Genomic DNA, 118,618 nt, shown 5'->3' on the forward strand with positions numbered 1-118,618 from the left:
TCCTTTCCCATTCCACTCTTTAGTTGCATTGAATTCAGCGGATATTTCTATTCAACTGTGAACATTCAAACACAAAGCAGTAAATTCAACGACATGAAAACGCCAAACTCTTGATATTTTTTAATTGATGGCCCTAAAGGAATGGATGGAAAGCGTGCGGGATACAAACGTTAGAGGTAAGGGGTGTTATGTCGGGCATATATGACCCTACCAAGCCCCATCCCCCTCTTCACTCTCCAGCAAATATATTGATAATATCTAAAATATAAAACCAATAGCGTCTAACCGATACTAATGAGACACTTGTTAAATTCTGTCTATGGTATACCGCCAACTCGCTTGTTCTTTCAGATTTGCCTTTCCTAGTCGCTCTTAAGAAGTATATAAAAGGACAGGTATGAAAACCGTAAAACCGGTTAAGGGTAATCCACTTTCTCTCAAGTCCCTTACTTATTGTTCGATGCCAGGTCCTTTACCTTGGGGGAATGCTTGACTTTCAAACTTCATGAGAAGCGGGCAAAGTAGGGTGAAATATGACAGTGATGGGACTGGTACGAGAAAAATTAGAATTGCAACCGCAGCACTTGGTCAGTGGTTGATATTCACATAGTGCAACCTTTTTAGTTGTAAAAAAGGGTAATTAGTGGATAGCTGGCGGACTATTTTGTTTAAAGTTGTGGTATCTGAGAGTCTGGTAAATGTAACTTATGAACTTGGTCGAATTTTCTGTAAAAAGAGAAATAAGCCATTGGTATTTACAGCGAACGACTTTGTCATTCCAGTGATTGAACCGACATTTCCGGTTGACATAGTATGCTCAGTCGTGGTTATTTCATCTCACAAAAATTTGCAATAAAAAAATCAAAGATTGGTTAAACAATGAGGCAAGCAATAGAGAACTTTACAAAGCCAGCTTTTACTTCGTGACCATTGGTGCGTGTGTGTTTCCTGTTTGATTTTTTTTCAACAGTAATTTATCTGTGAGCATTTCGGTTCATTCTGGTCTCCACGTAATGCGAAGAGTGTTGCAGAAAACCTCCCCACTCTGTTATTAAGCCAAAGCGGCTCGCTCCACTTTAATCATAAGAATCATAAGTCAGTAAAGAGTGATGCTCTTTGAAAAAAGTCATGATTGATGCGTAGATAAATAGACTGAAGAATTTAATTTTTTTAACTCTTGTCATATGACGCAGAGCATTGCAGTCTTCTTTGCATTATTTTCATTGTACTCTTTAGATGAGACAGTTTGTAATTGCTCAACTTTCATGTGATCCGTGCATCATTTCGCCAAAATAATTGTGCATTGGGCTGGAATAATGACCAATGTTGAATGAGAACACAGGCAATATCGATGTTCGATTAAATAATTCATTTTTTTCATGCACTCTCGTACTCTCGTCGATTGTAAGGAGTTCCTAACCCCTGAAAGAATGAAATTTTCAACTATTCGTAAATTTGAACCACGCTAAAAATTCAGGAAAATGCCAGTCTCTTTCGTAATAGCGGAATAACGGCGCGGAAATGGCGCGAGTCAAACGGAAGTGATGTCTTTACTTCAAGGAGGTTATTGTTAACACGAGGAACGACGCTTGATTATTTTATTCCCACTTCTTCGTTGAAAGAAATCATTTTGGATTGTGCGTGGATGGAATAAATCACATAACATCACTCTGTGAGGTAAAGTAGTTTCGTACTGAAAATCACCTTAAATGGGAATGATTCAGGTTATTCATAATTATCTTCTTTTATCCTCTTAGAAATACCAGCATTGTAAGTAATTTTATAAGTTTAGAGGGAGCCTCAAGATTTCATTTTACCTAGTAGCTACCTGACGGACTTTGACCACCAATATTCAAGTTTCATGTTGATGATCCTGTGTGATCAAATATCGTCTTCTTCTGATCTGAAGCCAAACTTTGCATCTTGCTATCATTAGAAATAGGAAATCAACCTACGAAGCTTTATTTAGAATCGAGTACTAAACAAGATCATATTAGTGTTATCTGTAAAGTAGCTCTTAGCTCGATGAGTAAACGAATTTCTTTTCTCCCTTTTTTTTTTTTTTTTTTTGCCAGAGGACGATATATCTGTAAGCAATTCAAATTGTACATCACCTAATATAATGGTTTCTAAATCATGTGAAACATCTCACGTAATTTTTCTTATGAATTCTTCGTTGAATCTTTAGCTTTGACCATTCATCAGTTATTCTCAATAATGCATTCCCTCCGTTCTAAAACCTGAAGAAATTCGAAACATAAAAATTGTTATTGGTGTTTATATTTCCAGCGAAATGCCTCTCCTTCCTCGATATACTTCGATTTATTATGTAATATTTCTTTGACGATCACCAAGGAAGTAGGAACAGAATACTGAAGCAGTGATATACATGATAAAGACTTCAAAATACACCTCTAATATCAGACAATAAACGGTGAGATTTAAAAGTCACGCCACTTTCAATACGATAGTAAACAATTAGCCGGTGACGTCACGGCCCTACCCACCGCTTGACGTCATCAGCGCGTGACAGGGCATCTATTGAAAATAGCCGATGATAGAATAACCGCTTCCAAAATGGAATAAAATTAACGAAACACAAGAACAATTATGTACATAATAATTTATTTTGGAGTCATCTCCCTTCGTATTTGATGTGTGTGTTGATGTTATTTTTACATATCGTAGCTTTTCAGTTAAGAAGTTATACGTTGTTCCTGGCTATTTAATCTGTCAAATTTCTAGAATTCAAGATTTGCCGGTAAGAAAGTAATTTAAATAATTTAACCACAAATAAAGAGTTATTTACTGCAAAACAACAGGAGGATTATTTATTTATATCCCAATTCAATCAATGGATTACGTTAAAAGCTGAAATTTAATCCTGTATGAAATAATCACAATAGGTAAACGTTTAAGGGCTGTGGTGTAATTTACTGCCATAATCTGGTTAACCTCATGATTTGTCGTAAACAGTTCACAAATCCGTGCGACCTCGCTCCTCAATATGCTCACAGAGGTTAATGCATGGACTCGGAAGCGTCTGTGCGATATTTGTTGTGGCGCTTTGCTTTTCTTGTTAGCTTCCTCTGCGTTCCTTCACAGCCACCTAAACAAAAAGCTTAAGAGTTTGGTACATATTCAGCTTACTCTTGTGAAATTTGACCACTTGGGACTGTTATTACCATGCATTTGATTCACGAATGATTCTTAAATTTCATATGCTATAAATATCTGACTTTAAGGTAATCCTATTATGATTTCAGTCTAAAACGAAAACATGTTGTTTTTACAAAATGAAACGTTTTACTAGTTCACAGGTCATCGCAATGTTAGAAGCTATTTATGGCGTAGTTATCTAAATCTGAGTAGATAAGAAGTTGATCTTGTTGTGACGAAGATATTTTTAGTCTTCAAGCACATGGAATAAGGAATCTTTTTTTTTTTCATTAAAAAAAAAGGGGGAATGGCCTAACGCCAGCAAACAAATAGGTTTTGCCTGAGTAACTATCGGACGGATTCTTGTTTGGAAATTTGATGAATAAAACCATCAGAAAATTGAAAATCAAAACTCCCAAGTTTGAGAGTGATGTATAATGGCGCAAAATTACTAACTCTGTCAATAGTATAGCTGTGCTTTTTGAATTTTGCAATTTTATTGTTTTGAGGATGAATATATCATGACTGCTGGAAGAAGCTACATATTTAGGATACTGACTAGAAGTTTGCGTTGTCGATTTTCCATGCATGTTCGAGTTCTTAAGAGCCATCAGCTTTTCAACAAAGGAACAGTGCAACTTAGCCATGTTTTTCTGTAAAGAAACTCTGTCTTTCATATAGAACAAGTCAATATTTTACACTATTCAGATTGATTTACAACAATAAGGACATAATTTCTTTCTGCACGCATTTGCAGCACTACTCTGAGGAAAACAAAATCAAATTTTATTTATTTGGTCAAATGAACTTTTCAGTATTTTTAAGTTAAAACAAAACCACTGACGCGGGATTAGGAGAGAATGTAACAAGAGAGGGAAAGGAACAAATGAAAAATATAAATCGAGTTTTCATTTCCACTACGCTCCTTAGCAGCTTTAGCAAGTTGTACGAGAAATTTTACTCGCTAACCGCATGAGAATCATTTAGAGCACCCGTTTATCCTTGCAATAACGTCATTGAAGTTAAAATTGAGATTGTACCTAATGTACGATGTTCCACTGAAATATGAAGTTGAATTGTACATTAGCAACAAGCCCATAACAAAATATTTTTGTGAGGTAAATATGGATGACATCATGACTAATTCATTGCGTATATATGCGTGACAGTGTCTACCATTAGACAAACGTACGCAATCCTTGAATACGTAAAATTCATTAACGTCTGAACGCCATCTATGTAACGCATATATCTATAGTCCTTGTAATCCGTTGTTAATTTTACTTTGTTTGCGTTATACGGATATGTTTATCTAAAGAGTTTATCACCACGAAGGGAAATAAGCTATCAACACAAGATGTGGTCAAGATTTATAAAACCTCTGTTTACCGGCCTATTCTAATATTCGGTGTTCTTTCGATTCCTAATAAAATATAGCTGCGTGGGTTGGGAAAAAAACATTTCTTGAGAGCATGAAGAGATCTGGCTTATAGGTTCCTGTCGAAGCCGATCTTTGTGTGTAATTTGGGTTCGAAATGCGTGAGCTAAGAAGTATCACTAAAAATATACTTTTTCCTTGTAGCGATGACCTTATCGTAAAAAATTCAAACATGAGTTGTGAATAATTGTTCAACGATGAAAAACTAAGACAGTGTGTAAAAGAATGAGTTGTATGAGTGACATCAGTAAAGTTTTATGTGACATCCTAGTAGTAATTGTTTTATTAACCTATATAATATTGGAGGAAAAGTAAGCAAGGAAAATCGTACAAAGATAATTATCGCCGGAAAAACCCCAAAATTTTGATCGGCAATGGCGGTTTTCGATGGTGTACATAGAATACGATAAGGTTCATGAATCAGTTTTTACAAATAAACAGGGATAGCCGGCTGACTGATTATTGCCTATAGATTCTACGCAGCTAAATTGTAATATGATGTCAGTTCCTCTTGAAAGAGTTTGCAGCCAAATTAGGATCCACAGAAAATATCTGTGATTGTTAGTGACACCATCACAGTAACAAGTTTTACTCCATAGTTTGATTACGTCAGATAATTGCTGAACTAAAAAGGACAATTGCAACTTGCGTAACTTCCTAAATGAACGTTATTACGTCTTATCCAAAGCTAGCAACCGAACTATATTCTGAACCATCAAACTGTAATATAGTTGAGTTTAATTGAGGGAATGTTTAGCCATTTTTGGAATGAGTTCCCATGGCTATTGATGTGTCGATATTTTAAGCTTTATCTGTGTTGTTACACTGTTCATGAAAATAAAATTATTTTTCTGAACTTATCTACCGAGCTTGCTTACACATAAACAACAGGACTCATCTCTAGTTGTTCACTCTCTGATCCCTGAAATGTTATAACCAACAAGGTATCTTCACGCCCAGAAAAGTTCTAAATAAGTAAAAACTGCAATTCAATCAGTTTTCCTTTTAATTGCGTTTCCAGTTCGTTTATGTCCCTGAGATGTGATTTTAATCCTTAAAATTAGCAGTGCAAAATCAATAATCAAATCATAATAAATGTATGATCTTAAAAATAAACTTTGGAGTTTCTCTCAATAATTAGACTTGGTCATAAGTTTTATTCCACTTAGCTCGTTGGTTGTCAAACTTAGATAAGAAGAAAGTTACTACATATGTAACAATGGACTTCTCGTGTCTCATCAAGGAGGCGATGTGGCCGTCAACACGGCGAGAGAACGATACCATACCCTTCGTTGTTAACCACCTGTACATACTGTGGCAACTGTTTCTAGCTATATAGTTTGTGGCCATTTTGCTCGACTCTAGGCCAGAAAAACAATCAGCAGCCAGCTAAATATTACGTTTGATTTGCACATAAGTTGAGCAAGTTGTTTTTACAGGAAATTGCCCAACATTTATCAAAGATTTGATTGCTTTCCCATGCAAATTTGAATGAAAGTTTATGTAAAAAATCTGTTTAAGCAAAATAATCCTTGAAAGAGTTCTCTCATGTACCGATTTTAAGCTAGTTGTTCTACTTTTTCTGTGTTCTAATCGTCAATTAGGGAACATGAATAGAAAACTTAAGCATGTAAAAACTATGCCCTTTGAATTACTCTTGCAAATCTGTATTTCTATAGTTCAGATAAGATTTACATTTAATCCGTTTAAACATAATGCATAAAAGATGTAAGCTATGATTCTTAAGCTCGTTACAAATCTCAAATTTTCCCTCTGACATGAATTTTAACTCAGGACTGTCCATCTCTATACTTAACAAAATAGTATAAATTTATTTCACCGAAAGATTTCAAAGTTCAACAGTTACTTATCATGTCTTACCACAAAATGATGAACAAAAGCTGTGGCTTTTGGACTACCCTGGTTGTTAAATGTGATCTATGACTATCATTTGTAAAAACAATTTGATAAAGCAAAATTAAACAAATAACTCTTGGTATGAGTAAATGAAGCCCTACAATGACATCTTTATTCCTTTCCCCTAAACTGAATTCTTAGCAACACTAATCAGTTTATATAATTATCTTATCCTTAACCTGTGTTTTGAACAGTGAACCTCACTGTCCGAGAGTTTTTTTCTCAGAGCTAACTTGCATGTATTAAATAAAACCAATCGTCTCTGATTGCATCCCCACATCTATAAACCTTACCTAATACTTTCAAAGTCGAGTAATAATAAGATATTAACTAACAAAATTTCTCTTGAATAACTGAACGCCTGTGATGCCACAAAATGTCATAAAAACATGCAAAATCCTTACCTGATAACTCCGAGATTTATCTGTGAAATGCAAAGCTAAAGCAACTGATGGATGTATACCATCGAGTCTGAACTGGAAAATTCAGTGAAGCAGTGGAAGTGCTAAAAAAAATAGTTTATCATGTGCTTTCCAATCAAATTAAAATAGTTTACGTGGACTTAAGAGGATCCTTGTCTATCATTGTAAGAGGACAACATCATTATAAGCATAGGAAGTATGTAAGACTTATATGATAAGTAAAGCCAGAAATAGGTGCTAAATTACATTGGGAACGTGAGGAGGAAAAGGAAGAGGACCTCCATGTTGATGTGATTACAAGCTGATCATAAAACTGTATAAGTCATTTGAAATGATACCAATGTTATCTTGTTTCCATAGAAGTCAAATGATTTTAAGAGGTGTCGAGGAAGTTTTACGACAAATGTTACTCATGCAATTTATTAACCGAGAAATAAAGTGAATCAATGTTATTCACCTGAAGATAAAGATCAAAGTAAATAATATCACCCGGTAGTGACTTTCACGTGGTACTTGAGGCGCTTTGAGGCGTGCTTGTGTGTCACACAGTTTCGCAATAGCGGAACGAAGATTTGAAAGCAACGGAAATGATCCTGACACAGTTACAAACGTGGCTCGTAATCTGCACGCAAACAACCAACCATCTGTGTACATTTCATTCTCTTGATAAGGATTTTGAACCTTTGTTAAAATTTGTAAATAGTACGTGACTCAAAACGGATGTCTAGAGGAAAGGAATGCTGTTTGCGAAACGATCATTTATTTTAAATGTATTTTGATTCAGTTCTTATGCCGCAAACGATAAAAAAAGCCTCTTACCCGGTCTAATTCAGTGCTCCTTCATAATTCTATTTCTATTTTTCAACACTGGAGCGAGTTCAAAAAACTGAATCAAGCTGCTCTATTTGTCACATGTACAAAGAGCCCTAATTGATAATTTTGACAAACTATTGACACTTCGCCCTTTCCAAATAAGCTTATTTTAAATTTAATTTGTAAGGAGACTCGTCAGATATAGACAGTCATCGGTGTGCCAAGAGAGGACACCTCTTTGAAAAAGATGAGCTATCATCGATTACCGACATTATTCAGATAAAATTTAAGACAAAAGGAACCACCAAAACAATTGCTTACACCCGCTTATTTAACACTGAGTCAGAAATGGCCAAAAAATAGCAATTATTTTTCCTCTTGTCGTCTATTCAACGAAGGGTATCTTTTTTTTATAACTTTTGTACCCTGTTGATTACCGGCAAACTTAATGGATGGTCACTGAAAATACTGCATGCATGCAGTTCTCCTTTATTACATCACCAAAGAATACGGCCCTGACTGTTTCCTTTTTAATAGTGTATCTCGTGATTAAATCTGACAAGTCTTATGTGATTCGACAATTGTGTGGCAAGTAATGTATGCTAAGTACCGTTTGAGTCATGCGAGCCTTTCTGTTTACGTACTGGAATTGTGGTTCGTATAATCCACATTCAGGTTATTAGGACAAGTCATTTTCATCTGAGCTCTTCTCATTTCTTATACGAAAGAATAAAACAAGTGAACTATGGTGTTTATGGACCGTAAAAGACTTGCTCTATTCGATCAAAGTTCGCGGATAACTTGTTCGACAAAAAGTTTAGTTACAATGTTATGACTCAACGTTGATAGTCAGGATAGAGTTTCTAAACTTAATTTCTCCTAATTTTCACATGTTACTGAGCAAGTATAAAATGAGGTTGATGATTTATATTCACCACAATGAATACTTTGAAAAGAGGCACAATAAATTACAAACAACCGTTTAATCTGTTTGCCGTCTCAAAGGTCGGTCAGTGTCATTTAAATGAAATCTTTCCTCGTTTTCATTTTAATATCAATTCTTTAAGGAGAAAATCCTTTTATCAAATCTCTCGAGCGTCAATAAATTATGACAGCAAGATGCTATGGTTGTTTCGTTTTCAATCTCACTTCGTTTAAATCAGTTTCTCTGTTCTTTTGTGACAATAGTGCTTATTGACGCATCATTGCGCGGGCGGATTTCTTTCGTCACTCCACGAACAAGTTATATTCGTTATAAACGGATCGTGTAATTTTGAACGACTAGTAAATATTTAGTTTTAGACTTCCACTCAAGTCACAACTTTTAAGTCTTAAAAAATTTTCTACCAGATTATAGTTCTTGTTGGTTAAAATATCAGATAACCATAACACAGCCACCCTAGCAGCATCTCACACGAAAGTATGTAAATGTTTACGGGAGATGCTGTTACTAAGTGAGACGCTGGTCACACGCCATTAAATTCTCACTTCCTAAACAGTCAAAAATGACCCTTATTCTTAACAAAATTAGGTGATTATGTAGGAAATATTGAGAGCTTTCAGAAAATGCTAGTAATTTTTCCGAAAACATAAACAAAATCTCCAAAACAAATACTTTTGGCTATGTCTGGTGTTTACCCAGCCGTGACATTCATTCTTTCATTTCAATGAACAGTTCTACTGACGTCATCAACAGTCGGAGTAACGTCGGAGCGACTCGTTTGACGACATAAGTGTTTCCGGTAATAATCGTCGATGAAAATAAAACTATATCAGTCTCCCGAGCTTTCAGTCCGAACACATGTCCGAAGCGTTCGTGTGATCAACTAGTACTCAACCAAAGAAGAATCCAAATATGTTCATACAAGTGCCAGACTCAGTGAACAAATCCATTCGAAATGGAATTAAACCCCGGACTGAGATACACTATCCAAGCACTTCTTTAGGAAATCACGATCCTCGAACTGTTTGCACGGACACTGGCATCGTTGGGTCACGGAATACGATCGACGGAGAACTTGAATGTGTGGTTTGTAGAGCAGACCGTGTTATCATGCCCGCGGCTGCGCCAAATTACATAACGTGGAGACCACCACTGCTTCCCTCACACCAAAAGTATAGATGGTCTAGAGATTATCGTGATGATCTACTGTTAACAACATGCAGCGCTCCGCCAAGACAAAGTGATACAGAAAGTACGGCACAGAAAGTTGAAGCAGCACAAGAGGTGGAGATGCCTGCAAGGAGGGGTGAATGCAATGAAGAAGATGAAATTGAGAGTTTAGAATCACCGCGTTCGTTTGCCTCTTCCGGTTCAAACAGCAGTCGAGATGACTTATTGGCGCAGTTCCCTGAGACACAGACCGCAGCAGGAGCACATACACCTGTTACAAAGTCGCGTACACAACAGCAGAACCCCTGGGGAAGGGCCTCCTATTCCGACTTGATCACAATGGCCATCACATCCACAAACAATAACATGATGACTTTGTCAGATATTTACAGTTGGATTGTCAAGAATGTACCATATTTCAACGACAAGGGGACTTATTTATCAGTTCAAGGATGGAAGGTAAGCTAAAAATCAGTCAAGTTGCTATGCCTATCCACTGACGCTTTGATGTATTCATTGGCGCTTCTATTCGCGGTTGCTTCTGCATGTTTAGCTAGTCTTGCAGCTATTGCCCTTTTCATATGTCCTTTGAAATGGAAACCTATTATAATTAAGGCTTCAATTCTGTGAAAATAAATTACCAAATGTACTTAACAAACAGTTTTTTTACAAACATTATAAGACAGAGAGAGATGCAAGAGATCGAGTAGACCACTGGTAGATTATAAAGAGACTTCATATTGTCGATGCCGTTAAAAACTTCGATATCCTCTTCAATTTTACAAAAAGCTTTTGTCTTCGATGTGTTTGCTCCCGAAAGAGCGTACTTTTTCATTCTGTCAGAGTATCATTAAGGTATCATAAAACTCGAAAGAATGCGGCGTTTGTTAAAGTGTGTATAAGAGATGCTATTTAGGGAGTACCTGTATAACATGGTTACTATCATTCAAATCTGAATGAATCTAAAGAAAAAAAATAAAAGTTGGGAACAAAAGTACACTACTGACAGATATGTGGAAGCAAAAGATAGTTCAAAATGTAACACATTTATAACATGGCTAAGACAAATTCAATTTCACGCAACGATTGCTTAGCAAACCGTCGGAGATATGTTCTAGGTTAGTCACTGTCAATTAGGACCTGAGGATACAATATCCCTTGTTTTTCGTGCAAGAGATGTTTTCACATAAATTTCCCAATAAGTGGCGTTTTTTTAACGTTTAGATCAAGACTAAAGCGAATGTCCGCCACCTCTCGATTTAATATCATGCCTATCTTCTATCTATTAAATTTGTTGGCCACGATATGACTCGAATATCTGAAGAAGAGGACCATCCGTGACGGTAAAAAAGCAGTTTTGAACTGAAATCGTAGCAAGGTCAAACAAAAAATAAGTCATCAGTTATTAAAGCATATTATCACCAAGTTATCCTACCCAAGCAGGATAACTTGATGTTTTAAACCTGAAATTTAACCCAGTTTAAACCTCTTGCAAACAGGTTGTGGGTCTCTCGTGGTCTTAGAGTTGGTCCTGCTTGGATATAATGTTTCCGGAAAATTTCCATAAACCTCCCTCAGTGTGTATTTATGTCCCAGCTGAAAGTCTTCCTGTGTTCAGCTGTCTCTCAATACTAAAAAAGGAAACAGATATTTGCTTAAGTAAGCCGACTATTTTCTTTTCAGTTCTTGACACTCTAAATAAAACATGAATTTGCTATCTTTACCAATATGAAGGATTTACAAGTTCAGTACTCGAAAATGTTTAGGAATTACTTTTGTTCAACTGACGCCATTGTTCTATGGTGCTTGGAAACCGCAGATTGTTTCCTGGCAGATTGATTTTCCTCTTTTTTTGTTTCTGGCTGATAAATAGTCTGTTCGCATTGTCAGGAGAAAGGAAGGAAAGGGCTGAAGCTTTTCTAATCTCTAAGAAAGCAAAAACTTTTTTTTCCATCTAAACTAGTACTGATACATTGAGTGCGACATTTTTTAATGGAAGCACATATCGCGGAAAATCGCGAAATATGCTTTTTATGATGGACGATCTGGGAATACGTTTACTGATAATTTAGCCTCTTTGGTTTTCAAAATAGACAAAAGGAATACTGCTGACTCAATGAGAACAGATCAAAGAGGAACTTTTGAACAGCACCCAATCTCACAACGACGAGGCAACAGTTCCTGCCCTTGTTTCGACCTCTTATGATAACTAATGTGTCGCTCATTTCAAATCAATGGAAATTATTCCCTACTATTATTATTCAGACAAATCTTGGGTGCATCTCGACTCGATAAGGGATTTACTTCTTTTAAAACCAAAATCAATTCTCAGCAGTGAACGTGTTGTTATTCATCGTCAGAAGAGTGCTTTCTTTTTCTCGTTTAAGCACATAATCGAAGTGCTTTATTGGTGCTTTACTGAGGTCATTGTGAAATATACTAACCACAATTTCTTTCTTTGCCAACAGAATGCTGTTCGTCACACTTTGTCACTCAGAAAGCGATTCGTTCGTGTTCCAGACCCTAAGCGACCATACAAGTCAATGTGGACAATTTCCAGTGATTATCAAAGAAATCATTTGAAGGAAAAAAGGAGTCAATTGGAAAGGAAGAACCCACTGAAGAACAAAAATGTGAGCCATAAGGAAAGTGATCAAATGGCTCAATCAATGGATTTTGAAACAACCAGTGAATTTAGTGGAAGCTGTGCCTCACCAAATCAGAGCCAAGACGGATTTTAAGTTAGAGTTATAGACGTTTAAAAAAAATTATTCAAAGCTTACTTATAGTACTTACGCGCATGCATTGCATAGTTTTTTCTCTATCATTATGCTATAACAAATGCTTATTTTCATGTACTATAAACAAAAGTAATCAAAAGCGAGTAAAATAATAAGAATATATTTTTTTATAGCCACAATTGTAAAAAGGGAAAAAAATGAAGAAGTTTATCCAAATTTATATTTTATGTATGTGTATAAATATCAAGCAAAATAATTCTGAAGATTACATTATCTGATTCACTTTTATGAAAAATTGAATAAAAAATTTGCCCCAGTCATGATTCATTGCCATTCTTCATTCAGATTATGGAGTATTTTGAAGTGTTGGTCAGATCGGAGAGAGAAGTTCTCTTCATTTGCTCGGGGTATTCTGGTTTAATTATTTGATGTGGGAAGGCACTATTGTATGCCGTATTTGAGTTAACAAATGTCGAAGGAAGATTTCAGGGAAGTGGGGAGTTAATTTTTAGATTGCTCAGTTCATGCGTAAATCAGCCTCAATTAGGGCTCAGTCTCAAAATGTGGGTTTCAGTTGACCTGCAGTAATGGAGAGTGTGTAGGCATGAGTGACCCAAAATGCTCACAGCTTAACACTGACGTGATATGTAAGAGAGAAATAACAAAACCACGAAATACTAAAATATGTAGGACTTTTACACGAACACCTAAAGAGGCATCCTTCATTTGGTAATCTTTAGGAGTCTCGTCCACTCTGGCATTCCTTTTTTCTTTTAGTTTCATTAACTTAATTCTTAATGCAAATTGGCCACCGTAAAGAGATCAAAGCTGACGTTTCGAGTGTTAGCCCTTCGTCAGAGCGAAGGGCCGGAGATGGGCTAACGCTCAAAACGTCAGCTCTGAAAATCTTTAGGGTGGCTTATTTACATTATCAACTCAGTTGATAAAATCAAAATTATCTTGTTATACTCCTTCACCGACGTAGCACCACAGTTTCTATAGTAACTTACCCCCTTATTATTTTTTTTCTGTCGAGAGAAATGCAAAATTTAAATGTGAATGAATGAGCAGCAATCTGTACGACTACCCTAGCTATGCAAGGGTTGCATAACACTATCCACTAGATAAGTCTATATCCGATGGAAAGCGTTATGCAACCCTTGCATAACGCTCCACGTTTTGCTACCACTTATTCGCTGGAAAGCACTATCCACCCTTAACACAACTGGACCATCTGGGGTAAAACGTACATATATTTGTAAATAAGCACTAGTGTCTAGACAGACGTTCCTCTGATCATACAAAATAAATCTATATGACATTTTTAGTACTTTGTGTTTTGAAGCCTTTGGATTTTTTTTCCTTACGCATATACATTTTTTATTTGTTTGCAACTTTAAAATTTCTATCACAACCAGCCAATCTCTCGCCCACAGCGAGACCACAAATAAACCATAACAACGCAAATGTTATGAAAATAACGCGAATACATAAGCTGGCTGACCTATAATCCTTCCTAATGTCAATGTGAACCGTCTAGAGTATTCATGTTGCAAGTGGACGTAAACATGTCAGAAAACATCTATTCACTTGAAGCTTGAAAGAAGCTAATGATACTTTTTAAAATTTTGCAAATCCAAACTAGAATCCATATTAATTAAACTACGCTGTGTTTGCCTTGAAGCGATTCTAGTATCAGGCCGATGAAAACGCGTTTCCTCTTTTTAGATAAGCGTAACAGCAATGCAAGGAATTTAGAGGCAAAAGAATAAAACCTGGTTGCTATTTAGAGCTGAGTAACCATGTTTTTGTGTCGTAGATGACGTCACGTTCGTTTGAAGATAATAATAACCAGTTTTTCTATATACTTCCTAGACTAACAACGTAATGAATTACGTTATTCCGTAAGTTGTTTATAACCTCAGGTTCTATCTTATCTTTGTTATTTCTTTCAGGTTCATTCTTATGGGACAATCTGGAAGACCGAAGATTGGGTGCCGAGGTAGAAATTGTTTTATCAGAAGCGAACACAAAGACCAAACTTCACCCTTTTTGTAAAGGAACAGAAATTCAGCTAGACCGTTTTTTCACACACTAAACAGGCCTAAAGCAGTGAAGTTCGAGAAAAACATTAAACTTCGAGAACCATATGATATCCGAGGACAGGGTTAGTCATTGATATCCATGTTTACTTTTAGAGAGATTTGGAGGCTATGCAAATGATTCGAATATTTCCCCAGGTAAGACTTTCTTTGATAGAAATTTTAACATTCTTTATTCTTCATTGAGTTGAAAAAGAAAATTAAAACAAAAGTTCACTCAAAGCTAAGTGTGTCATAATTTCTTAAACTGAATTACGATCCCTGGCAGTAGACAAGTGAAGTTTTTTCGAGAAAATTCAAACCTTATTGATTTTTAGGGCCTATTGATCAATGGACGTCTAACGTAGGCCGCAGTTTTAGATGATCAATATGCCTCGATTTTAGTAAGGGGTTTTTTAAAAGGGTAAATTAGCATTGTTCAAGTGTTAGAAACAAGACCTCTCAACAACATTCTCCAAAATCAATGTTTACTTGAAACGTTGGGCCAAAATTGGTAATGATTAATGTGCGGTTTTGCCCAGGGGTTAAGCTTTGTTTAAACAAGCGACCTTTGACGTTTTAGTAATATTCAGTTACTCTTTTTTCTTTTCAAAACAAGTCAAAATGCTAAGATCTAATTGGAATGAATCTACCAAGAAAAAAACTAATTTAAATTGAAAAAAAAGCGTGGAAGAAGGGCACGTAGTCAAACCGATAAAGAATGAAAATTGAGGCTCAAGATACAAAAATGAAAACCGAACTTAAAGCTGCCACTAACAATGAAGCAAGTATCTTTTCCTCCATGCTTTCGTTTTCGTTAAGATGGTTGCATGCATAATTCAGCTTTATCTTTCTTTCTTGTCCTCTTAGTCATTGCCGTCAAATATATTACAGTGAGAGGGCTTCAAATTGGAAAAATAGTCTCCTAGGGCTACTTATTAATAATATTTTATTCGTTGCATTAGAAAGCTTATTCAGGATATGCGAATCCAATACATCCTTCCCTCTGTTCCTTGATGAAAAGAGATACTTTCAAGCAACTTATCAAAGTGGAGATTTAATGATATCTTTCCAAGCTGAACATCACAGAACAGCAACAGCAGGTGAAGAGAAATCGCTTCTCTTGCCCAATTTGGTTATCTTTTATATCCCAAGCATCACAAGGCGGCCAAAATTAGTACCACTCTACGAATAAAACTTTTATTGCTCAAAATTCAATTCTACGATCCCAACTTTGAACAGATGCTCCAGGGCGCTCTTAATTTTGAGAACTTCTTTTTCTCAAGACTTCAGTGACTAATGCAGCGATATAAAAATAACTCTTTATGGCCGCCCCAAGCGAGGAAATTTAAAAATAGCTCTTATTATCTCCGTGCTAAAATAACAACATCTATTCCCAGAAAGGCCTGTTTTATTTTTTTAGTTTCAGTCGTAAACTAATCCTTAAGTGGTCATTAAATCGAGTCAAGGTCAAACTGATGGCCATGACTAATCGGTTTATCTTTCGCTCTGACGAAGAAGTAACGCCAGCTTTGGAAACTCTTTACGGTCGCAAATTTACAAGCATCAACTTAGCTGATAAAAAACCAAATTATCTTCTGATACCCCTCTCCGACGCAGCACCACAGTTTTATTTAGAAACATACCCCCTTGAAAGGTTTACCGGTCTATTTTCGGTGGACCAGTGGTATTTAGGAAGGTGTTTAGTTCTCATTTCGTTGCTTTAGAGCCTTTGGAAGCCTGGTGTTTTTCACAAATTTTTATAGATGGCTTTAGAGTTAAAATTTTTGGTTCATTAAAACGATCTTTGTTCTTTAAGTCGCTCAAGTTCGTTCTCTTTGTTGTTTTCTACTGCGGTAGTTTATGTCTGCAATTTGATCACTCGAATGTATTCTCTTAAGTTAGGTTAGGAGGCTGCTAAACTTGTCAATATCTTCTAGTTACGCTACATTACAATGCCGTCGATTTTCAGTGCATATCGGAGATGTTCACAGGCATACAAAGGTGTTTGATATAATTTAACATGTTCACTTATCGTTGGCTTTACAAAGATTTGGTTTCAGTGACGACCTTTTGGCAACTACGTCGATCGAGTAGTTTCGAGTTTCAACATAACTAATTTTATACTTGAGTCCACTTGAAGGGTAAATAAAGTCATCATATAACCTTAGAGTCCAGTGGTATGTAGTCTGTTTTTTATCAAAATCACTGACTCAAGTGTACTTGATAGTAAAAGAACAAAAGGGTTAGGGTTAATTGACTCTCTAGAAAAACTCCTTCACAGTTTATTTTTAACGGTAGACTATGACGCTTTTTCGTAACGGGCTGACCTTGACGCACAAGATTCTATTTATAAGTCAATCGCACAGTTTCCGTAAAACATTTAATTAAGTACCGTATCCTTGCTTGCTTACGTGATCTGTTGTGTTGTTGGGCGAGGTAGGAGGAGGAAGAGGTTAGCACGAACTCCAAGGTTAACCATTGAGTTGTTTTTATGTTTTTGCTCGTTAAGTGGTTTGGTGAAAAGTCAGTTGCAGCAGTTTGGGATGTGTTTTCGATGGTTCAGGGTCGGTTTGTTTGCTACGTGATGTAATGTAAATTGTTTTGTACTGTTAGTTTGATTGATTTCAACGATGTTTCAGTGGGCGATAGGAAGGATGCATGGCCCAACGATTGTTTAGCGGCTTGATTTTCTATTTGGTTGGTTGGCCAATTGTTTGCTTATTCGCTTGACTCGTTCAAATAAGGTGTGCTAGCTGAACTAAGAGATTTTCAGTCCAACAAAGAGAGGCGCAAAACGAACTTCACTAATGAACAGCCTTAATCATTGCGATCAGCAATAATAACGAAACTGGTATATTTGTACTCGTGTTTAATATAACTCATTTTTGAATAAATGAAATGAAATGCATCTATTTATTCATCTCGTGCACACGGCTAAGCCTGAGTCGTAATTAAGAGTGGATCGCTAGAGACTTTTCGTATGACACTGAGGAAGTAAAAAATGAGACTAGCTCGAAAAAGTTTATAACTAGGTTTATCACTTGGAGATTTTCTGCGGTAATTTTTTTTCATAGCAGTTCCCCTGAAAGAATCAGCCACGTTTTTGGTATCATTCAAAGGCAAAAAATACAAGTTATTTCATCTATCATTTTCCATATATCGTATTTAATATTCAAATTATCTTCAGTTATTTATGATTTCTTTATCCAGTATTTTGATATAGGCAAATTCAGTTATTTTAGTCCCTATCTGAGCAAAGTTGTCTCTGTATCGCTGCAGACTTTGTGCAAATGCTCCAGATCACGATAAAAGTCTCCAATCACACTGCATAAAGAGAGTAATTGAAGAATTTCATCATGATAAAACTGAGAGCTGAACAGTCTTCAAATGTCCTTGCCAAGTACTCTTTAGATACCTGAAACGCTAAAAAATAGGACAAAGAATTATCTCAGGGGTTTTATATTTCACTTGTGATCAGTTTAAATTGACCTCGCCCGTACAAAGATCATTTCAATGTTATACGATGTTGACTTCGATTTCCCAAACGGATGATTCATCTTACCCAAGAAAAAGATGCAAAAACAGCCCTTCATAAAGAGCCTATGTCTGATTCAGAACAGACTTCGTAAAAATAAGTAAATTCTCACTGATAAATAATCTTCGTAAGTACTCACTGATAGATAATATCTCCGCAACACCTCTCCAGAAAAGGAACAATGATCGTGTTTTTTCGAAATTATTTTTTATGGCTTCAATTTAAAAATGAATTGACGCTCTTTGAAAAAGAGTGCATGAAAACCTGTCATTCAATATATTTCTATCAAGAATTTAAATTCATATGGGCTTCAAATAATTTTTCTGGGAATTCATTCAGATTTTTCGGGATTTCCTTATAAACATTTAAAAGTTCGCACCCTGTATCAATTCTCATTTTGTTATCCAACTGGACAACCAATGCACTTAGAGATGAATATGTAGAAAGGAATTATTCCTGAAGTATCCCTCAATATAAATTTTTGTATGGTAATATTCAGACCTCGATGGATTATTTTAATTTTTCTCAGAAACCTTTAACATCTGCCTTGTTTAAATTGGTGGAGCATAGAAGACAGTCAACACCCCCGCACTGTGTGTACATACATGAATTTATGATAAGATGTTTTCCGTAAGGCTTAAAAGTTTTGGTTATGTCAATAAAAAGATAAATAAAGAGACAGAGGTAATTCTAATAAGCCACAGAAGAAGAAAAACTGAGAGAAATGTGCGAGAACGAAGCTATCCTTGCCATACACGTACTAGAAGCTAAAGCTGCATGTGTTCTCTTCTTTACCAGGTTTGATAGTGGGTCGACGGCCCTGCTTCTAGACCGTTTGGTTCAAACTGAACTGTGCTTGAACAGACAGGGAGTGAACGATTGTTTTGTGACAGTTAAAGTGAAATTTAATGCAAAGAATATACCGGAAAGCACTGGCCAGTCTAAGCCTAAGCCTTGGGAACGTAGAAGGACTGAATACATGAATGATACCCGATGAGTTTTGTTCGATTCATTTTCAAACACGCTAGAGATGGAGGCAAAAAAAATATATATATACCTGCAGATTTGGTTTTTTGCTATTCGAGCGGTTCAAAATTCTGATGAATACTCTTTTTATGGCCTTCCGATTCAAGAACTAGACAAAAATAAAATTTAGACTCATAAACGCTACCCATGTTCACAATCTATGGGTAAACGTTTTCACATTTTTACAGGCGACAATTCTCCTGCTGGTTAACTTGTCTATGATAATGTTCTACTATTTTTTAACTCCATATGAAGAGAGCTGAACCAAGCCCAAGAAATCTGGCAAAAGTCCTGCAAAGCATTTGCGGTAACAAAGTTGGACTGTTTGCTCTAAATTCTTAGTTACCACTGAGATGAAGGAAACGTACAATTATATATGACCATCTTAACCGTACAATAAAGAATGAGTCGCAATATTATTAAGAAGTAGACCCCTGTAGAAGGAAACGCCATTGAAACAAGTTTCAAGGAATATCAATCAGAAATTATAGATATAAAAATATTTTCCAAATGTAACCTATTTGTTATGACTCAAAAATTTGTGAGCGAACGTAGAACTTCCTACGGCGTATAAGGGTGATTCTGTCTCAAATAGCTTGTTGAACTTTCTGGCGATAAAACCAGCGCTAACGAAGTCATAACTTCATGAATTTGATCCAATGTCTTGGAAATAATTTATATGAACACACTTTGTTCATTTCTCTTGGGGTTAAAAAGTAACTTTCTCATCTCGTGTATTAATTCCTTGTAATCATAAAAGTCATCCACATTAAATTTATAATCGAAATAGAAAACGTAATATTGACTTAGTCTTAGCACCATCGTGAACGACGTTCTTAAATGTTTTCTTTTACTGCCCAGTAAAGCTGTCGACCACAAGATTTTGGGAAGAAAGGCCTATTCTTTATTGAAGTTTCGACCCGGTTTGACATGCTTTAAACGCGTCAAGTTGTGTAGAGTGAAACCCAATTTATCTACCGTAAAGTGGCAGAAAAAAACAGTCTAACGCTGAGGAAACGACTAAAATATATCTATTTCATTTTCGGTAGACCATTTCTCGATTTTTCTCAACTCGAAGCTTTGTGTTAAGTTCACAAAATGAATTATAAAAGAACGCGATGCGTAGAAGAATCAAACACAAATTGAAAAAGCTTTTGTCACAGTTCAACTGAACTGATCTACAGAAAATTTAGCAACCCTTCAATGGTATACTTTCAGTTTTCAGATTTTCTTTTGCTTTTTCTAAATATCTTCTATTTAATGTTGACGAAAGTCTCGCGAGACCTTTAAATTGTCCTTGAACAAATCAGTTTGAGGATGAAAATTGTCAATGTATTGTCGATGTGCTCGGCTCAAGTTTTGTGTGGGTTGGAAAGTATCGATACTTCATTTTCATTTGGTTTTGGCTGTCTCAAAAACATTTGGTCTCTTTTCACTATTGAATAGTGATATTTCTTCTCTATCTAAATCGATGTTTTCCCTTTTAAAACACATCATTTCGTTAAACGTTGAACAAAGCAATGCAATGAAAGCAATTATGTTGTTCTTGAATCTCTCTCTTTCTTGGTGAATAAAACAGTTAGATAACTTCTTAACTGGACTGCTATTATCACAGCTCCAGCTAGATCTTCACTAAATATATATCTTCCTTTTGTAAGATGTATATTTCATTAGTGATAACCCTTGGAGAAGAGTTGTAGTTTGAATACCCCTAACATTCGTTCTTCTATTGAAGAGATCACTGTTTAAGCCATTCACTAGCTTTACCTGTGTTAGAGCATCCTTTCCCGTGGTAATATGGAGAAGTCTTATCCTGTTTATACTCACTTCAGACGCATTTGGCCAACAGTTTCAGCTCCTACTTCCATAACACAACAGCCCTTTCCTTCATCATGAGAAGAGAACAAACAGAATCAACTGGTGGAAAACGGCTTCAGTCGTCTCAGGTAAAATGTGACGATCAAAATTCTGTATCCGATACCTTTATAATAGGAAACGATTTACACATTGATTGTTGAAAATCAAGTTACATTAGTATATCTTGGTAAGCGCTGGTGACCGTCAGTTTTACTGCGTGGAGAGAAAGTTCAATATTGAGAGAAGCTATGACAATCACATACTACGTACAATGGGCTTAGTGCAACCTCGGTTTCAAGACCACGCAGCCTGATGCTTATGTAATTTTTCTTGCTGTTGTCTTTTGGCTCTGTTGTATTTCAGCAGCTTAGTTAACAAACTAGGCAAACTAAGGAATTTGTTTTAGAGTCTTCAGTTGTGACAAAAGAAAATAAAACAATCCTTACCTTACCAACGTTCATCAACAGTACTATGCTTGGTTTTCGGCTTGTGAAACCTGCTTGTCTACCAAAACTGACAAAGCGTTTCTGAGAAAGCGTTTCTAAACTGATTTTTTTCCGTAAGGATCTCTGATACATGTTCAGAAAATTAGCTGTTTTCGTAAAAAGGTTAATGAAATCTCCCATGAAAGGAGAATCACCGGTATAAAGGTTTCTTAAGCGATGTTACTATCTTCGCCGGCGCTGAGTCAACTTACTGTGAAAGCCTTCCGAAGGCCGGTCATAGCCGCCATGTTAGGATCATGTAAAATGCACTTCCCTATTTCCGTAGATAGCTTCCTCTTTAACGAGGACTGCTCTTGAAATAAGATTTGAACTCCGCAGAAAAGCGAGGGAGTTCGTTGAGATATATTTACCGCGTGTCTCCTGATAAAAAAGCAGCTAAGATGCTAATTTTTCGCTTCTTAACAGTAGAGTGCGTGGGAGGTTGCTAGCTAGTCTGATCATTTCTGGCTTTTTATTGGCCAGCGCTTGAAATTAAAATGACTGTGAAGTCGAACTTTATCTTTTAGTATAATTCCACGAATATTCAACTGACCGACACATAACTTAGTTCTGTATTTCCTAGATTTCATATGACTGTTAAAAGTAGCAAATTGGCTGAAGAAAAAATCTGAACGAGTCATCTCTTGCTGAAAAGGCACAATTGCATATATTTATTATTTTATACGATGTGGCCTTTTACTCCAAAACAGAAGAACTTTGCAAGACTGTATCGATAAATCACGTATTCATCGCCGTTGTATTGAAAACAGCAAGTAGAGTAGAAAATGTATCGCTGATGAGTAGGGTATTTCTCCGTTAGCGGCGCATAAAATTCAAATCATTATACACGAAACACCGACAACGCTGAGTGCTATTTTTAGTTTCCAAAAATAACTGTGTTCGATTTTTTTTTGATGATGGAAGAAAATTCTTCTTATTTGACGAAATCCATTTTTGTCTCTGTCGAAACAGCTGCAGTTTAGGGCAAAATTTGTAATAGAGAATTCTCACCGTAGACTCCTTCAATTTTATTACTCGATTTTCATGGGTTTTACCTCCCACGCAAGTCGCTTCAAAATAAAGAAAATGACTATATTATTCATGAGATGTGAGAGGCTCTAAAAATAGATCACAATCTGACTGATATATTTTATTTCAGTACAAGTTAAGCCTGATTAATATTGTACCGCATGCGGCATATGTCGAAAGCAATTCTACTGCCAAAATTTTTACGACACAAAGGCTGCTTTTTCAGTTCATTTTGTCCAGAAATAGCGAGGAATTTTTTCAGTTTTTGTAATCTCTTGGAAACGGTTTAGATTACAATGACGGTGTTTCGACATCCAGATGAAAATTCCCCGGCAATTTCCCGCCATTTTCAAGAGAAATGTCCCATTAAGGAGGAAGTGAACTTAACTTACTCACAGAGTATTGTGCAATTCCGCCAGTACTAAAATAACTTTCAACTAAATCTACTTTTTTTGCAGGGATAAACTTAAGGGATGAATTCTCGGGTTGCTAATGATATTACAGCAAAGAGGTCTTCTTTAAACATTGGTGTCCAATTTAAACCACAAACTTGAAAAGTCAGAGAGAGTGGGAGAAAGATGACAAGATACAATTAATCAGGCTGAAATAGATGAAACACCGTTTTCTACCTCGTACTTGTGTCTCTCCGTAAACGAGAATTCTGTATTTTTTTATGATGTGTTCAAGCCACCTGGTCCAGAGACTGCAAATTTTGTCATCATTAAGGCTAGCCATTTTTTTTGCGGTTTGTTTAAAACGCCGTGAGGTTATGAATGTTATTCGAACATAACAAATTCGACAAAAATAAACGAGTGAAAACTAAAGATGACTGTTTGTAGACCACAGTTAACTATTTGTTTCATAGCCACTCGCTTCGCGTCCTAATTTAAGGTTTCTCAAAGATTTTTTCTTTATTTCCTATTCTCGTCGAGAATATTTCTTCCCTTCTATGGTAACGGTTTAAAAGTCGTGCTACGCATATCACAGACTCGGTAGTCTACAGACGAATAGCGAAGTAATCTTACTCTGTAATGGATAGCGTATCGATATATGCTTGAAATTAAGATAAATTCAATAGTCTCAGTTTCGTAAAGGTTAAATTATGATGACAGACTCTGTCTAACTTATCTCAGTGCTACGAGTACCTTGCGTCAAGCCGTTTTCCCGACACTGAGAGGAAACTTGTACGATTTGGACAAAATTTTTAGTTCTTGAATGGACTAGATAACAACATTCAACGCATTAAGTGAATCACCTGAAAAAATAAAGGTCTGTTTTCTGGGAAACATGAGAAAAAGATGAAGTCGTCTGTTTGCTAGTCCTCTATATGTAGACCGCTTATGTAGACCGCTTATTTGTTCCCGACCACAAGCGAATAGGGAGTCTTGTCTTGTTTCTTGGTGTAACTGAACGATGACTGCTTTATCCTTTCAATTTAAAACTAGAATAGTATGTTATTTATGTGCAGAGCAGCTGAAGAACACTAATTTGAAGTAGTTCGAGGTTTGCATGCACAGATCGTAAAAACGTCGGGAAGTTTTGCAAAGCAGTTTTAGTAGGACTGGACTGATTTATGCCCTTATTGGATTGATAGAGTAATGCCAAGCAGGGAGAAATCTCAGTAAGAATGATTATGATAAAATTCCGTGAGCACATACACTGATATGCTCTGCTGTTTTAAAAACTAAAACGATCGCTTTGCGGTTTTTGTAGGTATTTTAAGGCTCGATAAACGAAAAGTAGAAGACTGAAAAGATGATAATCATAGCCAACGAAATTATCGTTAAAGAAGAGAGAGAATAGACTAATTTTTGAAAAAAGTTGCATTTGCCATCATCGCTTGACAAAGTCCTTTAAAGTCAGCCCATTTTGGTCGGGTCCCCTACCAAGTGAGCTACTCCTTATGCAGCGAATCTTAGTGGGAGAAGTCCTAAACAAACTGTAAACGTCTTCGCAAGAGACAGGACCGGCAAGGAATGAAATTTTGTCGAGACGTCTGAATATAGCGATAAAGGCTCTACTTTGCTTACTCAGGCAATGAACAAAAATGAAAGGTTGTATCATAGTTTAAGGCGAAGTATATTTTTGACAATTAAAATTACCTTAAGGAGCATCGAAAGAAAATGCCTCCTACGGAGCTGCGACTTTATTGCAATGAATGGATAAATGTATTCTTTGGACACGAAAACTGAGAAGCCGAAATAACGGAATGAACGAGTCAACGAGTCAATGAAGGAGCAATTTAGCTCAAAAACGGAATAATAATGCCTTATTCCTGGAAATAGACAAAAGCTTCGAATCTCTAACATTCTAAGCTTATAACCTGTCAGATTGTCGGCTATATTTGTTTTACTTGAGGATTACAGAGATACGCGTGTCCCTTCGGGTAAGCACTGCTTCCACATCTAATCGATTCAACTCCATTGAACCAAGAGCTTGTTCATTGACAAAGCAGTGGCTTTCGAAAATTTATTCTAGAAAATTCGAGGAAAGTCTACCATTTGCAAATTTTGCCAACTTCTGTTTAACACTCGCAATATTAATGCTGAATTTTGCCGCGATGGTTTTTTGTTGATATTTTCAGTCAGATAACGCAAATTATTTACTTGCTCAACACATGTAGATGGAAAATTATGGTCGTGTTGAAGGCCCCGGGAGCAAAAACATTGAATCCTTTTTGCGCGCGTGGTAACTCTTGGTTCTATAATAACTTCTGGTGTGTTTAGTTTATTGTCATTATGTAAAAGAATCGCTTCAGTTTTCTTTTGTTTTTGCAGGTCTGAGCTCTCCAAAGAATTTGCTGAAGGTAATTACGAATTTGGCGGATAAAATGCACTGAAATTACTGAGAAATTCTGACAAGACTATCAAGTTTAGAAGAAAGTGCGACGCTTACCGAAGTTTCGATCAGTATCGAGCCAGCGCTGTAAATGATATTAGATCTGAATGATTAAGCTTGCAGCACCTCTTAAAAATGGTATGATCCGTCGGTGGAACAAAACAGTGCTGCCTAAAGAAACTTTGTGAATTTAAACTCTGGTTCAAGCTGAGTTTGCGATAGCGAGATCTTCTTTCTAAAAAAGAAACTAAATTTTGGTCACCTGCGCACATCATCGAAAGCACTCGCCAAAATGCAATGAATATCTATCTCGATAACTCACATGCAAAGTCTTCGGGGATAACCAATTTCTACTTACTCATGCACAAACCGGCTTGTGTTCAGAGCAGAAAGCTTTTCCCTTACAAAAAAAGCATTTCTTTTTGATAAAACCTTTTTCGTGGAATAGCGTGCACCATCCTCGCGGCTGTAGGACTGTTAAGATGGTTGCAATTGAGCTAAAATGCATACAGTCTAGCAGTGCGTGGGTGTTTAGCTTATTCGGCCTTTTTCTCCTTAGCTGTCATATGTCAACAGAGCTTCTCAAAATACATCTGCAGCAAAGGCAAAGGCGAGAAAAAAAAGCCAATTTTCAAAGCTAAGCGCGGCAGAAGAGAGTATAAATTTACTGGCAAACTGTTTCCCCCGGCCTTTCGTTTTTCAATAAAGCGCGAGATGCTTTTCAGGCACTAAAACAAACCATATTTGTTTCTGTTTACTTGACAAACTTCACTCGTTTTTCTTATCCATTTCAGCCTTAATACTCGGTACATTAACTCTTTTGTGCAATTCACAGTTCAGTTGCTTTTGTACTTCACGCTTGTTTTGTCTTCTTTTTAAACAGCAAAACAGGACGTCTATCCAAACATTTTTTGCTCTTCCGTCTCAGTCAAAATATTAAATTTTTACCTCAATCATGTTTTTCAATATTTTAACCTGGCTCTATAATCATTATACTAATTGACTTCAGGTTTTGTTAAAATGCCATCCAAATAAGAATGCAGTTTGCGTGTTTGTTTTCTAAGCGGCCTAGAGTACATGATGACAATTTATTTAGAATTATATTTCACCCTAAACAACACAAGTGATAAAGTGCATTGCAAGTTAGGAATTCTAACAAAAATGATTGCAGTTCCCCTGGTTGCGTGTTCAACTTCTGTAAAAAAGCGCCAAATCAAATTCAAAATTTGCATATTATTAATGGATGGACAACAAGCAAGACAGAAGGGCTAAGAGAAAAGCTAAGGTGAGGCTGAAAAAAATAAATCCCTGTCTGTTTTATGTTTAGCTTTTCCAGGATGAAAGCTCAAGAAAGTAATTAAGAAGAGACGTTAAAGATAGTCAATTTCAAACTTCAGTACTTTTAATTACCGAGTCCACTTTGTAAGTTGAATTAGTACGCCCGCGCCCAGCAGACATATATGCATTCTACCGATAGTTTCAATTTTGGTGGCTATACTAAAATATTTCTTTAATCAAGCGCAGTTATTACACTTTAGAACAACGCGCAGGTGAGTTCATCTCTGATGTGATGAAGCAAAATGTGCGATTTCTCGATAATAACATGAATGCTAAAAGTTTGGCACACTTATTGGCTGGGAAAACATCAAGTATAAAAAGAATGAAGAAGACTGCCATCAAATCGATAGATCACAGACCATGATAAACAAGCAATCAGATATTTTGCGTGCAAATTAAAATGATAAGAACTCTTGAAGATCCGCAGAAAATGAAATTCTGTTGACACAAACGTTCAAATGTTTTTGATTATGAAAAAAAGTTTTTGTGCTTGTTTTCACTAAATTGCTCTCGGAAATACTTCGTTACCTTATTTCATTGCTGCTGAACTCAGATAGGGAATAATTAAGGACTATGTTTCTTTTGTGAATGTCGTAATTTTAAAGCTTCATTCATTAATAACTGTTTTAGTTTTATCGCATTTGGAAGGAGTTTTGAAAGTCAGTAAGGTACAATCCTGGCTAGATGTTAGAGGTAGTCAACAGTACAAAAAATATGGCCGAAGCAGGAGGATGTTTTGACGGAGTGTTCCTGGTACTGGCGTCCATGTGAACGACATAAACCGTCTAACTGAACGTAACCATAACACTTTAATACTGCTTACGAAACTAAGACAACTAGGGCATCTTACAAAGAATGGGCACTTTCCCAAGAAAAGCGTGGATCACTTCACTTTCCATCGGATCGTTTTGGACTTAGTCACAAAGGATACAAGTCAAAAACGTAAACATGTCATGCATGGTATAATTTGGTTTATCAACTGAGTTGATAGTGTAAATCGGCCTGTGCAAAGAGTTGCTAGGCCGATCTTTCTTTGTTTTCTTTGAGCTAATTCTTTTTGAGTGCCATTAGTTTATTATTTCATACTTTTATATGCACCTCGTTTGATAAAGTTCATTCATTTATTCATTCATATTTTGAGCGTTAGCGCTTCTTCGGAGCGAATGGAGGAATTGTGGGCTGTGTGTTTTTTTTTTGCTGAAAAATATGGCGTGAACGCGGTAACGTAAAGCTTACATGAATAAATTAGTTGGATGAAAAGCGTCGGATGATGTCGTGAGGATTAAGAGTGCTGATTTGAACGATTATTTTTTTTTATCCAGGGAAAAGCTGTAATGGGCTTAGAATGACTTGGGAGTGTCTAGCTACTGGTTTGGATGCATCTTTGTCATTCCTTTCGTAGTGTAGACGAATGATTCTGAGAATATCTTTGTGACTTACCCCTTTATTGAAGTCTTCGGTTAGTTTATCTCTGAAGAACGACGTGTGGAAATTGGTAAGAAGCAAAAACCGAAAAAGGTATTGTCTACTTTCCCTACTGCCTGCCAGTCTACCCCTTCGTTGCGCGCGTGAATGACTCGTCTTCGTCTTTCTTTTATTTCCACTTTGCGCACTAAACGACTGAGGACTAGAGATTTATGGTCAAAGAACCAGACTCTCGTTAATACTCCGAAGCTCCACCTAACTCGAAATTTTGAACAAAGACAGTTGTCTTTTGAAATTTCTCCTCAATAAACGGTGTGGAAATCAAAGGAAAAACGAGGACAGCGGGTACCAATGTCAGTATCTGAGTAAATTTGCACCTACCCCTTCCACTAACCCAACAATAATCAACTGCATGAGTTAGGGTTCATGTTGGGTTGGGGGAGGGGTAGGAGCGTAGTTACTAATACTCGCATTGATACACATGTTTATTTACAAAAGGAGTGGGTAAGTTGTCAACGGCTGATGATGGAAACGCGGAACCATTTTTCATAATTTTTTGTTCATCTCCGATATGTTGTGCTGATGGTTCACGGTTCTTGGCTAACAGACAACTTTGTAGTTACTGCTGAAATAAATAATGATACATTATTCACATGAAAAGTGAAACAAACGAAATTAGCCAAAGTCTCGAGCCATCGACGAAAACCTGGTGAACACAAAGAAATCACATTTCTGATAATTCCTACTTGAAATACAGCAGAACGCTTTTCTTGACTCTCCATCGAGCTCTCTAACGCTCAGTGGTAGAGCATCGGGGGAGTGGGTTCGATTCTTCGAAAGGGGAGTCAGACATTTTCTTTGTCCAACTTACGTGACAAAACTCGTGAGGCCTTTCTTTATTGGACGACCGAATTTCAAAAAATATACCATATTTCTTGTGGGAGAGTATAGCAGGTAATTAAGTGAAAACGTACATTAGTAAATGTAGCCACCGTAAATGGTAAAAAGCTGACGTTTCGACGAAGTGCTAATGCTCGAAACGTTAGCTTTTTACTCTTTACGGTGGCCAAGTCATGTTTTCAACTCAGTTGTTAACACTAAATTACCAAACAACAGTCAACTGAGCTAAGGCTAAGGTTGATATTGGGTCAGGGTAGGGGTGGGTGCGCAGAAATATATCATTGAAATATCACATTGATCCTTTACATTCAAGTCGAAGGTAGCAGGGTGGCCTCTGGGTAAAATAACCACGGAAACAAGATTTCAGGGGCAAGAAAAAACTGCAATCTGAATAAAGGGGGTAAGTTTCTAAGGAAATTGTGGTGCTGCGTCGGTGAGAGAATAGAACAGGTAATTTAGCGTTAACAAATAAGTTGAAAACGTAAATGGGCCACCGTAAAGAGTTAAAGTCAGAGCGATTGACAAAGGGCTAATGCTCGAAACGTCAGTCTTTAAACTCTTTACGATGGCCCATTTACGTTTTCAACTGAGTTTTTTAACACGAAAAATTGCAGTCTGCCAATTTATATCAAAGACGGTCAGGATTTGTCTCTCATTCACACGTAATAGTGATAGATCGATGCAGAGTGTGTCAGAAAAGCTTGTTAAATCATATCTGTCTGTCTGTCTGTGTTCATATAGCACCTTAAGATTATTATTCAGTTGTTTTAAAATAATATTTCGCATTCAAATGCCAAAGTTGGTCAAACGCTCACAGCGAAACCAGCGTATGATTCCTTAAACATGATTCCTCTCGGGGTGGAAGCAGTTAACAGAGAAAGATTATTGAGATGAGATGAAAATGAATCATGATTTTCGAAAAAATTTCATCATTCATGTATCATTGGGCTCAGAAAGGCAGGAGTCGCGAGTCTCGAAGGTCAGGTGAATCCATTCCCAACCCCGACTTCCTTGCGTTTGAAAAGGCCATCTAATTTTGGAACATGGGAATTTTTTTCAGGGTAACAAAGCTTCTCAGTGGAATGTCTAACCAAGCGATACCTCTATCCTTAGTTTAACATCGAGGATTTGAATTTTCAAGCCTTTGAATTTTCATTCTTGTTCAAGTATTATACATTTTCGCCGACCCATCTCGAAAATCATATTATTATTATTATTATCATTATTATCATTATTATTATTATTGTTATTATTATTATTATTGTTATTATCATTATTATTATTATTATCATTATTATTATTATTATCATTATTATTATTATTTTTATTATTATTATCTATTAAATTTTTTCAATCTGAAAAAAGTGTTATTCGGATCGGACAACGTCGTCAATGCTATTCCTCCTCCAACTGGTTACCAGGCCTCCTCTTGCCATGCGCAAGGTCAACAAAGAAGTAAGAGAGAGAAAACGGAAGCGAGTAGTGGTTGTCTCTGTGTATAATGTGGCGAGGCTTTAGAGTGTACAGTGGGATCTGCCCGGACCCTGAGTGTCGCACAAAACTTTATTTTCCATCTTATGCTTCTTCGAGTGTAGAGTGTACGGGATGCGGGCAACACCACGCGAAAGACAGCCTATTCAACTTAGAAGATATCCAAGACCCAGAGATTGCTCTTCGCAGTCTTCTGCGTTCAGTGTTACTTGGTCATACTTCCTCTAAGACAACACCAGATCTGGTGAAGGTTAAGGGATATTCAAACTATCACTGTAAACTCTTGTCACCGCTGTTGACGACTTATGGTATGGATAAACGAACCGGTGAAGGAAAACTGTTGAGGGAAATGGGACAAGGAGACATCTTCGATTGCGCTCTGCTTGGAGATCGCGCATTTCAAATTGAATTAGAACACGTGGACACAGCTGGCTATGGACGGGATAATACAGGATCACAGTCATATCTCGAGCAAACATTACAGGCCATTAAAGTTGTCAATGATAACGAAGAACGACTTGTCCCAGTTCATGTTGATGGGGACGGCCATTGTTTGGTTCATGCCATCTCTCGCGCCCTTGTTGGAAGAGAAATCTTCTGGCACGCACTCAGAGCAAACCTAAAGAGGCATTTGCAAACGGAATTGCACAAATACAAAGGGTTGTTTAGAGACTTCATCCATGATGATGAATGGAAGGATATTATTGCTGAGGCTGACCCTTATTTTGAACCCCCTCCAACCTCTGCCGAAGGGCTGGGGTTAAGAAATATTCATCTCTTTGGCCTTGCGAATGTGCTGCACAGGCCTATCATTCTCCTTGACAGTGTCACAGGAATGCAATCTAGTGGTGATTACACTGGAATATTTCTTCCTGCTTTGATCCCAGAAGACTTGTGCAGAAGCAAAGACAACTTGCTCAACAAACCACTGGCAGTTGCTTGGAGTAGCCCAGGACGTAATCATTTCATTCCTCTTGTTGGAATAAAAGGAAGACCTTTGCCCAGGCTTCCACATTGGTTGATTCCTAAGGCCTGGGGTATACCCAATGAGGTGGTCAAGACGTATGTTGAATTTGACAAAGATGGTCACTGTCTCATTGGTGGAGACCGCTGCCTTCAAGAAAAATATATACAAAGACTTGTTAAAACAATGGATGAACTTTTTGTGAAAAAAAACAATATTAGTGCACAGCTGGTCACTGAAGTGCACCAATTTGTTTACAAACCATCTGGAATGGTGGGTGTTAAACCAGAAAATGTTACTGCGGCAGCCAAATCAGCTATTGCTGATGGTCGTCTCCATCGATGTCTGTCTTGCAATGCATTGTGTGAAGTACATTTTGATGTTTCCTCTGATGATCTTAAACCAGGAGGAGAACTCTATGAAATAGCTGTAAAAACTCATGGACCCCTAGAGGAAGGCCTTAGCTATTCTTTTCCTGCTTATGAACTGGTTTGTGTTTTTGATGCAGAACGGAACTCATTGGTGGCAGTTAAATACAAGGTAGATGTGCGTTACCTTCTTGATATAAAGCTTTTTGTCTGTTCTTTCTTTGTGAATGTATTATGACATCTTGGCTCTTGGCTTCCTGTGAATGTGTAACAAATGATTTGTGTAGAGTAAGGAACAAAGTTTGCCATGGCATGATACAGCCATTACTTCCTTGTTTTGTGTTGTGGAACACTCACTTGTTCAGATGTTGTATTGCATGATGTTAGAAAATTAGAGTATGTCTTTGCGATGGGGATAGATATGTTGAAACCCTAAAGAAAAAGAGTGAGAGGTATTCTGGGAGGGATGAGTGTGACCTTGCTAAAATGGTAGTCTCATGAGAAATAAACAGTGTGAAATAAAAATACAATTATTGTGATAAAATAGTGAAGCCATTGTGTGACAATGATGATGCACTATGATGTTACAATAACTAGCTTATTGTTCAAAGACATCCATTTATTTTGCTTGATAATTGAACATCAAAGATCAGCTACAAAGTTTATGGTAAGAAAGACAACTGTAAAGATGTAGGTCAACAGAATTTATTAACTGATATAAGTCACTGTCTACAGAATAAGACTTTGCTTGAGTGCCATCTCTGCTATGGCCCCTTGCGCCGAGTCAAGTCAGATGGAACTGCAGTCTACGTTAATGGTGATCGCACAACAACACTGGTAGAAGGTAACAGTCGCTGTGGATGTGGATTCAAGCATTTCTGGAATGGAAGGGAATATGATAACAACCCTGAGAGGTGCAGCAAGTCCCAGTGTGCTATAAAGATGTAGAATTTGTGCACAAATCATGTATAGGTCATTTGTATCATAAAATGAAATAATTATGAAATGGATGTTAATTGAATATGACATATTTTGTTTGGACTATATTTTGATTAGCAATTGATATAATTATATTTTTTTTTCCTTAAATTTTTATGTGAATATACACATTATTACTTATAATACTTACATGGTGATGTTGTAATGTACCATGGCTGGATTTAACCATGAATACTTTTTATTTGAAATTGTCAATGGTGATCTTTCATTTGGAGCATGATGTCACCTTTTTTCTGTCATTATACTTGAATTTTCCTGTAAAAGAAAGTGCTTTTATACTTTTTAATCCCTTTACTTTCATGAGTTAGGGAGACAGAATTTCTCCATACAATAACAATGCAAAATCAAACAGACAAGAGATAAGATTAAAATCCAAGTGAATTAAGACATTATTACCAATACCAATTTTTCCACACTGACATCATGACAGTTGTATGGTAGACAGCAAGGAGATTTATTGATGAGATCTGGGAGTTAATGGGTTACAAGGAAGTGTTTTTGTGAAAGGGAAGATGTCATTATGTAAATCTATATTCCATTACTAAAAATGCTGTGTTTTAGTTTTTAACAAAACTGTGGTGTTTTAGTAGCAGACAAGTGGCATGTACATGTAATCATGGCAGCCAAAGCAAATTTTTGATTAACTGATCTTTCTACTGTTAGCCCTTTTTCAGAATGAAGGTCTAATGATTGAAATCTTTAAATGCAACAGCCTTTTCAAAATGTCAAATCTCTCACCTTCTATCTGATATACATCAAACCATTACGAAAGAGATATATTTTATTGTTTCTTTCTCTGCTATTAGTTTCCCAATAAGCTTGGAGTGGAATGGGACAACTGTGAAAGACACTGTGTTTTGGTTCCAATATGAACTGGACCCATCTCTCAATTCCAATGTGTATGATGTTGCATCAAAGCTGGTGCAGAAACACTTTCCTGGTGAATTTGGCAGTGAGAGACTTGTACAGAAAGTGGTAGACATAATTTTGCGACAAACGGCAAGAAAGGAAGGAGAAAACAAAGGTTTGCTGTGCTGATTTGAATATAGATTCACGTTATTAAGGGTTAAAATCCACTTGTAGTAAACTGAGAACATCAATCTATTCAGCTTTAACCCTTTAATTCCCAGACGTGATCAACATGAAACTTCTCCCTATAATATCCTAACATTATCCAGCAAATAAGTAATAAGAATATTCAAACTTATCAGCTAGTTGTTATCTTGATCTAACACCAAATTCTCATGACTACTGTACAAGGAAATGTTTAGCAGCTTGAGGGGAGAATTAATAATTTGATCTTGGGAGTTAAAGGATTAAAAGGCTAAAATCTGTATTGCCATTACATGGTTTACAAATATGATTTGTTTGTCCTGATGTTTTTTGATGTACAATTTTTCAACTTTTGTTTTTATTAACACCTAAAGGAGCACGGCCTTCCATTACTTCACAAAATGCCTCTGGCGCAAACAGTGATCAAGATGTCAGCAGTGTTAGCTCCTACTCACCAAGTAAGATTATTCTGACTGGAGAAAAGAAGAAGACTTTTCATAAAGAAGAACTAACCATGAGCGACACAGAGAGAGTGTTAAAGACACGTACAGAACACCATGCTTCTGTTATGCAGAAGAGAAGAAGTGGAGAAGGCACAAAGAAAACGGCAAACAAAGAAGCTAAAGTGCAAAAACAGCAGGTAAACAGTGCTACTCTTACCTCTCTGATTATGGAAAATACTTGTTTTCACCCGTTATGCCAATCATTATGCATATTCTCTATACTGGTGTCCATACATTTCCTAAGGTACTGACAAGGAGAATTTGTTTAAAAATCAAGAGCATCTTTAGTTGATGATCATTTCCTTTATTCTCATGACCTTTATATGTGATTCAGGGACTGATACTGTAAGGAGAAATTAGATGGTAGGCTAACCCTTATCTTTTTACCAAAAGGCACTATAAAAAATGTTGTATACCTATTAATAGTAACATGACTGATGAATAGCTCACTCGTACATGTATACAGACAAGTGTCAAACCTCAACAATCTGCCCAGCAAACAAGCCCTGCTAAAGGGAACGAGACCCAACCAGTTGTGAAACGAACAGAAAAGAAAGTGCGACTGTCCACATCAGATGGAAAACAGAGCATGTTGACACTTGCCATGGACACAACTTTCCAACAGCTTCTACTTTTGATTGAAAAAGAACTTGGTATTCCTCACACAGAGCTGCGAATCAGGTAAAAAATGTTGTTTGGGATTTAAGGTGTTACTTGTAAAGCTTTGTGCACAGATCCCTGGCTGACTTTTTCTCAAAGCTGCCAATCACAAAATGGTGGCTTCAAATAAGTGGGTCTGAATTTGGAAAAAGGCTTATTTTTATTTTGGTTGTGAAAGAAAAGTGTTTTCATTTTGCCATAAGCATAAGACAGAGAAAAGATTTTGACTCCTCCCGAAGGAATTGTACTCTATAGCTGTTCTGCCCCAATGCTTCACCATTGAGCTTCAGTGAATTTGCATGGTGAGCTTCATGGAGCCATTACTTCATGAAGGTTTGTACATTTTGTACATGACAAGTGTTTCTGATCTGTAGTCTCACGGATTCCTCGTAACATTTTTATATCCAGGTATGGATTTCTATCATATGAACTCCACTGTCCTAACATGTGCATGTGCAGTAGACATGTAACCATTCCTGCTCTTTTTAGGCTGTTCTCTCAAATGTCTCTGTTTTATAATTTTTCTCAGGTATGGATTTCCACCCCGTGAACTGCACCCACCTGATGAAGGTCATGTGGATGACCCTGTTCCCTTGCAGCATGGTGACCGTGTGATGGTGGAACACTTGAAGCCTGTTGTCCCTGAGGAGCACCCTCCTGATGTTGTTATGTCAGAAGTAAAAAACGAGGGGGGTGAGGGAGTTACACCTACAACAAGAGAGATTGGGGAAGAAGGACAGGCACAAGGTACATGTATAACACTATCTGACCCAAGATCTGATTGTTAACTCTCTCCTCCAGCTGCTATACATTTCCTTGCAAATAAGTATAGGTAATGACATGATTTTGCGTGCAATGATGATGACCATGAGTAAATTTTCCAAAGACATCAAAATTGCATGAGCCTGTAGGGCAATTTGCAGTCTTTGAAAATTTTTACAAGTTCTTGTTTATAGGAAGGTGCATGAGAAATCATTTTGTTAATAATTTTCATGAGAAAAGCCTTACAGATTAAGTCAAGACAGATGTAACTTTGGCATGCGCTATTTGTAGTTTGCACTCATGTTACAACTTTGCACTTGTGCACACTATATGCTCATAATTTTTACATGTATATTCATATTTTGTGTATATCATATTGATACTTGAATGTACTAGTATATTCACTTGCAATGCAAATGTACTGCACTGTAACTATTTAACAATAGATTGTCAAACAGATGGAAATAAATATTAAATTTGGTCTTGTTGTAACACTAAATTTTAGGAGTGATAATTCGATAAAGTAATTGTGATTCATTTTTTTGTTGTTGTTTTACTACTTTCAGCTGAAAACACAGCTGCCATGGCATCAGCCCTTGTGGCTCTTGGTACACTCACTGGTGGTGATATGTGGGAAGCAGTACAGAACTGTTATGAAATGTTTGACAAAGGAGGGTATTTTTATAACAAGGTCATAAATGATCTGGGTCAGCTTAAGCCAAATCAACATTGTACTTTATCCTCCTTTCCAAACAAGGTCAGTGATTTTAAACTTTAACTCCCAAGATCTGATTGTTAATTCTCCCTTAAAGCTACTACACATTTCCTTGTAAATTGGTTATGAGAATTTGGTACTCAATCAAGACAATAAGTTGTGCCTGATGAGTTTGAGTATTCTCACTACCTGTTTGCTAGACAATGTATGGATACCTTAGGGAGAAGTTACATGTTCATCAATTCTGGAAGTTGGAGGGTTAACTCAAATCTATAGTAAAAAATTTAAGATCAATGTCAGTATCTGAGCAACTGCATCCCTACCCCTACCCCTACCCCTCCCCTCCCCTAACCCAACATTGACCCTTACTTGTTATCTTTTGACTGTTATTGGGTTGGGGGGAGGGGTGTGTAGGTGCACAGTTGCTGAGACACTGACGTTGATCCAAATTTTCTTCTCAAGTCCAAACCAATGTTGATATCAGTTTTGATGAATCAGTAAAGTTTCAGAACAATGTCATGTGTTTAAGAGAATGAGAGGAAGATGAATTCATGGAAAAAGTTGAAACATTCCACTCTAAATATCCTGAAAGAAAATTTCTGGGTCTTCTAAATGGGAGTTTAACTCATGATTTTTGAAATCTTGATTGGATGATGTCTAACTAGTGTCCTCAAGGGGACACACATCTTATTAAGACTTGTTCATGTTTTGTCAATAGCCATGCAATTTGTAGTATCTAGGAATCACCAAAGTATATAATTATCATGCATTTTGCTTCCTACTCACCGAATACCTGTACTTTTATCTTATTAAAAACCAAGACAAAACAAAGCAAAGTAATCACTAGTAGTGAGCAAGTTATTCTTAATTGTTTTTGGCTCTTATTTTGTGCATTTAATGGGGTGCTGTTGCTACCTTTGTTACGGGCTTCCTTTACTTGCAGCTCATTAGGTTACTACTGTTATGGGGAAGGTCTTTAGAGCAGTGCAAGGGAAAGTTTCCTTTTGATGACATATAAATGCATGTCTGCGTCGCTGATTGAAAAGCATTATGTTTCACAGTTATTGTCTATTTTTTCTCATTACAAATGAAGGTGTTTGCTTACAATGCTGAAAAAGATCGATTGGACCTGTGTCTTGGTAAACGGCACATCCAAGTGCAACCACTGGACGACGAAACATTATTGCAGGCTCACTCTCGTTCAAGTCAAGCACCTGTAGAGGAAAGGAGCAGCAGCAGTGGTACGGGTGGGAAGGGTCTGTTTAGCGAGGCAAGCTTCAGTGGCGCCATTGCACCAAGAGATACATCCCATGCTCGGATGGCATTTTCAGGCGAGGGACGGACTCTTGCTGGTGCGCAATCAGCTCAGAAACAAACTGCTGAGGTAATATCTTCTGTTGAGATTGTTGAAAGGGCCCCTCCCATCCTTGACACATCGGCCATCTTTCTCCTAGTATATCATGCATTATGTCCCTATCTCTTAGATTGTTATATTCGCAGATTTAATTACATGGTAGTAAAGATGCATTTTATATTGAGGATTTTATACTGGCTAGAACTTTAATCAGTGAATGCCCTGCCCAGAAACATGTAGTTGGCTGTTTTTTTGTTTTTTTTTTGGGGGGGGGGGGTGGGGGAATAGAGGCGGGTGTCAACTGCGCGTCAAGGCAGCCAGCACTGAGATCAACTTAGTGAATCATAGGAATGTGGTTTTTGAAGTTTTGATGTTTATCATCTTTTTCCATAGACATCTCCATCAAGAATCCTACTGACCGATCCCCGATCTTCTCAGACAAACACCTCTAGCTCTACTGCTGTGTTGGAACAACAACAACCGCGACCCGGGCAAGGGGATAATGTGATGGAAGAAGAAACAAATCTGCCTTCAGAGGCCATGGACACCCAGGGAGATGTGGAAAAGGAGGAAAATATGCAAAAAATGCTTGTGGAGAGTCCTGTTGCAGCGCAGGATGCTATTGATGTGGATCAGCCACAAGTAGAAAAGGAAAGCACTACACAGCTTAGGAGTGATGGAAGGGTCGAAACAGTAGAGGTGAGCATGGCTTTACCGAAAACAGATGAAGTGAGCGGAACGGTAGAGGAAGCGGAAATGACGCGCGTGACAGCTGATGAAACAGAGGTGATGCGCGTTACAGACCAGGAAAACGAAAATATGGAAACAAATCAAGATGTAAGTCACATTGAAAGCAACCAAAGTAAGATTAAGAGTAATGTTGATGATGTCAATACTCTTACTAATGACTTGGCAAACATTTCGGGGCAAGGAGACGACTCTAAACGTACAGAACCTGTTTCTGAATCGATGGAAACTGATCAGCTTAACCCAGAAAAATATTGCGTAACTAGCGAAGGCATGACAGCTACGTCAGATGAAGCGCAAGGCGAGGAGGAAATCAGAGGTTCAGAGCAAGATGACGTAACAGTTGATCCCATGAGTCCTGAGCCTAGTGACGTCACAATGGTGCGTGTATCTGTTGCCACGGAGATCGAGGCACCAACAGAAAAAAGTGACACAAGGTTTGTATCAACACATGATGTGACGGAAGGTGATACACCTCCGGTTGCTCAGGAATCGGAAGTTTCGCCGTTTATTATTGCGTCAAATCAACAAGCAGATGTTATGCAAAGTGGAAAATCAGTCGTAATGAACAGTGAAACAGCTGCTGGAAAAGATGGTGTTAAAGCTTCAATACAAGAGGAAAAATCTTCCAATGATCAAGGAGTGGCTGCTGAACTTGCAGCAGATACTAATGTAGAAAAGTAACTTAGATTGTTGCTATGATAGTAAAATAGTGCCGCAGGAGTTCCCTTGGAAAGGATAAGCGTTCCGGCTTAGAAATAAAAGCTCTTGGCTGAAGGAATTAGAACTAGGTTTCTCATAGAGTAGGCGTATGAGGCAGTGTAGAAATTCCGAATAATTCGGATTCAGTAGTTTGAATTTACCGTGGCTCTCCGTTTGTCTTTGCCACTTTGCAAGAGCTATTTCCGCTTATGTGCTCTAGGAGCGTGATTTTTTTTGGAAAGGTTTATCTCTACAATGCTTTATGATCCACTTAAATGTATGCTGAACACTACTGAATCGTTACATAAATTTCGATAGTAGGAGTTTTGTTGAGGTGGAGATATTATCACCTAACATATAGATGTATCCAACAGGTCATTCAATGCCAGTTACATTCCTCAGTATTAACGAAGTAAAGAGGAATTACAAGCACAATTACAACACACGTATACAGCCATAGGTAGTAATCTTTGTGAACAAGCTTTGTTGAAGTATTAGGGGCGCTTTCCATCCAACAAAGTTCCTTTCCCTGAGCTGAGAGAGATTTTGATCGCCAAAGAGAGCAGGTTCAAGAACTTTTAAATCATTCGTTTCAAGACAGTAGCCGAAAAAACACCAAGAAAAACTTCAATGGGAAAATATTTCCGAAATTTTTTTATTCCCGGAAACGAGCAATGCGCCTTACGTTTTCCTGAATTTTCATAAAATTATGCCGAAATCTTTCTTGTTCCCTTGAATTTCGGGCCGGGCACATCAAATTTTTGGCTGGATGGAAAGCGATTGAGCTCCTTAAACTTAGCCAAAGTGCTCCTCACAGGGGTGGTGAAGGTCCATTGAGACCCACACTTCATCCTCCCTCTCCACCCGCTTCTCATTATATGGAACTTAAGTCAACGTCAATTGTTTTGGAGACAAAAGCACTATATTTTTACATCTTTTAATCTTGAATGATGGGAATGTCCAGTCGATACCAGTGGATTCACGTGATTATGTAGGTTTTTTCAGAAGATAGACCTGTCGTAAGTTATTGCTCTGAAAAATCTGTGGACTTAAACTGCAAGCTTAGTAACTTCCAGTCTCCTACTTTCGGTTACCAACTTACGACGTAGCTGGATAGAACTTTGAATTTACGATCATTTCAACAAACAAATATATGGAAATAAGAAGTGGCTCGATCATAAAAACGATCAACTCTTTAAACAAGTAAAGGTTACCTTAAGAGAAATTTTATAAGGGTCATTAAAAAAACAGCTTTAAGTTGTGATTGAGAAAGAGATCTGTTGTCAAATCGCTTTTTCTGAATTTTTGAGTGGTGGTTTGTTGAGTAGGGTAAACTTTTAGGTCGGTGCAGTCCTGTAGCCATGGCTCTGAACCCTTAAGCTCTCAGAAGTGATTAATATGTAACTTCTCCCTCTGATACGCAACATTATCCAGCCAACAGGTAATGAGAATATTCAAACCTATCAGGTAACAGTTGTTCTCTTGATCTAACACCAAATTTTCGTAACTTATTTACAAGAAAATGCATAACGGCTGGATAGGAGAATAAAATGATCACATCTTGGCTGTTAAAGGGTGAAAGAAAACTTACTGAGATTTCGAAGTGAGCAGAGGTCATCATTAGAGTCGGAGAGAATTGTGTCAGTCGAGGTTCAAAGGTGAAACGACAAGACTGAAAATCGATTAGTTAGTTTGCTGTAATGCTATGTGACATAAGATTCAGGAAGGCGTTCGTCAGTTTTAATGTCATTTTCCGTCTGTTGGCAATGCCAGGCTGATCTCTTCATTTTGTTGGTTACGTGTACGTTGTGAATAATTCGTCTATAAGGCACCAGAGGTTATTTGAGAGGAATCTGATCTGAGTCAGTTAACCAGCTTTCAAAAAGAAAGGGTTCGTAGGTGCTGTGGGTAAATCATCCAAAAGAGTAACGATGAAATTATATTTTGAAAGTAAATTATGTTCAACAGCGTGACCAGTGCAATCAACATTTTTCGTCACTCTTTTGTTCTCAAGCAGTCACGTGCCGAGGCTCATGCCAGTATCTCCGCAGGGCTGGGTAGTCGGAGCACTTGATCTTTTAAACCGAACCTATCAATCAGTGGCCAGTGTTAGGGCTACGCAGGTAATTTTTGAGGTAGCTCAGTACTTAACTAAGCTGAGCTGTCAATTCTGAGTCAGAATTCTGTCCTCTCTTGAACCCAGTTTCTTAAATTTTGGAGTCACTCTCTAGTGGAAGGATAGCGAGGGACTAAAATTGAGGCTATGAAATCACCCGTCCTGTAAAGTGACGTCATTTGTCAGTTTGCGTCAAAAGATCTGTTTGGTTCAAATCATTACTCAGAATTACTCAGATAACAAAATTCAGTCGCAGTTGAAAGAATTGCAAAAAATGGGATCATTTAGCACCAAAATGCGATTGATTCGTGATGGTGGCAATTTTCGCAAAACGTCCCAAGAAGAAACGAGTCGTGGAATCGAGAACGAACATCACTCGATAACTAATAATGGTGAAACATGCGAGAACTCCCCAGCTTCAGGACAAGCAGACGCCGCGAATAGAGCTACGGAATCAAACACAACTGCTACAAACCATGAACAACAAGGGGCTCCGAAGGTGGGTCAATCATTTTCATGGCTAGCTTCGTCACCAGTTGTTTTGAACACCACAACAAAAGATCTGAAAGCAAAGGGCAAGCGGCAAAAAGAGACACGAAATACCAATTGCATTCGGAAATACAGTCATGCAAAATATCTGAATTCCTGGCAACAGCCTATTGAGTTACCATCAACCAGTATGAAACGAAAACAGCAAAACAACGCTTCTTCTTGTTCAGCCATTGAAGCGAACAACAGTAATCTGACCAAACATCCCAAAACATGCGTCAATAGTTACGAGAAGACAGAGAATAGAAGCACAAAACAGGCAAATAATGGAGACGCTTCTTCATCCCGTGGTGGAAATCTTCCAGTCGGGTTTGGTGTAATCGAGAAACAAATTTCTCACCAAAATGATTCTTCTAGTCCATGGCAGACAGTTCGCACCACAAAGGAGAAAAATGAAGAGAGAAAGTGTATGTTTCCATAGAAAAGTGCGAACGTGAACTTAACGCGCTAATCTATATGAAAGGGTTGAGTACGAGTGTTGAGGTCTAGATCCAATTTTTAAAACTTCAAAGTAACACGGAGGAAGGCAAAAATATCGGTTCAATTTCTTTGAATAAATTGTTTGTATGTAATGTTTAAAAGGTACTTTTAAGTTCATTTAATTGTATGTTGCACATGTGTTGTGAAGCAATTTTTTTTAATCTGATGCATGAATGAACAGAAAAATAAACACGAACGGTATCTTGTTTATTTATATCTAACAAACAAAAATTCTGATGTTATCCTAACGAAAGGACTTTCACTCTCAAGTATTTACTTTGATCGAAAATAACTAAATGAACTAGCTCAGCTCTAAAATGAAAAATATTTACGTTGTAAATGTGACGTCTTTTGCTTCATCGTTTTAATCGTTTATTTAAGTCAGTACTTTCCATCTCCAGTGATGAGAACTGACATTCTGAAACAACCCTTGACAGTGACTCTTTGTTTTCCATCAATGATGCTCGTACCGCGAAATCTACAATTTTAATTTTAGAAAGTCTCAGATAGTGGTGGAATCTTGCCTGATTAATTGCAAATCGCCTGCACTCACCCTATGTTGGAGATTAGGACCGAGTTAGTGAACTGGGCAAGGTGCAAAGACCCCGCTGATAGAAATCTTGTGTCGTTCTCCCTGCTTACTATTTAGGTCATTTCCAAAGGCTGAAAGTTAACGTCTTTATGGCGAATCAGTATGGAAAATGGTACGACACTGGGACAATCATGTGCAGCAAACTGTCAGGGAAGGGCACATCTGGTCTCACGAAATGACTCTCTCGTAATGGTTGGATTTATGCGCCTTACATTGCGTTTCATTTCCAGAATCTATTTCGAACCCTTTTTTTTTTTTTTTTGTATCGTGGACATGCATAGCACCAGTAGTACGATTTCTCATACGGCTCTTGCTGGTAACGCCAATTCAGTTGCATTTAACAGTTTTATTACCTAGTTCATGGCAGGCCACACAAGTATTTGCTTATCTGAAACAGCTAAAGAACTGATCATGATTCTATCCCTAATAAAAGCATGTCGCGCAAAGTTGCGCAGCGCTGTCTACCTCTGAACTCGCCGACGCTAACACCCCTCTTACGCAGCAAATTGAACTACGTCATGAAGTAGAGCGGAGAGTTCTTTTCATGATCATTCCTTAAAAATTCCAATTTCTTGATATAATATCTTCTCCAGTTACATGAATCAGCAAATTTTCTCGATTATCATTGTTATTTCAAAAGTTATTTTCTTTTTTCGCACTATTGCTTTGGTGGACATTACAAAACTTAGCCCATGGTTGGAGGAAGTTGCTGTTGTTGTTTGGGGGGGGGGGGGGGGGGGTGTAATGATTTTTTTCTTCGTGGTATCCGAAGGTCTGAAGGTCTATTCCTCATGAGTACTCAGAATTATTTCTGTTCTACGCTCGTGACAAGACTGAAAAACATCTCTGTCTAGTTCATTATCGTGCACAAATTAAACTTAGTTACCGTTCTATTGAGCTTATGTTTATCGATGCAAAATAACAATTTGGAGCAGTTTGACGTCGGAAGAACCTTTTAATTTGCGCTCATCTCAAAAGCGTTTATGCGGTAATCAAACACGTGGACGGTATCTCAAAGGGATGATAATTACTCCACATACAGAGAATTACCAAGTGCCATAGCACAAGTCCGCCCTGAGCTGTTAACAGTCCGATACAGAATGGGCTCGTTCAACTCGAAAGTAGCATCGATAAAGGACCAAACGGCAATCTATGCGTCAAAAACAAATGCTAAAAACGTAAGGGAGCGGAAAGAGCATGGCGGTTCAGTGGAAAATGAAGAAAAATGTCCCAGAAGCGACGAAGATAGCTGCGCTCCGAACCAAAGTTCGAAAACTCCAGAGAAGTTGTCCTCGACCGATAAATTTCAACATCAGTCTCGAAGCGTTTTGAAACGTTCATCCAACGTACCAGAGTACAGATGGCTTGTCTCATCACAGATATCTCAGGATGAAGAAACTATGAAGAGCGAGTCAACTGCATCATCAAACCCTAAACCTTCATGGAGAAATTCTCTTCGCAACGGCACCAAAGATGAAGGGAGCACTACTCTTTTAAAGCCATTGTTCACTGCATATCCTTTGATGCCAGGGATGAGGAAAAACACCACAGACAAAGATAGCACTGTTCCCCTCGGTTGCGTTTTGCATAGTGAAAAAAGAGTTCGACAGGAAGGCGTGCCAGCTGGAGCAAATACCTTGATGTGTTTTACGGCGGCCAGTAGGCCTGTTGGATTCGGCGTGGATAAGTCCTACTCCTACAACTTGTCCAAACATTCAACCAGTCAACGTAAGTAATCGAACTGAAGACATTTATCCTCGCTGTGGCCAGTCCGAGTTGAACTAAACAAACACGGTTTAACCAGAAAGTAAAATACCGAGTTTTTTAAATATTTTTCTGTGTAAATTATATCATGCAATTTGTTTTGTTACATTTACATTGACGTGAATTGGTAGTAATTCACTATAATTAAAAAGATAAAATGTTCACTTATTGCGCAAGTTTTTGGTTTAAGTCATATGTTCTCTGCCAAACAAAGTTTATCTCGAATGACCCGAAACTTTTAACCAATAGATAAATAGAAAAAAACTAATTAAACATCCATCCCTGAAAGGGGTCTCATATTTCGTTCTGCCAGGATAAATTTGTTTCCTCTGTTAGCTAAAGTTTCCAAACAGAGTTTGGTGGAGATGTCTATATACGTCACCCCCCAAAATTGCATTTGCGACCCGCTGTCGTTATCTATAATAACCTTAAGCAACATGGATCATAGTCTTCGGCCATATTGGGTCTATTCACTTGGCGATATCGATGTTCTTGTTGACCTTATCAGTCTCACTTTAATCTTGATTGTAAAGGAACTTCTGTATTCATCGGCGGAGGGCAGGCCGGGAGGGAGGCCAGGAGGTCCAGAGGATTTTAGTCTTGTCACATTAAAATATCCCTGATCCTCTCTTCATTCTATCATAGTGACCCCACTCATTTGTAGTTGTAATTTGAATGATCTCCCACACAGGGTGGCTATGTGCAAATACCAATATCAAAATCTACGCCAGTGGTGTACACTTAACAGCCTTCTGCTTAATGCCTCATGAAAAAGCCTTTTTTATGTACGTCAACAACTACCGTAAAATATCGTCATCTGCTAAGATATTAATTGTTCTTAATTCATTCAAAATCGTCTTCACTCTGACTCGTCTTCCTCACTTGCTTCCGCGTTAGATTTGAGTTCTTCTCTAACAAGTCGTTCACACCAAAAAGCCCTCAGGTTGTCAGCCTCCTTTCCGGTGGCGGTCGAACCATGTTATTTGAGGCGCAAATCAAGCTCTGATACCGCCCAATCAAAGTTAAAGAAAGAAAAATTGAGTTGGACTAGTCAGCGCGATTGGTTTGAAGAGGCCCGAGCTTAAGTAATCGATATGTCATTAACCAAGGATACGATTTTGAGAACCAACTGTAGGGTTTGATAAGATTGTCCACATGATGGCCAACTGTGTAGGTAAACGCGACCTTTTCTTGATATCATAATTCACGAGTTGAAAATTAAATCGTTGAAATCAACTTAGTTTCGCAAAAAAAAAAAAAAAATTCAAATTGCGAGCACAGTCTTACTTTAGATTTTTCATTCCCCTAAAAGAACAAAACTCTTATTTCGTTCGCGGAAAAAGCAGCGTTATACTGGATAACAAAGTTCGGGTTTAAAGCTGTCTTCGTTTAAAATGACACTCGTATTTGTTGTTTCTTTTTTTTTTACAGAACGTTCGGGTAAACTTTCCCTTTATTCCCTTTACTAGTCCACTGCATTTCGACATGGGGTCAAAAGATCTTCGCGGGAATGTTAGTGAACTTTCATAAATAGCCACAAAAACACAAACGCTGAGAGAGATTTTAGCAGCCTCTACGTTTACTGTACAAGAAGCAATATCATGAGTCCATATCTGTATTCCAACTGTATTTTCCTGGCATATTATTGCACTTTAGGATGTGAATTTCTCCTCTCATCAAAGCGATTTGTCATTAATGTTACATCAATTATATTTACTACCAACAGTATTACTGTACATTCTATTGATATATATGAATTTATTTTAAAATACCCCGTTCTTCAGCAATCCATAATAATTTAAGAGGAAAGTTTTACGGTTGAGTCAATGATATAAATAGTTTCTCTTTAAAGATATAAACATAAGCTTAATTATAGTTATTTATTTGTGCATCTTTCAATTTTCCAACAGCCTTCTTAGAAACAAAAGGGTAATTGTTGATGACGATAATTTTCTGTTGAATAAACGCACCATTTTTAGGTGAGCGAAAGTAAAGAAAAATAGTAGCATTGAATCAAAGACAATAATCGTGAACAAAACATACATAAAAAGGTAAAACGTACAAAAGCAGATTTCTATACTGCAAAATAAATATGTACATAGAGTTATTATCCCAAGAAAAACAATATTTTCAACCGGAGTTTCATAGCAGATTTGTTTGATAGCAAATGAAATAAACTGGATCTCAAAATAATACCACTACATAAGCTCATCAATTTTATCAGTCAAACGTTACCAGAGTTCTTAAAGAAAATTGCCTTTTAATATTTTTTTCTATTCTCAGATCAAGTGAACTGATTCATGTACATTCAGTCAGTAGTCAAGTGTCTCCAAAGGCGTCATTTATCTTGGTTAGATGTCTTATGGCCAAATCTTCAGGGATATGGAAATTATACTCATTGAGACGATCCAAGTGTTCTAAAGCCTCATTCATTCCTGGAAAATAGTAAACAGTTGAGTCAGATGATGATTATAACAGAGAATCGAATAAAAAATATAGTATATTTCTCCCTCATATAACGAATCTGATTATACACTTACAACTAGTGAGATGAGTAGGTCAAACTCTCAGCATAGTTTTAAAGAGGCACTTTACTTTGCTTCGGGGTTTATTAGCTTTGCCTCGTTTTCAAACACTTGAAAAGGGCGAAGAAGGTTGTAGTAGACTTTATCTTTAAGTCGCAGTCTCTATGTAATCACTTTTCTTTTCCATAAATGTGAAGTTTTGTTAACAAACGCAGGGTTTATCAGGTCAGCTACGCCTACGTTATGGACGTGGAAAAACTCGGTCGTTTGCCAAAACCTTTGTAGCTTATGGATGGAGAAATGTCCCCACAGCCAAAAATACCCATAAAAAAAGCCTCCGCTTAAACGTTAGAACAAGGTTAACCTGTTATAAAACAAGTCTTACCCGTTTTTAAAGCGTACGACCATGATTGGTAATGTTCTTCCAAGAGTGACGAACTCTTCACGATGAGACGACACCAGTGAGTCAGTCTTTTTTGACTGAAAAATATTTAAAGAAAGAAGTCAGACCCTCGAGAAATAAATAAAAGGTTGGGAGAGGAAATGTGGGAGACTTAGGTAACCCACACCTACACACACTCCGTTAATGGCGACAAAGCTCAGTGAAAGAAAGTGAACCTAAGAGCCTTACATTTCTATTGGCCGGTAGAGTATCGATACTTTAAGTGTAATGGCCCTATTATGGCAAGGAATCATGAACATGTTTTTTTTTTTCAAAAATTAACCCTTTAAGCCCCCCTGGTGACCTAGACAGAATTTCTCCGTACACTATCAGTATAATATCAAGCAGAGAAGTAATGAGAATAAAGAAAAATATCAATTAGGGGATTATTGGTTAATCCAATTGCAAATTCTCCAAACTAACATCACATGAATTGTATGGCAGAGAGTAAGGAGAATTACTAATTAAATCTGGGAGTTAAAGGGTTAAGAATATTATCGTAATATATCTAATAGAGTAAATTCTTCTTCTGTAATCAGTAAAAAAACCTTTGGGGTCAGTTCCCTCGTCAGGGAAAAACATCCACTTGCATTACTTTCCTATGATATACTCATAATCAACATCAATGAAGTGAAAACTATCAACAGCCTTGAAGATTTTAAAAATAGATTGGCTGTGATTAGAGAACTCTTATGACACTAAGAAACCGCTAGACGCAACTTACTTTATTCCAGCGCACACCAAAGATTTGAACTGGAAAAGAAATAAAAAACAAAACAAACAATTAGAAGAAGAGTCGTTACGCGAAAAATGAAATGTAAAGAACACAAACAATTTCCACAAATTCAGACGACTGTAAAATGATACGAATAAAGAAGCATCAATGCTACAGAAGAGAGATTTTACCTCAAAATGTTTCATTGCAACTAGAGTCTTGCAGAGAAAGATATGTATCTATTTACAGAACTGGGCTGGGTTGTTCAAAGCTGGGTTTAACCCAGAGATAACCCAGGGTTAGTGTGAAATCGGATTTCAGCTCTGGAAGCTTTAAAGGAAAATTCAGTAGAATTCTTTTTGTCAACAATTTGATGATTAGATGCTCCATATAGAGTAGAGGAAAATGATCTCAAAAACGCTATCGAACAAAGAAGTATAGAAACCCAGATTAAAATTTAACCCTGGGTTAGCGCTAATCGGCTTTCGAAAAACTGGGCCCTGGGTGTTCCAGCTAACAGCTTACCATTGCATCCATGCTTCTCCTACAGGGTTCGTGTGTTGTTTTTATTCTATGCAGTGTTCTCAACAGGGTCTAAAAAGATAAATTGCAATATTTTAAAAAAAACCTTGAGTAAAGGTGTGTGTAAGTCTTTTTTGTAGGAGGCAACAAATACTGGCATATCAGACAGGCACCAGAATACCGAATTACGGGTGTGTCAACATCAGGAGGCTGAAAATACTTCCTGAGCTCACTTATTATTGGCCTAACGTGTGAATCAGTTTAATGGTCAATATTAATTTCCTAAGGGAAAGAGAATGGTAGGCTTAAAGAATTTGAGGGGTTCGTTGATGAAAGAAGAAAAAAAAGAAAAAAAAAAGACAGGATGAATATTTCGGAAACATACACTCACCTGTTTGGCTGTGACGATGTTTGTACCTTGAACTTCGATACCAAACGCCTCAGAGAGCCGTCTAGCAGGCGTAGAATTATATTCTCTACCATGCTAACAAATATTGATGAAAAAAAAAACAGCGAGTTTCAACATTACTTACCATAGGGGGTAACCTAACGAGCCAGAGATAACTACGGTACCTAACAAGACTGCCAATAGACCACAAATGAACAAAAAAAAGAGCTAAGCCTAGAGAAGAACTGGCCGACGACACGTGGTCAGTCGTATCATGGCTCCAAGGCTTCAGAATGTGTTCTGTTGTAGTGTACATGTTCATGGATTCTGTATAAAGTACATTGAAGAACTCGTACAGTTTCGGCAGGGAAGGTCAACAAGTGGAACTAAATGGCTGTAACTAACATAGAGAAACCAACCTTCATTCCGTAATATTCATTGAAAAGTTCCCATATATGCATTCTCTTGGGAAAGGAAGACCTTGTTGTTGGTACAATACATGCCACGAGTGACTTGGAAGATATGAGACGATTGTCGACAGACTGAAAACATAAATGTAAACTTGAACAAACAAATCGTATCAATACTGTCCAATAGCTATGCTAGTTTGAAGGATAACTTTAGCAGAGTAGATTTTTGGGGCTTGGCAACTAAAATAATGAACGTATGACAATAGACTGAAGATCTGAACCTGGTTGAAATTTCGCGAATGTTCAGTCCCAATTCGCTTTGTTTTCGACTATCTATTTCGGCTAAAGGACTTTACAAATTAAATAAATAACTAAAAAATGAAAAAAAGGAAAAGAAGAAGATATAGAAATACAGAGAGGGTCTAAAGCTCAGTCAGTAGTGCCTCACCCTCACTAGTCCATGTTGAAACAAAGCCTTCAATGCCATGGCCAGATCTTTTCTTACGACATTCACCAGTTCAGCATCTCTGGCGTAATCAAACTAAAAAATAAATGAACAAAATAAGAAGATAAGAAGGAGATAAATAGAATAATTGCATCTGGTAATAACTAAAGATTGCCTTTGAGTACAACGGGTTGGAATGAAATCAAAATAGCCGTCAGAGTTTCGAGAAATTCTCAACTGAGGATCGATTCAAGTAATTCGGGATATCAACAGTTTCATTTTAACTTTACTGAGTAATCGGCTTAAAAAAAAAGTACGCTTCCTATTAGGCCAATCACATGCTAAGAAAAAACCAATCGTGACTTGGTCACTAACGTTTTCTCGCGTTTCAACCGGTGTTCATATGCTAGGTTCAAGTTCTTATTATACTGTTGTGTTATCATCCTTTGTTCTGATGGCTCACTGTTATTACTTTAGTCTTATTTACTTATTATCTTACCCTGTCACTGCTTTCTGTGGTATCAGAAGACATCGAACTGGTGCGAATTCGAGACCGTCTTTGCACGGCCATCGGAGACTGAGGAGAATTAGAGCCAGACTCTTCGCCATCACTGGGAGGCTCACGTGATTTGATGTCGATAATTTTCAGCACAGCTTGCTGGAGCTGTGCAAGATTTTCGCTGTTGACAAAAGATGGACCAGTTTTACAACCATGATTAAAGCTGATCAATTTCGACTATAATTAAGCTTCAACTTGCTTTTAAATCTTTTTCAAGCCATGACGCTGTAAACTCTGCTGATTCCAGGACTAAGCTGGACGCTGATCATATATGCAATAGCAATTGATCTAGCGCACCAACTGGTTCTCTGTAGATCAGTGGAAGAGTATCGTACCGCAAAAAAGAAAGGTCTGAGGTTCGAGTCTTCGCGCCCCGGGAACTCATAATTTTTTCTTCCTTGCATGATCGAGACTTATGTGTCATAGAAAATTCTCCTTCTTCCGACAACTTTTCTTCGACTTAAAGTATCTTAGCTCCTTTTTGGCTAACTCAGATCTGAATTACTCACAAGTATCCTGGTGCGGCTACTGAAGTAGCTTTTCTTATAATCTGGTCTTGAATCTGTTTCCCAGTACACCCAAACTGACTTTAAAACACAAGGAATAAAAGGAAATTAGCCACAGCAACATAACAAGTCATTACTTAAAGTCCTCAGTGATAACCAATGTCAACACATAATTGTTGGGTCCGGCCATCTAAGAGTCTTGTCGATCCTTTACAAGATCTTACCATGGCTTGGATTCTCTTGTTATCCTAAAACCTGAAGAGCGGCTGGAAAGCCCCATGAGAGAATCTCACTTTCAAACGTCTCTTCGTTTTTTGGTACAATATAATTCTAACTGTAAATTGCACGACTTTCCGCTTTCAAGAGGTATTTCTTTTGACTCATAGTTCTCGAGTCTTATAGGCAATAACCACGGTAAAATTGAACAATCACATTTTCACAAAACATAATATTTATTGCACTCGACAGACAAACAACTCCTCCCTTACCACAACTTAAATCCAGGCTGCATAACGAGAAACGCGCTTCTAGCTTTTGAAAACCTCACTTCTTATTGCAGAAAGAATTAAAAGAAAGTCATTCATTAAAGTTTGCCTCACCTTATCGCAAACAACTGTAAAATTGCCAGTGCTCTTTTGATTATGGCCAGGCTTGCATCTCGGATTCTCTGCTTGAAAGAGAAATAAAAGGAAAGTTTATTTGAGATATTGCTAATCAACTAATCAAGGAATGAAAAATCAATACTCGCAAGCAGCAAGTAACTAAACTTGAACTGACATTTAGCGGAGAAACACAAAGCTACATACTATACGAGTCATATCTACAAACTATACGAGTCATATCTCACCTTACTATGGACCTGCTCTGGTGTTTCAGGGACGGGAGGCACGTGAAGACAGCACCCATTACCATCGTCACTGCCAGACATATCCTCTTGTAAGCTGTAGTCACACGGATAATCCAGCTTGTTTTCGCTCTCCGATGAATATTCCATTGATCTGTGCGCTCCTTTACCCTTTAATAAGTAAACAATCAAACGAACTAACAATTAAAACACCTTTTACAAATTGAAAAGTCTTTTAAAGGCTTTACTTTCACGCTAGTGTTGGCGAAGGATAAATTTTAATCGGTTAATGTCTATTCATCGAATTCTTCCTCGTTCATAGACAACTTCTACATATTTTGATAAATTTTCAAATAGCAGAAAGATAATCCACCATGTTTACAATCAAAGAAATTTACAATTTACCCTCAGTCGATCTTTCTGCTTTCTTCCGCCTCTTTTGGCGTGTACAGGGCACGGACATTGTTTAGCTCGTTCAGTGCGCTCCTCTGCATTCTCAACTTCTCCTGTAAGACAATAAATGAATTATGAAGGAAGAGACGCGTGTAGCAACGCAGTAGTCAAGTGGTTAACCCTTTAACTCCCAAGAGTGACCAAGAAAGAATTTCTCCTTACAATGTCAATACAATATCAACCAGATAAGCGATGAGAATACGGAAAAATATCAATTTGGGGATAATTACTCGATCCAATACTAAATTCTCTGAACTAACATTATAAGAATCGTATGGTTGACAGTAAGGAGAATTACAAATTACAAAGGGTTAATAGACAAGACTCTGTATCCAAAGGCTCGTGTTTTTAAGCCATTTCTGGTCGCTATGATAGTTCAGAACACTTCGTTCTTACAATGTCTCTCTGTACTACCAGGAGAAGAAACTGACGCTGGAACCCTCTCAGGAAAACGTCACGATAAGGACAAAGCCTGGGAAGCACTCCCAGAGGCGATTCATATGTATCTTTTCCCTATAATATCCAAACATTACCCAGCTAACGGGTAATGAAAATACTCAAACTTATCAGGTAGAAGTTGTTACCTTGATTTAACAACAAATTCTTGTAACTGATTTACAAGGAAATGTGTAGCAGCTAGAGAGGAGAATTATCAACCAGATCTTGGGAGTTAAAGGATTACATGTAATTATAAGGGTTACCAAACCAGTGGCTATTGCTTAAAAAAACATGTAATTAAACAAATATATATTTTCAAACACAAACCTTGTAAAAAGGTGACAAATCTTTCTAGATCAGCAATTTGAGTTGTGAGTTGTTTAACAAGTTCTTCCTAAATGAAAAGAGTAAACTATTGATCAACAAAAAAACAAAGAAGATACTAAAAGCAAATAGAATTTTTTTACAACAGTAGCTATAGTCTCCCCACCTTTGTCTTGACAGGATTCATCAGCTGGTCATGAAAACCAAAATGAAACATAATTAGTTCTAGTAATTAAACTTGTACAGTCAAGAATGCTTCACACATTTCCAAGTAAGACAATGATTTGTATAAGGCTCCATCAGAACTGCATTTAATTTCAATTTTCTTACCTCTCCTATAGCACTGTCAACATTTTTTCGTACATCATCATTGCTAAAACACAGAGAGAAATGACAAAGGTTTTAATACACATTCTATTGGGATAATTTGACTTTAGTATAATTGCTCCCGTGATTATAGAGATTTGCACACTTCAATTGGTTGAGGATTACATCATATCATGCTGTAATCACCTTGTGCAGGACATTATAGCAGGGGCACTTGATTTAAAAATGGTTGCCTTGCATTTCCTCAAAGTTACAGCTGAAGTGATAAGTGCAATAGAATAAATTTCATTTTTGAAGAGCACAAAAGATGGTATTAAGTTTGGTGTACCACTTTTCAAATGAAAGATATGAAGTTTTTGCTGATTGACTTAGATACGCCTATAAAATTATAGTGAAATCTGGCTGCTCATCTTGATACCAGTAATCAAAACAATTGTAACAGAATGGTTTCAACAACAGATCAAATTTACAACAGAATTAGAAAGCATCTGAGCTATTATACTAAAACAATTATTCACCTCAGACTCAGTGAATATTGTTGAATAATTCCCCGAGATGAGCAATATTCAGTTTGCCTTCAGCGAGTTATTGTTAAATTCATGTGTTTCACTAAAATTTATGACAGATTTACAATTTTTAAATCTGAATAATAATGTATTAATAACACAAGTTAGAAAAAAACCATAAAAAACACAATTTAATTATCAAATCAAGTTTGATGTCTAACTTAACAAGGGGTATACACAAAACATGACATGAAGCTTTGTTTACGGGTCAAACCAAAATCAAATTTCATTTGGTTTGGAAAAGTTCAGCGTCTAAAAACCAGACCTAACTGAAAAATGGTGGAAATGCTAGATATGAAGTGTAAAACTCAAAGGAGATTGAAAACAACAAACATGATACAACATCACATAGTAAATAGCTGTTTATTTCTATGCAAGGTTGTGCTCTAATAAAAAATTGAAGGGAGCAGAGTCCTCTGAAATTGTGAAATCCAGGGTGTCCAGCATATGCTTTCTATATAAAACCTAAGACTCCCTAGTCATCCAGGAGAAAATATGCCAAACATATGCTTTTCACAGAAAGATTAATTCCCCCCGTATCTAAGAGCTTAGTAAGGATCCAGCACTGCTAGGGAACAGCATGCATCTGGTGATTTCCTTGTTTCTTTTGTCTTTCTTCAAAGATGAATGAAACTTGTCCTTACCTTAATTTTTCTATTCCATCTAAGTTGAGACCCATTTTTGTCCTTAAGAAAATAAACATTTTTTGCATTTAAACAAGATCATCAGTTACTTCAAATTCAAACAAAAATATCTGTTTAACCTAATAGAAGAAAACAATATCTACTAAATAAACTAAAATTAAAATCACTTGTTTAGACAGTTTTCATTATAATGATGATTGAGGTGACAACTTAGATTGATGTCAGGAACAAAATGTAACATTGTTTTACATATCAAGTCTTTAGTGTCCTTTTACTCTTTTATTCTAACATTTCAGATATCTCATACATTTTTGTTTTTAATAGTTTTAGAGGTTAGATCAAAGTTTTAAAGTTTTAAATTGAACATCCAATAGTTTATTCATTGCTTTAACCCTTTAACTCCCAGATGAAATTTGTAATTCTCCTTACAGTCAACCATACAATTCTTTCAATGTTAGTTCAGAGAATTTAGTATTGGATCAACTAATGATCCCATGATTGATATTTTTCTCTATTCTCATCACTCATCTGATTGATATTGTGTTGATATTGTAAGGAGAAATTCTGTTCTGGTCACTCATGGGAGTTAAAGGATTAAGTTTGATCATTTAGATGAGAATAACCCTACACACTGTAGATTGGTTATGATGCCTGTTTTAGTTTAACAACTGCTTTCTTTCATGACACCTATCTCTCTTCCATGTAATCACAATCAACAGTCTGGGGTCATCTATGAAGTTATTAAGTTTATCACATTTGTTTAAAAGTTTACTGTCATTTATACCGTATGTCTGCTGCAGCAAGTCTCATCCCCAATAACACCAGTTCACAGGCCACCGTCCTTTGAGCACTGCTTATTAAGAGTTTAATAGTTATGTACTTGTCTCATTTTTTATTATATAAATAAAAAAAAGATTTATGAGGCCTATCGACTAAGCGTGACCATGTTAACATGCTTGTGTTATTTCACCTGAAGTTGATTACAAATTTACTGCATGCAGCTACTGACAGTGTAAATGTATATCATCTTACAACTGTCAGTTTTGAACAACTAGCATTTCCTTTTTTTCAGCAATTTAAAAATTTAAACAAGAAACAGTTTAACTTAAAGATACATATTAAAAAGTTAAAAAAATATGTTATGTGCATTTCATATTTAATTCTGTCAACAGTATTATCAATATGCTCATAAAAATCTTTAAAACTTTAAATTCTGTCTCATGACTGAATAACAATCATGCATTGCATTTATAATTAAAACAATCAACTAAATAATATAATTGCCTTCAATAGAAAAAAAAATATATAATTTCATCCTGAGTTTAAGTCATGCTACATGTAAATTATCCCTTAATTACCGGTAACATTTATTTATTTTGATGGCTTTTAAAATTGAAGGAAAAATTTCCCATAGATTATTAAACATGTTGTCTAGAATTTATCAAATAATGTACATGTAACTACGAAAAAAGATACATGTAAACTATCAACTGATGCTGTGTTAAAAACCCAAGGTTTACTTGACAAAGGTGGACTTACTTCAATTCCTCAATCACAATCCGTTGCTTCTCCACAAGCTTTTCAGGGCTAATTTCTTCATTCACATTTGCAGAAGCTCCCTAGTTAGGAAACACATTTTGACTATCAATAAATTGCTTTATTGCTATTAAACCTGTCCCTTCCATGGTTGACCAATGAGCAATTTCTCCTCACAATGTCAAAAGAATTTACATGCAGAAAGGTGATAAGGAGAAAGAGACATTTTAACCCTTTTCACCCTAACATCAGTATGCATAATCTCCATACTGTTCTCTACATGATTCCTAGCTTTCTGACAAGGAGAACTAGTTGAATAATCAAGAGCTTCTTTAGTTGGTGATCATTTCCTTTATTCTCATGACCTCAACATGAGACTCAGGGGTGATATTATAGGGAGAAATAAGATGTGAGTAGCACTCTTAGCAGTTGAAGGATAAGAAAGTACAGTATTCTCACCCATCTACAACCTGACTATCCTGGATTCAAACCAATTTTTCAAATTGCTAATTTTATAAATTTCTAATATTTCTGTTAAGTACATGTAATATCACCACAAGTGTTAATCTTACCATAGCCACACATTTTTCCATTTCTTCTAACTGATCTTTTAGCTGTCCTATCAGGCTAGCTTGTTTCCTTTTCTCCACACTCAGCTTCAGTTCATATTCCTGTAAGTTCTAAATATTTGAGGAAAAAGATAAGTTATATAAAATGAATCATTTCAAGACATCAATGTGGTAAAAAATTGTGGACTGAAAATCTAGTGCCATCTATAAATTTGTAAAAAGATGATCCCAGATGTCATGGCTAGGGCTGTCATTACTTTTGTTGAATTCTGGAGAGGACACTTTTTTGGGCATTTTATTATTGATAATGATTACATTAATTTTATAGCATTCTACAGGGGTTGTTTTTCTTGGCTTACATTTGTAGAAAAATTGCATTTTGTTCCATCAAACCCTCATGTTACTTATTATTGGATAAAAAAAATATTCACATGCAAACTTCAAGTTTAAGGTAAGAATTTGCTGGAAATGAACCAATTTTTAACTAATGACAACAGCTATTTGAAACTCTCTATAAGTTAATTTAAGAGCTTTTGGAGGCTGTTGTAGGCAATCGGAAGGAAAAAAAACCCTAAGTGAGCTTTGAAATGAAAGAGATTTTCAAAAACTAAATAACAATTATTATTATTATTATAGTAATGTTACAGTTGTAGTCTGTAAGCCTGATTTGCATAAACTTGTAGGTCAGTCTTGTAAATAACACTTGACTGATGAGCAACTTCTTACTAGCCTTGGATCAGACCACCTCCCCTCTGGTTGTCCACACATTAGTCCCTACCAAAAACATTCCCTCTCAGGACTACTCTTATTTGCACAATCAGACTACATAATTGCATGATCTTCACTTTGGCCTTATATCAATCTTTGAAAGTCTTGACGGGATCTTTAGGGGTTGAAAGTGAACATACTCAGTATTCCTAAGCTAATGCAGCCCCATCAATCGACACTCCAAACAAATGTTTCCAAACTTACATTTTCTCCTGCACCATTATCATTCAATGCCTTCTTTGGACTTTCCTTTGCTTTTGGACCACGTACATCAGGGCATCCTTGGAAAGCAAACTCTTCCAATTCCATCAACAAACGCTGCCAAAGAAACAAAACACAAATAATTTAGATATTACTGTATAATATAGTGAAATACCTTTCTAGAGAGTATGCACAAATAGTGTACTATATGTACTTACATGTACATGTACATGTACCACATGCGAATTCTTACGGTTTCCATAGTTTGTATTGCAGCTTCACAAGAATTTAGCTTTAGGTGAGATGATTTTCAACTAGCAAAATTTGAATTTTCTTTTTTCAAGCTATACCATCATTATTCTTTAACAAATAAAAGCACATTCAACCTAGTTTGATATCAATTTAACCCACAACATACAGCTTAATATGGAATTAAAAATTAAAAGTAGACAAGAATGCATACATGTGTATTACTACCATGAAAAAGTGTTGCATTTATTTAACACATCACATGAAAGTTTTAGAAAAACTTTGCCTGGAGGCTTAAAGGAATAATTTGTACACAATGCTTTTTTTGTATATTTGAACATCATTCAGTTCGACTCCTGGCCCGAGTTGTTCAAAGCTGGGTTAAGATAATGCAGGGTTAGGGTGGAATTTCATATCAGGTCTCAAAGCTTTCAAAGAAAATTAACACAAAATCTTTTTGCTTGCAATTTCATCATTGGATGTTCAAAAAAGAATAGGGAAATTTTTCCCTAAAAGGCTTTGGATAAAAGAAATAAAAAAACCTAGATTAAAATTTAACCCTGGGTTGGCACAAATCGGTCTTCCAACAACTGGGCCCAGGTCTCTCCCTGCATTACAAGAAAAGATTGGTCTGAATATCTGATTAGACATGCACATCTTGTTCAGTGTGTTTAACAAACCTCTCTAGTCTCTGCGGGAGCAGCAACAACCTGCTTCAATCGAAACTGGACCTATTTGTACATGTGTAAAGAACACAACAAAGTGAGGATCAGCAGCCATTACCAATCTTTGTTTTAAACTATTATCAATGATCCAGGGTTAGATTAAATGAGTCTTTCACCAAGAGTCTTAGCCCAGACATTATTTTTATAAATTTTGGAAGCTCCAAGCTTGCACACTCCATTTAAATACATTACACATCCTTCTCCAAAGAAAGAAGTAATAATAATAAAAAATACAGCCATGTACCTGGGCAAAATGGCTTGTGAGAGCAAGTAGAGAGCCATTCAACTCCTCTTGTTCATCCTCAAGGTCTCTGATCTTTTCAGGATCTGACCTAACCAACAACAACAACAACACAGAAAAATTACCTTTGTTACTGTAAACTGCTACTCAAATTAAACTGGATCAACAAAATTGATACATGTATGTACAAAATGTATGAGAAAATATTAAAAGACAAAATAGCAAAGTATGGTCACCATTACAACTACAATTGAAAGTAAAATAGGAATAAAAATCACTCCTCAAGTGACATTAACAAAGGTGTAACAGTCCATCAATGTGGAACTCAATTGACAAACAAAGACCTCTACTTAAGTTAGTCTGCACATTGAACTTCTTGGATAAAATACAATACACTTTAGCTGTTTTATAGCATTACGTAACTTAACAGTACAGTTGTTACGAGGTCACTCTCACCCTTTTTTGACCATGTTTAACACTGCAGTCTAGTGTTGATGGTACCAAGCTTAAGTCTGTCATTCTAATTTTATTTTTGAGTGTTTCAACAGTGTATGGTTTTGTTAATGAACCTGCCTTGAAAAAGCCAGTTGCTACTGGCACTGGAAACTTCTAAGGTTGATTCATCCAAGTGATATCCTTGATAATATATATTTTTCCCCCAACAAATTGCAAAGATGACACTCTTTATCCTACAGACATAATAATTATTAATACTATATGGATACACTATAGCTTCAGAGAGTGACAAAAGAGTACGAAAGACATGTTATACAGCTGTAGCACAAAAACTCAGCTTTCAGACAATGCCAAAAAACAAAAAAAACAAACATAAGACAACAAAACAAAACCTAGGTCAGCATCTACAATGAGCTTCTTTCCAACAGTCATTAAATGGGAAAAAAAGCTTGTTCTAAATACAAGACTACAACGTATATTTTGGGTTAAAAATATCCTTTTTCAACAACCACCAGTAATGAAAACAAAGGATTTTCATGAAGAAATTAGCCCTTACTTGTTTAATTTTGTCTATCATATATCATCAAGCAGCTGCAAAGTATATTTTGGGTTAAAAATATTCTTTTTTTAACAACTGCCAGTAATGAAAACAAAGGATTTTCATGAAGGAATTAGCCCTTACTTGTTTAATTTTGTCTACATTTATTGTCAAGCAGCTGCAAAGTATATTTTCAGTTCACTTGAAAAGAATTGCAGTAAGAATCTTTTTAAGACTGCTTAGAGTTGCATTCAAATCTTGATAACTTCACACCACCAAGTGGTTAAAATTAAAAAATCATTATTTTGTAACTCATGAACAAAATACATTCAGAAATTAAATTATATTTCTGCATCTAATGACAAGTAAAATTATACAACTTTTTGCAACTTTCTGTATGATCTTTTAAAATTCACCAAAGGGAGGATTGTCAAAATTGGCTAAAAGCAAGAAGACCACCACTTATTGTAAACTATATATTCTGTTGTTGGCTGGCAAATCTGTGGGAATATTTTTTCTCTGGTGTTACCAGAGAAAGAAGTAGCTGCTTTCTTAAAAAATAAGTGCCTTTGATTCAAAATCTGTTGATAACCTTGAGACCTACAAAAATGGTAAGTTAGAAATTATATCATAGTGTACCAATTTTAACTAATTTACCCTTACTTGTCCTGTATTTTACATTACATGTCACTCACCTCTTACCTGGTACTTCCCAAAGAGTATAAAATAAACCTTTTTCAAAAATCTCTTTAGTAGGTAGCTCCTAGGAGATCTTAGCCCTACTGTTTTCAGTGCATGTTAATTTCTGTCACGGAGAATCTATTTTCACATTAGCTGTTTGTCTTGATCAATGGTCAGATTTACAAATTCTTTAATGTAACTAACATCACCATGGAAATTGATAGTGACACTTTCCTGAATCAAATATTGAAGAAATAGTCTCTCACAGGGAGAGGGAAATCACAAACAACTGAAGAATCCAATACAGAGAGTAATCAAAATTACAGTGTAATAATGTCTATACTTTCAAACATTAAGTAACCTTCAGACTTAGATAAATTGCTTTGTCATCTAAACAAACAAGCATTGCATTAAATCTCACACCTCTAGAATATTAATGTGAGAATCCCACATCTGTGGGTGGAAAAATACTTTTGGGAAACTTGTGTGTCAAGAATTTAATATACATTGTATTTTTTCTCTCTCAGTTAAGGCTGGTTGAAGTAGGTATGAAATAGCTTTAAGTTATGAAAACCAAGGCCAGAAAAATCTCTTTGATTTCAAAGCACGAGAACAAGTAAGAAAATGCATTGTGTGATATGAGCTGCATACATACATATTGAGCCCGCGTTACTTGAAATTGGTCCTGAGGTGAAAGTCCCGGAAATTAGTGAACGATATGTATGGAACTCACTGAGTACTCTAAAGAAGACTGCAACTGGTCCTGACCAAATTCCGTATTGGGTGTGGAAAGACCATGCGGAGATCTTCACTCCAATCATTACTAAGCTATGGAATTTGTCTCTCGCTACGCACCAATGGCCTAGATCGTGGAAAAGGGCAAGTATAAACCCACTGCCAAAAGTTGATGTTCCAGTGGCAAGAGGGGACTTCCGGGGGATCAACGTAACCCCTGTAATAGCAAGAGCCCTGGAAAAGGCAGTCTATAAGATTCACGCCCAAAGGCCGGTAGAAGAACAGCTGTTGAATAGTCAATTCGCGTATAGAGAAGGAGGGAGCTGCACAGATGCTTTGCTACTTATACAGAATAAGATCTGCAAGTTTCTTGATGATCCCAAGTGCAAGGCAGTGCGGATGTTTGCGATGGATTTCAGTAAGGCCTTTGACTCTGTGAGCCATCAACTCCTTGCTGAGAAACTTAAGAGTCTACCACTTAACCCGTATATCATAAACTGGTGGTTAGGTTTTTTGCGAGATAGAAAACAAAGAGTTATTTTCGGGAATCATGTCTGTAATTGGAAAACAGTTAACAAGGGCACAACCCAGGGTAGTGTTTCAGGACCTTATTTGTTCAATATATTTCTTAACGATCTGGAAATTAAATTAGGAAACGAGACACTTGGTTTCAAATACGCTGATGACTGTACGATTATTGCTCCGGTATATTATTATAAAGATCACTCTGTAGACTTAATAAATCAGTTTTTACAGTGGGCAAGCCAAAATAGAATGAATTCAAATTCTACTAAATGTAAAGAGCTTGTTATGTATAAAAAAGGTCACACTGCTGAGGCCTACAAAAGTATTTTTGGCATACCTCAGACTAGTACAATAACCATTCTTGGTCTCACGTTTCAGCCGAACTGCAAATTCAGTACTCACCTAAAAGAAAAGCTAGGTAAAGCTAATAAATGTTTATACGTTATCAGATGCCTCCGTAAAGAAGGATGTAGCCAAGCAGAAGTAGATGTTTTATTTAATTCCATTGTCCTACCTAATATTACTTATGCTCTATCTGTGCATGGGGCCTCTGAGTCAGAGCTAACTATAGCCCAGCAGTTTTTAGATCGTTGTTTTAAACGTAGTTACATATCTAAGAAATTAGTGATAGGTGACTTACTTAAAACGCAAGATCACAAAATTTGTCGCAAGGTTTCAACTATCCTGAGCCATCCTCTTAGAGCCTACTTCCCTGAGACCAAGATCACGAGGTATAATTTGAGAAATAAATCCCCTGTCATGCCCGCCATTCGCACAAACCGTTTTAAGAATACATTTTTTAATATAATTGTTTTTAAGTACAATGTAGCTTTGTAAAAGTGTACTTCCTGTATTAGACTTTTGTATTTGTTTCCAAGTATATACTTATCTTATTTAGATACACCTAAGCTTATTTACATCCTTTTCTTTTTAATGTAACATAAGATATGTAATTTTATCTTTTGAACAATAAAGACACACTGACACACTACACATAGTGAGCCGTCTTCCAACTTAACCGTGGATGATTTTCAACTATACTGTTACTCTCAATTGGTAAATTGGTTATTTATTTCAATCTACATACAGAATGGACTTAAAATACATAAGTAAAGATTATGCAAGCTTATAATATTATACATCTGGATATCAACAGGGTACCCAAGGATGCACTGAGGACTTCTTCATAAAAAAATAAGAAGGATAGTTATATACATGGCATGCAAAGCAAAAAACTTGGCCCAGCAAAATGAGCTTAGATCATTTATTTATCATGAATATTATGTCCCTCTTGACTAAGTGCTACAGCTAGACATGGAAATATTTGGGTCATGGTCAAGATGTGCCATGCAATGCAGCAAAGTGAGTACAACCTGACTGAGAGCCAGACTTAAACTGTTTTGACCAAATCATACAGCCACTAAATGAAGGTGGTGAAAATTTTTCAAATTACATTAACCAGCTATAATAAAATATATCATTCAGGTGTGCGCAAGCCAACTGCAAAAAAAGTGTACAATTGAAACATTTTCTGAATTCCTTTGTGATCAAAAAAGAAACTCTGTCTAACAAGGGGTAAATTTTTGTTACACTCTGTAGTTTTCAGTCTTGGATAAAAATTTTTAAAATAATCTTACCATGTCAAGAGCCCTGTCTCTAAAGTTATTTTAGCATATGTGGAGTTTATACGAAGAAAATTGACCCTGCATTATCCTCTCAAATAAAGTGAGTACAATACTGAAATTTTGTGCACTTTAACATTGTGGATCCAGTGAAGAAAGGCTTTGCATAGATAAGCAATTTAATTTTCTTTGAAAAAAAAAAGCAAAATAAACTGCTTTTTATCACTACAAACATTTTTTTATGGCTAATAGGCCAAATTGAAAAAAAAATTTCTTCTTACAGACATTAAATTTTTTCTTAAAACATAAGTGAATTAATCATGCTGTGAAAAAGACATTTTCATAAAATAGTCGGGTCTTTCCATAGAGAAATCCCGACAAACATGTACGTTTCCTGCATTATTGAAATCGGAGATTCTGAAAAATGTCGACACGTAGAAACCACGAAAGAATCAGGAAGTAAAATAAACCATCATTACGCGAAGGATCCGAATGGTTCTTATTTATAGCATGAGTCAATTCAATTATGAAAGGCTGATTTTACTCTAATATTTTCATAAATTATTCAAAGAGAAAAAGACATTTTCATTGACAAAACTTTTCGACAAATCAATCTCGTACCTTCATTCCTGTGATCAACAAATACAATCCAAAGACAAATTATCCTCCATAAAATTACACTAATTCATCAAAAAAACGTTCAAATTACAATAAGCATGGAAAAAAAGAATTTCGGTTAAAAACGAACTGTCCACGAAAATGATCATGAGGGGAACGAATACATGTTCGATATTGGATTTATCTAATAACACATTTCTTGGACTAATTTCAAACCAACAGTTATGTGTAAGATACAAAACTAATGTCGTTTCGCTTCGGCAGTATTATTATCAAAAATTATTACGAATATTGTCAGAAAAAGCGAGAAAGAACGAAAGATCGCACGAAGAGATTGATGTGCAAAATGAACTAGCAACCAACCGCAAACAAATCTACCGTGCAAAACTTGTTTGCAAGTTGGAATCGCTCCAAACATGAACGATTGAACAAAATCACATTACGAACTACGGAAGAAAAAATTACTTACTTTCTCGAAATTTCAGAATTCTTTCCACCGTTTTCGGCGGGATTGTCGATGGCTGCTCCCAAAGGCGGCCATCTTTCCTCCAAAGGACGAGAGCTGTAAAAGGTCGAATCGTCGTATTCAAAGTCTGCCATGTTATGTTTCAAACTCTATCATACATTCTCATTGCAGACCCACGACTCTCTGGAACTAACTTTCGAATTTAAGTCCAAACTGAAGCAGACTAAACCGCATAAATTCGTAAGATCAACGGTAGATCAAACCACTGAGCGGTGACGAAAACAAGCAATCCAATATTATTGACGCGCACTTCTGGACGCGACGCGCAGTCGCTGCGTGGGCGAGCGTGCGTGGGTCTGACTGACAGGGGAGGGGGTGTGACTGAACCCAGTGGGGTGGGATGAGAAAGGACACAAGAGGGATCATTAGTGACCGAACTTGTACCCTCTCCTCTAACACCGAATTTCGAATACAGGCCTAGACACTGGTAACTGAGAAATAATAGTGGCGAGTGTCAGAGCTATAAAAACAGTTCTTTTGGTTATTTTTCCTGATATTTCATGTCTGAACTTCAAAACTATTCGTAGATCTTCCTTGAATGTAAATATGACAAACAAAAACGTCTGGACGAAAAACCACTGTCAAAAAAACGGACTCCTCGAGGGTAGGGTGAGGGAGAATTAGGCTGGCCCGTTCAGTGGTGCTGTTCACTCAGAACATACAAAATTCTTGTTTCTTCAGTTTTGGCTAAATGAAAAAACTAGAAGGGTTTGCAGCAACTCCACACGCAACAGGAAAGGAGCCAGCGGCCAATACTGGAATTCATTTAGTTAGAACAAAAATTGAACAATCGTCAGGAGTGAGAACAGGAACGAATGCTTTTTTTGCGGCTATGTTATAGACCCGGATATTTTGCGACTGTAAAACATTTCTTTGTTGACTGAGACTCACTTAAATGCTACCAGATTTTTTTCATTTAACTTTCTAATTTCTAACGAAAAAACCATTTTTGCCACAAAACAGAGAAGAACTTACGAAGTGAATCGTGAGGACAATCGTGAGCAGTGTCGTCAAGGGCTTTCGACACTGAGCTTTGTCGACATAAATTTGAAACATGCATGTCAAACTTCAACCAATTGGAAACCACGTCGAACGTCTGTTCTTTATTCTGATTGGTCGAAGGGCCTGTCACGGCGTCAGCACGAAAACCTTTCACTGAAGATTATTTTTGCTGGCCAAGTTGTTCTACATCTTTTCTGGGCTTCTTCACCACAACTTGTGAAGGTTTGTGCGGGTTATCTTTGTAAGTTTTCTTTTTATTTCCTGAAATTTTCTTCGTTTCGTCTTAGGCTGGATAGGTTTTGAGTTTTGAGTCGTATGTCGAGCGGCGAATTTAATGTTTCTTGGTGAAAAGGCTTGTCTTTAATTTAGGAGGAATTCCTTCTTCTAGAATGAAATCTATGAAACGAAGAAAGAGCGGTAAAAATGTGGTTTCAAGCACAACGGAAGCAACGTTTGCTTTAATAGTTCTTTAGGGAATACCGTCGACTGAAATTGTTTGCTCTCTAAAAGAAAAGACGGCTGAACTACTTATTCTTTCACAACTTTTCGACTTGTTCTCTGCTCGTCAAATTTGTGAAATCGTTACTTTTGTTTTCCAGGTAGTGACGACAAACGTTTAGAACGACTCTGCTCAGAAATGGACATGGCCAACACCTTGTTCACTCCTGTTAAAGGAAAGCCTCTCAGTCCGTTTATTTCCAAGCTCAAGCTGCTTCTCAATGAAGAAAAATTTTGTAAAGCCATCCGGTGGTCTGAAAATGGTGGGGCAATTCTCATTTCCGACGGTGAAGTATTCAAACGCCAGGTTCTAGACGAAAGCGCAGAAATGTTCAAAACCAGGAACTTTACCAGCTTTGTAAGGCAACTTAACCTGTACGGTTTCCGAAAAGTTCCCGTTAACGGAAAGGGTGATCCTTCAAAAAACATGGAGTTTGAACATGTCCATTTTAAACGAGATAAGCCGGAACTAATGCATTTGGTCAAGCGAACCTGCCCTTCAAGGAAAAAGAAGAGAGTTGCTCAAGGAACGTTGACTACCATCAAAAGAGAAAGTCCATCTTTTCGAGAACAGCGTCATGACAAATTCAAGTCACCTGGAGGAGAGGAGAGAGTCTCTGGAAAGTTAAGAAAAAACGAAAGCAGTTTCTACAGCGAAAGTCCGAGTTCTTCGCCGCGCAATGAAAGGGAAAGCGAAGAGGAATCGACTGAATTCAATCATTCGAGTCACTCTCCGTTTGAAGCAGCACAGAACAACGTTGGAAATTCCCTACAAGAATATTACTATCAAAGATTTCAAGAAGAACAGATCGCAGTTCAGCTTCTGTTGAATTTGCGTTACTCGTCGTCTTCGCCTCAAAGTTGTGAAAATTTTCAGCCACAGCCAACTGCTTACGATCCATCTTGCGTCGGATATTCCATGTACATGTACCCTTCGGTACCTTTTTATGGCCAGTACACTTCCATGTACTAATTCAAACATTGGCTAACTTTTAAATTTCTCATTTATTTTGGATTTTTATGATTTTCGATAGCTTATTTGAATCTTATCTATTGTTTAATCAGGTTTTGATGTTGTCTTCAGCACCCGCCCAAAATACGCCCTACTTGATGGGCCACATATAATTCGTACGCATGTATTTTTATGACTCAATTTATCGCGTGAGCTCTTTTTATTCTTACTTCGTCATTTTATATTTGAGTTTTGAAAAATTAAGATTACCATTTAAAGATTATTGCAATGTATTACTGTTCAACGAATTGCTCAATTATTCTGACTGCAAGCATTGTAATTAATTTGTATTTTAGAATCTTAAAGCACGTTGTATCAAATACAGCGAAACTATAACATGTATTAGTATCTCCAATTTTTCATAAGTTATTATGAATTTTAATAATCAGTTCTGGAAAAAAAATCAGTGTCTTTTTGTAACTGATTACGATTTTGTGATGTAAGCGGTATTCAAAATGCTAAGGTTGTCAAAACGGGGTAAATGTAAGATTGCAATTTATGGAACCAATCATTGAGGGATTTTTTGCATCAGAAGTGTATCTTAAGGAGCTGAATAGACTGTTTTAAATAAACCATCACATCAGTCTGTGTTCTGATCATTTTCCAGATGAATCCCATCTTAGTTCCAAACAGAGTACAACCTGTAATATTTGTGCTAAGGATCACGTTGTGCTGTAGTAAGGCACCGATAAATTCATGGCCTGGGGGAGGGGAGGGGAATATCATGCTAGTGTCCCGATGAAATTTACCTGTTCCCCCTCTTACGCTCTGCAAACTCTTATGATCCCTCCCCCCCCCTTCCGTTTCCCTGAAAACCATGTGACCCCACAAAAATTCTCCACTCCTCCTCAGACGATGAATAATACAATAGCCCACGCTTGGTTGGTTGGCAGTGAGCAGTCGCGACTTAATTAAGAATTAATTAGAATTCTAAATGAAATGAGCGAGGTAATTACTTTGCCTTAAAGACTTTGAATTTTACGGCCTTGTGTCCCTTCCTAAAGGGAGCGATGATTCAACCTTTTAGAGCTATTCCAATTGTCCAATGAAAACGGTTATAGTTTGCGCTGGAAAGGGAGTGGAAGATGAAAATCAGTTACGATTATTGATTCCATAAATTGTAGAATATATTTTTTCAGCGGTTATGATTAGAATTCTCAAAAATTTGATATTACAGTAACTGTAGAAATTCTTGCGCGTCTATTGGCCGAGAGCCATACTCGGTTGCACTGAGTGCCATTTTTTCATTTTTATCACATTTTGACGTCGTGTGGAATCTATTTCTGAACATCAGTGCAGTGACACACTTTTTTTGTTTAAAAGTGACAAAATTATGAAGTCAACTCCGTAATTGACCAAAAAATTTCTTTAGAAATACAAAGAGGTTTTCTCTTTTCGTTAAACATTTTATCGTGCGTAACTCCTTTTAGACACTTGGAATACAGATGTACAGCCCCAAGTCCTGATCGTATGGTCCATTCCTGCAATTCCAGCATTTCCCTGATTTCCCAGGCGACGAGCCCAGTTTGGCGCGCACTTTAACCAGCGGACGTTTCGTGACCCACGTACACGGAAAACATATAACCGCGACCATGAACTTGAATGGAATAATTGAGATGTTTGTTCCTTTGGACTTTTCGCTATCTTCAAAACTTGCTTGAATCATCATGGAACAAGACGGCGAAACTGGAGTCGAAGAAATTCTATCGAATGGCCAGCGAGGCTACTTATTTACAAACTGGGCGAAAACGTTCTCGTGTACACCAGAGCTATTTTTCGTACCAGAATCTATTGAAGATATCAGACAAGTGAGTTGAAGAATAGTGTTAGCATTTAATCTATTTTTCGTTCTAATAACAATCGTTGGGGTCATCCTTAGTCTACAAAGACATATTTTGGTAAAATTTATGTAATTTTGTTTCTTTGTAAAACGTAGATCCTTCGTGTGGCCACTAAATTATGTAAGACTGTCCGTGTTGTGGGCGGAGGACATTCGCCATCCGATATTGCCTGTACTGATGAGTACATGATTAGTTTAAAAAATATGAAAGCGGTTTTGAAGGTAAGAGTCGATTGACGTGTCTTGCTTTTCTATTTGTTCATTCGGAGTCTTCAGTCGTATCTCGATGCACATGTGTATTATGTAACATAAGTATAACTTTCACGATCAGTTTAAAGTTTCAAGTATCTTTCACACCTGTGCGTTCGTGAAAGACAATTTTTCAATGCCCGCAGGCTTCCTGTCCACTTGTAAACGTCTTAAACAAAAACATGAAGAGACACGCTCGAGAACGCTAGCCAGATTGGGCAAAAGTGTCTAGCAATACAATACAATACAATACAGTACAATACAATTTATTTTATGTCGGTAACGTAGGGGGTGGTTGCCCAATCCCCCGAGCCTAATGGCTCATGTTGAAAACGCTCGACAGTTAAAATACAGATGTGTATATAAATATATGTACAAGTTAAATATATGTATATATGACGAAAAAAAGAAACGCAAAAATATCACCTAGCCCCCTACCCCTAGTCCTAATCCTGAACCTCCCCTGAAACCCTACCAGCCCTAGCAAATGCTAACAGAAGATTTTTTACTGTAAGCCCGGTATGCACTGTATTAGTGAGTACTTTAGTAAAGTGCAGGCATCTCTTGCTCTGACAAAGCATTTCTGTTGGGATTAATCAAGCGGACATGCGTAGGGGTTTTGTCTACTATATTCGATATTTTGGCTAGTTATAAGAAATGAACAGATGCTCCTAGGGATTTATTTATCTTTTATTGCTTTGATTGGGATTGCATAAGTTTAAAGTACGTAGGTCACGAGATAGTATGTTTATAATCATATGCCTGCTCATGCACCAACTGACACAACTGCTTCGCATACAAGAGTTATGTTTTGGGGTGGGACAAGTTGAGTAACTGATGTTTTCTCTTCTTTACACGAGAAAGTTTAAGGATATTGACTTCAAAAACATTCCAATGGAAGAACTGCTCAACTTTACTTTAGCATTATCAACACACCTCTGATTGTTTTGAATTATTAATAATTTTTGGGTCTATTTTCTCTTTTGAATAATTTCAAACAAAAATAGAGTGAATTGGTTCCACACTTACAGCCATTTCTCTGCCAGTGTCAAAATAAAAATTATTTTACAGTTACTAGGCTACAGCACTAGGCTTCAGTACAGAATTTACTTTTCTTCTTTTTACCAATGAATGATGTAAAATTTAATGGAAAATGTATTATTCTCAAAGATAGCCAGTAGATAACAATACCAATAATAAGTGTTATTTTAGATAGACTATGACAAGAAACAAGTGATGGTTGAAGCTGGTTTGATGGTTAGTGAACTCAACGAGTTTTTGGCTGACAATGGCTTAGCATTACCCAGGTAGGTACATGTATTCACAGACAAAGTTAGCTGGTACAAGGCTTTCAGTTCTATTCTTTTCAAAGTTGTCATTTGGAAACCTTTAGTCATTTAAGTATTGCCAGAAAAGAAACCTGAATTACAAGCAATAAATTATATTCAGAGGCTCATACAATGTCTGAAACTTTAACATAAATTAACCCTTCAATTAATTAACTCCCATGAGTGACCAAGACAGAATTTCTCTTTACAATGTTAATACAATATCAAGCAGACAAGTGATGAGAATAAAGAAAAATATCAATTTGGGAATAATTAGATGATCCAATTTTAAATTCTCTGCACTGACATGATAAGAATTATATGGTTGACACTAAAGAGAATTAAAATTTGATCTGGGAGTTGAAGGGTTAATCCCTTGAGGAAACCACTTGAAGCAGCATTTAAGTACTCATGATTCAAAAGTGTTATCTTCAGTCACACTCACATTATGACAACTGACAGGCTATTATTTATCAGCTCAGTTCATATCAGTTAGAGGATGTTTTGTAGACATAAACCAAATTCTCCCAAGTCATTTGCAAGGAAATGTTTGACCATCAGAATAAACATTGTCTTGAATGCAGATGTTTATCTGATGTTATCTGTGGACCATGAACACTTATAACTAAAAGACACATCTCTGACAGTTTATTACATGACTGCAAACCATTAAGGTCACCAAATTGAAAACTTACACTTTAAATTTAGATACCAAAATATTTTCAAAGGTGACCAAAACATTGTAGCACAAATAGCTCAGGTGTTCATGGTGAGTTGGCGTATTCTTAATCCCTTGACTCCCAAGATCTGATTGTCAATTCTCCCCTCTAGTTACTACACATTTCCTTGTAAACTAGTTAAAAGAATTTGGTGTGACAACTGTTGATCAAGATAACAACTTTTGCCAACCAAACTTTTTATAAGTTTGGGTATTTTCATTACCTGTTTGATGGATTATGTGTAGATGTAGTAAAGGAGAAGTTACATGTTAATCACTTCTGAGAATTGAACAATTAATTAAAATTGAAAATTGTGAATTACTTCTGGGAATTGAAGGATTTGTCAATATCAATAACTGAGTGCCCTTTTATTGTAACATGATTTTAGCAACCAAGTTTCTACTTTTAGGTCACATACTTGTTAAAATGGGCACAGTGTTAATGCTTCTAACAGGAACTGTACCTGTAAAACTTACACTTTGTTTGTTTCTTTGTTTGTTTGGTATGTAGTCTTAGTTCAGTGTCAGAGATTTCATGTGCGGGTGCCATTGGTACATGTACACATGGTTCAGGAAAAAATTTTGGCATTTTGGCTATGTCAGTAAGTTTCTCACATACACAGCATTGATACAGTCCATTATGTATGCTTACTCCTCTACTACATGAAATTTCATTATTGTGACATGATAATCAATTATATTTCAAAATGTGGTCAAATTTTTTTTATCCCTTTCTGAGTTGCTAATTCCTTTGTGGAAAGAAGAACCTGCTTAATTAAGTTGCCCTGCTCCTGAAGTGGCTTCGTGGCCCAGTTGGTGGAAGAAGTGCCCATGCAACTTGAATCTGGGTGGCACATTAGTCTGAATCCTGTTGAAGTCAAATTTTTCAGACTTCTTCTCTGCAATTGCTTTCATTGCAGGTTTCTCAGGAAGACTGTTTCCTTAGTTGTTTACTTTGCATATGATCAGTGGGTCAGAATATTATTATTTTATTTATTTTCATTCTCAACAGTTAACTAAATTGGTGTTTATTTTACATGGCATTGTACATCAGGGAATTATGTTCCTAAATTTTGATGCCTTTGGGCAATTTTTCATACAGAAAAGGAGAATATTCTGCTAAATTAGGTACTACTATTTACTAGACAAAGTACTCTTAACTATCCTTCTGTAAAGCCTGCCTAAAGCAAGGCAATTTTTCTTCTCTGCAGGTTGTATCCCTTGAACTGATGACAGCCAGTGGTAAGGTCCTCTACTGTAGTAGAGAGAAAAACAAGGAAATATTCCTAGCTGCACTTTGTGGTCTTGGTGCTGTTGGGATAATTCTCAGTTTGACTTGGCAGTGTGAAGAGGCTTTCAAATTACAGGAGACAAGCAAACCTTTAATGCTGGAGGAGGTATGATGCTGGTTGTGCAGTTATTCATTAATATGTAATTTTGATTCTTTGAAGGATAAACTTTACCCTATGATGACAAAATTGTTTGGATCAATACCAGTATCTGGGCAACTGCCCACCTACCCCTCCCCTAACTCAACAACAGTCAATTGATAACAAGTTAGGGTTAATGTTAGGTTAGGGGAGGGGTAGGTGGGCAGTTGCCCAGATACTGATATTGATCCAATTGTTTCAATTTATAAGGATACACACAGAGGATGACTGGTGACTGAAATAAATGTTGAATTAAACCTACCTCAGGCTTACAACAATCAGCCTCAAGAGGGAAAGCTGTGGAAATATATAGAGAATTAAAGTTTCTATAGATGACTTAGAATTAATATTAATTCCCCAACTACACCCTCTGACACAAATAAAACACAATTCGCTTTTTGGCAGAGAGAGAAGTTTATTAAGAATAAGAACCAACAGTAAACAAAAGCTAATGATATGCTTAATAAACCTCTCTGCCACCCTAATGACATCACACAAAATCATCCAGGGTAGGAGGGTGGGTGGAAAGAAAAACGAAACAGTACACAATCTCTGGTGTGCGTTCGAAGTGAAAACTGATGCGAAATGAAACACGAAACTCCTCTTGCCTTGTACTAGAATGTGTGTTGCACAATCAATCCCTTTGAACACATGCTTGTCCAAAGGGGTAAATTTTTGGTAATAAATGACCTGATTTCAGCAATTTAGTGTATGTGTCACAGTGACTGTAAATGAATATGATTACTTCACTCAGCATGTTTATTTCTTCTTTTTTATCGTTATACATTGTAATTTTGATGTGACTGCTAATTATTTTCTCAGATGTTAGAAAATCTTGAAACAAGCATATCATCCAGTGATCATTTCAAGTTCCATTGGTATCCACACACAGGATATGTCAAATGCTATGAGGTCAACAGGACTGCCAAGGTGAACATTCTTCCATCTTAAATTTTTATAATCTAGACAAGCCTTGTGATGAAAATTTTTAAAATCAGTGAAATGATAATGATTTGCTGTTGTTTCTGTTGAATAGATGGAAAATGAGAAATTAAAGAATAAAACAAATCAATCAAACTCCACAAGAAGCAATTTAATCCAAAATAAACACAAGCCATGATTATCATATACTGTATTTAAAGTACTTAAATCTTTCAATAGTCCACAACAATAACCTAGCAGATCATAAATGTCCTTTGAAAAGATGAAACTAAATATATTTTGATCTTAAGAAGGCTATACGCTTACAAATGGCTGGGTTTAATTTCTGCATTGTTCCTAGGTGTGGTCTTTTATCCTCCTGAGAAGTTCAATCCTTGTGGTTTTGGGGAAGGACCCCCTTGGCTTGTTTCCCAGACAGTGTCTCATAATTCAAGCCTACATGTTGCACATGGCCAAATAACTAGTATTTTGAAACTCCAACTTAATATTAACTGCTTATAAACCTTTAACTCCCAAGATCTCATTAGTAATTCCCTACCACTGTCTGCCAAATGATTCTCATTGTGTTTTTTAGGAGAATCTGGTATCAGATCAATTAGTAATTCCATAATTGTTATTTTCCTTTATTTTCATCACTTGTCTGCATGATATTGGATATATTTAGTAAGGAGAAACTTTTTCTTGGTCACTCACAGGAGTTAATGGGTTAACCTCCATTTGACACATCTGCTGCTCTAAAAGTGCCTATCTTGTTAATTATCTTTTAGCCCATAGATGACAATCCAAGTTGGTTTTGGGACTATGCGATGGGTTATTACTCCTATGAGCTTGTGCTTTGGTTAAGGTGACAGTGCTACACTTCACAGCATTTTTTTTTCTATTACTGTAGACTAAAAAAGGTCAAACCTTATTTCAGTTGTTAAAGTATATTTTGTATACTGAAATATACTTTTCAAATTATTGTAATGTAACTTAACAAATTGACATACACTTTTTGATAATTTGAATTTGATTTAACAGCTTTTTGTTGTCTTTCATTAATTTTATAGCTCATTTGTGCCACCTTCCCTACGATATGTGAACTGGGGTCTTTTTAAACTCTTCCACTGCAAACCTCACAGCAGAGTGAATCAAAGCCACAAGGTAGGATGGAACTCACTCTCAGAATTTTTCCTCTCACTCTCAATTACAATTTTCATTCAGGATTGTAGTAGCAGGAAAGTAGTGGGAAGTAACAGTCAATAATAGTAATTGATGATGTATGTACCAGGTAAAACACAGTATAAAAACATTGAAAACATTTGTGAGTATAAATTTGGCAAGTAGCCAATACTTGCTGAAACAATGGTAAATTGTTTATCATTCTTATTACTGCTCTAAGTGAGTGTCATTTCTCTATAGAGATTAATATAATGACATTTTGGAGAGTATAGCACATAATTGTATATTCTCACCTAAATTTAAAGTTGGAAACTCATACTATAACAATTAATTTAAAGTTATTGTGTTTGTCAGGTTTTTAACTTTAATTGCCTGTTCAAGCAGTATGTGACAGAGTGGGCCATTCCCCAGTAAGTTGTTTTTTTTTGTTTTGTTTTTTTTGAAATACTGTGTGCCACAGTGGCATATGATTGGGAGGGGTAAGAGTACCATGTAGGCACGTAGGGTGGAGGTAAATGTATAATATTAAAAAGGTAGCCATGAAACAAAAAACTCAGAAAATAGGATTATGAAAATAGCCACTGAATGTGATTCATTGTAATAAATTGGTCATTGCATCAGCTAAAATCACTACTACCTCCTAACTGTTGGCTTGGCCACTTGAACAGTGAGTTGGAACAAAAAGCAATATAAGAATATTTAGCAATTTTGTATAGTCCTGATGTGCTATCATTTTCTTGGGGAAAATTAAAGCACTCATTGCCTTACCTTTCAGGTTTTAATTGAGTTTTCATGCAGTTTGCCAACCTCCCACTTTGTTTACAGTATCACCTGGGACTGGTAAACACTGAAATTGCAGTGAGGATGGAAGCTAAGCCTAGATATTTAGTATTGAGTTTTTACTAACATTTTTTTTCCTTTTCTTTAGGGATAAGACAGTGTATGTACTTAGAAAGCTTCAAAGCTGGCTCAAGGAGTCTGGATATCATGCACATGCACCTGGTAAAACTCCAACTTTCATTTTCCATAAAAGCCATTGAGTCATATGTTCAATCTCCTATTCCTATTAAGCTTTCTCTATACAGTCAATTCTCGCCCTGCGAACACCTCACTATTGCAGACAAGAGCCAGCCCCCTGCTGAAATGCATAAAGAAATGACTGTAATAAACTCCTGTTATTATGGACTCTTGCTACTATGGAAATGTGGATGCTTTCATGCCCCCCCCTCCCCCAGTGCAATGTTTCACTTGTTTTTTTCCTCTCACCACAGAAAACTCTTAAGTACTTCTTCCAAAATATTGACTCAAATAATATTAAGCAACATTACAATAAAAGAAAATAAGGAAACCATTCTTCAATTGGGTGCAAAAAGAAGAATTTTTTGCTTGCAACTGGATCTTTTTCTGGTTCGTGAGGCCACTTTAGAAACTTTATGTCTGCATAGTTACATATTAATTATTATTTCATATGTTTAGAGACAAAACAATTTTATTTTCTCTGATAACCCTCCATTACTGAATCTTGCTATTATTTATTTCTTACAGTTGAAGTTAGGTTTGTAAAGAGAGATGACATCTTCTTGAGTCCTTGTTATGAACAAGACACCTGCTTTATCAATGTTATTTCTTATAGGTAAGTAACAGTCTGTTTTTTTTTTTATTTTGGGGGAAGTGCTTGGAAAGCTTAGAAGCTCTGCAAAAATTAGTTTTAAACCCTATGCAGTAGTCTACAAAACTAATCATTCATTATATATTTAATGTTATGTTTTCCTCTGAGCTTGAATAAATGCAGCGATGTAGGAATCAACCTACATACATGTATTGCTTTCTAGTCAATAGTTTATTTCATTAACTGGTGCACTTGAAAGGTATAGAATAACAATAAAAATTGTACAACTGTATTTTCCCACTTGAAAGGGTTATTTCTTTGAGAGCATATTTAGTTATATTACTGTTTTGTTGTTGTTGATTTTTCTATTTTTGTTTCTGTTTTTCTCTGCCCCTATGGAGAATGTTTTGCTCTCTTCTTACCTCCAATATATCTGGAAGATAACTCTGAGGGTGTTGTTGGTAGCAATAACTAAATTATGTGAAGCATTGAAAAAAAAAAATCACAGCATTTGGAGATGGATGAAAGATTTTTCCAATATATTTCCATCTGCCAGTTCCTTGCACTGCAGCTGTTCCCCCTGGTACTTAATGCTGTAACTTATTTTCTTTTTCATCAACTTGTTCATTCACTATCTTTTGTTTGCAATCATGTTTTTCCAGGCCTTATGAAAAATCACTTCCACATGAAAATTATTGGGAATACTATGAAAACCTTATGCTGTCAGTTGGGGGCAAGCCGCACTGGGCAAAGGTAAATCTTAATTTATTAGAATTTGCTGTAATTTGTTTTGATTAATGCAATATTTTCCAGTGATTTAAACCTGGTCATAAAGACTAGGTCCAAGCTTACATTGCACCCAGTAGCTTTCCCTCCTACTAAACTACAAACATAGAATGATGATGATAATAATAATAATAATAATAATAATGATGATGATGATGATGATGATGATGATGATGATAATAATGATAATAATAATAATAATGATGATTATGATGATGATAATGATAATAAAATAAGAAATATGGTGAGTCTTAAGCTCGGTAAAGAAATAGAGAAAGATGTGCTTTGCTCACCATAGAGTCTGTGGCTCATTGGTAGAGAATCGGAGGTCTAAGGTTCAATTCATCAAAGGTACTCAGAATTTTTTCTCTGTCCCACACCTTGTCGTGACAAGACGAAAACATCTTTCTCTTCAATAATAATAGTTATGATAATAATAATGATAATAATACAAAACTGTTTCTTCTTATTACAAGGCGCACAAGTTGACATCATCGGATTTTGAAAAATTATACCCCAAGATACACAAGTTCCGAGAGGTCTGCCAGAAGTTAGATCCTCAAGGAATGTTTCGCAACGACTACTTGAAGAAGGCCATCTTTGGACCAGCACAAAAACCTGAAGTGGACAACAAAAAGACTAATGACGAGTAAAGTCGCCCTGGCAACCATTAGCTTCTCTGGGTATGGGAGGGAAGTGAGGGGGGTAAAATTTGTTATCATGGGACCATGGTAGAGTTTATTATGAGGCAAAACCTCTGGTAACAGTTCCTTTCCCTGAACTTCCGAAAATCAGAGAAAGGAAGGATAAGAGAAGGTGAGAATTGGAGAAGAAACAGGGGATGTGGGGGGGGGGGGGAAGGGGTGAAAAGCTCCTTTTCGTCACTCCCCCCTACTTCGTTCCCTTCCCAAATAGTTTTCAGTCCATTTGCTACATGCTCTTCTCTACGTACTACTAAAAATACTTGAGGAGTTTCAAAAGTAACTTAAAATAATACAAATTATGTCAGGTTTGGGATAATTCGACATGTAAAACCTGATGAAAAGAACCAGAATTTTCCGTATTATGATGTAATTGAAAAAGGTAACTAATTAAAAGGCAAAAAGTTATTTATCGCTGACCATGTTGTTCAACACATGGATATTACGATGATAGTGCTTCGATCGAAAAACTACGCATCACAAGTGGTATCAGTAAATGTTTACCACCGGAAGAGGGGGGGGGGATGAGGGGGTTGACGATTTTTTTCTTGTTTACTCACGGCATGAACAATAATTAGTTGAGTTAAATAATAAACACACAGTAGTCTCTTTCCGGTCACCATGACAGTGGTGTCACTATTTCTAGTTTTGCTTGTGTAATAATATGATATACATTAGTAAATTTATTGATGCTATAGGGTCTTAAAATGTTTCTTAATTAACTGTGATATTGATAAATCTGAATGATGTGTTGACGAATTCAGGAAGCAGTACGTACGTCAAAGCCTTAAGTGTGGTCTTTAAAATTTTACGTTAAAGTTAATACCCCAGACATATTAAAATTAAAATATTGAGACTAACAAAAAGTCACCAAGGTTTTCACGAACACAGGTTATTAAGATTCAGTAGTATAATATAAGGCATTCAGAAAGTGTTCACGTGAACACTGAATCTATTAACTTATGTAGTGTGGTTTGCATATAGACCATACAATATTGCAATGTGTATAACGCACTTCCTGGTTATTAACACATTTTTATCGTGACGGAAGCTTCTTATTATTTTATTTATTTATTTGTGATGTAAGAATATCTTAAGAGCGCACCCAAGAGAATACACTTTAGCAAGTTGTCAAATTTCTCCGCGTAATAGTTGTCTTATTGCTAACATTGTGTTCAGTGCTGAACGAGATTTACATTTTGCGTACGTGATGTATAGTTGTTAGATAGTGAGATATTGTTGAGTTGTTGGACAAGCTTAGTCCAATTTCACAAATACTAAGTAACGGGAAAGTACTCTACTTGCTGTTTTTTATTGTTAAAGATATATAGTCTTGAGTGGACCTGCCGTTATGGAATGGCAATCTTTGTTGAATTATTTTGTAGCGAACTCAGTTATGAAGCGTTGGTGATTCACACTTCTCACATTTCGGAATATTTTATAATGGTGGCATCGTGTCACATAGCAGTATTCGCTGTAACCGAGAACAATATGTTTGCATCCAAAGAGAAAAATTAAACCTTTCCAACTGAATTCATGTTCTGTTTTTTGTTGTTCAAGTCATGATCGGTCACTCTGAAATTAGAACATTCACATCGTGGTATTTATTAAAGAACAATATATAGATTTAGCTAAGCCTAAAAGCGGAGCTCGCATTTTTATCCCGCACGTCTCAAGGGCACAACGCCTTGCCCTGGCCAGGACTAGATCCCGGGACGTCCGACTCGGAGCCCAGTGCACTGACCACTGGACTTCTACGGTCGTAGGGTCGTACATCCAAATTTTTTCGGCTTGATGGATTACTACTATTTTGTATAATTATGGGGCTACGCTCTGCGAGCTCCGCTATAAATTTTAATTAACGATATAAATAATTGTGCACGCTCGGTAGCTTAATAAACTTGTTCACTTTTTAATGAATTTACCACTAACCGTGCAATATCAGTTAAAGATATCCTACGTCATGCGGCCCAACCTTCCGCGCCCGTCTCCCCACCCAACAAATGTCTCTGGATTCCCGTAGCCTTACTTTTCACATTTTTTTCTACTATCCTAATTTGGAAATAAAGAGTAACTTAAGTTTTGAAAGGAACTGTTTCGCTGCGAACCTAGGCAAGTGAAACATATAGTTTTTATAGGTTTATGAGCTAACGCAGTGAACGTGTAGAAGCTGACGTTTCGAGTGACAACTCGTGGCGGACAAAAGAAGACCGCCTAATCGTGGGTAACACGAGAGTGACCTTGTTTTGCGTATCCTACACGCATCTTGTGCCTCCTAAGGGCGTTTTATCTGGTTGGGCGCATTCCTCTCGAACCAAACAATGCCGTAAGCGTTCTCGAAGGTAGCGGGATAATTACAATATTTACCATATTTTTATATTCTATTGAATACATACGCCTCAGGGAATCTGGATTATTTTTCTTGAAGGGAATAATCCTAAATGCCATTCCTTACTAGTTTACTATCAATATTTTAATGTTGGCCTCTAATCTGAAACACTTGTAATCAAGATGCCAGACAGGAATTTTTACAAGTACTTCAAGGATGTCCTTAAAATGACTTTCTTAAAATTGTTCCCATAATAGCCAGCGACTTGGCTCCTAATTAGGTGTGTCCTGGGCCAAAAGTTTTCAATAATTTCAACGCCGCGTTCTATCAGAAGAAGAACCCGTTTTATTCGAGAATAAATTTCCCAAACAGCATAAAATATCAGTTCACATCTGTACTATTTATAATTAGTTATGAAGTAGTGAACACGAGTTATGACTCAGAACGTATGAGCAGCGAAATAAATCCGATTACGTCAGATGTTTTCGACAACGACAGCCAATACTAAAATTTTTTTGACGTCACCAACGATTTACACATTTGCTCCGCGTGAAAGACGAGAATTGAGTTGCATTCGCGGAACAAGTCGTTGAATTTATACTAGAGAGGATGGCGGAAAGCGATCTTGGTAAGATTTTAATTCTAGAACCAATTCTTTAAGATACTAAACTTCAAGAAATGGAAATGGACGGCTTTTGTTGGTATGAATATGCTCGCCTGTACCAAATCACTTAATGGCGGCCGTGAAATACTGTTCTGCTCAATTTCGCAATGATTTTGTCAATGAATTGAGCGGGTGAACAGATATTTGTGCGAATATAAGTTAACTTAAAGCTAGTATTGCGTTGAATTGTGAACATCTTGTTACACCGTCGGTACTAAAAGTAGTGTTTAATTGCACCTTACTGTTAGTTTCCTCGAGCGATTAACAGTGCAAACTCTATCAACGACTTGATAATGTGTTTGTACTGCAGAGTAAATGTAAGCGAAGAAAGGCACTCCTATCCTTAAAATGACCATTTAAGGCATTGTTCCTCGAATAAAGAAAAGAACTCAGGGTTAGGAACGTAATACAAGTTTTTATGAACCTGATCAAACATAATTGGTTAATTTAGCAAGCTCGATCGTTCTCCAAGTTATTGTCAGTGATTGCTCCAATTTCTCTCTCACCTCTTCTTTTTTTAAGTTTTTTTTGCGTTTAATATATCGTCATATAATCCTGCCAGAATCTGATGCAAGCTTTGACATGATTTGAATCGAGTAGAATAGTTATAATATTGAGATATTGTATGTTTAACATGTAAGGTTAGGTTATATGCGGTACTTCTGATGACAGGCAAGTGCGTGACGATCGAACGTTCTATCTCCTTCGTATGTAAGAGAAGATGGAGTAAATGGGGAAAATGACTAAGGGTGACGAAGGAAGTATAGATATGTTTACGTTGTAATTGCAAACGTCCAGCTTTTGACGATCTTGCTCGAACTTTCCGTTTTGTCTGGCATAGATCGTTATCAAATTAAAATTTAGTCCCTCGTAGGGGAAGGAAACAAAATGCAGATTAGTAATTCACAATATCTCTTGTATTTTTTTAGTTTTTTTCAAAGCTGGAAATATTATACACCTTTCATTCTTAGCTGAAGTGGCCTTCTTGATAAGAGAAAAGTTTTAAATACTATGTTGTATTGATCTCAAACTAATTTATTGATTAAGTTATGTTGTGAATTCTATATTTAACATATAATATGTGACTCTTGATAAGATTTTCATTCCTCACCCTTTGTGTGCATAAGTACCCACTCTTACATCTTAAACCTGGCTCTGGTCCAGATTTTCAGGCAGAAGCTATACTTAACTTGGTGGAAATAGCAGCCTTAACGTGTTTTTGCTACATGTACAATTATGCAATCTGCCTGCTAATTCAGCATGTATAAGTACTCATTGTTTCGTGTTACATCTTGCACAGTTTCAGATTTTCACACTCAGACTATGCTATATTTGGTGAAAATAGCAGCTTTCAGATGTTTTTGCTTTATGCAAACTATAGTTCAATATTTTAAGTCACGTTTTGTGCAATATAGACCGTCCTTTTGAAAGATGATCTCCAAAGAGGAATGAAAATAATTTTTTAATGTGGAAAACACCAAAGCAGTGATTGCACCTAAGAAGGAGAGAGCCAGAAAAGGAAAGATAAGATTAATGCTGGTTGAGAATAAAAAACTAGAAAAATTTAGGCAAAATTTTTCAAGATGCACTAGATAAGAGATCTCTTTTTTAGGACTTAGGGACATTGAACCTTTTCAGTGAGTAATAACTGACTTAAGCAAATTTCTCTCTTGACTAGATCTTTCAAAATCTTATGGTACTCTGCGTCATGAACCTCAGCCCTATGTGCCATCAAATCCAATCCACGAGAATGACATTGAAAGGTTACTGTCAGTGGAAAGTGAAGAAATGGAAGGCACATGGTCACGCGTGAAAAAAACTAAAGATGCAGAAGTCTGGAGAAGGGAAGCAAATGAAGAAGGTTTTCCCCCAATTACAAAGGTGCTGTTTAATATATATTACCAGTTCTTAACTTTACTCTCTCTATTGTTTCTCGCACTTGCAGTTGTCTGCTAGAACTACTTTTTAGCTTATGGTGGTTGGGGTTACTGTTGCTTAATGATATGCACTACTAGCTCGGAGGTAAAGAGGCTGGGGTTACCAGTAATGCCAAAATAATGTTGATTTGTTCTGCACTCTTGGACAAAAACATTACTCTCTCAGATTTATGGTGAATGGGTATTGAAATACTCAAAGAATGAATGAGATGAGACTAGCAAATTTCTATCTGGCAAGATTACCAATATGATACTATAAAAAAAAACCTCCTTTCTAGAGGCTTTAAGGACTAGTTCAGAAGGGTTTTTTGATTGGCTGAAGATCATGATTGTGCCTTTGGTTTTACAAGCAAGTGAAGTGTCCATTTGATGGAAATGTGAAACTATTAAAACCTAGTTGTTTTGTTGCTGAATGAAACTTTATTTGTGATTCTTATTTTTCTTAGGCTGTGTTATGTCTAGAAGATGTTCCATTCAAGACAGGTCAGTTCACATAAAAGCTATTCAAGTTTTTTAAATTACTGGAGGATGAAATGCTGTGTGTATGCAATTGTTGAAAGATGTGCTTTCTGATATCTCAGCAGGCTCACTTTTTGCCATGATTTTTTAATGTTATGCTTAATTTTATATCATATGTATGCATAATTTTTCTTGACAGCTGTGAAATTGATGACAGATTGGAAATTGCGACAAGAATGGGACAAAACTGCATCAGTTGTGGATGTTTTGGACAGAATAGGAAACTTCAAAGTGGTTTACAAGTAAGAATATCAAGGCCAGTTATCAGATGTTAAAAAAAACCCTACAGAAGGTTTTTTTTGTTGCAACAATGAAGCAACGTTGTTGGGATGCCTTTTGCCTCAATACTTTCAAAATATTATTCATATATATTCATGTACATACATGAAACCTTTCAGGCAGCTGGTATGTAGGCTGATAATGTCTGCAGTTGAGAGATTGTCCAAAAAACTGAATATTTTGCTGAGAAGCAAAGCTTTGAGGGCAATTGTGAAATTTTGAGAAGAAACTTTCAGCCAAGGATGTTACCTGCTGACATACCATGTAACAGGAAGGAGGTTCTTTTATTTTCCAACCCTCCCATTAACTTTTATATTTGGTGTTCACAGTAAACTTTGTTGTCTCTTTGGTACTTTCTGGAGCATCATTTGAGATCAGCTTTCTTATATCACTTTCACTGAGCTCTTCAAAATGAGTTCATTTTTCTTCCATGTAAAGTAATAAAGATGAAAAAATGAAACTCTCAAGCAGGTTATTATCCTCTTCTTTGTTTTGTTTTGACAGAAATGATCAGAGAACAAATATCATGTAAATGGGGGTAATTGTGTGTTAACTGTTGGTTGATTTTGCACCACATGATGTAAAGTAGCAGACAGAATCACATGAAAATTTTAAGTGATATATCCCCCCCCCCCAAAGCATAGTCAAATTAAACATCTTTCATGTAATTAAAAATCATTCTGTTTCCTGATCAATGTATTTTTTGTAACAATACAGCCGTCTGAAGATGCCTCTGTTTTGTACCAAGAGAGATGTTGTACTGGCATCACTGGAGCGTTATGATTCAGACCAGCATTGCTATATTCTAGCATTGCGTAGCACAGAACACCCTCTCATGAAAGATTCAGTCAAGTCAAACTTTGTGAGGTAAAAAAAGTAACATAAGGTGCTCATGCTAGATGCTTTTACCTTGTTGCATTCAGGCAATTTTTGCCATAGAAAAATTTGAATTGAACCAATCATAATTGGGCAAACTCTGGAACCTCCAACTTTGTATGAGTCAGAGAACCATGTCATGTCAACACTCTTAAGAGACCTTCGTGATCCTGCAGATATGATTAGATCCTGACACTCTTCAGATAATCAGTGTCTGCCTTTAGCTTAAAAGTAAGTGGTAGTGAGTGAAACCCACATTTCTTCCATTTGCTAACACTCAAAACATCAGCTTTGAAACTGTTAATAGTGGCCATGTTATAAACTCAGTTGATAATACCAAATTACCTTGTTACACTCTTGCACTGAAGCAGCATCACAGTTTCTTTATAAACCTACTCCCTTAAAAATTAACTTTGAAGTATTTCTCTTCATTATTTAGGGCTGAGACCATCCTGTCAGGCACAATAATCCGTCCAGTGGATGATGGTTCAACATCTTCTACTGTCACTGTCATTACACAGATGAAACTCATGGGTTCAGCTCCTCAATTCATCAAGAACAGTTATTTGGCCTGTAGCCCTGTGAAACGAATGCAGCTGATGAGGAAGTTTTATCTGAAATGCCAAACTGATGCAGACTTGAATTTGAGTTTGAGTGGCAGTGAGAAAGACATTAAGATGAGTCCATTTATCAGCACTCGCAAGACCAAGTCATCCACGGGAAGTATTAATTTTGTCACAGATGACTAATTATACTTACTAGATTGAAATTAATGGCAAGCTAGGCCAGGTATTTGTAGTTATATTTATTTTCTTTGCAGTATATTTTAAATGTTACTGTGGTATCTTACTGTGAGAACAACTAGTTTCAATTGGGATGTAAATGTATTGTTACGTTTTAAAGTAAAGTTAAAATTAAGTTAGTAATTAGGTTTAATTTTTAATTAATAACAGTCCAACTAATCAAGTGGATGATTGGTCAACTGTATCGTAGAAAGAAGGATAGAGGTCCCCAAACGTAGTTGTATAAATTATTCTCATTGATGATCAGGCTTCAGGAATATTTGAATACTTATTAAGTGATGAATATTTTGAGAGTATTTGACATATACTCTGGCTTGGAGCTACAGTATAAGAAATGTTGATTAATGGATGAGTATGTGTTTTTTTTTCTTATGTGGACTTAGATCACATAGTATGTGAAGTCTAGTCATTTTATTTGCTTGCTTTCCCTTTTTTTGGTACCTCATTACATAGCTTGTTCGAAACTTTTTTTGCAGTTATGTTGCAGTGTACTTTCTTGCTTTGTTGTGATTTTTTTTCTTCTTCAGAGTTCAGAAATCAGTACTGATATTGATATTGAGGGTCAGAGTATCTGTGTCATTAATTCCTATTGACTAATCTCACCGTGGCAGTAGTAAATAGTGTAGAATATTTTTAAGGGAACAAATCATCATTTTGTGATGTACAGGCAGCTTCAAGGTAGAACCTTTCAAACTTGGTGTTTTCTTTGGTAACTACAAACCTTTTTAGGTCTTAGTTTTCGTGCGGTTAGGGGTCAAGCGATTTAATCGGAAATCCTCAATAAAGATTTTATTTGTAAGCTATTCCCTTTCGAGTCACTTTACATCTCTTCCGTTTTAGGAGATAACACGGGGAATCAAGAATTAACCGAACTCATGTCGCGAAATTTCGTCACGTGAACACCACGTGCGACCAAATACTTTGATCCAAAAATAATTGGTCATTCTGTCTCGTGGTCTCGATTACCAAATGCGGTTCGGGAAATGAGCTCATGCTGTTCCTTCCTTTTAACGATCGAAGATCAGACCTGAGAAAAAAAAGCAAATTTCGAGCTTAATAGTGCCTTGGCTTTATTCTCACCTTGAATTTTTCACATATTCCAAAAGTTTCGGCATTACTGCCAAATCTAGTACTCCATAGAAATCTGGAGTGTCCATGATGAAAAGTAAACAGGTGTATATGACATGCACATATATATGGCGATATTTCCCAGCCAGAAGTCAAAGTTTAACTTTCCTTCGCAAGATGTTGTACATTTTACAGTTAACTAATTCTGAGAGTGTCAGATTGTAAACTTTAATTAAAAAATCATCGAACGATCAATTCGTTTAACTTGGTTAAGATGAACCATTTACTTGAAATGGCGTTGGTTTGATGAAGAGCTATGAATCTCTAACTCCCAAAGGTAATTTGCATTTAACTTCTCATTTTGATATCCACACATTTGATATCAAACAGGTTTACGTTGCTAACGTTAACGTTGTTTTCTTGATCTAACACCAAATTCTCGTAACTAATACACGAGGAAATGTATGATAGCGAGAGGGGAGATGTAACAGTCAGGTGTTGGGAGTTGAAGGGTTAAATGTCTTTTGAATTGTTACTTGCGGTGGAACTTTGACCCTATGAAATCACTTGACACGTTTAGGCCAATCTTCACAAGTTTTTCTTTTAAACGAAGCAGGTGCAAAATCGAAATTGATCCCAACTTGCGATTTCCGTGTTGTGGTGCATTTTGTGATGAAAATTGTTTTATATCAGAAAGGCAGTCCGAAAGACACTTGGTCTCATCCTAAACTGTCCAAAGTGTTTTAAATCTTGATGAATAGGAACCTGTTTTTTACGCAGCATTTGCAGTCTTCCTTCCAAAGATCATTGTAATTGATATTCATCCTTGTAAGCAATCTCTGCGATGTGACGATTCCAGCAATTTCTGGCCTTTTTAATATACTATTTAGTCTAATTAAAGTTTTCTTAAAGGTTACAGAGTTGACATTTTTGCTCTTTTACTGACGACGTCTAGATTTGTTAAACTAAAAACTGTACATTAGATTTAGCTATCTGATTCACCTTTATATCTTGTTATACTTGACTTTTATTCGCTGTTATTATAAGCTCAACTGCTGGGATAAAATAAAACATTCTACTTTGAGGGTTGTTTATTAAAATACGAAAGGAGATTTTAAAAACCTTATATTTTTTTTTTCGTCACGTGCGATGTGTAATGCGTGGCAGGTGTTAAGGTGTGATGTGAAGGTCGAAACTGTAATAAAGTTTCGAGATGTACACCGTTCCATTCTCAAAATTGATGAATGGATTTAAGAAGGAGCACATTGGAACAAGTTTGAATTAACCAATCAGTGGCATTTTGAAATAACTCGGCATATTGCTTTTCATCCTACGACTTCCAAGACTGTACCACAAACTTGTTCTCGGCTATATGTGATTATTGTCCCGACCAACAAAAAGGCCAGCGCGTGGGAATCTTTGGAAGAATGTTTGTGACCCTGGGTTTGTGACCCTCCCTTTTCGCTTGTCCCTCTAGTCTTATTGCCTAGAACAGGCAATCACAAATCAGAACTTCTTCTACTAAGCCTTGGCCTAGGAGCGCGTGACACAACTGTGGCCTCAGTCTTGTTTTGACTGCACCTGTATAAGCTGGAACAGGCAGAAATGAAAAGAAAGGTCAAATGCTCACGATTAAAACCCCAACTAAGATTTACTCGAAGTGACAAAAAGCCTACCTCCCATCTTTCTCCACATCTTCCCCTTGTGTGAAGTTTCATCCGTAAAAAGCCAGAATTCGATGAGCAGAGGATTTTTTTCAAGGTCTTGCGTTGCTTTATTTCAAATGAACAACCGCAAGACTAACATAAACGGAGTGTCTTAGTTTATAAAAGAAGGCGCTATGGAAATATTTTAGCATCCACAAGATTGATGGCTCTCGGGGTTACTCTAATCGATCGGAAACCCGCCCAACGGATATGAGTCCGAAACATGTAAACAAAACATCAAGTCCACGAAAGCATTCAAGTTGAACAATTCAAATCGCTGTTCAAGGGTAACTTATGCAGAGGAGCAGCGTACACGTGGCTGTTGTAGACTTTTTTCACCAGTCATTAAAAACGAAGTTCTTTTGTCACGTGTGACTTGAACTTTTTCGGCATGTTGCCTTCGAATGCGCGCATGGGCTCATGATAACCACATCAAAGTGCCGTGATTATTTTTAATAATCATAGCGGCTTGTATGTGTTGCACTTTTCGTAAAGTTTCTCCAAAAGAATACGACAACTAGTCATCTGTCTATACAACGCACTATGATAAACATCTTAATCATGCCTAAGCCCCGACAGGTTCGAGCTTAATATCTCATAAACAATCTTAATCTGTGAGGCATATCATTTTTATCACAAAGAGAAACAAGCACATTCCATCCCAGAATTCCGAGGAGGACGCGCATCACGCAAAGAGGTATTGTCGCTGTCTTCTGCCTGGTGTTCGCGAAAGCATCTCTTTCTTCGAGCCTGGGCAAGGTAGGATGATAAAATTCTCAATTTGAGGGATAAAATGCAAGCGATTTTGTATTTCAAGAGAGGTATTCAGTGAAAACCGAAATCAAAATAGTTTGTATTCGCGTGAGGGTGGTTCGTATTTTAACTTCTACCTCGCGTGCGCGCGAAGTTGATTTCCTGCAATGTACATTTTGGACAAAAAGGTAAATATAAAGAGGAGGTACATACTTCAGGCTGGTAAATATTTGAGCTGACTATAGGCTGCGTTTAGAAATCTCAGCGGGTAAAGAAGTGGAGTTTCCAAAACCACATAATGAATGAAGCGGAAAGAGTCCATAAACAACATATCAGGGAATTCTTGGTTCCAAAACATTAGTTATTGTTCGACGTGTGACTTTTAAATGGTTCTTAATTGTAACGTAATAACTTTGCGGAACAATTTGGGGAATTTAGTCGAAATTTAGCGTGTAAATGCTGGAAAGTGTCGATAATATGATGATATTTTGAAAGATGATTTAAGGACATGAATTCAAAGTGCCTCGATCACGATCGTTCTTTGTAGTTGATCATTTGACCATATCTGCTCTTATATAAGTGTAAACGCCCATGATTTAGAAAACACGCCAATTGAACAACTACAAAGTCCCATTTTCTTTCGAAAACTAATAATAGCGCTTTCTGAAGCAAACGAATTATCTTTACACGTTCGTCTCGCTTCTGAATTTCTGAGAGGTCAATGAGGTTAAACTGAATTTTTACTTGCATTCTGTTCGTAAATATCAATTTCGCTATTCAGTTAGAACTTGTATATTTGGGCTTTAATGAATTTTTAGTCTGAAATAAAAATGTTGATCTCCTGTGACATGAGAAGATTAAAGATTTTCAGCTTAAATTAATCTAGCATATCAAAATGGTCTGACTGTAGGACTGTTCTGATTTCTAGCACTCTCTACATGCCTAGCGTCATATAATTCCGATAATATTCAGATATTTAACGCGCTTGATTGGAAACCATTATTGTTTTGTTTCAGAAACTTTTTACGGTCTTCAGAAAACGAAGAACAAAGAGATCTGATTAAAAATTAAAAGAACTGGTACTTATAAAATAAAGTTGTATTCTAAGGTGCACCTTCTGTAGCTTATTGGCCTCCTGGGAATAAACTGGACCCCGATTTTTTAAATTTCACGAGAAAGTTCCTGGGAGTTAATTATCACAGACATTAATGGAAATTTGGGTTCATTTTTTTTCCTGATAATTAGTTTTCAGAAATTGTTTTTTTCCCATCACAAGATCTTGTTGTCAGCGAGGTCCTACCGGCGTGTTTATGACTGTTTCGCATTTGTTATGACTTGTTTCCGGCGGAGGTTAAAGTCTGTGAGAATTTAATAAGGGGTAGGCTTGTTGTGTACAGTTCTAGAATAAATTGACTAAAAATGCACCATAACACAGGAAAACATGAGAAATTTGCGGTGCTCTAAAATAAATTAATGTTTTAAGAACAGTATTTCAAGTACGTCAGGTGACAGTGACGATCGAAAATCGGCGCCGAGCCAGAAAGTCAAATCGTTGTTAAAATTCAAATAACTACTGTTTGGGTCTGTGTTCATAGTGCATCGTTTTCAGGTTTGTTTCATTTTTGCTATAAATGTTCCACTGATAGTTGATTTGTTTTAAAGCTTTCTCGTTGGCTGGCTGATTACTATTGTCAAACTTATATTTTCTGATAGAAAGAGCCATGGGCACAGTCGTAGAAACATCGTACACGGTGGAAACCATTCCAGGTGAGTTCTCTCCTCAACTGAATATTTTGCAGTCAGAGTAACTCTTTAATGAGCCAGATTCGTCGTTCATCGTAATCTTCAGCCGTTTTTGTGTTTTGATACTCCTTTTCAAATTTTTATGTTTTGTCAGTGTAATATTGTAGTATTAATCAAAATATATATTCCATCACTCTTTTACACTGAAAACCACCGGAGTACATCACCATGCTGAAGTTAGTGATTATGTTTTGCGATATCTCCTAAATCTATTATCGGCAAGTCGATTCAAACACGACAAACTTGTTCCTTCTTTGAAAATAACGCCTCATTGAAACGAAAGAACCAGGCATTTCGTGGAACAAACAGAGAAATCATTTACCGTGATACCGTTGAAAGGACAACAATTCCCCATTTCAACAGCATCATGCTGTTCATATTTTTTCAAGAGTTCATTTAATCCACTTAAAGAAGTTAGGAAGGTCTTAGTAACAAAATAAATGTTAAATTTAGAATTTTATTTAGAGGGATTGAAAATTGCATCGAGAGGTACGAGCTGTGGTAATTCGAATGGCAATGGTTTAAAACATGCAACTTTCGCTCCTTATTTAAAGTTTATAACGTTGGAATTTTGCCACATTAAAATCTTAACATATATTTTCTTGGCAACAGAGCAAAAATTGAAACTCATATCATGATGACTCAAAATTGTCACGTATTTTTAACCCTTGTCTTTTAGGTTTGATTCGAGTTGCAAAATTGCAGCAAACAATTGGATTCTTCATATCTTGTCTTTCAAATGAAACCAACAGTTTCTGTTTGCCTTTGGAAAAAGCGAAAGGGAAATATAATCTTGTAGGGTTTTTTGTAATTCAGATGCAAATTTTCTGCACCAGTGCAAGTATATTGGCATACAATGAAATCATTATACCAATTAGTAAACATGACTCGAGTTTATTTATTCAGAAATGAATACTTTTATTTTTTTTTTAACTATCTTTAAAGGATATGGGGCTCAGTTATTTGTAGGATCATCAAAAATAAACATTTTTGTGTCTTTGTGGCTAAAACACCAGAACACCCTAATGGAGTATTTTAATTAATTTAACGACTCTTGTTCCGCTGTTTATTCTTCCATCTCCTTCTTTCTTTAATTTCTTCCTCAATGTTTTCAGGAGGTGAGCCTCTTGGAGTGGAAAATGGAGCTATAGCGGATAACTGTCTCACTGCTTCCACATTCTCAGGCCACGCGCCTCCACATTTAGCCCGTTTAAACGGGCCTTCGGCCTGGTGCGCTGGAAAAGCAACCGACTGCTATTTGCAAGTAAGAATCTGTAAAAAATATTGTTTTCAGTCTGCCACACATGAGTCTCTCAGAAAATTTGACCAATCTAAGGAAAATACTGGTGTTCTCTTGTGAGAGGTGTAAGGAACTTTTCAGACTTTACCGAGATTGAAACCTCTGACGCCAAAAGATGTATATGTTTCTTAGGGCGAAATATCATCGTTTTGCTATCTGTGTTAACCTTAATAAACTTGAGGAATTGTTGACAATGGAGTGGTTGTCAAGACGAAGAGCGCAATTTTTACTTCATCACCTAACTTCGAAGATTCAACTTATTATGGAACAAGAGAATGTAAAGTTTATTTGTAATGAAATTATTACCAGAATGATAACAAATAAATGTTCCTACATAGCTAACATCTTGGGTGGAGGAGGTCTTTTCCACGAGCCTTCACTTCCTTGGGCTGTCTGTGTCTCTCTCGGTCTCTAAATCTTTTAACTGTTTGAAACTCATCTGTTTATTAATTTTTCTCTCTATTTCCTTGAATTAGGTTGATCTTGGAAGCCTTCATTTGCTGTGTGGTGTAGCAACACAGGGAAATCCAGGTGGAAACAGAGATTACGTCAAACGATATAAACTTCTCTCCTCCTCAGACGGCGAGAGCTGGGATACGTATGAGGAGAATGGAAACGATGTAAGTTCTTTCGCTGTTTTCTTTCATTTTCTTTGTAAAAGTCCATCTTAAAGTTGAAGAGCGTTGGGTGACATTATAATGTACTACTGCGGCGGTCATTTTCTCGACACTGACAATAATTGACCGTGAACAGCGTTTGGAAAAAACCGTGACCTTTCGTTAATGATTTATTTTCAACCAGGTATTCTAAATGACGGTTTGAAACCATTTCTTGGATCTTTCTTGCTATGACAAGAGATTTCCTTGAAGGTGAAAATTCAGTAAGAGGAAAAGTTTGTCTAAGAACAGTAGACACAACTGAACCGCTTGATAATTCCGTGTTTGAAAGCCAACAGCAAGCGCATGGCTAATTTGCATACTGGGACTTTTCATCGCCCTAATTGTTCTCTATGATTTAATCCTATTGTTCATTCACGGAATTAAATTGCATGAGAACAACCAAGCCACGTCGTCAGTTGAATTTATAGTCAAAGCAGACCATTGATCAGGGTTTAACTTTGTGTTGTTCGTTTTTAAAGACTATCGACGGAAACTCCAATAACTGGGGCATAAACAAGAAGGAATTGGACAAAGAGATCATCACTCGATACGTGAGGTTTTGCCCAGTCGACTGGTACTGCTGGCCATGCATGAGAGTTGAATTGTATGGAGCTGCACTCAACATAGGAGGTGAGATCTACATCGTGGTTCCCTCAGTTACTCATGATTGCACTTAGTAACTAAATTATAAGCAGTTTTATAGGGAGAAAAAACGGAAACATCGTAGAGAATGAATTATAATAAGCCTAACACTGTAAAGTTCATACACAGCAAATCGGCGTGAAATGCGTTTCTTATCGGACGGATTAGGAGTATATAAGTTTCCCTTTGATGGTTCAACGACTTGACTTATTAGTGTCTAGTTCTGTTCGGACTCAAACGTTACAACAAACTACTTCTTGCCGATGATTGCAGATCAGGGTGAATTGAGGGTGAATTTTAAAATCAGAGTTAGAAAATGCACTATATTCAAATAAACAGAATGTCGCAAATAGAGTACGAGTTCAAACAATTTACGACTGGGCGGGTTAAAAGGAAGAAAATAGAAGCGGTTTCACGAACAAGTATTGTTATGGGTTAGATTCGGCAAGCTTGGTCTTTTATGATGGAATCATTTGTTTACATCAAATTTTTTTGTACTTTTAATCACCCGCTGTGATTGCTCGGTAAGTGTTCGGCTTGAAATGCTTAATAAAAGCTGGGATTTAAAGCTTAGCTCCATGTTTACATTTGGATACAGGTAGTTTTATCTGAGGAGATGAAAAATGATAGAGAAAATGTCCCTGTCGCGGTGATGATCTACAAAATAATTTAAAAGAAAAATACTCTTCAGAAACGTTTTATTGATAAATTTACATGTTCCTCTTTTCGATAAGCTTACAAAGAACATCACATTTGTAGATTGTAGTCCTTTCAACAAGCTCTTTCGCAAGCAAAAAACTTGGTCACAAACTGAATGATCTGTTTGATAAACTATTAGCACGTGCTTGTAATGTGATCCAGGTCAAAAAGAAAGTAGCTGCACGTAGCACTGGAGGAAACAAATATTCAACTGTTTCTCGGCGTCAAAACAAGTGATAATAAGAGATCATTGTTATGTTGTGTTCGACTGTCGGGTCTTTACTTATAATGTCCATAGGTTAAATTAATTTTTATGTTGCCAGGCAGTTCTTAGAAAAAATGTAATATTTACGCTCCGAACGGCTTGCAATGAAAATATTAACAATGCACCTTTGCGGAATCGAAGAAAAGTAACTCCCACACTTGTATTGTGAGTCCTGTATAATTAGTATTTTATAGGATCGGTCACAATATTTCCTTCTACGGCCATCTCACTGCCACCTGTTTTGACAATAACAAGGCGCGGTTACTTAGCAGATAATTTTTCTATTCACAAAGTTCGACTTTCTTGATCCTTCTGGGGAAAATTTCTAGATCGAAATATTCATATTCTTAGCATTTGAACATTTAGTTCAATTTGGGTGAGTACATCTTTTAGGTGGAGAGTTTTTCCTTGTCTTTTATATGATCAGATTTTGAAAACGGTTCGAGTCTTTTGAAAATTGCTTTTCAAAATATTCACTTTCGAAAAGCATAAACGAGGTATACAAAGCTTCTGTTCTTGATTTTGAGTGGTGAATCACATCATTTGTAAGAGCTACTACAGTTTAAATATTTTCGGTATAACTTGACTTCATTGTAATTGTAACCAAGAAACTTGAAGAGTGTATGACTGAATTGACAGATTCATATCGAATTTACCCATTCTGAGGCAACATTTTCATGTTAAACGAGTGGTATATCGCTAAATTTTGAAGGTGCCGATTTTGTTTCGTTTTTTCTTTTCAGCAAATTTTCAGTTTATTCGTGTGAGATTTTTGATTTTTCTTGTAGTAATCTCACTCATTCCCGATGTTTTGTATTTATATAGTTGAGGTGAACAAATTTCTATTAATTTATTTCTTTCTTTCCCAGACGGATTTCAAACAACTCAGTCCGATGGTGATGGAAGTTATGTTGTAGGTAAGCGAGGGATTTTTACTGAATAATTTGCAAGGAAATAAGATTGTAATCCCATTCGTTTTGAATATTATTGTTTTGACTACTCAGATCAATAAAAATTTCACTCAGTTACTGTGTATCGTAGTTCGAATGGCTTTAAGCAACAAATATGTCTAAAATTTGCATTTCGATATGATTATTATCGGAACAAAGATCACAATATTTCGTTGCTATGGATGTTATATTTGTTCGTCTTAGACATGAAACGCCCCTTGATGAATCTCAATTCATTCAGGCTCCAATACTTTCTTTTGGGTACCCGACGCCAGTCTTCAAACTGTGAGGGGGTCACAGAAGAGGTCTTTCGACTTAAACTTCCCGGCCAGACAAAATTAAAACTTTAGCGAAACGTAGCTCTAATCTATAGCACCTTTATGTACAAAAGAATATATCTTTTTATATGATTCGGAGCCTTACGAGCGTTCCAGATAACCTTTCAACGTTTAGTTTCCCGCCATTTGGTGGCGACAGGTGATTTGTTTCGCGCGTCTTGTGCTCATTGGTTATCACTCATGCAAATCACTTTATTTCATAGAGAAAGTTTTGTATACAACTGTTGAGACACGTGTTGAGGAGAATGGCGAGCCAGACGACGACTCGCTGAAGGAACAAGAGAAACAGATAATCCGAGAGGCAAAGGAAAGGCAGCGAATTGAAGAAGATCAACAGAACAGATTGGAAGAAATTCAACTGATTATTGAGCAAGAAGAAGTTAAGAGAAAGCCATCCAGCGGAGATATGGATGAGAAAGAACGAAGGGAAGCTGAGGCGCGAATCCAGTTGGTTCTCAATGAAGAAAGAGCATTAGAGCGGCGAGAAAAACCTGATGGACAAGATGTACCACCACAAATGAATAACATTGAGAAGGACAGAAACGAACGGGTAACAAAAGAATACAGCAGAATCGATGAAGAGCATCGAAAACGAATGGAAGCGCTTAGTGCGATACTGAATGAAGACGAAGAACGGAGGAAGAGAGAGAGAGAGGAAAGACGGTTAGCTGAAGAGGAGGCGAGGAAAAAGAGAGACGAAGAGAGACGAAAACAGGAAGAAGAAATCAGGCGAAAGCGTGAAGAAGAAAGAGTTAAGTGGGAAGAGGAACATCGAAAATGGGAAGAGGAGAGGAAAAAACGAGATAAAGAATTGGAAGCTGTGTTAGAGGAAGGAAGGAGAAGGCGAGCTGAAGAGAAGCGGAAACGAGAAGAGGAATTGAAAAAAGCGAGAGAGGAGGAGAGAAAGAAACGGGAGGAAGAAAGGAAAAAACGTATGGATGATGAGATGAAGAAGCTGGAAGAACAAAGAAAAGAAAGGCAAGCAAAATGGAATAGCAGGACTGAAGTTTTCATTCCTGAAAAGAAGGACGCCGTAGACAATAAAAATCGACAAGATGAGAAAAAAAAGATAGAGGAAGGATGGATCAAAAGGGTTGAAACCCCACGCAAAGTTGAGGAAGAAATGAAACGATTCAGAGACGAAGAACGAAAACGCCTTGAAGAGGAAAGAAAAAAGTTGTTGGAGAAGGAAATTGAAGAGGTAGAAGCAGAAAAAGAATTTAAATCGGAGATTAGAGTTTTAAGGCAAGAGAGACCCGAAACCGTAACCAAAGTGTCTGTGGCAACCATTCAGTTAGTCCCTGGAGGGGACCCCGAGGAGGAAAAGCGAAGGATTGAGTGGAGAATGCAGAAAATTGAACAGGATCGCTTACTCAGAGAGGAAGAAGCTAAGAAAAGACAAGAAGAAGCTGAAAGGAAGAGGAAAGAAGACGAAGAACGGGCAAGGCAAGAGGAAGAAAGCAGACAGAGACAACAGGAAGAAGAGAAAGAGAGGCGTCGGGAGGAATTAAGGTTACAGAAAGAGGCCGAAGAGAGACAGAAGAGAGAAGAAGCGGAACATAAGCATCGAGAAGAAGAAGAACGTCGACTCAAAGCGCTCGATGAAAGAAGGAAACGATTAGAAGAGGAAAGGAAGAAACGAGAGGAGGAAGAACGAATCTGGAAACGCGAACTCGAAGAAAGAAAGCAACGTGAAGATGAAGAAAGGCGTAAACAGTTGGAGAGCAAGAAGCTTAAGCGCCGTAGTATTGAGCGAAAGAAATTTGAAGAGGAAGAAAAGAAGAAGCTTGATGACATTGAACGGAAGCGGATTGAGGAAGAAGAAAGAGAGCGAGCAGAAGAGGAACGAAGGCGACGTGAAGAGAGAGAAAGGTGGAAACTAAAGCAAATGGAACGAAGAAGGAGTGGAGAGATTTACCGACAAAAAAGTGAAGAAGACATACGAAGAAGAGAAGAGAGGTCTTCAATTAAAGACAGGGAAAGGAAAAAGAGAGACAGCAGAAGTTTTGAAACCAAATGGATGTTTATAAATGGCGAGAGAACAGAAGTACCAGGTAAACCTATTGTTACCATTGTCAAGGACCCATAACAATCTCGGGACAGTGCTACTTTAGCTAACAATACTCCTTCCTTTTTGGTACTCCTCTATCTAAGCTTAGTGATATCTGTCTTATATGGGGGCGATATTCAAACTTGTCGTTGGAGGGTTTAAGGTTGGAGGGGTGTGGAGAAAAGGAGCGATTGGTCAGCTCTCCTTATTCCTAAGTATGACCAATCTCTAAATAGAGAACACTAAAATATTCACAAATTTGTTGAAAAAATCAACACTAAATTCTTTACTGAAGACTTGAAAAACGGGAATCGATGGCCGAGAAGCCAACTCACAGCCAAAGCAATTTCTTATTATGAGCGTAGTTGACGATAAGGAATCTAATTTCATGTACTTGCGCCAATTGACGGTAACAGAACAATCTTTGTTTTCAATAGTAAATGAATCATTCGTATCGACAACAAGTCTTCCAATTCAGAGCGAGCCTCCTGATGTTTTCGAAGATGAGTCGCCCAGCAGTAGTTACAGTGTAACGGTCAACACCGTGTCTACGAAAACTATACAGAGGAGCCGCAGTTTTGATTACAAGGTAAATGGTAAATCTCCCCCCCCCCCTCTCCCAGACATGCGATCTTTCGTCGTGGCCGTCAGATCATTACTCTCACGGAAACAAGCGAACCAGCAAAGCAATTTAGTGGGAATGAAACGGAAATTATATTACAGTAGTTTATTAACTACATGAATTTTGATTGGGAGGTATTTTAGTGGAAGAGGGAGCGGTATGCAGGGAGGGTGGGTAAGGATGCATGTTTCATTATCTCCTTGACGTTTTCATAAACTAAGCATCTTAAAGTGGGTGATATGTTGGTGTGAATAAGGGATATTCTAACAGCACACTCGTTTCTTATTTGTTCTTCATTCTGTTTTGTTGAAGGATTCAAGACAAGTCCCCATCATCCGTAGCAGCAACATGTACGCATCTGAGAGACATATAAGAACTGTTTCTCAGTTGTCTTTAAAAGAAGAGGTAGTGCCATACAGATCTCAGCCTCGCTGCGATCACCTTCTGCCCACAGATCCTTCCGTTCAGGAGGCAGTAGGTACGCTATAAACTTATTTCATCGTCGTCTAAGGGGCGTCAATAATTCTAACCCTTCTTTCGTCGTAATGGTATTGTACAACTAATTTTATTGGTTAGTGTTGCAAGACTTTTGGTATTTGAAAATCTTGTACCACGTTTAAGGGCCTTTTGAGAATTCTTGTAGCCAGCTGGAAATCACTTATTTAGCCGTTCCATCCCATTATTGTATTATATTAGTATTCAAGAAAGTATTTCATTAGATTTCTTACTGACTCACCCATGGTAAGCATGAATCATTGTCTCTTTGGTGAAGTCTGAATACCAAATAAATATGTAAAAATTTTGACTCGTGTCGTGTTATTACTTTCAGAGATGAGCTTTTTCGACAAATATGAAGAAAATGAGGGTACGTTGAGACCATTTCCCAGCTGGTACGGAGGGCTGGACATGGGAAGTTTGCCTCATCTTTATTCACCCACAAATCCCATCGAAGACTCCGACATAGATCGACTGCTGAGCATAGAGAACGAGGGCTTGAAATCTTGGAAGCGTGTGAAAAAATCTGGAGAGTTGGAGGTCTATTCACGCAAAGGGCTGGAGCGAGGCAGTCCGCCTGTTACCAAGGTAACCGTCATAATTGTAACTTTTTGAGTATCGCTAGATGTTAATCCTGGGTTCATAAAACTTCACTAAGTTTTAGAGCTTGGTTCTGTTACAGTAATTAATGGATAAATAGAGGCTGATAAAAATCATTCAGGTTTGAGCTTTTTGTTAATGACAATGAACGTCATAATGATTTATTTCTTTTAATTTTACAGGCAGTGATGGTCTTAAAGGATATTCCGTACAGAGACGGTGTGTAACGTGTTACAAACACTTTTATTATATAAGCTGTTGTGTTCGACAAGGATTACTAGTCCTGAGAAAGGCCGAAACTGCATACGTGAAAAATTACGTTAAATTTTATGTGTTTGATATCGCCAATCAGCTGCGGACATGTCACTCGCCTTTTACCCACTCTGTCGGGTTGATGAATGAATGGAAAAGCTTTCATTATTCTCAATTCAAGGTCGTTTGTCGAGTTTTCTTGTCAGTAAGGGCCTATGGTTTTCTTGTAGATATAGAATTTCTCCTCTTGTGTTTAACTCGAAGAGAAATACAATATTTGCGCACGCCCATGTGATTTTCGCTCTGTATTCACTTTTCTCGAACAGAGGACTTGGGAATCCTCTGAAGTTGGACACATTTATTGATTATACTAGCGAGAACAATCCTGTTGAATGAAATTAGGAGATCCTCGCAGCTAAGAACACTACTGAAACGAGTAGTTGTAAATAAGAGCTGAAAAAAACTAGCTCCCAGTTGGCTTGTTAGCTCAATTGGTAGAGCGCTGCACCGGTATCGCAGAGGTCATGGGTTCAAATCCCGTACGGGCCTGAATTTTTTTTCAGGTCCTATTTACAACTACTCGTTTCAGTAGTGTTCTTAGCTGCGAGGATCTCCTAATTTCATCTCTCCACCGCAGTGCAAATATGTGAATTTTCATATATCTAAAATCTTTAATCCTGTTGAAAATACTATCAATTTTTTTTCTGGAGTTTAGAGTTTGAGCATCCATTGCTAACTGTTACTCAAACATTTCCTTTTAGCTATTGACTTAGTTTCTGACTGGGATGAACGGACCAAGTGGGACAAAACATTTGACGGTGTCTCATTTCTGGATCAGATGGCGGACTTTAAATTCTTGAAATGGTGAGTTTAAGAGCCTAATGGGAGGTAAATTCAATCTGCTGAACTGAAAAAAAATGGAAAGGGGGTATTAATATTCAAATAATGTCTTTTTTTACTTTATGTTCTCACCACACTTGTTTATTCATAGCTATCAGAAGAAGAAACATCGATGTGTGGTGTTGGCCACCTTAGATCGAGAAGATGAAGAACCGTACCACGCATGCGCTTGGAAAGGAGGCACCCATCCGAGTGTTCCTGGGGAGGATAACAAGCTCAATGTAATGAGGTAATAGTACTGGTAATTTGTTGATTTGCTCAAGAATTCCGTTCTTATATTTAGAAGATGAATAATTCATTGATTGGTTGAAGTTTTTTAATAAGAAGCACTTGCCATTTTGTTTCCATCGCTAATAACAAGTTTCCCCGCCTTGAATCTACAGGAGCTTATATTGATAATACTTGCAGATTCTGTTTTCCATTGCAAATAATAGTTAGGTTAGGTGTTTTTGACACATCCATTCAATTGTGTTCCCTCTTTAGACTGGAGACAGGTATCTGTGGAGCCATTATCCGCCCTTATCACGATGCTACCAGATCCTCGAAAATCACAATAATCACACAGGTACGAGGCTCTATTCCCAGTCCTCTGAAGAGCACGTTCTTGACGGGTAACCCAAGCAAGTGGCTGATTTGGCTCAAAAAACATCACGATACACGAGCTAAGGACATCGTGGAGAAAGAGAACGAAGATGATTCCAACAAAGACGAAGCCTCTTCTGTTTCATCCAGGTCGGAAAAACAGGATTAACGAGTATTGGGGAAGTTTCTTAAAATCTTGCTCCTTTAATGATATTCTCTATCGATTACTTATTAAGAGGAAATTTTTTAGAACATTGTAATCTAGCTGTTTATTTTTTACAATTTTAAGGTAATGCTTGGCAAAATTTAAAAAAAAAAAAACAGTCTTGGCTCGCAGCAGTTGAAAACTCGCGTGTAATCAAAACCGCATTGTTATAGAGGTAGTTTTTAAACATTTCCATATCTATTGTAATAGAAATCATTGTCTTTTCTTATTGTTTTTTTTCTGAAATTTTCTCTAAAAATTGACAAGTGATAGTACTATAAGCAGCGGTCAGCGGTAAGGTCAAATTAGGTGTACGTATGCAAGGTTCAATTACGTATTAAGGAATGATCACGTGCGTTCCACGACCCGAAGCTTCCGTCCCGTTCAGTTTTGGAACATACTAAATGCGAATAGCAGAGGTGCCAATTTTAAAACGAGTAAATTAAAAAGGGTTAGCTTGGCTGATAAAGGAAAAAAAGAAAAGATAGTATTTTAAAGAGTTATTACAATCTGAATGAATCTCTAAGGATCTACTTCAACTGTCACAAACTCAGCCTTATTATCAAAATGTAACTTTTGCACACATTAGATTAGCTCTTGGCTTTGATAACTTGAATCCTTTCTAACGCTGTGGCTCTTCATAGGACACCAGAAATATGTTACATAAATTAACACCTACACCTCGCATCATATTTGTATCTTAGATTAGTGACAAGTATCTAAATTCTCCTTACAGCATCATCCCTGAATCACACACTAAGGTCATGAGAATAATGAAAATAATCAACAACCACAGAAGTTCTGAATCGTTAAGCTAATTCTCCTCGTCAGCACCTTAGGAAATGTATAGAGAACAGTATGGAGAATATGCATACTGATGTTGGGGTGTAAAGGGTTACGAGCAGCTGTAGTTATTTAAAGTCGCCTAGTTTATCATGTTGTGGTAAATAAGAGTCTTGTGGAATCTTGCATTGGTAGAGAATAATTGTCATTAAGATTATTGGATCGACATCGGTGTCTGAACAACTGCACACCTACCCTCCCCTAACGGAACATTAACCCCAACTTGATGTCAGCTGCAGTTGACTGTTGTTGGGTGTGGAGAGGGGTAAGCACGCAGTTGCTCAGATATTGACATTGATCCAGATTATTCACAGGTAATTGATTAAGGTGTAATGTGTATTTAATGAGTAGTATTTTTTACATGAGAAATGAAAATATCTGAGCTGTTAATCACAAGATGTGCGTACTTAACACCTTGGGCTAGACTTTCATAAAAGAGTACGGAATCAAAGCTTCAATCTCGCAATCTTTTTCGTAACATTGCTACAATTAATTAATTATGCATTTTGCAGTTCTTGTGGAAGATGATTATTAAAGTGCCAGTCCACGCATTTTGTTTAGTTCATATCCAAGGTTCCCCTTGCTCAGTCAAATGCTTTACAATTTGACTTTATATGAGATGTGGAGGAATAGTCGATGAGCCATAATGAGTAGCAAAAGTCTTGGCACTCTCAGCTCAAATAGATGAACTTTATGAATTTTTTAATAAGTTTAAAGTATCTCCCCCGTATCAACGATGCCGGGTGTTACGAAATGGTCAGATACTTTAAGCAATATTATTTGGGGGGAGGGGGGGGGGGAATTATTAGGGATTAATTACAAGATTTCTGTCAAGTATGTCGAGTGAAGGGTTGTCGACCGCCCAGTGAGGGGAAGGTGTGTCAACTACTTTTGTCACTGTAGGCCATGAAGGTCTTTTTCTTCAAATGCGACAAAAGATGACTTGGTTCAGGCTCGGTCGTCACTGTCACATATACAGTGAAAGAGGTACAAAGATATACTGAAAATGCAAAGAATTTTTGGTGATAGGACTTTGATAAGTGGAAAAAACAATCTCATTTCAAGTTCGTGGAAAGCCCATCACTGACTTCGACTGATCCGATACAAAGGTAGGTGGGATAAGTCTGCGCTTGAGCCAACTGACCCATCTAGCCGAATTTTTTCCTGGTTTGTTTAACAAGAAGCAACTAGGAATAATACTATTCCTCCCTGGATGGGATGTTAGTCCATTCAGCTTACCCCTAGGTATTTCATTAGCTTTCCTTGACGGTTAGCCGTATCCATTCGTACTCCTGGGTGAAGGGACGCACCGCAAGAGAGAAGTGTTTTACCCAAAAACACAACACATTGATCTGGCCATGTCTTGTACCCCCGTACCCGGGGTTCAGCGCGCTAAGCAACCATCCCTCCACATCGAACACAAAGCCGGCCGATGAACAACTGATCAATTCCACGGAAAACTCATCGTCAGGGATATCAGTTGGACTTATCAGAAATAATTTTTATTCTCTTTTCGCTAGATTGAATCTAACGAAAATGAGATAAAGAGCAGAAAAGAGAATATTCTGTATACGTGATCACTACATGCAATATCCGGTCTTCAGAAATAAGCAGGCTGTGATGATCTGTCAAACAATAGCAAATCTGTGCATTGCTTGCGTGGCTACTTTTTTCTCTTCTGTTTCGTAACTTAGGTTCTTTACTTCTGTTCGATTTAAGCTTTGGTCGTTTTATCTAGTTGATCTCCTTAATAGTTTTATTCTTACTACAAGATTTGGACCACAATCTTCCTTCTTTTCGATCTACGTTTATCAATATACAGTTGATTTGGATATATGTTTACATTCTTCAAAAAAATGACTTCCTTCCACAGCTTGAAAATGATGTTTCTGCTAATTCGTGATCGGCATATTGTTTGCAAAAGCTAAATAAAGACAAATCACATCAGAAGCCCACGTTTTCTCAGCAACCAAATATTAAAAAAAAGATACAAGTGTCATTGGGCATTGCTGAATATCTTAATATGTTTTTACCCGATAGTTAGTAGCCCTTGAGTTTATGTATCAAATTTGTAATGTTGGTGCTAAGTTTCCAAGTAACGCTAACGGAGATAAAATATTTTTGTTATGTATGTTTTATTATATATGTTTCCTCTGTAAAATTTTAACGGTTCCAATCAAATCGGCAGAAATCCGCACTATAAACTTACAAAAAAGAGAAAAAAAAACGTTAATGAGTAAATTTTTGAAATATATGTAATGTTTCCCGTTTCCCTGTTAAGGCCATAGATCATTTTCCGGGTTAGGAACGGTATAAAACTTCGTTTTTTCGTGTATCCAGCCGCTTAGCGTTTCAGCATCAGAAAGAACCCACGCAAATGGGCGAAATTAAGAATGACAATAAAACACGAGAATAGTAATTACTTATAGAACAGTCATGTAACAGTACTAACAGTCCGTATAGGTTTAAAATTCCAGTTCACCTCTCATTACAAATATATATATATATATTTTTTAAAGCACATTTGTTATTCTCAAATTAGAGAATCGTAACACTAATCTTGCTTTTTCCCCTGAGGCAGATTTAATTATAGGATAAAAAAAAACTTTGGTTGACTTAAACAGCAAGGTACCGAGTGGCCACTGAAAGATAAACAAAAAAAACAGCAGGCAGCTGGTGTGGATAAACTTTTTAAAAATTGTAATGAAGGTTTACAATTTCTTGCCGCGCAAAGCTCGTGACTATTGATCGACCGACGCAAATAAACTTTTCTTCAAAATTAAAAATTTTAATATGACGGCTATTAATACTATGTTTAAGGCGTCATTCTTAGCAAAGTCAGGTCGCAGTTTTAAAAACATTATTGTTCCTCCTTGCTGCGAATATCTGACATTGTCTTCAAAACATAATAATGTAAGTTTTGGCAGATGCCTCTTACCGTACTAAATGATCGTTTAAAAACTCTTCTTAGAACTGCTGGAAGGCAAAGTTTTGGAGTCACATGTTTTTGTCTTCAACCACGTAATTTGATGCTTTCTGTGGGTTCGAACCGTGAATGTTTGAAAATTAGGAGGCGCGTTTCTAAATGCTTTTTTCAGGACCGCCTCATACATTTTAATTTGTTCGCAGTAAATAACTGAAAAGGTGTTACTTTGAACAGACGCTTTCGAATATTTAACAAGTTGGAGTCGGGAGGAATATTCCGCCCTACTACCAACCCAGACTGATAGGTAAATCCTTACATTGCTAATCGCTAAGCATCTATTCGTCAAGTTTGCCGCTAAAATCCTTACAAGTACCTTGATTTCAATGACAAAAAAAAAGCTGTTTGAAAGATTAATGTATAAGATAAAACAGAAAGGCACATAAGAAGAAATTGAAGGAACATCTCGGTAAACCACACGATTCCTGGGAGTGTGAAGAACACGCCGAATAATTATGTCTTTGTCTTTCAAATGAGACGAATGTAATAACTGGTTCCCCGTCAGGAAATTCAATTTACGAACACCAGTGGGAAGTGTGTATATAAACAGACAATCTGTCGAGCTGTCCTTGAGGAGTGACACATTTTGGTCTGCGAACGTGACGTACTCCTTCGTTTTGTAAACAGGAGAGAACAGATAAAGCAAACGAATATTGAACACACTGTTTCCAAAGCATTTGTCAGAAAGCTGCTCATCTAATCAATCAACTGAAGAGAAAGAGGTTTTCGGGGATAGTTTCATTTCGCCTTAGCGATCGTTCAAAGGTAATTGGTCAGGGCGTATAGACCAAGGAACACTACGTAACGGACTGGAGGAAACGTTTGAAAAAGTTCCTTGTTGGAACACGTAATAATTCAACTGAATCTCCAAGACCTTCGAACTGTGGCCAGCTCTGTCAGCCAAAAATAATCTTCGGTGGAATAAAAAATCAAGCTCAGATTCGAGCTCTATTGAAAAACAAACAAACAAATAAAAAAAAAAAACGAAGAAATCAGGCAACACGACTTATTCGCAAGCAGCGAAGAACAGAACATTTGAATGGCCGCAAATGAAAGTCTATCGGTGAACTTTAACAATCTGAGGGATTTGTACATGAAGTTTGAGCTCGCAGAGGGAATTTGCCTTCCAGTTCTGTCTGTTTTAACGGTTTCCACCAACATTTTACTCTTGATAGCGATATGGAAAGACCCGGAGAAAAACTTTAGATCACCAACAACTTACTTCCTGATAGGTCTTGCTATTGCAGACCTCTTAACTGGCATGTCGACCGAGCCATTTTTCGCCGTTTATCACATCATGAATTTCCAGAGTGGAGGCAAGCCTATTCCCAGAGTTGTTACCAAACTCTACAACATAGGACAGTCAATATCAACTGTAACTATAAGCTCCTCGTATTTAATAATCCTGGGTCTGTCGATATCGCAATACATTGCCATTAAGTGGCCACACAAGTACAAAGTTTTAATCACGCGAAATCGCGTCATCGTAAGTGTTCTACTAAGCTGGTTGTACTTCATTTGTTTCACGCTAGTCCCGTCTTTAACACCAAACATTGATTACCAATTGTTCCTGAAGGTAGATCTGGCCTTGCATCCTATATTGATTTCCACCATTTTATTCACAACGTTAATTTTATTATACAGAGTTTTCTCGCAGGAAGTTCAGCGAAGGCGATCATACAGAAAGTCAGATAATCAGAAAGGAACAGTCAGGGGCAAATCGGAAAATCTTCAACGGCAGTTTGTAATAGTCACGTTTTATTTGGCAGCAATTCTTCTGATTTCAGCTTTACCTCATATCGCCATTCAATTTGTCTGGCTGTACGTAGCTCTATCTGAGGAAGGATTATATTACACCTTCATGGCTTTACGGGTTCGAGATTTGTTGCTCTTTCTCAAAGTGGCGCTTGATGCCTTCATATACGCGTGGCGATTGCCTTCTTATCGTAAAGCCTTAAAAAGGTCGATAAATCATTCAAGGCGTGATAGTAAATCTTCTGTTGAAGTAAAAGGGCGAGTTGAGCAGAAATGATATATTTTTCGTCATATTGTGAAAAAAAATTAATAAAAATGAAAGTAAAATATGACAGAAGCAGAAATTATTCAGGCTTTTAGGGAGCAGTTGTTGCTTTTTTTAAAGGGGTCTGTGTAAACAAATTCACCTGGAGAGCGGCCTTTTTAGAGAAACATTAAAAGGAAGTAAACGAGATGAATTTTATTTTTTAATTGAAAAATTTCGATTCGAAATTTATCGGGCTACTACTGGATAAGTCACGAAAGATTGTATCTCGTTTGGAAGGCGTTTACAGCAATTAAGTTTGTATGAATTTTATGTCATAGCGATTCTTAATAAATAATTCAGTAACAAAATAGGAAATAAATTATTATCAGAAACTCCAATAGTATTGTCACATTGTCAAGTGTCATTAGTTTTGGGCCAACCATATTTATGATGACCAAACTGGTTTATTGACTCGCTTCAAGTGGGATTCCAATTTATTTTTCCACTGTTTCCAAATGCGTCATCATTATGCGTCTGTATTCCTCGTCTTGTATACCGGATTTTTATCTTTTTTTCAAAAATGAATTTTGAAATCTTTTTCATGCTTGCTCAGTTGAATGCAAGATCAAAACCATAGCTTTTTTGGACATCCGCATAAACGAAGTGTATCGTGGTCTTCATTTGTATACACTTCCAATTCTTGAAAAGAGAGTAAGTTTGAAAAAAAAACGAGAAAGAGATTTAAAAAAATTTATGCAGAGTCACTTCGATCCTAGCGTTTTTAAATTTAATTATTAGAACGGTTTTTTCTAATGCACATCACGATTTTTGCCAATTGATGTTACCGACGATGTCAATTTAACCACTTTAACCGAAACTGATCTGAGGTGATCAGAATTCATTTCCTGTGCTTTCTAGAATCTGAAATTCCTTTTTAGTTAAGTATTCCCTCCGGCAAGATAATTAATGAACTACTAAAAGCATTGTGTCATTTGAACTCTATTTATCCTAGATTATTATGCAAGAAACGAACCTTTTCCTGTGGCTAAGTTTTAATAGCTTTGCAAATGAACGCCACGCACACTGTTTGGAGCACTCAGTGTCCGGTGATAATTAAGTTGGCGATGTCATTTGCTGACGCAACAATCCCAACGGTACTAGGTTGATCCATTCTAACAACTCGAATTTAACATTGCAATTTGTATTTTGTTCAAAGTATATCAAAAGAGAGTATCGAACGCATGGGTATGTCTTTTACTTGGGACCTTTAATTGGATTTTCCTCGAAAATTATCTATTGCTCTATTACTCTAAAAGGATCTACATTTTGAACGAAAAATAGGTCCTAAAACTTTTTTATGGGCAGCAGCATCTTGCCGACGCACAATTACTCCGCAAGTATCATCGCACCTGAAATAACTGATTAGATACTTTTCTTTGGTTAAGGATTTTCTATCAAATGCCGTCACAGCAACTCACTTTTAGACTAAACAAAAAAAATCACACTTTACTCTATAAACCTTTTGATAAAAGTGTCGGTGTGAACACTTCTCATTAATCACAACAGTTATGCAGGTGGTTGAACCACAAGGCGGCAGCCCGGAGGGGGCCTGGCACCCTGCACGTTGCGACTGTAACAGCATCCCTTGGGTTGCACTGTGCGGTCAGGACAGCATTGGTGTGTTGCGAAAGTAAAAACACGAGAGAAACCACAGCAACCCTAAAAGATAAAGAGGGAGATACTGAGCTGAAAACGACTGTTTTAATGGATTTCTTAGCTTTCTTCTTCCCTTCCTCCTATTAATTCTAAAGGAATAAATAGGAGGGGGGAAATTAATATGAATAAGATGTTCTAAAATTTATCAAATCTTTGATGAGTACTCCTTCCTTCCATGTCAGAAAGGTCCACGTAATCCCCAGATTTGCGTGTATTGACGACACGATTTCATTCCCGAGCCCATATGCTCACCATTTCCTGACAGAGTAGCTAGCATTACCGTAGTTACCTGTTTAGATGGGTCATATGACACCTGGCCACAGCAGCGCGGGGATCTGATGTCCGGTGGTCTGTAGGTGATTTGTCGAGCACAGCACAACTGATTTGATGGGTAATATGGAGTTAGACCACAACAGCTCATTGCCACATTCGAACATGGCTTGGAATAAAGAACTGAGCCACAGCATACCTATGTCAAAGAAAAAACTGAAGTCTCTATCACTTTGATACGGACAGCGTAAAAAAGGTAAGGATTTACTTCTCACAAAAATCCTTAATTTGAGAATGTAAGTGACGTTAACAATATTAGGCGTCGTGTTTAATTTTTTTTCTGTTTTTCTATTTGTTTTGTTATTCCTACCCTCTTTCTGCGATCATATGGGACAGTTCCACAGCACGCATACGCAGTTGATGTTGGAGTTGGTTTTGGTATCACTCGTCGGTTGCAACAGAGATGTGTGGCTGTGTTAAATGCTTTTGGATCGAAAAACGATCTGGAAAAAAAGGCAATATTTTTGAATACACTGTAAGTTGACCCTGACAGATCTTGATGACTTATAAATCGCGTGAAACTTATGTAAGTTTACAGTAAAGTAATTGGAAAGGTTTTGAACCCAGAACAACTGGGATGGTACCGTTGTAAGAAGCCCTGGGTCTCCAACTGAAAATCAAGACAAGACTTACCCACAGCATCCAATTCTGGAAGGAATGGAAGGAAAGGGATCCGATGTGCTGATTACTTTACCATAGCAACACTTCTGCCTTCTGGTGTCATATGTTGCCCTGCCACAGCAAGCATGTGAGTTTGAAGGCTTGTTGTTCAACTGTCTACCGCAGCATAGGGAACTCTGTGGATCATACAGTTTTGTGCCGCAGCAGCGTTGTTTGCGAGGGTCATAAGGGATGCCTCCACAACATCCTGTATGAGAAAGCGATGGTTTTGTCATTACTTGACGATTGCAACAGAGTTGATTTGCACGATTGTATGGCTCGCCGAAGCAGCAGCGTTGTTTGCGAGGGTCATATGGGATGCCTCCACAACATCCTGTATGAGAAAGCGATGGTTTTGTCATTACTTGGCGATTGCAACAGAGTTGATTTGCACGATTGTATAGCTCGCCGAAGCAGCACGATTGTTGGCGAGGAATATATGGACTGCTTCCACAGCACGCCGTATGAGAAGGCGATGTCTTTCTTACTGGTTGACGGTTGCAACATACTTGTTTCTTTGGATCATATAGTCCCACCCCACAGCAAAATTTTCCTTGCTGCCTGGGGAGTAGCCTGTTACTGCAGCAGATTTTTACCCTGGAGTTGTATATACTCGATCCACAGCATGCATAACCAGGTTTCTTTGGATAAACTCGGTTGAGGCAACAGACACTTGTAAAATAATTGTAAGGAACGCTTCCACAACAGCGGTACGGGAAGTTTGGCGTCCGAGGAAATTTGTAAGGAGGGCCACCTTTGATCAACACAGGTCGACACTCTGGCCTCGGGGGACCTGGAGGACCTATAGGACCCGCGGGACCAGACACCTGGCAGTTGATTGCTACAACTTTAACAAATAAATAAATAAATAAATAAAAGAATAAATTTATAATGATTTAGTTCAAATTAATCAAAGTTTTGCGAAGAACCAATGATAGGAATGAATGAATGAATCATCTATTGTCTCGAGGCAGTTACTCACGACATTATAAAACAATATATTACGCCCAGACTTGGCTTTTCTAATAGAAATGATGGGAGAAATTTGTATTGCTCTTGTTGATGGCCCTCGCGGCCTCTGAGTTTCATTTTCATCAGTTTTTCTTGTTGATGCCAGAGACGTCTTAACTGAATCACCTTGACACCCTGACAACATAGACCAGAAAATCCAAAAGTCTGGAAGACAACGATCAAGAAACACAGAAACAGAAGTGATATAGGGAGTGACTACGTAGTAAGACAACTGTATTAAGGGTAATTAATTCATTATCACTGAATTTCACCGCGACGAGCAACCACAACCTTGTTCATACAACTGATAGACCGAAGATAGACGACGGCCCGTATTATGCTGCTGCAGATAGAGTATTATGGAATACTTATGAGAACTAAGAATCACTTCTAAACACCAAAGTATAAAATTAAGACAATTAAACTCTGATTTTCGAATACTAACGATGAAGGACCTTTAAACCACAAAAATGTTTAAATGTGAAAGTGGCACGCAAACGATATTAAGTTTAAGCTACAAAAAAGGAAGCGATAACTCCCCCCCTTCCCCCCCCCCCCCGTTTAACAAACAACAAAGGTTGCTTGACAGTGAATGCCCTGAAATAGAGGACACGCTTCGTTTAAACATTTTTTTTAGTTTTTGAACATCTAACGTCATCTCAACGGCTATGACCGCCCCCCCCCCCCCTCCCCAACCACAAATCAAAATTTTAATTCGTGATAGGAAACCAAAGGGCTCAATCTGTTTCCGGCTCTCTCGCACTAACTATTTTAGTAACCTGACCAATATCATAACCATCCTTGGATACTTGAATTACATATTGCTTAATTATTCTTGAGTCCACGCGAAGAGATTTTTTGCCAGCGGGAATCAAGTTGAAGTTAGATAACCTCTTTTTGCTGACACACAACGAAGCATGCAACAAAAGTTAATGAAGATCAAGTTTAGCTCGAAAGAGTTTATTATCGCTGAGATTTCATTACTGTATGTCGAAAGTATAGATGAGCTAAAAACTGTCGTAAGTCCGCTTTGAGCTCCTCTATCTATTAACTGCTCAGGGAAGTTTAAACAATTTGTATTTCTGTTAATTCAAAAGTAATATTTCTGCTGTTTAAGCTACTTAGTGTTTCTTCTTCTCCTGAAATAGTGTCTTGTTTCCAAACTGCGAGCGCATGTACAGGGATTGGAGAATTATATCGTTTCATGTATTTCTAAGGCCCAAAAATTCCCCGGCCTGTACACAACCATATGGTTCGTACTTGGAAGTACCAGCCACATTGCTTGCTTAAACCGCACGAAAGGTTCCAGAGGTCATTTAAAACGGTTCAAGAATAAACACGAGTGTAAAGAAGGTTCTGTTACATGCTTGTTCATTCAAAACCTAGAAAAATGTTTTCTACGTACCTGATAAGAGAAAAAATGCAACAATTTCAATCCAGCGAGACATGTTCTCTGAGATTGTTGCGAAGTACGAGGTCGACTGAAAAAGATAAAAATCAGGATGATATGTGGATTATTTCAGAATCAATGATGTAACTGATTCAAATGAGGAGACGTTTTCTTGCAGCAGATTAGTACAAACGATTGCTTTAATTGGTGGGCGCTTTATACCTAAACAAATCTTCAAAATAAACGAACACGAATATAACCCCCTCTTCTCAGATTTGAATAAGTAGAATCCGACGAAAAGTCATCCTCTTCTGCAAGTAACTTAACCACGAAAAGATTTAAAAATTTGGCTAGTCAGGTGAAACGTCACCACAACTTTTTAACTTGTAGTAATAATTTCTCGATGCCATCAAATGAAAAAAAAATCTAACCTACCTGCTCCACACACTGCTTGCAGTCTGCTTCACTGTAGAACACGTAAAGTGAACCTCTTTAAATATGAAAGAGCTGAGTGAAACTTGAGGATATCAGATCACAAATCTTTTAGAAGTCACGTCTCAATAACGTTACCAAGCTAAAACGCCCCTCCAAGTGTTTAACGTCATTAGCAAATTCCCGATACGTGCTTACAGGAAGGTCAGGAAATTTAAAACGGGATTTCTATTTACGGAACCAACGTAAACCTCGGCTCATCCATATTTCATCTGATTTCTGTGGAAGATGAACAGATAGATAATGTATAACACGTGCTGTATTTTCCTAACTTTTGCTGTTTTATTTTTCTACTTTTAATTGTTTTCTTTTTCAATTTTTTTTTGTTCGTTTTGTGTTGTACTTGCTTTTCTATACAGTTTTAGATCGTTTAAGGAAATTGCTCGAACTTGCGTCTTCCATCGGACAAGCGCCCTTCCCCATAACTCACCCGTTTCCATAGACGATAGATCACGTTCGCCGAATAAGTCCAGAGCCTTCCAACGGCATTACACGTGCACATTTTTAGAATCCTTTTTTCAACTTGGTAATCCGCCAAGTTTGGGAAAAAAAAAAAAACTAAAAGTGCCTTTGCTAATATGACTTTAAGATCGGCCTTTTAGCTTTTTAATTTAATTAAGAGGTCAAGCTTTTGTTTTCGGCCACGTAAATTTGACTTTGCAAACAACGATTATGTCTAGTTACAATGGAGGGAAAATCAAGCAAGTGCCTCCCTAGCAAAAGTGTGCATCCTTTCAAAATTCGCCAAGTTTGTCGTCGTATGGCCTAAATTGTGTGAATTGTGGGCGCTTTTCAGAGGGTAGCAAAACAAAAAATTGTGGGCGTTGTGTAAAAATCATATTCCTTCCTTTCATCAAGAAGGCTTTCCGCTGTTTTGATAAGCAATTCTAATCAGAATAGCTTAATTGTTAACGTGGTGACAAACATTTCCGGCTTTCTGTGATAAACAAATATAGGTAAGTCGAGAATCTCAATGGGGTTAACCGTAAGCCGAAAAACGGCCGAGAAATTTAGACGTTAGGCATAAAAACTAACAGATTTTAACCGTTGGTCGTTGGAAAGTTAACCCTTATAAATTTCTTTCCACAATGTATCATTTTTGAGTCAATCGTTAGACATAAATTGGCCAGAATTTTAACCGTCAGCCGTAAAAGCCATCAACTCATTGAGACCCTAATGGCGAAAATATATCGTTACAAAACAGTGCACCTTAAATGAGTTTTAGAGAGCTCTATTTTTTCAACTTGTTTTATGAACTGGTCGGCTCCTTGCCAGCATTCGCAGAACTTTGTTTCTTTTGTCTTTTTTTTTTCAGAAAAACTGGGAATGACTATATATGATATTATGTAATGCTGTGCTTCATGGGAATATAAATATTCTAGGTTTTGATATACACAGATAAGTTCGTGAACAAAGATGAACTGATACGGTTTATGATTTAAAGTTATCCTAAAAAACGTTTAAAATTGCATTGTATATTTCTATGAAGGAACAAAACTGCAAAAAGAGAAGTGGATCAGATGTAGAAGATCGACCACGTACAGAAGAAACAAACTAACTGTTGGGACGTGCATGGTGCGTGTCTCCAGTTTCCGTTCGATAAATGGTAAAAAATTTACCTGTCAATAACATATAAACAAAAAAGTGTGACCTTGAAAGCCCTCCTTATCTGAAAACAAAACCTCGCCGGTGACATTACTTCGCAATATGAGTTTGTTCTACTGAAATTAGCTGGTCTACTGAAACTAGCTAGCAGATTTCGCTACCGAAGACTCTTTGAGAATTATTCGATGAATGGCTGTTTTTGTGATAATAGCAGACTGCTTTAGCTGTTTATAGTGCCTATTACACCCATCCACAACCTCCCCGCTTTTGTAACTCAACTATCTATTCACCAGCCGCGAGGTCTTAGCCCGTCAGCTGATCTGTGGTAAGGAAGAAGCCACGCTGCTAATCATGCAAAATAGCGAGAGCCAGTCAGGTGGTTGTTTGAGGTGACAAATGCACCCTATCTCAAGCCAACTGCCTTTGACACTCCACTTCTCTCTACACCTTGGGTCTCAGCCCACCGCCTGAGCAAAACAGCAAATGCCAAAAATGAACTAAATGGGCTCTTCTAAGAAACCCCTCTTAGCGAAAGAGAAAAGTCCAATCGACTATGGTGTCTAAGACTTAACCTATAGACCCTACGCTTTAGAGTTACCTGTTTCGATGGATCATATGATTGTAACAGGCCAGTTGTTACAGCAGCGCGGGACCTGATACCCGTTGGTCTGTAGGCGATCTGTCGAGCGCAGCACAACTGATTTCATGGGTGAAATGGAGTCAGACTTCAACAACTTATTGCGACATTCGAACATGGCTTGGAGACAAGATTTGAATTACAGCATACCTGTGTAGAAATGCGATAAGAAGTCTCAGTTTTAGGTTGAGGCATCTTAGTAAAATTTTATTTTTTTTGTGGAAATACCTCCGGTCGAGAATACACCTGGTTAATGTTTCCAGAAAAAAGAAATAAACTTGGGAGAATACCACACCGCATTCACATGATTTTGTTTGAATTCTTTGAATTGTCCTCAGCGCTAACAACCAAAACATAGTCACCTCGGCGGAATTAGGTATTTTATAATATGCATAACAAAAATTACACGCGTCTGATTGGTTGAAAACGATTGCATTTTTCGTGTAACATAAGTGCAAAGTTGTAACGCGAGTACGAATTACAAATAGCGCGCGCGCGCTGTCAAGAAGTGGAGAGAAACAGACGTAGTCGAGTGTTTCTCCCTACACTTCTTTCGTGCTCTTACTGCTTCCTGCGTGCTTTATAACAGAACAGAGCACACTCAAGGTTTCTCTATTTGTTTAATAAAGTATAGGGTTGAGCTAAAGCTATCACACCATCCGAATTGAACCATGTCCGATTATTTCCCGAACTTCTCTCCATTATTTGAACCATTCTAACAAGGATTCTGATTGGCTTATTGTCGCGTGCTTTTTGAGAACATGGAGCATGCTGACGACACTGTTGTTCACTTTGGAAACAAAGAGATGCTGATGAGGGGAGTCGTAATATTATTACAGAGCCTTTTGGGAAGATCAGGGAATATTTTATCGTGACCGAACCAAAATCCTTCAACCTTCTCTCTTCCAAGCGATAAAGTGATGATCGGTCCCTGGATAAAATATTTCGATGACGTCGCATCAATGCAATTGATACCACGATCTGCCTTTTTTTTCAGAAAACTTCTAAGAATTTTCTCTGTTGAGGCAGCTAAGATCGTCGGCTTCTCGCCGCAATCAGCACATATGTTTCCAGACGGCCCTGTTACAGTGTGAAAGAATTGTAGCGAACGTGGGAAACATTGACGCGATTTCTAAGGCTGATAGTGCTTTCATAAACAGCTATAATTTTGTTAATGGCTCTAGCTCTGGCTCGAACTTGTTGCGCGTCACTACATAACTTCGTGCACTAGAATTCAGGGGTCATTTAAAACGAATCAAGTATAAATGCAATTATAAGAACGATTTTTCTAAATAGTATCTATCTTTTCTGGTATGCGTAGCCAGCAGATTTGATGGAGCTCTTGAGTAAGATGCGAAGCCGCAGTGGGGATGAAAAACAAATTTTCACGCCCCAGGAGCGCGATAGCTCACAAGGTGATTGCCTGACAAAAAGAAAGATCAAATCTAATGAAATATTTTAAACCTCCAAACATGGTGAATCAGTTGCCAAATAGGTGGTTCGTCATCTTAAAATTGCTCACGCAGTGCGACAAAATATGGCCACATTTCTCCATCGTTGAGACTGTTGTCGATTTTAAGACTTTGAAGCCTGTTTCTTTCCAGTTGAGTATTCTTCAGCACGTTTGCTCTTCGTTTTCGAGGTCTCATGACAAAGGTGTATTTTGGTCTAGAACGGATCAGAAAGAAGGAAAAACTACCTTGATAATTGTAGAGTATATGGTTCGATATTGAGACTGTTGTCATCGTTGATTTCAAGACTTTGAAACTCTTTTCTTTATAATTGAGTATTTTTACGCACATTACCTCTGCGTTTGTAAGGTCTCTACGGGTGCCTTTTAATCAAGGATGGAGCGAAAAGAGAAAAGACAGCCAGACCATTCTAGCCTACGACATGATATTGGGAACAGAGATAAGCTAACAAGGGAGGCTTGCGATTCCCATCTCCGCATCCCCTTAGGAACGCCTGGGACTATGATGCCGATTTGGCGACCAAGACAAAAAAAAAAAAAACGGCTTGCATTTTTGGACTCGAGCTTTCTTACGGAAGCATGAATAAGAAGTTTAGTCAGAGTTCCATATAACAAACTCCTTACTAACATCGCTTACTTGAGCCATACTGAGGAATATTGGCTTTCTGTCGTTTTCATGCTGTTTCATACTGTTTCATACTGTCACGAACTTGGGCCAACATTCCCTAGTATGGCCCTTGCGTTCAGTTAGTAAGAAGTTAATAGTCATGATTTAATAATTTAACAATGCCCAGACTGTCTTAAATTATTATGGGTCATTAGAAAAATCCCGGAACGTACTTGAGGAAAGCTAGGAATTGTGACACTCGTATTTTCCTAATTTTTTCGATCTTACAACAGGTTGAGATATCAATTTAAAGCTCTTGATACGCAAAGATCATTTTCTCCAGCGAAGATTGACACGTGAAACGTCAGCGTTTCCAAAATTCGTTGGTACAGTTAGCCTACATTCAGTTTATTAGCCTTCCAGGCCTGGAGCGGAATAGTAAATGAGGAGGTAGTAGAGTGAAAAAAACGAGAGAGGTTTGGGGTCGAGCTGCGTAATCGACCCATACCTCCTTTGCTTTTTTCGCTCCTCCTCTACTATTGCGCCATTTAGGCGCCTTTTACCATTTCGCTCTGAAATACTAAGTGGAACAGGCATTCAGTCAGTTATCAAATTTGACTAATTGCGTTATTAAAAATTTGTTCAATCATTCGAAGTTTAATCATTCAACAAATACAAGCACAGTCGAAGGCAATTACAAAAGCGGAAATACATATGCGAGCAAAGCTTCATCAGCATATTTCACGATAAGTTTGCAAAACAATGAATAACACCACGACGGAAAGCTCAGAATAATAGGTTACTGAGGAAAGAGAGAATTACATTCCAGGAAAGTACAGGAAGCTTTAGAATGGAGAATATCAATATACATATTGCGTTATGATGCACTTTCTAAATGTCGTCCTTGTGTTTTACGTACAAGTCAGAATACCTCCAGATTAAACAAAGTAGTGGTGGAACAGGGTTTTCAGGTTTCTTTGCGCACTTCGTTTATATCTGCATTTTCTGGAATCTCTATATTTTTCATCTGCTCGCCTATTGCATGTTCATTTTGAATGTTTTCGGTTATTGGCACGTTGCGAGAATTTTGATATTGATTTCGAAACAGTTTTTAATGACAGTTTCAAACGTTATGGCCTGGTTTTCGACACTTTCGCGGCAGAGCTAGCCTGGGTCTGTCTTCCGTGTGTGTGTGCGTGCATTACTTGCTGGTCATTCTGAGCGTCTCCAGTTTGTAAGACACATGATTTTGTCCCTCAAAC

At 37.1% G+C, this 118,618-nt stretch overlaps 11 protein-coding genes across 22 annotated transcripts in view; 7 read left to right on the plus strand and 4 right to left on the minus strand.

The window, feature by feature from the left end:
• Nucleotides 1-32, minus strand: part of LOC113666861 (melanocyte-stimulating hormone receptor) — a 7,774-nt gene extending 7,742 nt beyond the window's left edge. Inside the window, exon 1 of the mRNA XM_089201516.1 lies at nt 1-32. This exon is cut by the window's left edge and continues 81 nt beyond it. The gene's annotated coding sequence lies outside the window, so the exon portion shown is untranslated.
• Nucleotides 1-7,139, minus strand: part of LOC113666860 (ras-GEF domain-containing family member 1B) — a 35,226-nt gene extending 28,087 nt beyond the window's left edge. The window contains exons 1-2 of the mRNA XM_027182656.2: nt 6,919-7,139; nt 1-55 (exon numbers count right to left, since the gene is read on the minus strand). The exon at nt 1-55 is cut by the window's left edge and continues 81 nt beyond it. The gene's annotated coding sequence lies outside the window, so the exon portion shown is untranslated. The remainder of the gene's footprint in view (nt 56-6,918) is intronic.
• LOC113666862 (uncharacterized) lies at nt 1,507-12,926 on the plus strand. The gene is made up of 3 exons (XM_027182659.2): nt 1,507-1,677; nt 9,425-10,321; nt 12,331-12,926. The coding sequence occupies exons 2-3, from the start codon at nt 9,605-9,607 to the stop codon at nt 12,601-12,603; spliced, it is 990 nt and encodes a 329-aa protein (XP_027038460.2). The 5' UTR covers nt 1,507-1,677; nt 9,425-9,604; the 3' UTR covers nt 12,604-12,926.
• A 17,585-nt stretch (nt 12,927-30,511) lies between these two features.
• LOC113666866 (deubiquitinating protein VCPIP1) lies at nt 30,512-40,710 on the plus strand. The gene is made up of 9 exons (XM_027182664.2): nt 30,512-32,115; nt 32,679-32,857; nt 33,749-33,966; nt 34,370-34,635; nt 34,965-35,179; nt 35,688-35,905; nt 36,487-36,677; nt 37,729-38,019; nt 38,383-40,710. The coding sequence occupies exons 1-9, from the start codon at nt 30,622-30,624 to the stop codon at nt 39,418-39,420; spliced, it is 4,110 nt and encodes a 1,369-aa protein (XP_027038465.2). The 5' UTR covers nt 30,512-30,621; the 3' UTR covers nt 39,421-40,710.
• Nucleotides 40,711-46,551: 5,841 nt separating this feature from the next.
• On the minus strand, nt 46,552-65,313 carry LOC113666868 (RUN domain-containing protein 1). Of its 9 annotated transcripts, none has more exons than XM_089201628.1 (23): nt 64,981-65,313; nt 59,340-59,427; nt 59,051-59,101; nt 58,125-58,238; nt 57,156-57,263; nt 56,587-56,666; nt 55,832-55,897; nt 55,048-55,089; nt 53,841-53,883; nt 53,677-53,700; nt 53,514-53,580; nt 52,701-52,801; nt 52,299-52,466; nt 52,051-52,118; nt 51,455-51,532; nt 50,886-51,066; nt 50,390-50,482; nt 49,951-50,073; nt 49,535-49,627; nt 49,147-49,215; nt 48,631-48,659; nt 47,850-47,944; nt 46,552-47,374 (listed from the first exon to the last, which is right to left on the minus strand). In XM_089201628.1, exons 1-23 carry the CDS (start codon nt 65,109-65,111, stop codon nt 47,259-47,261), a joined length of 2,028 nt encoding a protein of 675 aa, XP_089057754.1. In that variant the 5' UTR covers nt 65,112-65,313; the 3' UTR covers nt 46,552-47,258. The 9 variants fall into 9 exon arrangements, with proteins under 9 accessions (XP_089057754.1, XP_089057753.1, XP_089057752.1 ...); XM_089201627.1 differs by having other exon boundaries at nt 52,051-52,121; XM_089201626.1 differs by having other exon boundaries at nt 55,832-55,900.
• Nucleotides 65,314-66,175: 862 nt separating this feature from the next.
• LOC113666846 (uncharacterized) lies at nt 66,176-68,137 on the plus strand. 2 transcript variants are annotated; one of them, XM_027182637.2, is made up of 2 exons: nt 66,176-66,261; nt 66,639-68,137. In XM_027182637.2, the coding sequence occupies exon 2, from the start codon at nt 66,677-66,679 to the stop codon at nt 67,508-67,510; it is 834 nt and encodes a 277-aa protein (XP_027038438.2). In that variant the 5' UTR covers nt 66,176-66,261; nt 66,639-66,676; the 3' UTR covers nt 67,511-68,137. The 2 variants fall into 2 exon arrangements, with proteins under 2 accessions (XP_027038438.2, XP_089058330.1); XM_089202204.1 differs by having other exon boundaries at nt 66,198-66,280.
• Nucleotides 68,138-68,902: 765 nt separating this feature from the next.
• Nucleotides 68,903-79,846, plus strand: LOC113666867 (L-gulonolactone oxidase). The gene is made up of 13 exons (XM_089199265.1): nt 68,903-69,357; nt 69,486-69,611; nt 70,851-70,945; nt 72,196-72,286; nt 72,896-73,081; nt 73,937-74,044; nt 74,824-74,900; nt 75,106-75,199; nt 75,572-75,627; nt 76,146-76,219; nt 76,763-76,850; nt 77,489-77,579; nt 78,089-79,846. The coding sequence occupies exons 1-13, from the start codon at nt 69,217-69,219 to the stop codon at nt 78,263-78,265; spliced, it is 1,404 nt and encodes a 467-aa protein (XP_089055391.1). The 5' UTR covers nt 68,903-69,216; the 3' UTR covers nt 78,266-79,846.
• Nucleotides 79,847-81,119: 1,273 nt separating this feature from the next.
• On the plus strand, nt 81,120-87,909 carry LOC113666865 (uncharacterized). Its single transcript, XM_027182663.2, has 6 exons — nt 81,120-81,270; nt 82,985-83,187; nt 83,690-83,726; nt 83,902-84,004; nt 84,759-84,908; nt 85,357-87,909. The coding sequence occupies exons 1-6, from the start codon at nt 81,252-81,254 to the stop codon at nt 85,664-85,666; spliced, it is 822 nt and encodes a 273-aa protein (XP_027038464.2). The 5' UTR covers nt 81,120-81,251; the 3' UTR covers nt 85,667-87,909.
• Nucleotides 87,910-88,508: 599 nt separating this feature from the next.
• On the plus strand, nt 88,509-103,003 carry LOC113666882 (uncharacterized). Of its 3 annotated transcripts, none has more exons than XM_027182682.2 (14): nt 88,509-89,253; nt 90,961-91,014; nt 92,166-92,314; nt 92,827-92,970; nt 93,489-93,639; nt 95,485-95,532; nt 96,107-97,957; nt 98,391-98,542; nt 98,888-99,053; nt 99,405-99,658; nt 99,853-99,889; nt 100,684-100,786; nt 100,914-101,051; nt 101,306-103,003. In XM_027182682.2, the coding sequence occupies exons 2-14, from the start codon at nt 90,969-90,971 to the stop codon at nt 101,571-101,573; spliced, it is 3,507 nt and encodes a 1,168-aa protein (XP_027038483.2). In that variant the 5' UTR covers nt 88,509-89,253; nt 90,961-90,968; the 3' UTR covers nt 101,574-103,003. The 3 variants fall into 3 exon arrangements, with proteins under 3 accessions (XP_027038483.2, XP_027038481.2, XP_027038480.2); XM_027182680.2 differs by having other exon boundaries at nt 89,175-89,435; XM_027182679.2 differs by lacking the exon at nt 88,509-89,253 and adding an exon at nt 90,607-90,856.
• A 2,844-nt stretch (nt 103,004-105,847) lies between these two features.
• Nucleotides 105,848-107,835, plus strand: LOC113666883 (uncharacterized). Its single transcript, XM_027182683.2, has one exon. It carries the CDS (start codon nt 106,475-106,477, stop codon nt 107,465-107,467), a length of 993 nt encoding a protein of 330 aa, XP_027038484.2. The 5' UTR covers nt 105,848-106,474; the 3' UTR covers nt 107,468-107,835.
• Nucleotides 107,836-108,685: 850 nt separating this feature from the next.
• LOC113666881 (uncharacterized) lies at nt 108,686-113,012 on the minus strand. The gene is made up of 6 exons (XM_027182677.2): nt 112,980-113,012; nt 112,560-112,635; nt 110,117-110,990; nt 109,794-109,926; nt 109,443-109,622; nt 108,686-109,156 (listed from the first exon to the last, which is right to left on the minus strand). The coding sequence occupies exons 2-6, from the start codon at nt 112,600-112,602 to the stop codon at nt 109,004-109,006; spliced, it is 1,383 nt and encodes a 460-aa protein (XP_027038478.2). The 5' UTR covers nt 112,603-112,635; nt 112,980-113,012; the 3' UTR covers nt 108,686-109,003.
• Between the last annotated feature and the right edge of the window lie 5,606 nt (nt 113,013-118,618).

Source organism: Pocillopora damicornis, chromosome 3 (assembly GCF_964200805.1).
Source record: "Pocillopora damicornis chromosome 3, jaPocDami1.2, whole genome shotgun sequence".
Classification (NCBI taxonomy): Eukaryota; Metazoa; Cnidaria; class Anthozoa; order Scleractinia; family Pocilloporidae; genus Pocillopora; species Pocillopora damicornis.

What these genes read in the sequence shown, in the direction of transcription:
- LOC113666868 (XM_089201625.1), bottom strand. Translation starts at nt 65,111, where the DNA reads ATGGCAGACTTTGAATACGACGATTCGACCTTTTACAGCTCTCGTCCT. An exon ending in CTCCCGCAGAGACTAGAGAG is followed by an intron (nt 58,239 to 59,050) that starts GTTTGTTAAACA and finishes TTTCTTTGGCAG; the next exon opens with CGTTTGTTGATGGAATTGGA. An exon ending in TTCAACATGGACTAGTGAGG is followed by an intron (nt 50,074 to 50,389) that starts GTGAGGCACTAC and finishes TTATGTTTTCAG; the next exon opens with TCTGTCGACAATCGTCTCAT.
- LOC113666883 (XM_027182683.2), top strand. Translation starts at nt 106,475, where the DNA reads ATGGCCGCAAATGAAAGTCTATCGGTGAACTTTAACAATCTGAGGGAT.
- LOC113666862 (XM_027182659.2), top strand. Translation starts at nt 9,605, where the DNA reads ATGTTCATACAAGTGCCAGACTCAGTGAACAAATCCATTCGAAATGGA. An exon ending in TATCAGTTCAAGGATGGAAG is followed by an intron (nt 10,322 to 12,330) that starts GTAAGCTAAAAA and finishes CTTTGCCAACAG; the next exon opens with AATGCTGTTCGTCACACTTT.
- LOC113666867 (XM_089199265.1), top strand. Translation starts at nt 69,217, where the DNA reads ATGGAACAAGACGGCGAAACTGGAGTCGAAGAAATTCTATCGAATGGC. An exon ending in ATATCATGCACATGCACCTG is followed by an intron (nt 76,220 to 76,762) that starts GTAAAACTCCAA and finishes TATTTCTTACAG; the next exon opens with TTGAAGTTAGGTTTGTAAAG. An exon ending in ATCAATGTTATTTCTTATAG is followed by an intron (nt 76,851 to 77,488) that starts GTAAGTAACAGT and finishes ATGTTTTTCCAG; the next exon opens with GCCTTATGAAAAATCACTTC.
- LOC113666865 (XM_027182663.2), top strand. An exon ending in AGATGTTCCATTCAAGACAG is followed by an intron (nt 83,727 to 83,901) that starts GTCAGTTCACAT and finishes TTTTCTTGACAG; the next exon opens with CTGTGAAATTGATGACAGAT. An exon ending in AACTTCAAAGTGGTTTACAA is followed by an intron (nt 84,005 to 84,758) that starts GTAAGAATATCA and finishes GTAACAATACAG; the next exon opens with CCGTCTGAAGATGCCTCTGT.
- LOC113666882 (XM_027182682.2), top strand. Translation starts at nt 90,969, where the DNA reads ATGGGCACAGTCGTAGAAACATCGTACACGGTGGAAACCATTCCAG. An exon ending in CGAGAGAACAGAAGTACCAG is followed by an intron (nt 97,958 to 98,390) that starts GTAAACCTATTG and finishes TGTTTTCAATAG; the next exon opens with TAAATGAATCATTCGTATCG. An exon ending in GGATATTCCGTACAGAGACG is followed by an intron (nt 99,890 to 100,683) that starts GTGTGTAACGTG and finishes ATTTCCTTTTAG; the next exon opens with CTATTGACTTAGTTTCTGAC.
- LOC113666881 (XM_027182677.2), bottom strand. Translation starts at nt 112,602, where the DNA reads ATGTCTCGCTGGATTGAAATTGTTGCATTTTTTCTCTTATCAG. An exon ending in TCCAGAATTGGATGCTGTGG is followed by an intron (nt 109,927 to 110,116) that starts GTAAGTCTTGTC and finishes CTTTTTTTCCAG; the next exon opens with ATCGTTTTTCGATCCAAAAG. An exon ending in CATATGATCGCAGAAAGAGG is followed by an intron (nt 109,623 to 109,793) that starts GTAGGAATAACA and finishes TCTTTGACATAG; the next exon opens with GTATGCTGTGGCTCAGTTCT.
- LOC113666846 (XM_027182637.2), top strand. Translation starts at nt 66,677, where the DNA reads ATGGACATGGCCAACACCTTGTTCACTCCTGTTAAAGGAAAGCCTCTC.
- LOC113666866 (XM_027182664.2), top strand. Translation starts at nt 30,622, where the DNA reads ATGTGGCGAGGCTTTAGAGTGTACAGTGGGATCTGCCCGGACCCTGAG. An exon ending in CACACAGAGCTGCGAATCAG is followed by an intron (nt 35,180 to 35,687) that starts GTAAAAAATGTT and finishes AATTTTTCTCAG; the next exon opens with GTATGGATTTCCACCCCGTG. An exon ending in TATCCTCCTTTCCAAACAAG is followed by an intron (nt 36,678 to 37,728) that starts GTCAGTGATTTT and finishes TTACAAATGAAG; the next exon opens with GTGTTTGCTTACAATGCTGA.